The sequence below is a fragment of the Marmota monax genome, unplaced genomic scaffold, assembly GCF_021218885.2.
Source record: "Marmota monax isolate L192 unplaced genomic scaffold, Marmota_monax_Labrador192_F-V1.1 WCK01_AAM20220418_F8-fsc00130, whole genome shotgun sequence".
NCBI classification, from domain to species: domain Eukaryota; kingdom Metazoa; phylum Chordata; class Mammalia; order Rodentia; family Sciuridae; genus Marmota; species Marmota monax.
This window is the reverse complement of record NW_026693244.1, coordinates 5272005-5416183: the sequence shown is the minus strand read 5'-3', so window position 1 is coordinate 5416183 and position 144179 is coordinate 5272005. Positions and strand designations below refer to the sequence as shown.

At 39.0% G+C, this 144179-nt stretch overlaps 2 protein-coding genes, 2 non-coding genes and 1 pseudogene across 11 annotated transcripts; 3 read left to right on the top strand and 2 right to left on the bottom strand.

The window, feature by feature from the left end:
• Positions 1 to 34224: 34224 nt before the first annotated feature.
• Positions 34225 to 73627, bottom strand: Gtf2h2c (GTF2H2 family member C). 3 transcript variants are annotated; one of them, XM_046456130.2, is made up of 17 exons: positions 73538 to 73627; positions 70273 to 70355; positions 69210 to 69287; positions 68857 to 68893; positions 68360 to 68446; positions 67481 to 67531; positions 67096 to 67150; positions 65630 to 65735; positions 64618 to 64708; positions 64377 to 64464; positions 63762 to 63869; positions 61272 to 61335; positions 59083 to 59186; positions 58487 to 58589; positions 56483 to 56522; positions 54267 to 54378; positions 34225 to 35696 (listed from the first exon to the last, which is right to left on the bottom strand). In XM_046456130.2, the coding sequence occupies exons 2-17, from the start codon at positions 70326 to 70328 to the stop codon at positions 35692 to 35694; spliced, it is 1185 nt and encodes a 394-aa protein (XP_046312086.1). In that variant the 5' UTR covers positions 70329 to 70355; positions 73538 to 73627; the 3' UTR covers positions 34225 to 35691. The 3 variants fall into 3 exon arrangements, with proteins under 3 accessions (XP_046312086.1, XP_046312084.1, XP_046312082.2); XM_046456128.2 differs by lacking the exon at positions 34225 to 35696 and having other exon boundaries at positions 54187 to 54378; positions 73538 to 73624; XM_046456126.2 differs by lacking the exon at positions 34225 to 35696 and having other exon boundaries at positions 54187 to 54378; positions 73454 to 73548.
• A 3527-nt stretch (positions 73628 to 77154) lies between these two features.
• Positions 77155 to 128007, bottom strand: Ocln (occludin). 6 transcript variants are annotated; one of them, XM_046456120.2, is made up of 9 exons: positions 127868 to 128007; positions 117857 to 117972; positions 114256 to 114937; positions 109809 to 109970; positions 94256 to 94404; positions 90441 to 90656; positions 86646 to 86817; positions 79690 to 79731; positions 77155 to 78385 (listed from the first exon to the last, which is right to left on the bottom strand). In XM_046456120.2, exons 2-9 carry the CDS (start codon positions 117904 to 117906, stop codon positions 78284 to 78286), a joined length of 1575 nt encoding a protein of 524 aa, XP_046312076.1. In that variant the 5' UTR covers positions 117907 to 117972; positions 127868 to 128007; the 3' UTR covers positions 77155 to 78283. The 6 variants fall into 6 exon arrangements, with proteins under 6 accessions (XP_046312076.1, XP_046312077.1, XP_046312079.1 ...); XM_046456121.2 differs by having other exon boundaries at positions 127815 to 127953; XM_046456123.2 differs by lacking the exon at positions 127868 to 128007 and adding an exon at positions 127697 to 127828.
• LOC124100645 (U6 spliceosomal RNA) lies at positions 82421 to 82527 on the top strand. Its single transcript, XR_006854371.1, has one exon. It is a non-coding gene; the product is annotated as a U6 spliceosomal RNA (small nuclear RNA).
• Positions 96383 to 96492, top strand: LOC124100638 (U6 spliceosomal RNA). The gene has a single exon (XR_006854365.1). It is a non-coding gene; the product is annotated as a U6 spliceosomal RNA (small nuclear RNA).
• LOC124100630 (small ribosomal subunit protein uS15-like) lies at positions 124865 to 125296 on the top strand (annotated as a pseudogene).
• Positions 128008 to 144179: the final 16172 nt, after the last annotated feature.

Here is a 144179-nt window from a genome sequence, read left to right as displayed (position 1 = left end):
TTTTAATATTTATTTTTTAGTTTTCGGCGGACACATCATCTTTGTTTTTTGTATGTGGTGCTGAGGATCGGACCCAGGCTGCATGCATGCCAGGCGAGTGCACTACCGCTTGAGCCACATCTCCAGCCCCAGTTAAGACTTTTCTGTGGAGAGAGGGGGTGCCACTTCAATCCCACTGTCTCAGCCTCCAGAGTAACTAGGATTATAGACAACAGGGCCCAGCGAGATTCTGCTTTAACTTTAGGCATTGATGCTGTTACTAGAAGTCAGCCAGGGAAACTGCCTGGCCAATAACCCTACTGGCAAGAATCAGCTGCCCCAATATATAAGAAATAAGGAAGCAAGGAAATAGGAATTTATGCCTATTGACCAAACTGGGGAGAAGCAGCTAGATTGTTTCTCTCCAGGCCCTAAAGAAACTGGTTACAATTTATAGAAACATAAGACAGGAGATATATATGTACAGATGTTTCTTGGCTATGTAGCCAGAGAATGTGTCACTTTCAACTTCCTTGGTGCCAGCTTGGCCATGGGGTAGTTTCTCAGTTTGCCTTCTGAACATTACGAAATTTGAGATGCAGAAATCAGTTATCAGAACATTGCTCCTCATTTCAAAGGAGGTCTGTTTCAATGCTATCTATACAAAGACTCTTCTTGATCAACTTTAATCATGTCCTTCTGAACACTTTTCTCAACTAAGCCTCAATTTCCATACCCCAGTTTAGACAGAATCTCCCTACCCTTGCTTTTTCATCACTCTCAACATTTACTCAAATTTTTCACACTCCTCACCCTTGATTTCTCATCACCCTGGCCTGCCTTCAGCACAAATCCTACTTAGTAATTCTAGTAAGAATCCTCCCTATCCTTGATTTGCTATAGTAATTTTCCATCCACCAATACCACCAACCTGTACCTTGGTTATACTTGTACTCAATGCCAAAAACAAAAACAAAAACCTTCCATACTACAATAGTCTTAACACATTGACCTATCACAATAGTCCTCAATAAAGTCTTCCTTACTCTGTTAATTAGGGTCAGATAAATTTTTATTTAAAAAAATCCCTGCCTATTCTAGACAGCACTAACATGCGTGTCCAAGAATTAAGAGAGATTTATCAGGATCTTATTACTTGATAACCTGGGGTGGTGGGGGTGCAGGACCAAATCGAAAGATACAACTTTCTCCTAGTATTTTTTCTATTTGAGAGGGGGAGAGAGAGAGAGAGAGAGAGAATATGAATTACATCCTTAAATGCAATATAGTTGTTACATGGAAAAACACAGAAGTATTTAAAATAACAGTATCCCAGTAACCATTCCATTTACACAATAAATGTAAATGTGGATTATTAACTAATTTCATACTAATATCCTCCCATAATACCATAACATGGAGACATACTCTTCAGATAAATGGCTTTGCTTACAGAGCACCCTGGTAGGCATGGTCATGTCACTGATCCACCTCTTATCACAACCTGGGATCCCACAGGGAAACCCTCTGTTCAGGAGTGTGGGTGGGAACCTGCTCATTACAGCTGAGCACAGGCCTCTAATGCTATTATCACCTGAAGAGTACCAGGTGCAGGGCTGGGGTTGTGGCTCAGTGGTGGAGTGCTTTCCTTGTATGTATGAGGCACTGGGTTCCATCCTCAGCACCACATAAAAATAGGTAAAATATATTGTTTCCATCTAGAACTAAAAATAATTTTTTAAAAAGAGTAACAGGTACAAAATATGGACCATGAGAAATTCTGTACAATATTTTGTTTCCTTAGATATCCAATACTATAAATAAGTTACTGTTTCTCGAACTTTTGAAATGATACTTTTTATTTATTTATTTTGTGGTACTTGGGATCAAACTCAGTGCCTCCCACATGCTAACCAAGCACTCTACCACTGAGCTTTTTATTTTGAGACAGGGTCTCACTAAATTGCCCTGCTTAGCCTAGAATTTTTTATTCTCCTGCCTATCTCCCTAGCAGCTAGAATTACAGGTGGGTGCCACTACAATGCACAGACATTGAATTCTTTATTGTTCCTCTGGTTAAATTGTGTTTGGTGCTATTTCTTTCTTTTTTTTTTTTTGAAAACTTTTTAATATTTATTGTTTTAGTTTTCGGTGGACAAACATCTCTGTTTGTATGTGGTGCTGAGGATGGAACCCCGGCTGCACGCATGCCAGGCGAGCGCGCTACCGCTTGAGCCACATCCCCAGCCCCTGGTGCTATTTCTTTATATCATCATTTGATCTCAGTTTTAAAAAAGTTCAAGAAAATTTAAGTCCCTGTCAGAGTGGCAATCATACTTCTCCAACGGCAACAAACATGGATTGAATATTATATAGGCTCTGAGGTCTTTTTCAAGAATGTGTATGCATCTATGTGTTCATTTATAATAGATACAAATGAACACTGCTCTGCTTCTGTTGGGGTATAAGTGGCAGATAATTATAGCTTATGTCTCTATAGTTTTTTGTTATTTTAGAATAGCTTATAAAGTGCTTTATATTTGGTTATTCTATTAACTTGAGAACAAATAGAATTTTTTTGTTGTTGTTGGTACTGGGGATTAAACCCAGGGGTGCTTAATCACAGAGCCACATCCCCAGCCCATTTTAATTTTTTTTTTTTTTTTAATTTTGAGACAGGGTCTCGCTAAGTTGCTCAAGTCCTCGCTAAATTGCTGGCGGTGGTCTTAAACTTGTGATCCTCTTGTCTCAGCCTTTCAAGTCACTGGGATTACAGGCATGCACCACTGGGCCCAGCCCAAGTAGAAATTATTAATGGAACAATTTTTGTAGCAAGCCTATAAGAAGAGAAAGAAGGCGGACCCAGTGGCACATGCCTATAATCTCAGTGACTTGAGAGGCTGAAACAGGAGGATCACAAGATTAAGACCAGAAACTTAGAAAAGCCCTAAGCAACTTACTGTTGCTGTCTCAAAATAAAAAATCAAAAGGGCTAGGGGTGTAGTTCAGTGGTAAAAGACCCCTGGGTTAAATCCTCAGTATCAAAACAAACAAGCAAGAGAAGAGAAGAAATGAGCCCCAAGTTTTCTTATAGTTTTTAAAAAATATTTTTAGTTGTAAATAGACACAATACCTTTATTTTATTTATTTATTTTTTATGTGGTGCTGAGGATTGAACCCATTGCCTCACACAAGCTAGGCAAGTGCTGTACTGCTAAGCTACAATCCAATCCCTTCTTATGGTATTTGACCTAACAATCTTTTTTTTTTTAATATTCATTTTTTTTTAGTTGTAGGTGAACACAATATCTTTACTTCATTTTTTATGTGGTGCTGAGGATCAAACCCAGGGCCTAACATGTGCTAGGCAAGCACTCTACCACTGAGCCACAACCCCAGCCCACAATCTTTTTAACCTTTCTAGAATGATTCCATATGTACTTTTTTTCATGTGCCAGTCCAAATTTTTACTTAAAATATAATTTGGTTTACATAAGTGATGTACACACTTTATGAAAACATTTGTTGTATAAACAAAACTTTAATAATCAATATTTTCACATTAATGCCTCATGTATCACCCTCAGTTTATGGTTCAAGACAATGGTGGTGGTGATAATGATGATGGTGAGGATTATGGTGAAGCCTGATTTAGTTAAGAGCATGGTCTCTGGCCAAGCACCAAGGTAGGTGCTTTTCTGTCATCCCTACTACTTTGGAGCTGAGTTTGAGACAGATTGGGCAATTTAGAGAATCACTGTTTCAAAATTAAAAAGCCTAAGGGTGTAGCTCAGTGGTTCAGTGTCCCTGGGTTCATACCCAGTGCCAGGCAGGGTGTGGGGGAAGCATGGTTGGTGAAAGTGGATTGCTTGAATTTGAATTCCTGGCTCATACTCTTACTAATTATGCTGTCTCAAGCAAGTTACTGAATCTCTGGACTTCAATTCCCTTATCTATGAAAGGTGATGATGATGATGATCATGATGATGATAATACCTATTACACAGGACTGCTATGAGGATCAAATGAAATTAATATCTGCACAGTTTTAAAATAGTGACTAGCATATAAATTCTTAGTAAATTAGAATAGTGCCTAGCAAACAGAATGTACAATGTAAATATTTATTACACAAGCAATGATAATTAATATGCACTGAAAACTTATTGTGTGCTGGTTTCCAAATTTAGCACTTTGAACACATTATTGCTTTTCATTCTCCCAGGATCCCATATGAAGGACACAGATTCAGGTTACAGATGAGGAAACCTGAAACCCAGAGTGCTTAAGTAATTTGTCCAAAGTGGCACAGGAGTGTGTAGCAGAATTGAGGTTGAGTTAGCTTGTCTCTATCTAGAAGTTATATTACCACTCGCTGCATGTTCCTGATGTATTTAAACCATTCTACTAATTGATCAAGTTGATTCTGTACAATTTGAGATCCTCTATAACCCTAATGAGCTGCATAAATATTCAACTTTGTCATTCTCTTCTAACTTTTTTGTAACTATTCATGAATAATTATAATCTTAATTATTCATTTTTATATCAAGATATACACATTTTTTTAAGACAGTGTCTCCCTATGTTGTCCAGGCTGTTCTCAAATTTATAATCCTCCTGCCTTGGCTTTCTGTGTAGCTGGGATTTCAGACATGTGCCACCATGCCTGGAGTGTGCGCTCGCTCTCTCTCTCTCTCTCTCTCTCTCTCTCTCTCTCTCTCTCTTCTCTTTCTATATATATATAGATAGATAGATAGTTGATGTACCTTTATTTTTTATTTATTTGTATGTGGTGCTAGGATAGATAGAACTCAGTGCCTCACACATGTCAGGCAAGTGCTCTGCCACTGAACCACACAACCCCAGCCCCAAGAGATATATTTAATGCCAAACAAAATATCATGGTTCTCTTTAATAAGCATACAAGGATAACAAAGATTATTTTAGATTCACAAAAATTCTGTTTCTACTTATAAGGAGATTACTTGAATAATTTAATCAATTACTTTGGTGACTAAATATTTTATTCTTATGATGTCAGATTGAATCCTCCTGAACTAAATCAAAACCAGAGGTACCAGGAATTGAACCCAGGGATGCTCAACCACTAATCCACATCCATAGCACTTTTTATGTTATTTTGAGACAAGATCTCCCTAAATTGCTGAGGAACTTGCCAAGTTGCTAAGGCTGACCTCAAACTTGCAATCCTTCTTCGATAGCCTCCTGAGTAACCAGGATGTCAGGCCTGTACCATCACACCTGGGAAAGTCCATATATTTCAACAAACAATAGGATCATTATGAGGCTCTTGAAATATCAAAAAGGTAAGCATACAATCATGGCATTCTAATACTTTTAATTTTTTTTTCTTTGCTAGGGATTGAACCCAGGACCTTGTAAATGCTAGGCAAGTGCTCTACCAATGAACTACAACCCTAGCTTAGCTTTGAATAATTTTCATTTCCTTTCTTATATTTGTAAATATTTTTAGTTGTTGTAAGAGATGTTTCAATAAATATTACTCCACTTCAGGGAGAAAAAGGCAGGATGAAAGAAGTCTCCTACAAAGTTAAGGGGCATTCATTTACTAATGCTCCCCCAAGTAAAGTTGTTGGATGCTTCCTCACTTCTGCTCCCCCACTTCTGCTCCCCTGGGACGCAGTCCAGACCCATCAGTCATTTTCTCCTCTTGGGGTTCATGGTGTCTGTGGTGTTGAGTGCATTGGGTATTGGAGTGGAAGATGGTGTTAGCTGCAAGTCCTCCTAGCCCTAGTAGGGATGGATGATGGAGAAATGACATCCTCATGGACCCCAAGGGAAGACAGTTATCCATTGGAGACTGTTTTCTTGAATGAAAGCAGGACCACCTACAGTGATGGCTCAGTTCCCAAGAAGTTCTTGGGCCCAAAACCAATAATCCTCACAGAGGTGCTTTCTCCATCTACCCAGGTCTTCCTGACGATGTTCTCTCCATTCCCTTCATACTGGGGGTACTAGGTATTAGTCCCAGGAATGCTTTACTACTGAGCTATATCCCAGTCCTTTTTATTTATTATTTTGAGATAGGATTTTTGCTAAGTTGCTGAGGGTCTCACTAAATTGCTGAGGCTGCCCACCAACTTGCCCTCCTCCTTCCTCAGCCTCCTGAGTCACTGGGATTTATTATATGTTTGAACCATGGCTCCCAACTACTCTTTTCCTTCTCCTTAACCTTCTTCTTATTCATCTTCTTGGTGGTACTGGTAGTTGAACCCATGGACATTCTACCATGGAGATACATATCCAACCCTTTTATTATTTTTTAAAAATTCTGAGATAGGGTCTTGCTAATTTGCCCATGCTGGTCTTAAATTTGTGATCCTTCTGTCTTAGTCTCCTGAGTAGCTGAAATTACAGACACACATCATGGTGCTCTAATGCCTTATGAAACTCTTCCTGGACCCCAGCCCAGCCACAAATTCTGCTTTCTCTTTCCTTCTTCCTTGTGTATCCTGTTGGTCATAGGGAAAATCCTTATATTTTTTTATTTCCTTGACTTCCCTAAAATTCTTCTTTCTCTTCCTCAAACCTAGTCTTTGTTGCTTCATATTAGACTGAAGTACTTAGTCTAAGAACCCATTCCTTTCCCTGTCTTTAAAATTAGGGAGAAATTGACTGTCAGACCCTTCCAAGATATGGAAAAATCATTCTGTATTAATTATTCTTATCATGCTTAAAATAATATAATATCAAAATATTATACTATTATATACAGCATTATTATTATATTATATATAGAATAATTTTTATATTATTATAGCATCTTGTTATTATATTCTTGTTAGGGTCTGTAAACAAGTCAAGATGGCGCCGGGCTGTGGCATATTCTGATATGGTTAAATTACAAACACTATAATATTTTCTCATAACAATATTGTTATATACTTATATATAATAATTAATATACATTGTTATATTTTAATGTATAATATTCTTATACTATTTTAATGTTATAAATTTTGAAACCTACATTTAATTAAAATGTAAATATAAAATATTACTTTTAGTTATTGTTACATCATTATACTATGAAACTGGCCCAAACATTCTTATGTTTCCACACAACCTACTGTGAACATAACTGTCTGAACAAGGGATAATGGTGGGAAAGATGCTGTGAGATTATTTCCTTAATGAGACAGTATTCCATTATAGTTGCCTCCAAAAGAGAATTTGAACCATGGCTTCTTTTGGGGCGGGGGGAGTACCAGGGACTGAACTCAGGGGCACTCAGTCACTGATCCACATCCCCAGCCTTATTTTGTATTTTATTTAGAGAGAGGGTCTCACTGAGTTGTTTAGCAACTTGCTAAATTGCTGAGGCAGGCTTTGAACTTGCAATCCTCAAGCCCCCACCTCCCAAGCCACTGGGATTACAGGTATGCACAACCATGCTTGGCCTTGAACTATGGCTTTTAAAAAACACTTAACTCTTAGTAGAATCAAAGGATCTGTTGCCATAATTCCCTTACTCTATTTTCTCTAATTATCATCAGCACTCTTGTCCTTTAAATATAATTCCCATTGCATTTTTAGACAGTGCTCCTGTGGAATAATGTTCGTTCAATGAATGATGGGGTTCTAATGCTGATAATCTCATTCGACAGTTGTGCTTTTATTTGGGTGATTTCTAATGAATGTCTAGATGTCTCCTCCACTAGACTGTAAATGATGAGAGACTGAACCTATTTTTAACTCACTGTCATAGTGAAATGAGCCTAGCACCATGTCTGGGACACAGTGTTTCCTTAATATTTGTTTAACGGATAATATTGCTCTATTTTTCCTTTAAAGAATTTCTTGAAGATTTTATCCAAATTTTAGCAATAAAGATGAAAAAATATCAGCAGACCAGAGTTGAAGATGTAATCCTCCTGTGCCCCAGTTCTCTGTGCCCCAGATCTCTCCTCCTATGCCCTTAAATCTCTTACCCAGGAGATTTAAGGTTTCATCATACATGACATTTTCATCAATTGGTCAAATAATCTGTGGTAGCTTGTCTAAGGATTATGAAGTTAAGCATGTACTCTGAAGAAAAGAGTCAAGTGCAGAGTGGCTGTATCCATGCTGAAAGGAAGTGGGACCAAGGCAGAATCTCACACATCTCCAATCTTTCACATTAACCTTTTTTTTTTTTTAATCTTCTTGCAAGAGCTGGCCTCCAACTCCTAGACTCAAGGGATCCTTCTGCCTCAACCTCCTGCTTCAACCTCCCAAGTATCTAGGACTACAGGCGTGTGGACCACCATATCTTGCTTCTCACAATTTGTTTTTGAGCTCACAAGCTCTATTAGTCCAATACTACTCAAGCAATCTATCTATAAATAATTGCTTTTCTTTTGCACTTTATGATTTTTCAATTCAGCAGCATACACTGAACATTTACTGTGTTGGGAACATGCTGGTTGTGCTCAGTATACAGGTGTTTTGTTCACCAGTCACTTCCCCACCTCCTTGGTGCTGGGATTGAACCTAGAGCCTCTCACACAATAGGCAAGCACTGTGCCACTGAGTTATACCCCTGAGTGTGTGCACATGTATGTGTGTGCACATGTGCGTGCACACACACAATCAGTCCCTTCTTTTTTTTCTTTCTTTCTATTGTGGTGCCTCTGCTCTCAGTTTTTCCTGTGGCTGTGTGATCAATTAGTACTAGCATAATAATGAAAAGATAAGTTTCTATGTATAAGTGTATTTCTCAGGGTAAATAAACACCAAAGTGGTAAGCTTTCCCAGAACTTTACTGAACTGTGGAATATATCCTTAACTTCTAGCAGCTAAATAGCTTCTCAAAAGTCATTAGGACCCAGAGATAAAAAATGAAATCCAAAAATGGTGACCAGTAATAAATGGTTTAATGCACAGTTGCCAAACAGAATCAGATTGTCTTTGTCCAGGACCAGTAAGGATTTTTCCATGTCATTATTATGCTTAGGTTAGTGAGGATGGGTGGGAATTACTGATCCTCATTACCAAACTAATCAAATATGTATGTGTGGGGGGAGTATATAAAATATTTCTAAAAAGTTCACTCCCATACCTGTACTTTAGATACAGGAATCTCTGAGACAAAAGAAAAACAGAAATTAAAACACCAGTATCTAATCTCATAGTCAGTTAGGACCCCACTCCTTCCTGCTGTGTCACCACAGGCACTTCACCAGCTAGGTGACAAAGCTGCAAAGCAGTCATGTTGTTAGCTGTGCCCTGGTGTTGTGCACGGGCTCTGACCCAGGAAACAGATTTAGGGTATAGACTCAAGGTCATAAATATGAACTTGTGAGCATGCGCCCCCACCCTCCCATGTAACCTGTTGGTTATATGCCTTCTTCGTTTGGACTGCTTATAAAAAGGGCCTATGGAAATGGGTGTGAGGAGGGATTAAAATGGAACTGGCTAGAGGTTAAAGCTGAAGCTGGGCACTGACTATGGCTGCCTCTGAATAAAGGATGACCAATATTTCCAACATGTCTTGCATTTTCTTCCACCTGCCAAATCTGTTTCCTGGGTTAGAGGCCCCACAGGGCAATCGATATAGCTGGCAGAATGTTCCACAAGTGCGAGATGCCTTAACCCTGGTAGAGAGGAGGGATCTGTGGCCAATGAGCAGCTTGTAGAACTCAGTTGCCAAGGTCCTATTAGCATGAATTCCTGGGTAAAATTGGGATATGGTGAATGAGACTCTTATGAGCATAGAGCACTTCTGATTGCCCCCTAGTGAAAGTGGGCCTGCCAGAGCAGACCGAACTGAACAGAGCAGCCCAGGTGCCAGCCTATGGCCAAGGACAAAGATGCAGTGGTGGTGCTGGTAAGATGTAGAAACAGCCTGAGGAGCCACATGCACAGCAGCTAGGGCTATGGGATAAATGTTTCTTACAGCTCTAGGAGCAAAAACTGATGATGCAGCTTTACCAGAGACTGCCAAGATGGAAGAGTTACAAGATAAGGAAGAGGCCTTGAGAGGCAGAGTATGGTTACTGAATGAGAAGCTCCATACCTTGAAAATACCCCTCAGTCTCCCCATAATGCTGATGGAGTCCCAGGAGGACGAGGCAGATTAGTGCCTGCAAGCCCAGCCAGTGGGAATGGAGAAAATGAAACAGCACAGCTGATAGTTCCAATGGGCAGCTGCCAGCAGGGCCAGCCCAGTGACCAAGTTCACCATGTTCCACCAGAAAGTAAATCAGAGTTGGAGTTGGTGGACTTGGGAAAATAATTTGGACAGAGTCCAAGAGACCCTGGCCAATTTGTTTTTATGCTAGTGAGATTTAAAATTGCCAGTAGCTGACAGGAGAAGATGCCCCATGTTATTGTTCCTGCACAACCTTGTGACTTAGATGTGCTGGAAACCAGCAGGAGCCAGGAAAGCCCAATATACTAGAAGCTGGCAAGAGCCAGAAAGCCCAAATGTGCCAGGAGCCAACAGGGGCCAAGAGAGAGAGCCCAAGTGTATTGGAAGCCAGCAGGGGCTGAAAAAATGCCCAACTGCACTAGAAGCTGGCAGAAGCCGAGAGAGCCCAAACATGGTAGGAGCTGGCAGGGTGGAAAGAGCCAAGTGTGCCAGGAGTGGAGATAGGGTGGGGGTGCCAAGAGAGAGCCCAAGTGTATTAGGAGCTGGCAGGAGCCAAAAAAAGAGAGAGGTGATAGAGCCTATTATCTATGTCATGAACCATAATCAAGCCCATTCCTTGGAGGTAAGGCATCTATACTGTTCAGTGTTTGGTACATTGATGCCTATGTGGATGGCAGTGGCTGTGGAGTCAGAAACAGGCACTGTCTGGTTTGATGCAGGTATACAACAAGAAAGCCAGTGAGCTGAGCTAAATGGTGATAGCAAATGAAGTATTCCCCGCAGTGATATGTACTGACAGTTGTGTATTGGGAACAAGTTCTGTGGCAAGAGAACTTTTAAAACTGGCAATGGCTTTTAGTAAGCTACCAGAAACAGGTGACTATAGGGCATATTATGGGCCATGCCCCCCATGACTAGTCCAGGGAATGATGAAGCAGATGCTTTGGCTAGGGTGCTGTGGTTAGAGCAGGTACCTCCCACTAACTCAGTGGCCTACGATACACAAGTGTGAAGACTATGTGGGATGTAGTCAAACAGTGGGGTCTTCCTTTAATGTGGGATGCCCTGGTAGAGGCTTGCCAGGCATGTGTGGTTTGTGCTCAGAAATATCCACACCCCCATGCCTTGGATCCATGCATGGCCAGGTAATGTGGGGACACATCCCTTTGACATGATAGCAGGTTGACTACATTGCCTTTACTGAGGTCAGAAGGGGCCTTGACAGCAGTGGGTATCTTGTTGTTTGCTTGGCCCAGTTGTCAAGTGAATCAGTGTGCCATAGTTTGTGCCCTGATGGGGTTGACAGTTTTGTATAGACAGCCCATCACATTGGAAATACCAAGGGCCTCATTTTACAGGTCAGGATGTATAGCCATGGGCAACTCAGTTACAGATTCAATGGCAGCTGTACATCCCATATCATTTGCAGGTTGCAGGCCTGATGGAGAGATATAAAGGCCTGCTTACGCAAGGACTTAGGACTGCAGTCAACACACCTTCCATGAAGGGTTGGGCACAGTGCCTGTGGGTAGTTGTGAGAGCTCTGAAGGAGGATCCCCAGCAAAGGGGACCAGCTCCTGTGGAAGCTTTGGTGCATTGCACAGCAGCACCAATGCAGGTCCAGGTGACAACAAAGGATGTTGTACTTAAGCCTGAGTTTGGGAAACAAGGGAATGTTCTCTTCCCTCCTCCCCCAAATTGGATTGAATAGGGTACAAACTACATGGGACATGGACTTGGACAATAAAGGTCTCCCACATTCATTGTGTAGCCCTGTTAGCCCCATGGGGAAGAGAATTGGAGTGTGATCTCCTTGTAATGCCATGGGTAACTAATGAAGCCCCCCACCCTCTACCCGCTATGACTTGGCCCATGTACCACAGATAGGATATAGATTTTAAAGTGCACGTTTGTTTTTTCCTTTGACCAATTATGAGTTCCCTGGTTTTGGTGCACACTGAGCTTGCTGGGGTATAGAACCAAGCTGTATGAGTGTGATATCACCACTCAGGGAAGCCACCACAGGTGGCCACTGTGCTTTCCCAGGACTCAAAGCTGGCATAAATTTTCCTAGGTGAATGTGATTTACCTGTGCTAATGCTTTGTTCTTTCTCTGTAGGTGTGTCCTTGCCAACACCACTGTGAACTGGACACACACCTACAGCAGAGATGCCTGATGGGTATGAACTGAAATGCCTCTGAGTTTTGCTGGACAACGCTGGTGAATCCAGACTGTCCCTTGACAGTTAGATGTGAATGAGAAATACTTTTATTGCCACCTCAATATAGGATAAAACTGGCAATGGCTTTTAGTAATCAGAAGGGATGGGGCCTTTCTTCTGATCATATGTTGTTGTACCTTTTATTGTTATGGGTACAGGGTTCTGCCCTCCTTGCTAAGGGATCATTGCAGAAGACTTCAGTTGTGTAGATTGTACAATGAGGAATCCTAAAGGGGTGGATTGTTGGGGTAGGCCAAAAATGGCTGTAGTTAGGCTGCCTTGCTGAGATTTCTAGTGGGCTATGTTATGTATCCAGGGCTGGGAACTGGCTATGTTATGGTTTGTCAAGACCAGAAAGGCCTTCTCTCCACACAGTGCCTCAGAGGGAAAATGAGCCAGGTCAGCAAAGCCGCACACACCAACAGTGATCCAGGGCTCAGGTGTTAGAATCTTCTAATCTTCAGAAGAGTGGGATTTTTAAACAATTTTCCCCTGCCTCACATTGATGAGAAAGATTTCCTTGAGCTCAGTTCTGCCTTAAATCTCATCTGAAACATTTTTTCATTTTGTATTCAGAGTGTAGAAGACACATCAGGCCTTAATGTTTACCTGTGTGTATTAATTCTATTTCAGAGATGTCAAGGTCTCAGCATTAGCTCAGAGAAAAAAAATACCAGTGTGCTCAACTGGTTTTAATTATACCAAGTGTTGAGCAGGGACTCTGGCCCAGAAAACAGATTCAGGGTTTGGCAGGTGGAAGAAAATGCAAGCCATCCATGGTGGGAGTATTGGTCATCCTTTATTTAGAGGTAGCCATAGCCATTAGCCAGGTCCCAGATTCAGCTTCAACCCCTAGCCAGTTCCATTTTAGCCCCCCCTCACACTCATTTCCATAGGTCCTTTTTATAGCAGGCCAAACAAAGAAGGCACACTACCAACAGGTTACATAAGGACCAGGGGCACTGTGCATGCTCACAAGTTCATGTCTTATGACCTTTAGTGTATATGCTGAATCACAGTGTTTCTGGTCTTGGTGCAGGACCAAGAACCCAGGGAGAGCAAGGGGCCCTGGCAAAGGGCAGGGCTCTGTTTCCCATAATGTGCCCTGGCTCAGATGAAAATGCAGGGCCAGAGACCTGTCAAAGGAGGCCTGGCAAGGGGCCAGGAGGAGAGCAATGTGAGGACACGGCGGGGGGTCTGGGTGTTTGTGCAGAGTGGGGAGAGCCAGGACCCAAGCCAGGCTCCCAAGAAAGGTACCCACCCGACCAATGGTGTTGAGGAACCCAAGGAGCAGGAGACCCACAGCCCCAGGGGAAAGTGCAAGGGGAAGGGGAGGAAGGGGCTGCACGAGGACCAGGAGACACAGGGAAGCTCAAGGTGAAGGGGCACCCTCTTTCTCCACAAAAAAGCCTTCTTCACCATGGCTGATTTTAGGACTGTCAGCAAAAGAGTCTCTGTGAAAGAGTCCAAAGTAGATAAACTTCCTATTTTCATGTCGCCTTGTTTACTTGACCACTGGCCAAGAAGATACCAGCACTCCAGGTGCTGGACACCCCTTACTAGTTTTCACAAACGTATCCAGTATAGTACTTTAAAGAAATGTGCAACAAGGCCTCTGGCCTTGAGCTGGGCTTCACAGAGATGTCTACATTTTTAAGAAAAGTTACAAATGGGCTCCATGGTAACAGCTGGCAGGGGGAGGAAAGAAAGGAGAGAAGAAGCTCTCCCCTTCTCAGGTGTTGTCCTTGAAGAGTTAACTTGCCCAGAACAGTGAAAGGAAAAAGCGGCTTTTATGTGAGCTTTTGCAGACTGTGAACTTCTGAGCCTCTCCCCTTACATGCTGGGTATAAAACTCTGAAACTCCCTGAACTCAGGGTTCAGGGGATTGATTGATTACAGCAAAAGCTGTGCCCTCTGAACCTGGCTGCAGCCAAATAAAACTGTTTCCTGCTGTCTTTGGTGCCTTGCCTCATTTGTCCCTACAACAAGGGGCACCTAGGGGAGCCCGCTGGTGTGCCCAAGTAAGGGGACCCCAGGTCAGACCCAACATGAAGTGACTCCATGCTATGCCAAGGAACATGAGAAATGCTGTCAGGGGCTCAGGCGAGTGCCCAGGCCTGGGGCATGGAGCACAAATTGTCAGGGTTATGGAGGACTGGGTTGGGGTAGGTGCAGCATGCAAGGCTAGAGAGCAGGGGAGAGAAGGGAGGGGATTGCTCAGGGCTGAGTTGGAGCAAATCCCATGTTAACTGCCAGGCCTCAAGTTTCAGGCTGCAAAGTGGACACAGGTGAGTGGCAGGGCTGTGTTTGCCATAGGGAGTATATAGGGCACAGAGGCCAGCCAATTCTGCTCCTCTGCCCAAGGTGAGTAGATACTCAGAGAGGGAGCTGGACCAAAGGAGGGGCAAAAGAGGGTATTGTGAGGTGATACCTAGCAAGCGGAGGTGGGGGGGGCATTGGGGTGCCAGGACCCAGTTGAGGAGCCTAGGCTAGGGAGAAGCAGGGGGAATAGAGGGTCTTGGCAGTGCCAGGATACCACAGCATGAGGGAAACAGAGGGTAGGCACAGGAGGGGGCCGGCAAAAGGGGCCTAAAACCAAGGGACAGGGTCCTCCAGAAGGGCGGCCAGGGGCTCAAGCAAGGAGCCGGTCCCAGTAATGGAGAGCCAAGTGCTAGCACATGGGCCTGGGTGAATGAAAAGAAACATGGATGGGGAGAAGAGGGAGGGGAGAAAGGGGCTTGAGTGGCACACAGGGAGGAAAGATCAAGGCCCAGGTCCACTGCAGGGAGTCAGGGAGTCAGAGTTCAAGAGCAGGGCCCTGGATGAGGGAGGCCAAAAGACCCAGGCAAGGGGCAGGGCTATGTTTTCCCAAAGGGAGCCCACAGGGCCAAGAGGCTGTTACTGCTGTTTACTGGTGAGGAGTCCTTCCTTCCCTGAATGCTTAAGTATAACACCAGAGAAGCACGCTGAGGCCAGTTTAGAGTGGAAAGTTGAAGTTTTTATTTTATTTTATTTTTTTAGTTCTCAGCGGACACATCTTTGTTTGTATGTGGTGCTGAGGATCGAACCTGGGCCGCACGCATGCCAGGAAAGTTGAAGTTTTATTAAAGGACAGCAGAAAAGACTTCTCCCCGGAGGAAGAAGGGGACCCAAAATGTGGAATCCGTGGAAGGGCGAGGTCTTCCCTCTTTTATAGCTTTCCCACCCTCCTGTCCTTTGTTTCCCATTATCTTGCAGTGATAGAATGCAGGTGGGAAGGCCCAAAGATGGGGGATACAGGTGCTGAAGGAGTAATCTGGGCAGGAAAGGCCTGAGGCAGTTTAGCACTTCCTTGTTTGCTGGGAGCTGCTTCATTAACATTTCCTTAGGATGGGTTCTGGGCCTTGGGAACATGAACATTTCAATTTCCCCCAGTGTTGCTCTGGTTTCCTGGAATCCATTCTCAATAATGGCCTCCATTTTATTTATCTTACTCGATATTAGACTCAATTTACCTAACTATACTAACTATCTATCTTTAAATCTGGCTTCATTCCCCCCTCTAAATTTGGGAATTCCTTACTGCTGTAAGGAAAGAGGGCTAGTAAACGTTCTGGCTTCTTCAAGCTGAAAGGGGTGTGGTTTAAGCAACCGATTTGGAGTCCCCTTTTTTAAAAATCAGGTCTATCTAGTGGTCCATGATAGAAGTCTGACTGAGAAGTAACAGGTTGGAGGGTCATTTGAGGGATGGGTGGTCTATAAGAGAAACAAGAAGTTATTAGTACTGGAACAAAATTAATGCAACAATAAATGCCACAGCTTAGGAATATGCCAATGAGAATAAAAACAATGACAGAGACTAACAGTGTTTTCCACCAGGAAGTACCAGAGAACCAGGAGCTAAGAAATTGTTCCCATAACAAGGTTGGCAGGACATGGCTTCTATCTGAGCATGTAAATCTTTAAGGATATTAGTCACATTGCCAGAATTGTCAGGGATGTAAATGCAACATTCAGTTTTAATAATGGCACAAGTACCGCCTTGAGCTGCAGTGAGGACATCTAAAGCCATCTGTTTTTTTTTTTTTTTTAAATATTTATTTTTAAGTGGACACAATATCTTTATTTTATTTGTATGTTGTGCTGGGGAACGAACCCAGTGCCTCACATATGGTAGGCAAGCACTCTACCCTTGAGCCACAGCCCCAACCCAAGCCATCCGGTTTTGTAAGATGGCCTTCCTCGTAAGTGTTACTTCAGTGTTAAGGAGGGAGATACTTTCCTAAACCTCATGGAGGGCAGTTTGAGTATAATTGTTTAAAGTCTCTTATGCCACATTACATCTTCTAAACCAAGTCATGGAATAAACAGTGAAGCTAGATGATCATACCAAAGAAACACAGATCGTCCCCATCTATGTTTGAGAATGGGGAGGTTTGCTGGCTGTTTTATATTTGGGGTCCATCTCCCCTGCATCCAGGGGTACCCAATAGTACATCTCTCTATCCAGCCTGGGGGAAGCCAAGGCCATAAGTTAGTTCCACATATCCATTGAGTCCCATTGGGTGCTGGCCAAATAATTTTAGGTCTAGAGAGCCAATCTGTTCCAAACCAATCATTGGCTTGTAAAATTATAATTTGTGGGCATAGTGACTCTGGGATCCATCCTAATTCTTGAGTAGCATTGAAGTGGCACCCCCTTAATCCACAGAAAAGCCCTCTTCACCATGGCTGATTTTAGGAATGTCAGCAAAAGAGTCTCTGCAAAAGAGTCCATTGTAAATAAACTTCCTATTTTCATGTCACCCTGTTTACTTAGCCACTGGCCCAGAAGATACCAGCACTCTAGGTGCTGGACATCCCCTTACTAGTTTTTCACAAAAGTATCCAGTATAGTACTTTGAAGAAATGTGCAACAAGGCCTCTGGACAAGAACTGGGCTTCACAGAGAAGTCTACATTTTTAAGATAAGTTACAACTGGGCTCCATGGTAACAGCTGGCAGGGGGAGGAAAGAAAGGGGAGAAGAAGCTCTCCCCTTCTCAGGTGTTGTCCTTGAAGAGTTAACTTGCCCAGAACAGTAAAAGAAAAAGCTGCTTTTATGTGAACTTTTGCAGATTGTGAACTTCTGAACCTCTCCCCTTACATGCTGGGTATAAAACTCTGAAACTCCCTGAACTCAGGATTCAGGGGATTGATTGATTACAGCAAAATGCTGTGCCCTCTGAACCTGGCTGCAGCCAAATAAAACTGTTTCCTGCTGTCTTTGGTGCCTTGCCTCATTTGTCCCTACAACATTTTTGGTGACCCAGATGGGACAAAGGAGGTAAGGAAGGCTATTCTGCCTCTCTTGTCTCCAGGGTCCGGCTTCCCTGGGGTGATGGGGGACAGCTGTCCCATTGGAATGCCCAGGCCACTTTTGGCCTGAAGGATGATCCACTCACCCAGTGCCCTGGGGCTGCCACCCTGGAGCACAATGGAACCCACAGGCAGCAGGAACCAGAATTAGGGTTTTGGAGCACCACCCAGCTGAACAGGTAGGACCCGGGTCCATTTGGTTTTGCAGCCCACCTGACTTCCCTTTTGAGGCCTAAGCAGGTGGAAGAGAGACTTGATCACCCTCTGTTGGGTCCTGAGTACCTTCCAAAGTGGTTGGAGCTGAAACGGACCCCGGGAGTCGCCTGAGTAGTCTGTGTTGGGGTCAGCGAGCAAAGGGAAACCGTGCAGCCCTTTTTGTTTGGTTTGGAATTGTTGGAATTTGGGCGGTATAGAAATTCTGTCCTGGCCATGTCTGTGTGAAAGTGTGTGACTGAGACGGACAAAGGGAAGGGTTCTGACCCAACCCGAGAGCCGAAGGGAGTGCAGAGTCCTGATCCGCGGTTCCGTGGCACCTCATACAGACTATGGCGGAATTTCACCAACCAACATCCAGGTGAAAGCTCCAGGTTGGGGGTTGATACCAACCCTACAAGGCTAAGAGTGCCCTAAGTCCCCGCGAGAGGAGCGGCAGAGATGGACGAAGCGAGTCTTGTCCTAAGTGTGTTTTGTTCTAAGTGTGCAACACCGATGCAGGGTGGAACATGGGACGCACACTAAGGAAACTGAGTTCTCTTAAATGTGTGTTAGAAACCTTTAGGAAATTTTTCCTGGTAACTGTGGGGTGAAACTTGCTCCACAAAGGTTGCATACTCTGTGAGTTAGAGTGGCTCACCCAAGATGTGGGCTGGCCACCAGAAGAATCTTTAGATGAGAGAGTCATTGCTGAGGTCCTTTGATTGTTGTTGGAACCCCTGAACAAATTCTCTTATATTGATTGCTGGCAAGAGATAGTACAGAAACAACCCCCTCGGTTGACAGCCTGTCTAGATGGACAGTCCACGCTGATATTAGACAGGAGCATAGTGGTCTCTAAGACCCAGCAGAAAGCAGCTAAACAGAAAACCTGACTAAAAAAGACAGGAAGGGAGACAGTTTTCCCTGTGAGCCAGAAGATGACCCAAGACCTTATGTGCCACTCTACCCAACTTTGCCAAGACCAATGGTACAACAGACTGTCCCCTGGCCCCCTTGTCCTCAGAGACAACAAATGATGGCCCCACAATACTGGCTATTCCTTCCTCTGTGATGTCCTCAGAGCCAAAGGCTTCCTAGGACCAAAGACTCTTTCACCTCCCAAGATTAAGGTGGGAGATTTGTCCCAAGATTAGAGCCACAACTCAGATGAGAACTCCCCAGATGCCCCTGCAAGGGACTAGAGGACCTGCCCATATTGACCAGAGGGAAATACCCGAGGGAGACAAAGAAGTTTTGTGTGCCAGCCTTTCTCCTCCACTGTGCTCATAAGCTGGAAAAATTATACTCCCTCCTACATGGAGAAACTCTGGACCATGACAGATCTGATGTGCCGCAGTCTGGCTGGGCACAAATCATGAGCCACTGAAGCAGGAACAAACTTTATTTTTAAACTGCAGGAAAACACTTCACACAGCTCCCGGGAATCCTCCCAAACGCCACGAGGCTTGTCCAGGAACCCCCAGCCGGAAATATCTCTCCCGGAAATCCCTCCTCCTGCACTTCCCCAACCAATGGGAACTCTCGGGGAATCCCCGGAAATCCCCATGAGAACTCCAAAATAGTGCGAGAACTCAAAAGTTGCGGCAGAGGTGGATAGTAATGCCTTGCCTGTCAATCAATACTGTTGGCAAAATGCCAGGGGCCATACAGACTCGGCCGTGGCTCTCAGCATCTCCCCCTTTTTGTTTAATTAAACAACAAGCAATGTGGCTTAAGGACCGTGCCTGTTAGGCAGTCCAGTTCAACATATGGTCCTTACCGTCATCGGATGAACTGACCTCTAGGCGTCAGCCTCCTGTCTTAGGTTGGTACCACTGCAATTGGATCATACCCGTCACTGACTACCGGTCCAGCATACAGCCATACTTGTGGATAGGCGTTTGCACCAGTGGGGGGGTGAGGTTCTTTGCCTCACCTCTGATGGCCCCCAAATTTTAGACCATCACTAGTAGAAGGGAGGAGGATGCAAAATGCCATGACACTAAGCCAATTGAGGGCTCCTTTGAAAAATTGTACCACCGGTGACACCATCAGCAAAAATACTCCAGCACTACCACAATTCGCTGTACCAACAGATAGTTCACAATGCATACAAGTGATACATAGTCCAGGCAAGGTCTGCAAGCAATTCAAAGCAGAGGAATCTGTCAATATGTCCATTTCCTCCCAAAGTAAATCAACTCCTTAATTGAGCATTACTTGTTGAGTTATTATTCATTGATGCATCAGTTTTTACAGTTTGTTGTGATAACTATCGAAGAAGCTGTGGTTTGGTTTTATCTTTGTCTTCACCGGCACTGGGATGAAGATAGGAATTCTGGCAATGATGCTAAGAAAAAAATTATGTAACATTCCAACAGGCACTAAGAAAACAATTTTTTGAACAATTTACATTATCCTGAACAGAATTATTAAATATAATGAGAAGGAAAGGTGAAAGTAAACAAACAGATCTGTTAACCTCCTTATTTGTTCACACATTAAAACAATTTTCAACAGCTGTTTACCCAATCTAAATTAAACCATTAAAATCACGTGAATAAAAAAATTCGGATCCATTTATTCATGAGCACTCCTCATATATGATATATGGACATACGCACATACAGACATACAACACAAAACAGAAGTGTGCACACATAACATACAACACATAAGACAATAGTAAAGGCCTTGTAGCTTTACCTAGGTGAAATCTCCATTGCAATGCTTAAAAACTCCACAGTCAAAAAATAAAACTGATCAGAAAAACATTAACCTAGGTTTATATGAGCTCAAAAATAAAATAGAACTTTATGATGTGGGAAAAGGCAAATAATAAAAAAAATATTGAAAAAAGCATCCTGGTTAATCACTGTCACAGATGTAAGAATAGCCAAACTGGAGTTCTGGATATCAGCTGTTATGGATTTGAGTCAAATCATCTTCCTTTTGGCCTGTAGAAATTGTTTTAGTTAATCTCTCTGGAATCCAAATCGGCTGCTGTTCTCCCTGTGGAAAAACACAAACAGAACCCTGACTCCAGACAATCACTGGGTCAGGACCTTTCCATTGTCCTGTTAGAATATCCTTCCAAAGTACCTTAGGCTTATGTACATTTTTTGGACACATATGCCTTTCCGCAGCACTAAGCCCTGAGGAATCCAAATTTAAAAAGTTTAGAGTAAAAAGGGTTATTTTAAGTTTATCTTTGGGTGACATATACCCCTTTCCAATTCCCTCTTTTTGCTTTAGTAAGTACATTTTAATAGTTTGATGAGCTATTTCAACTATGCCTTGTCCCTGTGGATTGTATGGAATTCCTGTTATATGAGTAATGCCAAATGATGAGCAAAATTGTTTAAAAGAGGCAGAAGTATAACCAGGACCATTATCTGTTTTTAACTGTTTTGGAACGCCCACAGTGGCAAAATTTTGTAAGCAATGAGCTATAACATCTTTAGTTTTTTTTCTCCGGAATGAAGGGAGCCCATCAAAAATCCAGAAGAAGTATCAACTGTAACATGCAAATATTTTAATTTTCCAAATTGTGGCAAGTGTGTGACGTCCATCTGCCAAATATGGTTAGGTATCAGTCCTCTAGGATTGACTCCAAGATTAACTTGTGGTAAAAAGGTCACACAATTTTGACATTGTTTTATTATTTGTCTAGCTTGTTCCTTAGTTATTTTAAAACACTTTTGTAAACTATTAGCATTGACATGGAACCTTTTATGAAAATGTGTAGCTTCTTCTAGTGTAGAGAAAATATGTATGTCATGTGTAGTTTTATCTGCTAAATCGTTGCCCAAACTAAGGGCTCCAGGCAATCTTGTATGTGCTCTGATATGTCCTATAAAGAATGGATCTTTTCTGTCCCAGATTAGACTTTGTATAGCAGAAAACAAAGAGAAAACAGTAGAGGAAGGGGAAATCCTGCCAGCATCTTCAAGGGATACTATAGCATTAACTACATACTGACTATCAGAGAATAAATTAAATACAGAATCTTTAAACATCACAAAAGCTTGTAAAACTGCATTAAGCTCTACCTTTTGAGCTGATTGTTTGGGTACTAAAAATGTAAAAGTTTGATCAGGGGTAACTACTGCTGCTGTACCATTATTTGACCCATCAGTGAATACATTTGGAGCATTCATGATAGGGGTTTTTCTTGTCATTTTTGGAAAAACTACAGGATGCGAAGACCAAAAAGACAACAAAGGATTAGATGGTAAGTGATTATCAAATGAAACATTAGATTTACACATGATTATTGCCCAAGTATTTAACTCATTAGCTAACTCATCAATTTGATCCATAGTATATGGAGTAATAATTTTATTGGGAGAAATTCCAAACACTCCCTTTGCTGCTTTTATTCCTTTGAGTATTAATTGTCCTACAGCCTCAGGATACCTAGTAAGAATAGTGTTAGGAGAATAAGATAAATGTATCCACAATAATGGACCTTCTTGCCAAAATACTCCTGTAGGAATATTTTTGTTGGTATTACAATAAATAATAAAGGCAAACTTATATCAATTCTATCCAAATGCATATTTTCCATATATGTTTCAATAATTTTTAATGCCTTTCTTGCTTCAGGCGTTAACATGCAGGGTGAATTTGGATCTGATGGACCTTTTAGGATATCAAATAAAGGTCCCAACTCTCCTGTTGGTATGCCTAGATAAGGCCTTATCCAATTTATGTCTCCTAATAACTTTTGAAAGTCGATAAGTGATTTGAGTTGATCTACTCGTATTTGAATTTTTGGTGGACGGACCATGGTTGAGGATAATAGAACTCCTAAATAATTAATTGGAAAATTTAATTGTACTTTATCTATTGCTATCTCTAGATTATAATTTTTTAATAAATTTGTAAGTGTGGCATAACATTCTAGCAATGTGTTTTTATCTTTGTGTGCTAACAATACATCATCCATATAGTGAAATATTTGTAGTTTAGGATTTTGATTTCTAAGTGGCTGGATTGCTTTGTTAACATAAATTTGACACATAGTTGGGCTGTTAGCCATCCCTTGAGGGAGTACTTTCCATTCATATCTCTGATCAGGACCTTCATGATTCAGTGCAGGGATAGTAAATGCAAAACGTGGACTATCCTCAGGATGAATTGGAATTGAAAAAAAAACAATCTTTAATATCTATAGCTAAAACGTACCAGGTTTTTGGCAAAGCAGACAATTGAGGAATCCCCGATTGAGCAGGTCCCATAATAACCATCTCATTATTAATGGTTCTTAAATCTTGCAATAATTTCCATTTACCAGATTTCTTTTTAATGACAAAAATGGGAGTATTGTAAGGAGATATGGAAGGTTGTATATGTCCCTCCGCTAATTGTTGTTTGACCAGGTCATGGGCTGCTTGTATCTTTTCTTTAGTCAGGGGCCACTGAGGAACCCATACTGGTCTATCTGATTTCCAAGTAATTTTTATTGCCTCAGTGACCCCTTCTGAAAACCCAGTCCATGTCTATTTATTCCCTGATCTATTTGAATTGGTGCTGCTATGCCTTGTTCTCCTAATCTTTTTTCTTTCCTGAAACCTTGTCTAGCCCTAATAGTGGGCGCATTTGGATTGATGTTATTTGTTAATGTCAAACCTAATTGATCTAGGACATCTCGTCCCCATAAATTTATAGGAAGATGATCCAATACATATGGCTGTATAGTTCCTTCACATCCTTCAGGATCCTTCCAATCTAATACCATTGCACTTCTATGGGGATTAGTTGCCACTCCTAGGCCTCAAAGCGTTTGAGTGGCTTGTTGTAACGGCCAATGTTTTGGCCATTCTTGACGAGATATGATGCTAAGGTCTGCACCCGTATCCAGTAGCCCATTAAATTCATGTCCTTGAATATTTAGTTTTAGCATGGGGCGAGAATCTAAATTTAAAGACAGCATAGCCCAATCTACACCTGTGGAGCCTAATCCCCTGGAACCTCTTTCTATAGTACTACTGGAAAATTTATCATGTAGGCTGGGTATTATTAATAACTGTGCTATTCTATCTCCTGGTGAAATTACTGATATACCCTTTGGAGAACTAGCTATAATTTTTATTTCACCTTCATAATCGGGATCAATTACCCCGGGACTTATCATAAGTCCTTTTAGCGTAGAAGAACTGCGTCCTAACAATAAGCCTACTGTTCCTTGGGGAAGAGGTCCTTTTACTCCTGTGGGAATGATTTGAACTCCCATCTCTGGAGTTAGTACTGCTCTGGCGGAGGTGCAGATGTCCAACCTTGTGCTCCCTCTGGTTTGTCTGATGAGAGATCTGATGGATAATGTGTCCTGGGTACTACCCTGATGGTGTTGCTGGGTTCCTCCAGTGCCCCGTACATTTGTGGTCGTGGGCCCCGGAGCATTGGGCCCCCCTGTCCGTTTTTTGGCAATGGAGCCCGATGCCTTTCTCCACAATATCGTGGGTAAACACTTGGTCCTTGTCTGTTTTTTGATAATGGAATACCCTCTATGGTGGTTTGAGAACGGCATTCATTAGCCCAATGTTTCCCTCTATGGCATCGTGGGCAAATACCCGGTATTCTATTCGTTTGATATCTAGCTTTGTTAAACCCTCCTCCTATGGGGCAACTCCTTTTAAAATGTCCTGTTTGATCACAATTATAGCATGTTTTTGGCCTGGCATCTAAAGCCTGTTATACTGCTGCTAAGACTTGCCCTTGTTCATTAATGTCTCTACATAATTTAATATATGTGTTTAAATCTTCATGTCTCCATGGTCTAATGACCTCTCTGCAACAACGATATGCTTGGTCATAAGCCAGTTGTTTTATAAATGGCATTGCCTGTTCTGTATCCCCAAAAATTCTGGAAGCTGCTTGAATAAGCCTATCTACAAATTCAGCATAAGGTTCATTAGTTCCTTGTATTACCTTAGATAATTGACCTTGTAAACCTCCATGCCCCTGTAAAGTTTTCCATGCCCTAACTGCATCTACAGCAATTTGTGCGTATACACCAGGATCATATTCAATTTGTTGCCGTTGACCCTCATAAGGTCCTTTTCCTAACAACATATCTAGATTTCTTTGAGGGTAACCGGCTGCTGCATTTTGTCTAGCTGTCTCCCTGCAAAATTCCTCATTGGCAACCTTCAATAACAAATATTGTCCTCCATTTAGCACAGATTTACACATACTAGCCCAATCTGCTGGCGTCATGTCCAAGTTGGTAATGGATTCGACCATGCTTACAGTGAACGGTGCTTGAGGACCATAGGTTGTTACAGCCTCCTTTAACTGCTTCACTGTTTTGAAATCTAAAGCACGGTGAATTCACTGCCCTCCTGCCTGCTCAAGTACAGGGCATGCTATTCTTTGAGGTCCTGTCTCAGGATCCCATCTATCAACTACGGGGTTTGAGGGCCACTCAGCTATCTCCATAGGGGGAGTTGTTGGTTGAATTACGCCCTCTGGTGATAGAACGGTGTTAGTAGCAGCCTCCTGTTGTAGCTTTTTCCCTAATAGCTGTTTCTCCTCTAAGCTTTCTTCCTTTAAATTTTCTTCCTCTGTCTGACTAGCTTGAGAGACCTTCTCTTTTGCTTGATCTAAAATGTCTTTCTCCATGGTCTGAACCTCTAACAATTTACTTAACACTCTTTCAGTTTGTTTTTTACTAATTTCTAATCTGTTATAAAGATAACGCAACCCAATAAGATAACACAAAACAAAACCGAAACAGAATGAAACAAAAACGGAACAAAAAATCATTGTATCAATTTTCCTATTTTCTTGACATGTGCATTTGTGGTCTATTTCTATCTCTTCCTCAGGGGCGAACAACTTCAAACCTTGAGCCAACCATTTTTCCCAATCTGCCTGAGAAAATTCTAGGGATAGGCAGCTTGAAACAAACACAAAACAAATCAAAACAAGAACACGTTGTTTTTTAAAATGGTCACCCATTCTCTCGCCTTCCCTTAGGGGCAAGCAATTTCACTTACACCGAAGCTTCAGACGTTCCCCGCACGGGCCGCCAAATGCCGCAGTCTGGCTGGGCACAAATCATGAGCCACTGAAGCAGGAACAAACTTTATTTTTAAACTGCAGGAAAACACTTCACACAGCTCCCGGGAATCCTCCCGAACGCCACGAGGCTTGTCCAGGAACCCCCAGCCGGAAATATCTCTCCCGGAAATCCCTCCTCCTGCACTTCCCCAACCAATGGGAACTCTCGGGGAATCCCCGGAAATCCCCATGACAACTCCAAAATAGTGTGAGAACTCAAAAGTTGCGGCAGAGGCGGATAGTAATGCCTTGCCTGTCAATCAATACTGTTGGCAAAATGCCAGGGGCCATACAGACTCGGCCGTGGCTCTCAGCACTGATGCAGCCCATTATCCAGACCTAGGATGTGGCCCCAACAAAGAAGAAGATCTAAAAATAAAGAGATGTCAAGAAGCCCTCATAAAAAGTCTAAAAGAATGGGGGAAAAAAGAATAAAACACACTGCCTGTGTCCAAGAGTTAGAAGGAATCGGAGGCAGCCCTGAGCCCCAGCCTAAGCTGAGCACATTTGCAGACAAACAGAGCTGAGATAAGCCTCCCTTTGCTCTAGCATCTCCCTCTCGCACCCTGGATAGCCCTGAACATTTCTCTCTGCCCCACATCTGCCTAAAGCTCCTCTGCCCTATGAAACTGGCAGCAATAATCAAAAGATATGTGCCCAACTGACTCAAAGCTAAATGTCCAGGCCACTGCCACTGCCGCCCCTCTCCCTGCCCAGAGGCGACTGGGGGAGGAGGGGCACCATACAAACATTGCAGCTATGGTGCAAGTTTGTCAGTGAAGAAATGCACAGGCACAAGTAACAGGTGATCAATTCAGCCTTTGTGGGACAGGCTCAGAGAGCCATTTGCCAAAAATTACAATCCTAGACGGCTTTTCTGAGAAGTGTGTCAGTGAGCTGATTAAGGTGGCCACCACAGTTTTCGTCAATCGAGATCCAGAGACTCAAAGACAGGCAGACCAGAAAGATAAAGAGGAGCATGGATCTCCTTACAGTGGCCCTCACCACAAACCCAGAGGTCACTCAAAGCAGGGGTCTCACTAGAACAAAGCCAATGGTCCAAATGTTTATAAGGAAAAAAAGCGTGGCCAGAAAAATAGGAAGCCTTGAGTGGCCCCCAGCAGGCAAGCACCCACTTCCATGCTCAAATGCTAAGCCTTGAACAGAGAAGGAGTGAGTGTTTTCCCCCAGCCCCTCCTTTCAGTTGATTCCCATTTGCTCAGAAGCTGATCATTGACAAATATGGCAGGGGTCCCATAGACACCCAACTGCATCTGATGCATGGGACCCAGCGCCTTAGGAGGGCTTAGCTGCTGCAAGCCCCCAAATGAACCAGGAATATGTTCATGTTAACAGCTGATAGTGGGCCATAGGGTGCTCACTCCAAAAGGACATGCCACCCTGGCTCCAAGCCACATGCTGTGAGCCACCAGCAGGAAGGGCCACAGAGCCCCATGCACCCAGGCATACTGAACAAAAACACAAGCGGGGCAGCTACTATGGACAATTAGAGCAGGCTTCCACCTGGCAGGAGGAGAAAGCCACATAGTCAAGGGGCAACACCTAGGTAGGCACAACGTGGCTGCCACACTGGGACCTGCACAGGACCACACCGCTGCCCTCCAACCTTGGCAGACAGCCCACGGCGAGATTGACATAGGTGCCTTTTACCCAAATGATGTCCCAGATCATCAGTCTCTGCTAAGATTTACATTAGATTTAAGAGTTGGAGAATCCTAGCAGCAGACATCCTGCACTGGAAGATAATAAAAAATTCCTGCATCTTAAAGTGTCAGAGGCTCAATGTATGCCTCCCTTCCCTAAATGACAGTTCCTCCCAGGGGCTTGAGTACACCTTCTTTGCGACAGCACTGGACTCTAACTTAAAAGCCCACATTTATCAAGAAAAAGGTCAAATACCTTGGTTACCATCTGACTGAGCAACAGAACAGAATAACCACTGGGCCTCAAAAGAAACAGGAGATCTGCTAAATTCCAGTCCCTTCAACCTGCCATCAGACTAGAGAATTCTTGAGGGCTACTGGGTTCAGTCATATATGGATCCCCAACTTTCAGTTATGACAAAACCCCTCTATGAAGCCACAAAGGGGGAAGAACAAGATCCTCTAATATGGGGGACAACTAAGCAAAAGGCCTTTGAGCACATTAAACAAGCACTCACCTGTGCACCTGGATTAGGGCTCCCTGACCTCACAAAGCCTTTCTTTCTATATACCCATGATCAGTCTGGAGTGGCTATGGGAGTTTTGACTCAGATGCTGGGGACATGGCACTGTCCAGTGGCCTATTTGTCCAAACAGCTGGACTCTGTAGCCCAAGGCTGACCACCTTGTTTATCAGCCCCTGAAGCCACAGCTCTTCTGGTGTTGAAGCTGATAAACTGGCCATGGGACAAGAACTGGTTGTTAGAGTTTCTCATTCAATTTTGACATTGTTAGAATATAAAGGACACTATTGGTTGACTAATGAAAGAATGGTCAAATATCAGGGCATGTTATGTGAAAACCCACGTATCCACATCAAGGTCCTCAGAACTCTAAACCCAGCAACTTTGCTGCCCATTGGATCTGAAAAACCTGATCACAAATGTGTTGAGGCCATGGATGAAGTGTTCTCCAGCAGACCAGACCTAACAGACCAGCCTCTCAAGGACACTGATGCAGAGTACTTCACAGATGGAAGCAGTTTTATAAATGATGAGGTATGTTTTGCTGGATATACAATGGTCACTCTGGACCCAACTGTCAACCTCTGCCTCAGAAAACTTCAGCACAAAAAGTAAAACTTATTGCATTGATTCAAGCACCTCAGTTGACAGCAGGAGTCTGTGTGGATATTTACATAGACTCAAAATATGTGTTCGCTACCCTTCATGTTCATAGGGCCTTAAGTAGGCTAATTAACTCAGGAGAGGAAAAAAAGGAGGGGGGGACACGATGTATGGGCAAGAAATTCTTAAACTTTTGGATGCACTGTGGGCTCCCAGGAAGGTTGTGATTATATATTGCCAGGGTCATCAAAAGGGAAACACTGTGGTTTCTCAGGGCAACTGGAGAGCTGACAGAGAGGCCAGGTTAGCTATCTGAGAGAAAAGGGAAGAAAATCCAGTCCCAGGTTTAAATGCTGCCCTTCTGTCTGGCCGACTAGCTAACAGATTGGGAGCCAACATATTCCCAACATAAAAGTAAGTGATTTAAGACTCAAAAGAAAATTTTCTCCCAGGTAGATGGTGGAGATTTTCTGATGGCCGGAATAGCCATCCCGGAGATTCTAGCCCCTGCATTTATCAGATAGTTTTGCAGGAAAACATGTTGGACATACAGCATTTGAGACAGTTCTGAGTCAACATTTCTATGTCCCCTGGCTCACAAGCAACACCTGGATGATCTGCAAACAATGTGAACTTTGTGCTCACAACAATCCTTGACAGGGACAGAACTCCCACCAGGAACCCAAACTATAGGTGGAGCACCTTTTGAAGACTTGGAAGTAAACTTCACTGAACTACCACGCTCGTGGGCTATAAGTAACTTTTGGTTTTTGTGTGTTCCCACTCTGATGGGTGGAAGCCTTTCCCACCTTCCCTGAAAGGCTAAGGAGATAACCAGGATGCTTCTCAGGGAAATTATTCCCAGATTTGGTGTCCCAATAATTATTGGCTCAGACAATGGGCCACCTTTTGGGCAGAAGTGATATGATTACTGACCAAGAGTTTAAATATCAGATGAAAGTTACATACTGCCTATAGGCTGCAGAGTTCTGGTAAAGTTCAAAGGATAAAGAGAACTTTAAGGCTCAGTTGGGTAAGCTGTGTCAGAAGACTCACTTACATTGTGATGAATTTCTCCCTATTACATGGTTGAGGATTAGATCCACTCCCACTAGGAGGACTGGATTCTTTTCTTTTGAGATAATATATGGGAGGTCCCCCCCCACTCTTATTAGGGGACTACAGGGAGACTTAAGAGAGGTAGGAAAATTAACCCTGAGTCGACAGCTTCAGGTCTTAGGGAAAACTTTACAGGTTCTCAACCAATGGGTTAGAGAAAGATTGCCAGTAAGTTTGACCCAGGTTCACAATCCTTCAAGCCTGGAGATTGAGTCTGGGTCAAAGAATGAAATACTAAACCTCCAAACTTCTTTGGAAGGGTCCTTTCACTATTGTTTTATCCACCCCAACTGCAATAAAATTTGCAGAGATAGGTCCCTGTATTCACTACACCAGACTCACGCCTGCAGCTGTGGACTGGGAATGCTCTCCCGATGCTGCTAAGCCCTTGAATCTGAACATCCCGAAGAAAAAGGAGCACCAGAGAAGCTTGAGGATCAGAAGGACAACAGCCCTGCTCCAGTCACACCGGAAGCTGACTGGTCTATGCATGGCCGAAGCTTGAGGAGACTGTTTCAGCCACACAGGAAGGACTGGCTGATCAATGCACAGTGAAAGATAAACTTCCCACCAAGACTAATGAACTCTTTTAACCTCTGAGATAGTTCTTATACTGTAATGCATTTCCACTCCTTGCTTCTAGATATATACATAATTCTCTGTTTGGTTTTTGCTACTGGTTTGATAACAGTAACTCCTACTCACTGGTCTCTAGGTAACAAAATTTCACTTATATTTTTTTTTAATCTTGCTTATATAAGTTTTTTAGGATTTGTTTGGTGTTATTAGTTTGGCTTTGTTAATTTATGCTGTTTAACTTATGCTAACCAAAATGTTAGTCTATTATTTAGTTTGGTTTCTTTTGATAACTTTAAGAGGTTCTGCCCTACTCCTATTCCAACCATGGAGATCATGTGAACCATTTGTCAAGACAATCCACTAAAACCAAGAGGTGATAAAACATATATTTAGGACCTATCCTGCCAGAGGAATGCAATGGATGGGTAACTGTTTGGAAAGGAAAAAGAGGTCCATTGGAAAGAAACTTGATTTAGGAGGTCACCAATCTTGGGGTGAAGGTAACTGGCCACCCCAGAGGAATTATTGCCACTTTTGCTCCTGCTACCTGAGCACAAAATGGCTGTTGGAATTATAGAACTCCTATTTACATGTTAAACAGAATTATTCACTTACAAGCTTTACTAGAAATTTTTTATTAATCAGACTGCCACAGCCTTTGACCTCCTAGCCACACAACAGACCAGATGCGAATGGCTAACTATCAAAACCACTTGGCATTAGATTACCTACTGGTTGAGGAAAAAGAAATATGTGAAGAGTTCAACAGCTCAGATTGTTACATCCAAATGGATGACAATAGACAAGCAGTTAAAAATACAGCCAACAACAGAACTAGCACATGTGTTAGTTCATACCTAGAAGGGCATTAAAGTTTGGGTCCCAACATGCTTTGGGGAGATGGTTTTCAACTCTTGGTAGATTTAAAATCTTAACTGGTATAGTGGGTATTCTGCTGTTAACCTGTTTATTGCTCCCATGTTTGGCTCCACTGTGCATTAAAACTATTGGGTCCACTAAAGAAGCTGCTGTTGAAAGGAGGACAACAATTAAGGTTTTGGCATTATATAAAGCTTTAAGCCAAGATAATGGTAATGATGCTCTTAAATTTAAAGGATTAAATTATGGGGAACATCATTAAAGGGGGGAATTGAAGGGACACCCCCTTTCTCCACAGAAAAGCCCTCTTCACCATGGCTGACTTTAGGACTGTCAGCAAAAGAGTCCATTGTAGATAAACTTCCTATTTTCATGTCACCCTGTTTACTTGGCCACTGGCCAAGAAGATACCAGCACTCCAGGTGCTGGACACCCCCTTATTAGTTTTTCACAAACGTATATAGTATTGTACTTTGAAGAAATGTGCAAACAAGGCCTCTGGCCTTGAGCTGGGCTTCACAGAGATGTCTGTGTTTTTAAGATAAGTTACCAACTGGGCTCCATGGTAACAGCTAGCAGGGGGAAGAAAGAAAGGGGAGAAAAAGCTCTCCCCTTCTCAGGTGTTGTCCTTGAAGAGTTAACTTGCCCAGAACAGTGAAAGAAAAAGCTGCTTTTATGTGAACTTCTGCAGACTGTGAACTTCTGAGCCTCTCCCCTTACATGCTGGGTATAAAACTCTGATTGATTACAGTAAAGGCTGTATCCTCTGAACGTGGCTGCAGCCAAATAAAACTGTTTCCTGCTATCTTCAGTGCCTTGCCTCGTTTGCCCCTACAATAGTTGAGTACCCCTGAGTTCAATTCCTGGTACCAAAAAAAGAAAAAAAAATTACTTAAAAAAAATCCAAGCCCAGCATATTCTAGATAACACTAATATGCATCTCCAAGAATCTTATTACTTGGTCACCTCGGGTGGGGGAAGGTGCAGGACCAAATCAAAGGGTACCATTTTTTCCCATTATTTTTTTTCCATTCTTTAGACAAAGATCAAAGAGAAGAAATCATATATTTAAATGCAATTAAATTGTTACATAGAAAAACACCAAAGTGTTTTAAATAACCACAATATCCCATAATTATTCCATTTACACAATGAAATTAAATGTGGATTATTAATTTCATATTAATTTCTTCCCATAATGCCATAACATGGATACTACTCTTCAGATAAATGGCCTTGCTTACAGAGCACCCTGGCAGTCATGGTCATGTCACTGATCACACTATATCCCACCCACCTCTTATCACAGCCTGGGATCTCCCAGGGAAGGCCCTTTGGTTAGGAGTATGGGTGGGAAGCTGCTCATCACAGCTGAGCACAGGCCTCTAATGCCATTATCACCTGAAGTGTATTGAGACAGAAAGAGGCCACCCATAAGTAGCCAGGAAAAGTGTCAAGGTGGAGGGTTGTGTGGGAAGATGGGTAACTCAAACTTCTGAAGCCAGGTGACCCCAGCACAAGGACTGTTCCTTAACAGTCCCTTAACATGACCAACCCCAAAAGGAACTTCTTGCACCAACAGACCCTCGCCCTTACCCTTGTGTTGATTAAGGCTTAAAAATCACTTTTCTCCAGGTTTTCTAAAAAGGCAAAATAGAGTTCTAAACCTTATACCCACTAATCATTTATAGGAACAGATCAAGCTCATTAAAAACTCCTAGACAACAGACACCCATTGGCCTCCCTCTCTTTGGACCTTCCCTCTTTGGGAGCTCTGCTTTCTTCCTGATGCTCGAATAAATCCTGTGAATTTGCTTTCACCCTTGTGACTGAGGATTTCATTCTTCAAATTTGCATGACAATGAATCCACCCATCTAACCTCTATGTTACAGTATCAGGTACAAAATGTGGACCATGAGAAACTTTGGACAATGTTTTGGTTCCTTAGATATCCAATACTGTAAATAAGTTACTAAACCCGTCCCTGGAATTTTGAAAATATAAATTTTATTTACTTATTTGTTGTTTATTATTATCATTATTATTGCTATTATTATTATTATCATTATTTGTGTGATGATATTGGGGATCGAAACCAGGGCCTCCACCATGCTAGCCAAGCACTCTACCACTGAGCTACATCCCAGCCCTTTTTATTTTGAGACAGCGTCTCACTAAATTGCCAAGCCTAGTCTAGGATTTTTTATTCTCCTGCTCAATCTCCCTAGCAGCTAGAATTACAGGTGGGTGCCACTATAATGCACAGACACTGAATTCTTTATTGCCCTTCTGGTCAAATTGTGTTTGGTGCTATTTCCATATTATCATTTGATCTCAACAAAGAAGATTTAAGAAAATTTTGTCCTTGTCACAGTGGCAATCCCATTTCCCCATTTGGCAACCAACATGGACTGAATATTATATAGGCTTTGAGATTCTTTTCCAAGGATATGCATGCATGTTACATGTTCATTTATAATACATACAAATGAACACTACTCTGCCTCTGTTGGGGTATAAATGGATAATCATAGCTTACTTTTCTATAAGTTTTTGTTATTGTAGAATAATTTTTGAAGTGCTTTATATTTGGTCATTCCATTAACTTGAGAGTTATTAGGAATTATTAATGGAATGTTTTTTGTAGCAATCCTATAAGAAGAGGAGGAGAAAGCTAGGCAAATTTAGCTGGGCACATGGTGTATGCTTTTAATCCCAGTGACTTGGAAGGCTGAGACAAGAGGATCAAAAATTCCAGGCCAGCCTCAGCAATTTAGTGAGGCCCAAAGCAACTAAATGAGACCTTGACTCAAAATAAAACATAAAAAGAGATAGGGATAAAATACAGTGGTAAGCACCACTGGATTAAATCCTCAGTTCAGAGAGAGAGAGAGAGAGAGAGAGAGAGAGAGAAAGAAGAGAAGAGGAGAGAGGAGAGAGGAGAAACATACACTGACTCTGAGACCCAGGGTTTTTTGTTTTTCTTTTCTTTTTTGACCTAACAGTCCTGCTAACCATCCAAATGATTCCAAAAGTATATTTTTATCTCCAAGTCCAAATTTTTACTTAAAATATAATTCAGTTTACATGAGTGATGTACACATTTTATGAAACCATTTGTTGTGTAGATAAAACTTTAATAATCAATTAACACATACAAATTAATTCCTCATGCATCACCTTCATTTTCTGGTTCAAGAGGATGGTGGTGGTGATGATGATGATGATGATGATGGCAGCAGCAAGGATGATGATGAAGCCTGATTTAGTCAACAGCATGGTCTCTGGCCAGGCACAGAGTTGCTTGCCTGTCATTCCAACTACTTTGGAGGCTGAGTTTGAGGTCAGACTGTGCATTTTAGAGAGGCTCTGTTTCAAAATAAAAAAGCCTGCTGCTGTAGCTCAGTGACTCAGTGTCCCTGGGTTCAATCCCAATGCCATATAGGGTGTGTGGGAATCACAGTTGGTGGAAGTGGATTGTTTGAATTTGAATTACTGGCTCTTACTGCCTGTGTTGTCCTAAATTACTTAATCTCTGGACTTCAATTTCCTTGTCTATGAGAGATGATGATGATAATAATAATGATGATAATGATAGTACCTGTCTCACAGGACTGTTATGAGGATCAAATGGATTAATATCTGTACAATTTTAAAATAGTGCTTAGCACATAACTTTTTGCTAAGTTAAAACAGTGCCTAGCATGTAGCAAGCACAATGTAAATATTTATTAAAAACAATGATAATTAATATTCACCACAAGCACACCATGTGCCAGATTCCAAATTTAGTACTTTGAACACATTGCTTTTCATTCTCCCAGGATGCTATATGAAGTGCTATTATTTAATCTCCAGCTTATAGATGAGTCAGCCTGAAACCCAGAGTGCTTAAGTAATTTGTCCAAAATGGCACAGCTAGTATGTAGCAGAATTGAGGTTGAGTTAACCTGTCTTTATCTAGAAGTTATTTTACTACCCATCACATTTCCCTGTTGCATCTAAACCATTTTACTAATTGATTAAGTTGATTCTGTACAATTTGGGATCTTCTATAACCCTAATGAGTGGCATAAATATTCAACTTTGTCATTCTCTTCTAATTTTTCCTATTGAGATAAACCTTAGCCCCTAGGCCCAAAGTCCATCCCAAAGGAATGTTAATGGAACCCAGGAAACAGCCCCCAACAGATTTGGAGATAGCCCATCCCAAAGAAGTGATAATGAAGTCCTTCCTGCCCAGATTACTTGTTTGGCTCACCTGTGTCCCAACCCTTCCCCCTTACATTCCATCACCAAAACTATAAAAAGGGGAGACAACGGCACTTCCACGGATTCCACCTCTTGGGTCCCCTTCATCCTCGGGGAGAAGTCTTTTCTGCTGTCCTTTAATAAACTTCTAATTTCTACTCTGAAAAAAAAAAAGAGAGAGAGAGAGATAAACCTTAATTTATTCGTATCTTTTTTATATTCAGATATATTTTTTGAGACAGTGTCCTCCTATGTTGTCCAAACTATCCTTAAACTCTTGATCCTCTTGCCTCAGTTCTCCATGTAGCTGGATTTCAGGCATGCACTGATATGCGTGGCTTAGATATATTTAATGGCTGTATTTAATAAGCATATGATGACAAAGACTTGTTAGGCTTACAAACATTCTGTCTCTGCTTTTAAGGATATTACATCAATAATTTAATCTATCTGGTAACTGAATATTTATTCATATGACCTTAGATTGAATCCTTCTAAATTAAAGCAAGGCCAGGGGTGTGTGTGTGTATAAAATATATTTTTTTCATCTATCCAGGGATTGACTCAGGGTTGCTTAACCACTGATTCATATCCATAACCCTTTTTTATGTTATTTTGAGACAGAGTCTCCCTAAATTGCTGAGAGCCTTGCTAAGTTGCTAACGCTGACTTCAAACTTTGAATCCTCTTGCCTCAGCCTCCTGAGTAGCTGGAATGGCAGGCCTGTGCCATCTCACTTGGAAAAATCCATATATTTCCAGAAACACTCAGGGTCATTATGAGGCTCTTGAAATGTCACAAAGGTAAACATGGCATTCTAATACTTGGGATTTTTTTCCTTTTGCTGGGCATTGAACCCAGGACCTTGTGAATGCTAGGCAAGTGCTCTATACCCCTAGCTCCTTTCTTACTTTGTAAATATTTTTAATTATTATCAGAGAGATTTCAATAAATATTTCTTCATCTCAGGGAGAAAAGGGAAGGAGAAAAGAAGTCTCCTACAGAGTCAAGGTACATTTATTTAGCAACCCTCCCCCAAGTAGAGGTGTTGAATGCTCCCTTACCCCTGCTCCATTGGGACACAGTCTAGACCACATTAGTCATTTTTCCCTCTTGGGGTTCCTGGTGGTGTTGTGTGCACTGGGTACTGAAGTGGACAGACAGTGTTGGTTAGCCAATTGATAGGGGTAGATGACAGATGAATGACATCCTCATGGACCCCAGGGAGAGCAGTTATCATGTCCTGGTATGGACAGTGGAGAATTTTCTTGAATGAAAGCAGAACTGCAGGTGATGGTTCAGTTCCCAAAAAATTCCTGGGCCAAATAATCCTCACAGATGTGCTTTCTCTGATGTGTTTGCTTTCGCTCTCGCTCTCTCTCTCCTCTTTCTCTCTCTCTCTCTCTCTCTCTCTCTCCCCCCTCCGAGGAGGGGGGGGTGGGGGGATTAGACCTGGGTATGCTTTACCACTGAGCCAAATTCCCCATTCTTTTTTATTTTATTTTATTTTTGAGACAGGGTTTTGCTAAATTACTAAGGGTATCACTAACTTGCCATCCTCCTGCCTAGGCCTCCTGAGCTACTGGGATTGTAGGTTTGAACCACAGCTTCCAGCTACTCTTTTCCTTCTCCTTCTTCATCTTCTTGGTGGTTCTGGGAATTGAACCCATGGACATTCTGTTATGGAGCTACACACCCAATCCTTTTATTTATTTATTTTTTAACATTCTGAGGTAGAATCTTCCTAATTTGCCTGGACTGGCCTTAAATCTGTGATCCTCCTACCTTAGTCCCAAGTAGCTGATATTACAGGCATGCATCACTGTGCTCTATCTACTTGAGCAACTTTTCCTTGCTGCCAACCCAGTCACAGATTCCACTTCCTCTTTCCCCCATCCTTGTATATCCTGTTGATCTTAGAAAAATTGCTTGCTTTTTTTTTTCCTTTCTAGACTTCCCTAGAATTCTTCTTTCTCTTCTTCAAACCTAGTCTTTATTCCTTCATGATAGAGTGAAGTACATTAAACTCAGAACCCATTCCTTCCCTTGTCTTTGAGAAAAGGGAGAAATTAACCATCAGACCTTTCTAAGGTAGGGGAAAATCATTCTGTATTAATTGTTCTTCTTATGATGGTTATAATGATATAGCATAAAATTATTTTTATTGCATTTTATGTTACTATATTTGAATATTGTTAAATTACAAATGCTACAATATTGTTATTGTCTCGACAATATTGTTATTGTCTCGACAATATTGTTACATAATGATTTATAATATAAATTGTTACATTTTAATGTTGTCAGTTTTAGAACATAAGTTTAATATAAATATAAATACTACTTTTATATATTGTTATATTATAGCAAATGAATAATTAAATACACAGACAGATAAATGAATGGATGAAAGGTATGTGGATGATGAAATGACTATATAATCTTTAATTAGTTACACAAGATACTGGACTCAATTCATTAAAAAAAAAAAATCCTATGAAGTTGAGCCCTTTTATCACTGTCCCTCTAGCCACCTAAGAACTAGAGCAGTTGTATCACTGTCAGAAATTTCTGGCTCTTAACTGAAAGTAAAGCTGAGTAAAATACAGTTTTCTAGTGCAGGTAGGACAGTAGTCCCTGAGGTTCCTTTTAGCCCTGACTTTCTGCAATCATTCATTTTTAAGATATTTTACATCAAGAGTACGGCCACTACAGGGAACTGTTAATGTCTTCTTCTTGGGATGGGTGACTTAGTCTTCATTGCACAAAGATGGGGTAGGTTTCTGAAAACAAAAATGTTAGATCAGATATCTGGGGGAGAGTTTCCACTGAGTGAGGGAAAGTTCACAAAAAACACTGGTCAAATGTGGCTTTCTACAATCACCCAATAGGGAGTCAATTCTCTTTGAATCCCAGCCCTACTGCTTGCTTGGATTAATGATTTAAGAGCCTTTATTGCTCAGTGTTTAATCCGTAATATTGGGGTAATAAAGGCGCTTTCTTCATAAGGTTTTTGTCAAGATTAAATGCTTAAATACATTGAAAAGCCCAAGAACCATGCACATATTGATAGTTTCTTCTAAGCAAATAAACCATGCACATATTGATAGTTTCTTCTAAGCAAATAAACCACACCAGGTCCTCTATCCTCTTAATGGGCATTTGCTTTGTGTCCTGGAGGGTTTGAACTGACTCAACAATGCTGTTTCATCCCAGGACATTAGTGAGGAAGTTGGGGTTAGTTAGGGTGGTTGTCTGGACTGAGAAGCTGAGAAAGTTATGGTAACACTTGATGGATTTTCATCAGGTCTTACCTGTTCCCTAATCCCTCTCCTTACAGCTGACTCCTGTCAGGAGGCTCTGTATTACTCCAGGACCAATGCTGACCTGGGCAAAAGGAACTTGAACCAGGTCTTATCTGACATGCTGTTTATGAATGAGCCATCTCACAAATAGCCTTTCCTGACGATCCATGCTTGTGCTCTGTTCCCCATGTCTGTGATCTTCCCAGAGCTTGGTTATTCCATCCCAGCTCCTGCCTTACCCTGTTCCTATCCCCCACTCCTACTCCTAGTTTTCCTAAATACTTATTGGGTCACTAGGTCTCTACTACTCATGATTGATTCCCCAAATTCCTCCTGCCTCCATGCCTGAAACTCTTGAGCACTTTGCTTATAGGTTGTATGTCACTATGACCATCCTGTCTTCTGGACACTTTCCTACTCCTATAAGCCTAACTACTCTGCCTCATCTGTGGACTACCTTGTCTGCCTATGACATTGAACTTTCTCCTACTGTTTAAAAGCAGTGTGTCTTCTTCACCCCCAGCTGCTTCCTGGTACTGTTGCTTCTTTTAAGTGGATAGGATAGAGTTGCTATGTGTTCACCAAAACTTATTTCTTCTACCTCTTGAGTGTACTGTTAGACTACATTTTCCAACCTTCCTTAAAGTTAGGTTTGGTCATGTCACTGAAGTTCAACTGAAGGAATGTGGGCAGAAGTGATGTCCTTCCTTCATGTGACTCCATACATTCTCTTTCTTCCCCTATGGATTGTCTAGATACAGTGTTGTAACAGGGGACTCCAAGGCCGTACAGGAAGACAGAGCCAGGATGCAAGGAGCCTGGTTGTCTGAAGACCACAGGCAAGGCTGCCTACTGACTAGGAATTTTTACACTGAGCTTTATGTGAATGAGAAAAAAACTTTTATTTTGCTTAGCCACTTTTAATATTTTTAAAATATTCTATATAATTGAATGTTATCCTACTTTATACTGTGGGCCTGCCTAAATCCAATCCTCAACTATTCTCTAGTTTTCCCATAACTCTCCAGACAGGCCTGACTCTATTCTCTTCAAAAGCACATCTTTGATTTCATGATCCTCAAGTTTTAACTGACATGGCTGTATTCAATTTTTCTATATGCTTTAAACAACCTTACAATCGTAAATCTTAGACCCCTTTGGAAACCTATAGGTGATCTCTCAAAAAAAAAAAAAAAAAAAAAGAAGTCTGTACACAAATACATGTTCAAATCACCTGAGAGTTCAGATACCTTAAGTTTACAGAGCTCATGCTCTAGGTATAAATAATGACAAGAATCAGTTTTATACCAGTTCTCTCCCACTGGGTTGCTTTGTCTTCCATAGTGGATAAAAGCATTCACTAACTTGGTTGTAAATGTGCTCATAATGGCAATTTAATCTCTCTGGTCCTTCATTTTACCATTTATGTTGCCTTTTTGTTCCCCGACTGGGAATGTAGTTTGTGTTCAGTGGTAGAGTGTTTGCCTAACACTTGTTAGGCTCTGGGTTTGATCACTAGCGCATGCACACGCACACACACATTTTTCCAGGGCTGAGGTTATAGCTCAATGGTAGAGTGCTTGCCTAGCATGTGTGAGGCACTGGGGTTGATCCTCAGTACCACATCAAAATAAATAAGTAAAGGTATCATGTCCATCTACAACTAAAAAAACTATTTCAAAGAAAAAAAGTTTTTCCAGATTTCTCCTAACAGAAAATTTTCCTTTCTTGCTATTTGAACAGGAAAATAATGTTGCCTAGGCTTGTCTGCAAGGCAGAATCTTCATGAAAGAAAAATACATATCTGGTGGACAGGATTTACTTGCAGGCAGTTTGTGTGGAGAAAGAAGCTCCTATTATAGGGTAATCATATGAAATTATATCTGAATATACTCTTCTGTGTGCAGTGAAATATTAAAGAAAAGAGACACACTTTTGTATGTTCAAATAAGCAGGTTGAATGGCCTTTGTTTGAATGAGTCATTTGTAATGATTAGCATCCATTTTTCTCTTTACATTTGAAAGTTTTTCCTTTGTGTGTTAAGATAAACTACATTAAGAAAGAAGACTCACATATATGGAGAGGAAATCTGGTAGACAAAAAGAAGGCTTGATAGAGAGTTTGAATACATAATGAAAATCAAAGTCTCTAAACTGGACTCTGGGCCTTGCTCCTGGTAACTGCCATGCATTCAATCCCTCTGCAGTTGAAAAATGGAAAACAGGAAATATCTTGGGTTTGGGGAAAAGCTTTAATGTCAACACTAAGACATAAAGTTGGACTAGACCAAGGGAACCATGACCTTTGTAACTACAAGGTTTATCAGATACTGGGGGTTCCCAGTAAGAAGACAGGCTCCCCCTGCTGACTCCCCTCCCCTGCCCAGGTTCGTAAGCAACTGTGTACTGTATTAATGGCTCTGATGTGATCAAGCTGGCCACAGACACAGGCCAAGTCAGTGGCCACCTGTGTGTCATTTGTGGGAGAGCAAAAGCCCATTTGATTGAAGATACTGCTCTCTACTGAAATGGCCACCCTTATGAACCTTTTTCTTTCATTCTTTAAATAGTACATTGAACTAAACAAGGAATTAATTAGTACCTCATTGTTTAATAGGTTCAAACACTAGGCAATGAACTAACTTACACATAGGTAGTTAATTTGGCCACATACAGTATAGCTAATCATTATATATGACATGATATCAGCTATTTTCTTTTGACATCACTCATTTTTTAAATCTTTTTATATCATTCTGAGCTGGTCCTAGGAAAAAAGAAGGATGTACACAAATTTCTTTTGGCAGTGGGGATTGAACCCAGGGTTGCTTAACACTGAGCTACAGCCCCAGCTCAGCCCTTTTTATTTTTTTAATTTGGCAGGTAAGTTTTAAATACAGGAGAGGATCATGAGTAAAATTAAAAGTATGAGATGCTGAAAAAGAGATCCAGATGAATATTCATTAAAGCTACAGGCAACAAGGTACAAATGAAAACCTAACTCACCAAAAGTTTATAGAAGTAAACAAAACAAAACAAAAAGCTTGTTATGGAGTTGGGATGTTGTCAAAGACAATCTTAGGCTGGGCATGGTAGTGTACTCCTGTAATGTTAGGAATTCAGGAGGCTGAGGTAGGAGTATTGCAAGTATAAGGCCAGCATCTGCATATTAGCGAGGCCCTAAGCAAGAAGAAGACCCAACGCTGCCTCAAATTAAAAAAATAAAAAGGGTTGAGCTGGGGATGTTGCTCAGTGTTAAAGCAATCCTGGGTTCAATCCCCACTGCCAAAAGAAATTTGTGTACATCCTTCCTTTTTCCTAGGACCAGCTCAGAATGACATAAAAAGATTAAAAAAACAAGTGATGTCAAAAGAAAATAGCTAATTGTTTTGTAACATTAAATGGTGATGCATTTTTTTTTCTTGAAATGGCTTCACCTCTACAGAATTTATTCATCAATTCATTAAAATAAGGTGGCCAATTTGCAAGAGTTGATAAAATAGTAGCTCTGCCTTGCAATCTTTTCAGAGAAAACCAATCATCTACCTATCTCAACCAGTCTCATGAATACAGGTTTCCACAATGCTTCCGTCTCCTGGCCTTTCCTGTGAAGAACTACTGTAGCATCAAGGGCCTCTCTAGGGGACATGGAAATGCCAACCCTAGGGTAAAAGTGAGAAGGAGTGAGGCTGGTGTAATCTTCTATAAGACTGAAGATTTAAAAAGCAAAACAAAAACAAACCATAAAACGTATTGCTAAGATCAACAGACATAAAAAAATGTGTGTCTTTATTGTTAATTTAGATTAAAATTAATGTTTATTGAAATTTAGTGGGGGCTGGGGATGTGGCTCAAGCGGTAGCACACTCGCCTGGCATGCGTGCGGCCTGGGTTCGATCCTCAACACCACATACAAACAAAGATGTTGTGTTTGCCGAAAACTAAAAAAAATAAATATTAAAAAAAAAGTTCTCTCTCTCTCTCTTTAAAAAAAAAAAAAAGAAAAGAAAAGAAAAAGAAATTTGGTATGATCCTTACAATGTTTTACAAATGTTCCATGAGTTAAAACATTTAAACCTACCTCCACTTTACAGCTGGGGAAACTGAAGCACAAAGAAGGAAATTGCAGAGTTGGAGAGGAGTGGAGCCAGGATCCAGACCTCAGTGGTCCCACAGTGGAGCTCATGCTATTCATCACTGCAGTACCATGCTGTAGAATGTCCCTAAAACAAAGTAGGAAGCCCTGCCTTCTCGGAGGGTTCCCACCAGCAGGGCAGTGACAGTGAAAGCATTCTGATCTTTACTCTTTTGTCAAAACACACATTCAGAGTGAGTTTAGGGCACTTGTCTAACAATATTCAACAAATGAATCCCAAATCCAACTTCTCAGAATGGCCAAATGTGAGGTTTCATTTTATGTGTGAACTTGGCTAGGCCATGGTGCCCAAATTCATTGGGATATTGCAAGGACAGTTCTTTTTAGAGGAGTTTAATATTTGAATCAACTGACTTTGAATAATGCAGGTTACGCTCCATGATGGGACTTATCTAATCAGTTAATAGCTTAAGGAGTAGGGGTAGCTAGAGATCTCTTGAGGAAAAGGTTTCCTCTTGGTTCTGTTACTCTGGAGAAACATGACTAACATCAAATACTATTAATTTTCTTTTTCTTTTTGTGGTCTGAAAGCTTTTTCCTTGTACTTAGCCATAATCTGTGGTAAGCAAAGCTGTTGCTAAATCTCTGTTGATCAATGAAGGTTCTGAATTGATTTTGTCCTTTTTTTATTTCTTTTCAGTCTTGTGTAGTCACACAATTCAACTGATCACAATTCAACTCACAGGAGGACTGAAGGGCAAATTACTGGATGCCATTAGATTCCCCAGCCCTTCCCCATATCCCTTTAGTCCCCTCACCTGAGAACCAGCTCTTGAGGATGGCAAGAGTCATAATATCTCTGAAGCAAAAGTCCAGTACAAAAATGGTTGAGAAATTATGTGCCATTTTTAGAAAGAACATAGAAGGAACAGCCACCAATTAATGGAGAAACTGTCCCTATAACATATGCTCTGAATATATCCCTTGCTGCTCTGCCACTGCAACTGATTTTTAAAATGGACATGTTTCTTTCCCTTCCTCTCTCCCTGCTCTTCCCTAATCTCTCCTGCTCCCTAATCTAGAAACAATATTACCTTTCTTCCCCATTACTCAAGAGTTTTCTGTCCCTGAGTACACATCCACCTTAGGAACAAAGTAATCCAGGCTTTGGGGATGGTATCAGAAGATCTCAAATAGCTATCTCCCAAACTAACAAGTGAATTACAACTCCAACAGAGAACACTTGGAATGTAGCCTTTGAATCACCTCTTTAAAAGCCCCCTGTTCCTGCTGATGGGTAGAATCACAGCCTTTGGGACAGCAATAAACCTTCTTTTTCCTTTTTCTCAAAACCATGTCCTCGTTATTGGGTTGGCATCAGGGAGAAAGACTTTCAGTAATATAAATTCTGAGTGATATTCTATTTATAGCCTATGATAATTAAATGTTTTTCACTTAAGTTTCCTGGTTAACAAAGGTTTTCTGTCTGTCATCAAATCTCAAGTGAAAGGCTTTTAGCTTGCTCATTTCTTTTCAATTAAACCAATTTGGAAGTCTCAGAGCAATGGCTTTAATTGGAAAGTGCTCCCTCATGCATCAATGAACAATGTGTCACCCAGGTCATTGATGAGAACCCTCAGAATGAGCAGGAAATTCATGGTGGTGCTCTATTCAGGATTGCAGAAACATCTGGAATATTGATCCATAACAAGAGTAGAACATTGTGGGGGGAAGAAAGTCAGAAGATGAATTTTGTTTTAAATATAAGAAATGAAGAAAAGAGTCATTAAAATGCAAAGCACAATGGATGGGTTCAGTGACAGGTCAATGAGAAAGTCAGCTGTGAAAGAAAAGTGAGGACAGGATGGAGGAGACATTCAGGCACTGACATTCAGTGATGATATTAGGTCTTTTATTTCCCTCATTATGTAACAGGGGTTCACTTGATGCTTTGACTACATCCCTTGTGGCTTTGAAACTTACATTTTTTTTTCTCAATCTTCTTTTCCCTAAAATTCTCCCTGATCTTTTGTCCCCTAAACTTCTCCTCCCTGATCTTCTCCTTTATGATCTCTCCTCCCTAATCTCATTTCTCTGAATCACTTCTATAAAAGCCCCCTGTTCCTGGGGATGGTTAGAATCACAGCTTTTGCGACAGGAGTCCTCTGTGTTTCTCTTTTGCTAGCCAAGCAATAAATCTTTTTTTTTTCTCAAAACTGTCCTCATTAATGGACTGGCATGGGGACAAAGGACCTAGCTTTTGGCAACAATTACTGAAGATGTATATTCTAGATGTATATTCTCAGAAATTTTGCTGACTTTAAAATGTTTCTCTTAAAAAATCACAATCTTAAAAAATGAAAACCATGATGAAATTATGAAGAACTGATCATTTATTAATTGAACCAATGTAGGCAAACAAATTTCATAAGTAATTCAGGGTAACCCCTCCTAGGCCTGATCATCTTACATCTTTTTTATTTTTTAGTTGTTGATAGACCTTTATTTACCTATATGTGGTGCTGAGAATCAAACCCAGTGCCTCACACATGCCAAGCAAGTGCGCTACGGCTGCGCCTCAGCCCCAGCTCTTACATCTTATTTTTTTATTTAATTCCATTTATTTATTTTTAAGCCATACTAGGGATTGGAATCTACCACTGAGTTACATTCCAACCTTTTTTATTTTTTATTTTGAGACAGGGTCTCATTCAAGTTGCCCAGGCTTGCCTTGAATTTGTGATCCTTCTGCCTCAGCCTCCTGAGTCACTGGGATTATAGGTGTAGGCTAGTGTGCCTTCCCTGCTTTTATTTTACTTTTTATCTTAACATTTTTTTGGTACTGAGCATTGAACCCAGAGGTGCTTTACCTCTGAGCCACATCCCCAGCCCTTTTTATTTTTCTTTTGATACAGGGTCTTACTAAATTGCTGAGTCTGCTTTGCACTTGAGATCCTTGGTCTCACCTCCTAGCCACTGGAATGCAAGCATGTTCCCGGCTTATGCCCAGCTCTTGTTTTTTATTCTTAAATAATCTCACACAGTAACTCAGTTTCTCTTTCTCACTTTACTTTTACTTTCTCCTTATTTTCCCCTAGTAGTAGAGATAAACCCAGGGCTTTATGTATGCTTATTTTACTTTTTTAAGTACATAGACTTTAAATTGATAATCATGTCTTTGCACTAACACATTTTCTAGTCCCAGAAATGACTGCATCTCTTTATAAGATCTAATATTTATTCAACATTTATTATATATCATATATATATTATATGTGTGTGTGTGTATATATATACACACACACACATATAATTATATATTGAGCATTGTAAGATGTTTTCTGTATATTTTCTTATTTTATTTCATAACAATCTAACAAGGTAGGAAGCATTATTTTCCTTATTTGATAAATGAAGAAAGAGGGGAAGAAAGAGCTTAAGACATGTCTTCAAGGTGATACAGGTATTCATACATAAGAGAAAATAATTCACATTTTAGCTCAAGGTTGACTGAAAGAATGACCTATCTCACTCCTATTTATAATCCACTCCTTTGTATTACATCCTTCCCCTCCTCTTTATTACCACCCATCCTTTTCCATCCTCCCTTCACACAAATCAAATATATCCATGGCCTGAGGGAAAAATATCTAGATAATTCAGTGGGCTTCTTTTTGTTATTTTCTTTTCAATAGAAGTATCTGGGAATTTCCTTCTTTCGAATTTCATTATGATTGTAAAGACCTGGCTTGTGGCCTTTCTTATGTCTTCTAGGAATGAAGAACACTCTTTCAAACTTGATGTTCTAGAATGATGGATGTACACACCTGTGCAGAGGAAAGAGATTGCTTTTCAGTGTAGCCAGTTGCTGGCCAGATTATGTTTGGGCTGACCTCAAAAGCCCTATTCATAGAAAATTCTGCCTCACTTTCTCCCACCTTGTCACTTGTGCTGGAAGCAATACAGTGGAAGGAGCAAGCTGTAACTTGTGAACAAGACACATTAACAAAACAAAGCTCCAGAGGGAGAACCCAAGGCCAGCCTGTTGCCATGACACCAGATTAATGACACTGGGCTGGATGAGAGATGCTCCCAGGAATAGTTATCAAGTGACATCATCTTAATTACTCATTGAAAAGAGTGTGCTTCCAGCTACTGGTTATTTCCGATCAATACTCCTGTTTATGCTTTCTGGCCATTTATAACCAAACTTTTGATGTACTTGTCCTGAGAATCACCTTCTCAGCCATCCATACTTATCAGTAGCCCCATCCCACAGGACCCACAGAAGTTTCTATGTTGAGCTGTTCTGAGTGGTTGGAAACCCCTCATTATTTGCTATGCATCTGGGACTCTGTGCTATGGGTTACAAAGGCAGGCATCTTCCCTTATAGAACCTTGTGTTATGCCCCTGAGGCAGGCCTCTAATGGGGGTTCTTGTATGCCCTCTTTGAGGCATCTTGACCTGGGCTTCCTGTTGTTGCCTAAAGGCCTTGTGGCTGGCCTTCTGATGATGTGCTGAGATAGTCTGGGAGGGGAGAACAGCCCTCCCTTCCTCTCAAGGTCACCCTCTCCCTTCTCTCCATGATACTACCTCATTGATTAGAAAGGTTATTGATGAGTACAGGAGATTGAATAGTGTCCTCCAAGAATGTCAGAATATGTCCTTATTTGGAAGTGTGATTAAGATGAGGTTACACTGGCCAGCGCGTTGATGCACATCTGAATTCCCAGTGACTCAAGAAGCTGAGGCACAGGGCTGGGATTGTGGCTCAGCGGTAGAGCGCTCCCCTAGCACAGGCAGGACCCGGGTTCAATCCTCAACACCACATAAAAATAAAGGCATTGTGTTGTGTCAATCTACACCTAAAAAAAAAAAAAAAGCTGAGGAGGATGGTCCAGACTCAGCAACTTAGCAAGGCCCTAAGCAACTCAAGGGACCTGCCCCTGTCTCTAAATAAAATACAAAAAAAGGGACTGGGGATGTGGTTCAGTAGTTTAGTGCTTCTGAGTTCCATCCCATCCCTCCTACCAGGAAAAAAAAATGGTCAATGGGTAGAGGCACCTCATATCCAATGATCATTGCTGTTTTGATAAGAGGAAAGGACACATGGAGATAGAGGAGACACACAGGGAGAAGCCAATGGAGGCAGAGATTAGAGTACTGCAGCCATAAACACTGCCCTCCAAGACCATCTCTGAAAACTTTTTTCTTTATTAGTGTAAATATTGCAGGTTAATTAGATAGATGTGTTTTCAGGGTTGCCCAGAAAAAAAGAACCCATGGGATATAGGAGATACATTATACCAGTAGAAGCCGGGGTGAGAACAACAAGCTTTAGCGATGAAGCAGAGAAAAAAGCTAAAGCCCTCATCTTCCTGTTCTTTTCAGGTCCTAAGGGATTGAATCTTGTCCCTATTATAACAGATCAGTCCTTATGCCCTATGCCAATTCATGCCAATTTAATAATGAGGACATGGTTTTTAGAAAAAGAAGGTTTATTGCTTTGTTAGCAAAGGAGAAACAGAGGGGGCTCCTGTAAGGTCCTTGCTTAGCATCTGGATGGCCATCTTAAGTGACAGCCGCCATTTTAAACAAAATTTTGCTTTCCTACCCAAGGGCGTTTCTGAGAAGGGCTCACTACTCCCTCATACCAACACCACCTTTAACTTGTCACATTAGGACCTGCCTGGCTCTAATCCCTGAGCCTACCCCATAAAAGTCTGGAACTCCAAGCCTATTTTGCCTGTCTCTTCTATGGAGAGATGTGCCTTTATCTGTCAGCTCTGACAAATAAACTCTCATGTGTATCTCTGCCTGTATCAGTGTTCATTTCTCGTGTGCCCGTCTGCGGGTTCTTTGCTTTCCTTTCAGCTCTAGTCCCAGAGGCTGGGGTTCTGCCCATCAGGGAAAATAGAGAGGTTTTTTGTTTTTTTTTTTAATATTTAATTTTTAGTTTTAGGTGGGCATGATATCTTTATTTTATTTTTATGTGGTGCTGAGGATTGAACCCAGTGCCTCATGTGTGCTAGGCAAGTGCTCCACACCCAGCCCATATAGAAGCTCTTCAAAGCCTACATTCCTGGTATGCCCTCTCAGGGGGTCCCAGGTTCATCCTGAAATTTCCTTGTTAATTTGAAAGATAGTCACTTCCTAGTTCTTCTGGCAACTTTTTCCTGTGGAGCACACATAACTTAAGGTAATCTTGTTCCTCAAACCAAGGTTGGAGAAAGGGAGAAAGAGGAGAAAAAAAATGTCCCTTTAAAAATCAGCAGCAAGGGCTGTAAGGATCTAGCGAAACGTCGGAGAAAGAGACCACCAAGTGACCACTCATGCAATTGGCAGAAGGGGGGGATTTATTGAACCAGCATGCTGGGGCTCTGTGCCCACTCAAGAAGGGAAAGCAGCCCAGAGCCCCGAGCAGGGGCTGAGCACTGCTTAAGTACACTTTTTGGGGAGGGCGGAGGGCTTTGTATACATCAGAACAAATCATCATTAGGCGCGGGAAAATTGAACAACAACTCCTAAACATGATTGGCTCATTCATTGGCGGGAACAGGTCAGGCTGGAGTGATAGGTCATTCCTAAGGAGGGGGTTACATTCAAACTGATTGGTTCAGGCCCTGCAAGGCCTGCGTGCAACCATACAGACCCCTTCAGTTATTAAACAACCAGACAATCAGGGGAAATGTTTACTGGGCGGTTCTAAGCATTGTCTTAACAGCTACAGAAATTTAACTCAGACCTTGCAGCTTAGAAACTTTTACAACACCCAGTCTTTTACCCTTTAATTTTTACGCTTTAACTTCAATTTCTTTTACCCTTACAGGGCTATATTCAAAAGGTAAAGTAGACCACTGTTACACCCCAACTTTGGCAAGAGTAATTCATTTTTTACTGACTCCACTGATTTAAATGATAATCTCATTTGTAGATACCTCACAGATACACTCAGGCATGTTTCATCTGGGCATCCTATGGACTAATCAAGTTAACACATGAAATTTACCATGATATTGATAAGAAAAATACCAAAATAAAATAAAGGCTTATAAGAAAAATCAAAGCAGAAATAACTACAAATATTTTAACTGGTATTACTAATGTTCTTTCAGGTTTTTTCCATATTTACAAATACCATTAATGTAAGAATTGGACTTTTTTTTTTTTTTGTAGTTGTAGATGGATATCATGCCTTTACTTTATTTATTTTCATATGCGGTGCTAAGGATCAAACCCAGAGATTCACATGTGCTATGCAAGCACTCTGCCACTGAGCCACAACCCCAGTCCCAAGAATTGGATTTTTTGTTACCAAAAGCTTGGTCCTTATCCCCAATGCCAATTTAATAAAGGAGGACATGGTTTTGAGAAAAAAGAAAAAGAAAGTTTTCTGCTTTGCTAGCAAAGGAGATTCACAGAGGACTCTAGTCCCAGAGGTTGTGGTTCTGCCCATTAGGAAAATCCAGGGCTTTTAAAAAAATTCTTCAAAGACTACATTCCAGGTGACCAAGCTGGGGGATTATGATTTACTTGTTAATTTGGGAGATAACAATTCCTTAGATCTGGTGCCATCCCTTAAGGGTGAATTACTTGGTTCCTGTGGTGGGCAAGTGCTCAAATACAGATAACTAGGTCTAGAATGAATAAAAGGTAATCCTGTTCTCTGCCCCCAGGCTATAGAATGGGGAAGAGAGAAAAGAGGAAAAGAAAGACAGGTCCCTTTTAAAATAGGCCTCATAGCAGTGAGGGCTATATTCAAAAGGTTTCAAAAGGTGAAGAAGACCACTGTTACAATATTGTAAGTATTATAATTTGCTCTTTTTTTTATAATGGAAATTGAACCCATGGCCGTGGCATACACCAAGCACATGCTATACCATCAAGCTACAGGCATGGCCATACAATCTGCTTTTCTTCCTAAACTGTACTTTATGAGTATCTTTTCCTTATCAACAAATGTTCCATATTTATGTAGTCAGTCCTGTGGTGCATTTGTACTGTATCAACTTAAATGGAACTATATTTCCCACAATTCCCTTCCCTGTACAGTTAAGAGTTAACTCTGGGAGAAATCTATGTGAGTTAGAAATTTATGGAATGTAGAAATGAAGCTGTAGCCACTTTGCTGCATTGTAAAGGGTGATGTGGGGCCAGGTGCTGTCATAACTCACCCAAATTGCCACTAATCTGCTAGTTCACTTCATTGGTATGTGAAGAGCACCAGCTTGTTCTGCAGTTTATCTGCATCATTAAGATTGGAGGTCTTGAGCAACAGATGCAGTGTTCAGTTTGCATCTTAAGTTCCAGTTTGTCTTCACAGATTCCAGTTTGTTCTTACTTCACATTCATCCTTCTTTTCCAAAATGCTGGGTTTGCTAATTTCAAGTCCAGCATCAGTAGCAGAACTGTAGCCTTATAGAGACTGCTTACCTACCCCACAACAATTGCATAGTGTCATATCCTCTGTATTACTCATGCTGGTTTTGCTTCTCCTAATGAACAGTAAACAATTTAGAATTTGGTACCAGAGGCAGGGTGTTCTGGTTATCTATTGTTATGTGACAAAATATTCCAACACTTACTGACTTAAAACAACAGTAAATTTATTAACTCTCGTTATTCCTATGGGGTTAGGTATTTTAAAAATAACTCAATGGGGTTGTTCTGCTAATGGTTTGTTCAAAGCTTTAAAAGACAAAGAAAGATTATCAGGCTGAATAAAACAGAATATGAAGCAAAAATGTACACATTTGAAAGTATTTAAAATAATATATTGTGGACTTCCAAGGAAAAAATTAAAGGCTAAAACTCTTCATCACCATTTCTATTTATGCAATCTTTTTGTGTGGATGGTTCTGAAAACTGAATCCAGGGCCTTGTGCATGCTAGGCAAGTGCTCTAAACTGAGCACCGCCCCTAGTCCTCATTTCTGCAATCTTAAACAAGCCAAGAATTTTCTTTATTACTGTTTGAAAAAAAAAAAAGTTCCTCCTTAAGTATAACTAAAATATTCATCTTAACCCCATAATGTATGTAAATGAAATCCATAATGGGGGTGTAATGGCACCCTCCTCCTTCACAGAAAATCTTAACTGGCTTCTCCAGAAATCTTCACCATAATTGATTTTAGGACCATCAGCAAAAGAGTCTCTACAAAAGAATTCAACTTCCTATTTTCCTGTCGCTCTATTTTACTTGGCCACTGGCCTGGAAGAAATCAGCACTCCAGGTGCTGAATGCCCCCTTACTAGTTTTTCACAAACATTTATCCAGTATAAGTAGTTGTAAAAGTGTGTTTGCAAATGCAAAATGTGATAATAAAAAGATCCTTTAACAAGGCCTCTGACCTTGAGCTGGAGCTGCACAGAGATATCTACATATCTAAAATAAAAGAAGTTACCAATTGGGCTCCAAGGTAACAGCTGACAGGGGGAGGAAAGAAAGGGGAGAAGCTCTCCCCTTCTCAGGTGTTGTGGTTGTCCTTGAAGGGTTTTCTTGCCCAAAATAGTGAAAGGAAAAAAAGCTGCTTTTTTGTGATCGTCTGCAGTCTGTGAACTTGTGAGCCCCTCCCCTTACATGCTGGCTATAAAGTTCTGAAACTATCTGAACTTGGGGTTCAGAGGATTAATTGATTACAGTGAAAGTTGTACCCTCTGAACCTGGCTGCAGCCAAATAAAACTGTTTCCTCCTATCTTTGGTGCCCTGACTTGTCTGTTCCCTACAGCAGGGGAACATGTTAAAGATGTCAAAATAAACTTTGGAGGTCCCTTTTCTATCAGGGAGGTTGAGTCTCTATATGGTTCTAGTTTACTTTTCTTCCCTCTAAGCCAGGAGGCAGTTTAAAGGTATCTCCTATAAGTCACTGATAGCTCTGTTGACACCGCAGAAAGAAGATAGAATTACCAGGTTATCTATAGCTGAAATTGGTTTCCACATAAAGATCTACTGAGTCTAGGCTCAGGAATATGAATCCTGAGAGAAACACCTATTACTTTGGTTGCCTTAGGTCTTTGTGTGTTTGTGTGTTCAAGTGTGTACTTGCTGAAAATGCTTATTTCTAGGCTTCACAAAAGATTTATTGAATAGACTCTCCAGGGTGAGATTACATTGTCTTTACCAATAATACTTTTCACTAAGAATTCTTATTTATAAAATCACAAATTGCATAATGAAACACTATCTAAAGTGACTAATATTTACAGATATAAAATACACATACCTTTGCTATGGAAGACTTGTTCACTCTCAACAGGAAATATCTAGAAAAAAGTTCTGTCTATAATGATATATCTGCACTGAACCTAAAACAGACTCTATCATACATTCTCACCTAAGTTTCTTTGATGATCCGAATGCAAAAGTTGAAAAGGGTAGTCCCAGGGTTTGAAAATCAGTGAGGCTAACAGGGACACCACAGACACCACAACTTTGGTTTCATTAGCTTGAAGTATATATGGTAAATCAGTCTCAGATACCAAACAACCAAAACATTAGAATTAGACATACTCTATTAAGTAAAATATTTTAAAACAATAGATTTAGCATATGAGAGTAAAAGAGTTAAATAAGACCTTTTTCCTTGCTGTATTTAAATCTCACCTGTAGTTAAGCTTTCAAGCTCTTACCATGTAATTAATAAAGCTAAGAATGTCAATTGTATTGCTAAATGATTCCTGATTGCCAAATTGTGCCTGGACTGCTAACAAGAATTTGATGATGCCCTACACCCTGGCTTCTATTCTAGTTTAATATTCCTTTGAGTGGCAGCAACCACGGCAGTCTTGTGAGCTTGAGTGTTCAGCCTAAAGACTCCTATTGGTAATAGTCACAAATAATTGAAGACATATTAACTTTATAATTATCTTCCAAATATTTAGTTAAGCCTAGAAAGAACACTTTGGTGGATGTAGTAGTATATCATTTCATAATATGTATTAATTTCATAACTATTAATTTTCATCTTATACTAAATTTTAATTTATTTCAATTTTACACAAAATTATGAAATTATAACACAAAAATTCTATATTCACTTCAATTATAAAACAAGATTATCACATCAATTTAATCATTATAATAATTTACCCATAATGCATAATAACTTGAAAACAAATTATTATTATTATTCACAAATTGAATGAAATACTATTGAATTCTGGGCATTTCTGTGATAGTACACAAATAAAAATTTTATAAAATATTTTTTTCAGCAAAAAATTCCTTAAATCAGATTTTCTTCTCAAGTTGTTTTTCTAAAGAATCATTTTATTTACAGTTACAAATTTCTTTACACACAGTATGTACTACATGCTAGAATCAAATACCTGAAGGAGTTGGAATCTTATGAATACAGCCAGGACAACAATGGAGAGAGTCATGAACAAAAACATCACAGTCCACACAGAAAACATTTTGGCACACAGTACAAACATAGACCTGCAGCAAAAAGAAGAAACACTTAGTGAATAAAACTATAGTTTCCTAAAGTACAGCATAGCTAGAAGAAATTCAAGTTGCTTTGCTCTTTTATATCCCTATATTTTCCCTTACCCATCTATCTATTTTATGACTTCCAATGTACCATGCAATCTCAAATCTGGGGCAATTTATTTTTTCCCCCAAACCATCCCTTAGAAATGAGGAAAAGGGCATGGTGGTGAGCACCTGTAATCCCAGCAGCTAGAGAAGCTGAGGCAGGAGGATCATGAGTTCAAAGCCAGCCTCAGCAACTTAGTGAGGCCCTAAATAACTCAGCAAAACCCTGTCTCTAAATAAAATATTAAAAAGGGGCTGGGAATGTGACTAAGTGGTTAAGCGTCCCTGGGTTCAATCCCCGGTACCAAAAAAAAAAAAAAAAAGAGAGAAAGAAATGAGAGAAAGAGCCAGGCATGGTGGCACATGCCTGAAATCCCAGTTAATAAGGAGGCTGAGGCAGGAGCATCACAAATTCTATGATAGTCTGAGACACTTAAGAAGACTTTATCTCAAAATAAAAAATAAAAAGGGTTAAGGATGTAGCTCAGTGGCAAAGTACCACTGGGTCCAATCGCCAGTACCAAAAAAATTTTAAAAAGGAACTTTGTTATACAAAATAGGGCTGGGGACGTGACTCAGTGGTCAAGTGCCCCTGAGTTCAATCCCCAGCACCAAAAGAAAGAAAGAAAGAAAGGAACAAAGTGTTCTACATTAAAAAAAAATTAATACATTTAGTTTTAAGAATGATCTTCTAATTACAAGTTATATCTCCCTTTCAATTAAAACTTTAAAGAATATGTCAATGACACATAAGACAGAAAAAAACTCATCTTTCTATAAAATTGAACAAAATCGTTTTATGAAACATGAAAGTAGAATAAATGAGACACCTTTTTTTGTTGTTTTCTTTTTTCGTTTTTGTTTCTTCTTTTTTATAATTTATTGATTTTTTTTTTAATATTTATTTTTTAGTTTTCGGCGGACACAACATCTTTGTTTGTATGTGGTGCTGAGGATCGAACCTGGGCCGCGCACATGCCAGGCGAGCACGCTACCGCTTGAGCCACATCCCCAGCCCTATTGATTTTTTTTAAGTAATACTTTTTTAAAAATTTTTCTGTGGTGGAGATCAAACCCAGCATCTTATTAGCATGCAAAGTACAAGATCAACCACTGAGTTATGCCCTTGGCCCAAAACAAGCAACACTTCTAATTAATTTAATATAATTTATAAAGTACAGTTTTAAATGTCAACATGTAGCTTAAGTAGTAAAAAAAACTAAAGCTAGAAACAATTTATATTATATATTTGCATATATAAAAGTTTACATATTCAATTTGGCTATCCTCAAAAATATTTAAATTTTTAGTTGTAGATAGAACACAATACCTTTATTTTATTTATTTATCTTTATGTGGTACTAAGGATCAAACCCAGTGCCTCATACGTGCTATGCAAGCATTTTACCACTGAGCTACAACTCCAGCCAAGAATTTTTTTTAAAGTTTCTTTTTGTTGTTTTGAGATGTAGTCTAGCTACACTGCCCAGGGTAGCCTCAAACTCCTGGGCTCAAGTGATCCTCTTGCTTCAGTCTCCTGAGTAGTTGGGACTATAGGAGCACTCTACCATACCTAGCTCTGTCCTTAAACTTTTTTAAAAATATTTTCTCATTGGCACAATTTATATATATATATATATTTTTTTTTTTATTTAAGTTTTTTTTATGTGGTTCATTGGCACAATTTTTTATCTTTGGCAACTTCAAAATGAGTTATAACAGAACCTAAAGTATAATATGAAAAAACATCTAAAATGCTTCCAAGCTTAATGCAATATAGCTTGAAAGCAGAAGACAAGGTACTAAAGTATCTTTAGAGCAAAGCTTAAATGCAGAATGATAAAACTACTATTTATTTTCCCATTCTAAATTTACCTACTGTAATTATATTTAGAGAGTAACCTGATAAAAGCCTGATCTTCAACAACTATTGGAAACTTATTATTGTACCATCTTCTCAGTATTTCTTATATATTACTTAACATTTAGAAAGCCATGAACTTACATGTTGGTCTTTCAACTCCCCCTGACATCCATAACAAAATCTGAAAAAGAGAGTTTAAGAATCAATTTCTTTCTTCCTTCCTTCCTTTTTTTTTTTTTAAGAATTCACTCATTAAAGTAATTCAGCAAAGTCTCAATAATTAGAATCTTTTAATAAGCAATGAAAAATCAACAGTATTTAAAATCTCACAGTATGTTCCAAGGTCATTAGATAGCCTAAAATTTTGTTTTTTATTAAAGTTAAATATATGCACATACTTTTTAAAAAATATTTGTTTTATAGTTTTAGGTGGACACAATATCTTTATTTTACATTTATGTGGTGCTGAGGATCAAACCCAGTGCCCCAAGCATGTAGGGCGAGCACTCTACCACTGACAACCCCAGCCCCCTGCACATGCTTTTTGAACTAGGATTCTGTGAAAGAATTAAGCTCCTCAAAATAAAATAAAATAAGAAAGAAAGAAAAAACTTGAATGAAATTATGTCATTTGTAGAAAAATGGATGGAACCTGAGAGCATTAAGTGAAATAAGCCAAACTCAGAAAATCAAGGGCCTTATGTTTTCTCTCATATGTAAGAAGCAAAAATTTAAAAAAATTAAAAAAAGAAAAGAGAAAGAAAGAAAGAAAAAAAGAAAAGGAAAAGAAAAGGTATTCAGGAGGATCACATGTAAACAGAAGGGAGACCAGAGAAGGGAGAAGGTAAAAGAAAGAGGAGCTACTAGGGAATTATATCAACCTAATTATACTGTCATATTTGTGCATGATATGTAACAACAAATCCCACTATTATGTATAATCATAATGCACCAATAAGAAATACAGAAAAAATAAAAAGGGCTGGGGATGTAGCTTAGTGATAGTTCAAGTATGTACAAGGCCATGAGATCAATCCCCAATACTACATACACATACAAAGATCTAAATATGCTTATATAAATTGAAATGACTTCCAAATGTTTTTTTACATGTAAAAGCAAGGAGATGGATGGATACATAATTGTCTGCTAGTCAGTGGTTTTTAAATCTTGGAATTTTTACTTTTATGTGTGTGTGTGTATGTGTTACTGGAGATTGAACCCAGAGGCCTTCTTCTATTACTGAGCTACACCCCAGCCTTTCTTCTGAAACAGGGTCTCATTAAATTACTGAGGCTGGCCTCAAATTTGCAATCCTCCTGCCTCAACTGACCAAGTCGAGATTACAGACATGTGCCTTCACACTTGTCCTGGATGGTCTTAAAAGTAAACCTTTACTTCTCTCTCTGTCTCTCTCTTTTTTTTTTTTTTTTTTTTTTTTGGTACCAGGGATTGAATTCAGAGGTGCTTAACCACTATCCCACATCCCCAGTCCTTTTTATTTTGAGACAGCATCTCACTAAGTCGCTTTGGGCCTTACTAAGTTGCTGAGGCTAGTTACGAACTTGCAATCCTCCTGCCTCAGCCTCCTGAGTCGATAAGATTATAGGCATCCACCATCATGCCCAGTTTACTTTTGTAAAACTGTTCTATAACAGACCACCTTTACTTCAGGCTTTACTAGTAAGATTTCATAGAAATATCACTAATGAAAATACTTACAGGTTCCAGATTAATTATGTTCTGCCAACCTCTTATTTTCATTAGTGTGCTAGAGTTCAAGATAGTCAACTATTAAGTAATCAGAAATTTTGAAAGTTAAACTGTTAAACTGTTTTAGTTAAAAACTGGACATGATGAGAACATTTTACTAAAAAAACATGCTTTCTCTTTTTAAAGAACTGATTTACTAATATATCATTCTTATTACAATTAAGTGAGGTTAGAGAAATTAATAGATTTCTGAAGATTCAGATCTATTCAATAATGAGTCAGTCAGTCAAGTCATAAGGCTACACCTCATTTTCTGTTTTAGAAGTAATCTTACTCAGATTAATATGACTATCTTTTTAAAAGTAGTAATATTATATAGACTAATTTACTCAGTACTTGTAACAGATAATAAGTTAATTAAAACTCATATACCTTTCTCCTTTAAATTCTTCCAGGGGAATTTCTTGAAAAGCATCCAAAGGAAATAAATGATGGTAAGACCGTGCCAAATGGGGAGCAGAAACCAAAGTAAGACCTAACACATAAAACAAAGACATGTTTAATAACCCAAACCTCATGAAGATAATGGCTGAAAAGCCAATGTCACCAAGTATGTGACCTCTGTTGGCCTATCTGCTTACTCATAAATAAAATAAAATTCTATAATTCTGTTACTTTAATTCCTTATTCTACATACAAATATAAATTATATGTACATTATATGATATATATGATATATATCATAAAGGTAGGTACTAGAAAAATGTCTTCTACATCTACTGCAATAGCTTGAAAAAATACACTTTTTTTTTTTTTTTCCAGAAAGAGAATCAGGAAACTCTTCATAATGCTATGTTTATTCGTGGAAGTAGAGTACTGGGTACTCAATGAAAAACATAATCAATTTCTCTTAGCACATATTAAATCCAGAAACACAGGAGTCAACATTTACATTTATTTTAGCAGCAATATAGATGAGGAAGTTATTTAAAATTAATTTACCAAATAATAAATAATTGGTGTCTTACCACATATTTTACATTCAACAGGAAGTTCACAGTACTTTGCACGACACTGTGGGCAAAAATAGCCTCCTAATGTAAGTCCTGGCTCAGTGTTGTTATCCAAATGCCTATGGGGGAAAAAATTACTTTGGAAAAGTGATATAAACATAAAGATGAAAAAGTTGGAGCTAAAAAACGCATATTACCTTTCTTTATCTTCAACTCTGGATTCTAATTTATAATCTATTAAAATTTATTTGAAAATATGTGAGTATATCTTATAGATCACTTAATGCTATATTCATTTTTTGTTTTTTTTCTCTCCTTTTTTATTTTGACATTTGACTATCTTTAAATTCACTAATCCTCTGCTGTGACTAATCTGTTATTAATCCTTATCCATTGTATTTTTTCAACTATCCTATCCAATGTATTCTTCATTTCTAAAATTTTGACTTGGATTTTTTTTTATACTTTCATATCTCTTATCATTCTCAAGTTCTCCTCTACTTTCCTGAACTTATGGAGTATATTTACAATTGCTATTTTAATATCTTTGCTTACTAATTCTATCAACTGTGTTTTTTTCTACCTATGTTTCCAGTCTATAATTTTTCTCATTGTTATAGGTCATATTTTGTCTTCTATGCCTAGTCATTTTTTTGTTTTTGCAGTACCGGGGATTGAACCCAGAGCCATTCTATCATTGAGCCTCCTTGACCCATTCCTTTTTATTTTTGATTTAGAGACAGCATCTTGGTAAGTTGCTGAGGCTGGCCTGGAAATCACTATATTCCTCCTCAGCCTTTCCAGTTGCTGGGATTATAGGTGTGTGCTACTAGGCCCAGAACCTAGTTTTTCTTTCTTTCATTTTTGATTGGCTGCTAGACAATAAGAATTTTACTTTGATTTGGGAACTAGATTTTTTTAATGACTTTAAATATTTTGGGCTTTGCAATATACTTAAGTAACTTGAAAATAATTTTATCTGTTCAAAACCTGCTTTTAAGCATTGTTTGGCTGGTCCGGAGCAGCCATTAATCTAGGATTAATGTGGTTCTGTTATTGTGGACTCTATTAAATGTCTGCCACAAAAAGAGGTCTTTCCACAAACTGGTGAGAACATGAACTGTTCTTTGCCCTATAGGAGCTCTGGGAATTGTTCTATTTGCTGGTTTCCAGTGGCTTCCCTGGTTTCCAATATTTTCCTCATACAAATATACTGATCAACACTCAGCTAAAGACTGATGAGCAAGTCTCTGCTCATGGGATCTCCAGAGAGTTCTTCTGTGCAACTTTTTCCTCTCTGACAACATTATAGCTATCTCAGCCTCCCCAAATGCAGAACTTTGTCACTTAATGCCCAAACTCTGCACTGCAACCTGGAAATTCTAGGTAGTAAGCTGAAGCAGGCATAGGACCTACCTCACTCATTTCCTTTCTTTTAGGAACCATTATCTATACTGCCTATTGTCTTATGTCTGAAAACCATTTTTTTATGTATTTTGTCTGGTTTTGTGGGGAGGACAATAAATATGGGTAAATCTAGTCTGTTACTCCTTTATGAGGAGGTCTTGACTATGACTCTGAATATTCACTTTCCTAAATTTAAAACAAGGTATACTCAGAAAAGTCTATGTTCTATGACCTTGCCTTTTCCCACACACATCCACAAGGTAAACTTTTTTTTTTTTTTTTGAGAGAGAGAGAGAGAGAGAGAGAGAATTTTTTAATATTTATGTTTTTTTTAGTTTTCGGTGGACACAACATCTTTATTTTATTTTTATGTGGTGCTGAGGATCGAACCCTTGCGCATGCCAGGCAAGCGCGCTACTGCTTGAGCCACATCCCCAGCCCAAGGTAAACATTTTTTAGTTTTCACTTTCTATTTCCATTATTATTGCTTTTATTATTAACATGAACAAGTGTGTATATCTATTCACATCTCCACCTTCTTTTTAGATGACTGATAGCATATTACACACCTCTATCTTGCTTTTTTACTTGGTGATATATTTGAAAAGGTCACACCATAGAAGCATATAGTCGTTCCTTTTTATGGCAACATAGAAAGTAATCTTCTATAGAAGTCAACATATAAAGTAATCTTCTATAAAGCCAATCTTCTATATCTCAGATGCATTTAAAAATTTATAACTTAGCAGAAGGAATTTAAAATATTAAAATATCACTGACAATAGATCTTTACTTACGCCATGCTGAAAGAGGGTTTTGCATCTTGATCAGACAAAGAAGCAATGGTGTGCTGAGGAAACCCTTCATAGAAAAAAAAATGTATTGATTTCTTTCTCCAAGCAAAGAACAGAATTCTAGGACTAGGAACTAAAAATGTTTCTACCAGAAAACAACAAAGTTGTACAAAAAGTCTCTTTTCTGCCTCTTAAAAACATACACTTATTTTAGTATGATACACTGATCATATTTCCAAGCTACAAATAATAGGTGAAAAACCTATCTGTGTATGAAATCGAGTCTAAAGCTCATATCTGGATTTTTAACTTAATACTAATTATATTGCTTTTTAAAAAGAAAAGTAGTTCATAAGTTTTATATACTTTAACAACACAATGCAAGCTTATATTACCTAGTTCTTTTTCACTTTATCTAAGCAAATATTTTTATGTTTAAAATTTTGGAATGTGGGGCTGGGATTGTGGCTCAGTGGTAGAGCACGTGCCTTGCACGTGAGGCACTGGGTTCGATCCTCAGCACCACATAAAAATAAAGAAAGATATTGTGTCCATCAACAAGTAAAAAATATGTATGTGTTTTAAAAAAATTTCATGAAGTTTGCTTTATTTATATAATACTAAATTCTGAAAACAAGAAATGCAGAAACTATTAAATTATTATGTTATTATAAATTATATATTATTGTAAATTATTAAAAAAAAAGTTCTCATTACATAAAACTTTTAAATATATCTACAAACAAATAAATCAGCTGGGCAGAGTGGTGCATGCCTGTAATCCCAGTAATTCAAGAGGCTGAGGCAGGAGGATCATCAATCAGTTCAAGCCCAGCTTCAGCAACTTAGCAAGGCCCTAATCAACTCAGCAAGACCTAGTCTCTAATAAAATTAGAAAAAAAAAAAAAGGGCTGGGGATGTGGCTTGGTGGTTAAGCATCCTAGGTTGAATCCCTGGTACCCCCCCCCCCAAAAATACAAAAATACAAAAACAAATAAAATCAACAAGACAGTAGCTGAGTGGTAGAGTGCATGCTTAATATGCAAAAGTCCCTGAGTTTAATCCCCAGCATCACAAAAAACAAACAAAATACATAAAAGTAAAGGTGGCACAGTGGAGCATGCCAATTTTCTTAGTTACTTGGAAAACTGAGGCAGGAGAATTCCTTGACCCCAGAAATTCAAGTTCAGCCTGAGCAATATAACAAGATCCTGTCACAAAAAAAGAAAAAAAAAAAAAAAAAAAAGTAAAGATGAATGACTAACTAGAAAAACCTGTGCATCAGGTGATTAAAGGACTCTAAAGTCCTAAAGGACTCTAACAAATCAGTTTGAAGAACAAATTATAATTTCAAACAATAACTTTAAAATGGAATAAGAAGCTATATCAGTAAATCAAACAAACTTAGCCATTATAATATCTAAAATGTACTGAATGTTACATCAAGCAATATTCTAAACGTTTTATTTGTATTAATTCAGTCTCTGCAACACACAGTTAGGTAGATACTAATATTATATTATAACTGAAAAAAATAGAAAAGACAGGTTGACCAGTTATGGTCAAAAATAAAGTAGAAAAGCATTTCATCTCATTGACATTTAAAAAGCATATTAAACAAGAAAAGTTATATTTAAAAAGTTATATATTTTTTCAATGAAAGGGTAACAAACTTTATTATAAAATATTTAGAAGACACAGGAAAACAAGCTTTTACACACACACACACGGGATTGAACCGAAGGACACTGAACCACCAAACCATATCCCCAGCCCTTTTTTGTATTTAATTTAGAGACAGGGCCTCACTAAAATTGCTGAGGCTGGCTTTGAACTCTCAATCCTCCTGCCTCAGCCTCCTAAACCACTGGGATTACAAGAATATGGCACCACATCCAGCTACAAAGCAATTTTTTTTAATGACCCAAAACCAAACATTTTATCTCTCCTGAAAAAAATGACTGAGCAATCTGGTGTATTTGCCTGTAATCCTCTGTCTTTGCACAATTTATATTACACAGTTTTTTATGTTTGTTTGTTTTTGGTACAAGGGACTTAACCATTGAGCCACATCCACAACCCTTTTTAATTTTTGAGACAGTGTCTCACTAAGTTGCTGAAGCTGGCTTTGATCCTCCTACCTCAGCTTTCCAAATTGCTGGGATTACAGATGTGAGCCATTCTTGTATTAAATAGATTTAATAACATAATCCAGAGATTTTGTAGCTTTTTTAAAAAATGTCTTAATGCAAGTATTTTTCTTTAAAACACAATACATTCATACCTTTCCAGCTAAATGATAAAGAAAGCCAGGAGTATTGTGTAGGTGACAAGAACTATGGGTAGTTTTAATTTTCTTTACTTCTCTGTATTTTCCAAAATTGTTATATTAATAAGTTTATTTTCTTAAATGTTAACTTACACAAATGAAAACAGAAAGCCTAGTTTGAAGCAAAATATGCATTTTTAAAATTACACAAAATAAACACATACCCATACGAATGAGTGAGCATTCAGAACTTGAGCTGGCAGGAGGAGGACTAACATGATGTGTTAGCAATTCTTTGTAATGGCTTTCATCTAAAATAACATGGTATGTGCCTAACATGAAAAGCAAAAGAAAAAATACCAGCTTTGTAGACATAAGAACGAATTATAATTTCTATATAATTCTATAAAAATTTTATCATTGGAAAATGTAATTTTCAAAATAATGATTTTTAGCTAAATTATCATTTTTTAAAAAACTTATTTAAGTAAAATCTCTAAATCAACTTCTCTAGGAATAATAGTAATTATAAGTTAGAACAGTAATTATAATTTAGTAAAAGCAAAGTTATGAAATCTTTATAAAGATTTACAGTGAAATTTTAACTTTTCAAGAGTTATAATACTTTCTCTAAACACTGACATAATGACTAAAAATTCACTGCATTTTGAAATGATTTCTTATAGAATCAATAATATATTTCAGATGACTGTTCATATATTGGGCATGGGATAGGAAATTATATAAGTTTAGTGGTGTAAAGCAGATTAAAGCACTCTAATTAATGTTATTTCTTTGACAGTAATTATGAATAAATATTGAAGACAATAGATACATACCACCAGTTTCACGAGCAAGTACAGTGCAAACTCGAACCTCTGCAGATAACCCAATAACAGACACTCTAATTTTAGCTGCCTTTAGGGTCTTCATAAAATTCGAGAAAATAAAAGATTAAAGGAAGAAGAAAAATAATTAAGAATTAATGTATTTGGAAAATAATGCTCTGAAAGCTAATAATAAATTCACTACAGAATTTTCTTTAGAGCTGTAACTTCAGTTTTGATATATTGGTTCTACCTTGATTAGATCATAAATATTAGATGGATCACAAGTTGTAAGGCTGCTAAAAATGATTAGGACTTCTCTACTTGTATGTCCAGGCATGTGTCTAAAGAAAGATAAAATATACTCCAATTAGGTCAACAAATAAAACTAGCAAAAGATTTATCTAGAGAGAACATTACACATAGCTTACACATTTAGACCACAGAATACCTAATTTGTTTCAACACTGCATAGTAATGAATTTTTAGTATATTTTGAACTTTTTTTTTTTTGGTACCAGAGATTGAACTCAGGGGCACTTGACCCCTAAGCCACATCCCCAGCCTTTTTTATGAGACAGGGTCTTGCTAAGTTGTTGAGGCTGGCTTTGCACTCCTGATAGTCCTGGCTCAGCCTCCCAAACCACTGGGATTACAGGCATGTAACACCATGCCCAGCATTTTAAACACTTTAATATAAATTTTTCTTTCTCTTTTTTCCCCCAGTGCTAGGGATGGAACCCAGGGCCTCATACATGACAGGCAAGCCCTATACCAATAAGCTATATCCCAAGCTCTAATATAAACTCTTCAAAAATTAGGTATACCCAGTTGTGGTTGTCACAGACCTGTAATCCCAGTGACTCAAGAGGCTGAGACAAGAGGATGGCCAAGTTTGAAACCAGCCTCAGCAACTTAGTGAGGCCCTGATTGTCCTGCCTCAGGAAATTAGCAAATTAGCAAGACTCTGTCTCAAAATAAAAAATAAAAAGTACTAGGGATGTGGTTCAGTGGTTAAGCACCTCTGGGTTCAATCCTCAGTACTAAAGGAAAAAACAAAGATATAATTCACCTACTAAAATGTAAAATAAAAATTACTAACTAACACCAAAATAAATATCATACATAATATTACATATTTTTCCTACTTAACTATTTTGTCATAACTGGCTTTACAGAGACCCATGTTAATATATTATCATTTCAATTTAACTGATTCAAAAAACTTTTAAGCCAATTATAAATAAGAAATATAAAATACTAACTTTAGAGTTTGCATAGCCATGCTTAGGGAATTATAAAGAGATGGTTCTCCATGACAGGTCATATCAACCGCTTTCTTCAAAGATGTTATATGTTTCCTTGGGTTTCCTAAAATAAAAATAGAATAATCTAGTTTTAATAAAATGCTATGTATATATAACATGGAAATATATACTTTTTCTAAAATTTACATATTTATGATATTAAATAAGACTGCCTTCAAAATATATTTATCAAGTTGCACTTTTATCAGAAATATTTGGTAGATAATCTCACTTCCTATTGAAAACCAGAACACAAATAATTGTCTCTTTATAGCCAACAGCACACATATTTTTAAATAATATTAACCAAGAGCATATGCATACTTTTTTTACTCTTCATATTTCCATAGTTCATCTTTTTTTTTTCTCCCTAGAATTGGAAACCAAACCCAGAACTTTGTACATGCTAGGCAAGTGCTCTATCACTAAGCTACATCCCCAGCCTTTTTTATTTTTATTTGAGACAAAAACTTGTAAAACTGCTCTGGCTGGCCTCAAAACTGTGATCCTTCTGCCTCAGGCTTCCAGATAGGTGAGATTACAGATGTGTACCAACACAAGGCCATAGATCATCATTTTAAATACCAATATATTTCCACATTTAAAATCTCTGAAATCAGCATGTCTTATTATCACTGGTAGGTGAGCAGCTTTCATGACATAATTGTTGCTGCCTACTCAAGTGTAAACCTATGAATAGCTCTTCATATGATTTTGCTTCAATTACACTACATACAATACATTGTGCTACTCAGGTCAAGTACAACTGCCATAAAAATGTTTTTCGAAAATTTATTAAGCAGAGTGTGGTGGCCCACACCTGTAATCCCAATGACTCAGGAGGCTGAGGCAAGCCTCAGCAACTTAGTAAGGTACTGTCTCAAAATAAAAAATAAAAAAAAGAATGAGGATGTAGTTCAAGAGTAAAGCACCCCTGTTTCAAGCCTCAGTATTAAAAAACAAAAAATTAAGTGAAAGATTAAGTGGATTTTATGAATGGTTATAATGAAGTTATTTTAATATTTTCAGGATAAGAATATACATGTCTTAAACACATTTACATTTAACATAATATTATTATTCACTACTGTGGAGACTTCAACGTAAAACAGTTCATCCTGGCTGGGGGTGTAGTTCAGGGGTCCAGCACTTGCCTAGCATGTACAAAGACCTGGGTTCAATCCCCAGCAAAGCAAAAAAAAAAAAAAAAAAAAAAAAATTAAATTAAATCAAATACAACAACAGTTAATCTTAGATCCCAAGAGATTAACAGGGGTGGAAGGTGACATTATTAAGTTGTTTCACCTACAAAGCACAGAGGACAACTTCATATTACTTATTAGGCAACCCCTATGAACAGGATTAAAAAAATTAGATAATTAAAGCAAAGTCCTTGAGTCCTGTAAAGGTTGTTTTATGCATACCTGAGAGTTCAGTCAGTTTTTCAGCTCTTTTACTCTTAGTTACAATTATTCCAATCTCAAAATAAAAACAAAAATGATTATTAATTTCATATAAAATTATTTCCTCTTGATAAGAATTTATTTAACTAAAATAAATTAGTACCTATAGAAGAAATAAGCAAAACAGGAGAAATTTTTTCTCAGTGTTCTGACAAATAAATTTAGCTATAAGTTCACTGTATATTGTTTAACTTATAGAGTTATTTTGTTTTTCATTGATAAGTGTATCAGAAATGGATACACACTCTAAATTTCTTAATTATAGAATAGTCCTATTTTTAAAAAATATATATATATGTTGCAGAAAATTGGATTTTTATTTGAATTCTTGCACTTATCTACATACCTGACTGATAGGATTTTGATCAAAATACTCTTCTATGAAGTATTCCAACAACTGTTTGAAGAAAACAAAAAGGAAATATTACATAAGGGAAAAATAACAACCACAAAGAACATGTCCCATTAATGTTCTGTGAAACCTATTTATCAAGCATCACTTCTCATGTTTTATTTTATTTTTAATTTTTTGAACTGCTAGGAATGGAACCCAGGACTCTGCAGACTGTAGACAAGCTCTCTGCCTCTGAGCTATATCCTCAGCCTACTTCTCATGATTTTTAAACTTATAGATGCTATCAAAATAGTAAATAGTAAAAACATGTATTTGAAATGGTGGATGATAAGATAGAAATGAGCTAGGTTTTAAAAGATGGATTCAGGCCAGGCACAGTGAAAAGCACCTGTAATACCAGTCACTGGTGAAGCTAAGGTAGGACAATCTCCTGAGGCTATGAGCTCAAGACCAAGCAAGATCCCATCTCAAAAGAAAAGACCCATTTGGACATGTTAAAAACAATGCAAACAAGGAAAAGATCCAATGAAGCCAGAGAAGAAAAGCACAATTGATAGTAGGCTTTTATAAATTAGGAAAGATATGAATGTGGTTGTAAACTGACAAGACAAATTCAATTAAGTCAAAGGAGAATGAAGACTCAGTAAAGAAAATGGATAACTCACAAAGCAAGATGCTGATTTGGGGAGGGAGGGTAGAAATTAAACACACAAAGAATTAGCTATTTTGTTTTATTATTTCCCAAAATGACCAGATAGCACTTCTGCTTAGTTATCATTTATATTAACTGAAAAAAAAAACTTATTACATTCTTAAATTTTTTTTCTTTAGAATTTCTTACATTTAGTATATTAAATGATTTTACAATACCTTTAAAGTGCATGTCAGTCTATTAGGCTTTAAATCTTGGTCTTCCATTGTCCTTGATGCATCCACTACCACATAAAGGTGGCGCATCTACCAAAAAAAAAAGGGGGATAAAGTGTAGGAAAAATTTCCAAGTACATTTTTGAGTAAGAAATAAATGTGGCATTTAGGAAGGGCAGCAGAATAGACATTATGATTGCTGTATGTATATAGGTGACTGTATGACCAATGTGATTCTGCAATCTGTACAATCAGAAAAATGAGAAATTATACCCCAATTGATTCAAATGTATGAATTGCCAAGATCATTGTAATGTCATGTATAGCTAATAAAAAAAAAAAGAAATAAAAGTGGCATTTAATATTTACATATTCTGTACATAGATTTTTAATATATTCTTTTATAAGGTTTGTCTTTTACTATTGTTTAGTCTATCAAGCCAGAATGTTCCTCTAATCCAAACTATTCCATATTAGTAAAGGAAAAACTAATAACATACCATTCCAAGTCGCACTTGTCCATGGTGCTCAAATACTCTGTTAAAATTATACAAACATTTTAATGGAACACCATATACTATCAAAAAACTCAATACAACTTTCCAACAAATATGTACCTTTTAGTGAAGTAAATTATTAATTTTTTTAATATAATTATAAGCATTATAGATAGTTCCTGAAGACCATTTCCCAACTGATACAGACTAGGTTGCTAGTTCTTTCTCCCTATTCAGACAAGAAGTTAGTTTCTCTGAAACACAGCTGAAAGGAAGTATTAAGTATGATTATAGATGGTGAAAGGCTTTATGGAACGCATTTTCCTTTTGTAACACACTTAGAAGGATTTATATACCTTTTTCTCTTTGCCTTGAAGAGAATGTCTTCTATTGTAGCTTTAAGTGAACCAGATTCATCTTCTTTAAGAATTTCCCTATAAGAAATAATTGTTTGAAAAGATAAGCTAAAAATATTAACTGGAGAAATGAAACATATATAAAAGATGTGTACATTTTTGCATGTTTTATAGCAGCACTATTCATAATAGCCAAAAACTATTATCAACCTATATGTCCATCAACTAGTGAATGGATAAACAAAAATGTGGTATAACAGCAGGTGCTGGGGTTGTGGCTCACAGGTAGAGCACTTGCCTAGCATGCATAAGGCACTGGGTTCAATCCTCATCACCACATAAAAATAAAAAATAAAGTCCATCAACAGCTAAAAAATATTAAAATAAATGTTTTAAAAAATATTTTTAAAAATGCAGTATAACAATATAATGGAATACTATTCAGCAGCAAAAAAAGAATGAAGTACTAATACAAACTACAACATAGATGACCCTTGAAATAGTATGTTAAATGAATGCTAGACCCACTACACCACATATTGTATGATTACTTATGTGAAATATCCAGAAATAGAAAGTAGATTAGTGATTGTTTACAGGTGGTAGAAATGAAACTAATTATAAATAGGAATGAAGGATCTTATTGGAATGGTTAAAATGTTCCAAAACTGGGTAGGGGGCGGTGGCATTCACCTGTAATGCCGGCAGCTCAGGAAGCTAGGCAGGAGGAATACAAAGTTCGAGGCCATCCTTAACAACTTATCGAGGCCCTAAGCAACTTAGCAAGACCCTGTTTTAAAAAATAAAAAGAACTGGGGATGTAGATCAGTGGTTAAGCACCTCTGGGTTTGAGCCTCAGTATCAAAAAAAAAAAATCCAAAACTGGTTTCTAGAAATGGCTCCACAACTTAGTAAATTTTCTAAAACAAATCACTGAATTATATATTGGAAATGGGAGAATTATAGCATATGTAAAATACAGTTCACTAAATTAAAAGAGAGGGAGAGAGAGACAAAGAGACAATGTCCAAAAGAAAAAAGAGGGCAATAATGCCCTACTTACCATGTCCTCTCATAGCCTCCTTCCCACCGCTTAGTTCTTTCAGGTTCTTCATCCATATTTTTAAAAATGTATTATTCAGCATTCTGTAAAAAAAAAATTATATCATGAGTTTTCTAAAGATATTTGTTACAAAAATACATCCACTTATTTAAAAGTTCAAGAGAAACTTTAAAAAGTAAAAAACTGAGAATTCAGGGCATCTTATTTTAGTTTCTAGTCTATTCAATTGCTATAGGATGAAAGTACAAAACCTTCATGGAACTCTTTTTTATTTTTCTATTTCCAATAAAGAATATGAGTATTTATAAATAAACTTGGCACCAATAGAAAAAGTATCTTTTTTGTTTATTTATTTTTATGTGGTGGTGAGGATTCAACCCAGTGCTTCACATGTGAGGCAAGCATTGTACCGCTGAGCCACAACCCCAGCCCCTTGAATCTTTTTAATTGTAAAAAAAAAAAAAATGCTTTATAGATTTATTACTGGACAAGATCACAGAATTATGGGAAGTAGGTACAAGGGTAGCTAAAACAAGATTAACCACAACTGAAAATTATTATGGCTTAGTGATAGACAATGACAATTCATGTACTCTCTCTCCACTTTTGAGCAGGCTTGAATGTTCTTATAATCAAAAGTACTTATTCATTTAGGTACTGAGAATTGAACTCAGATAAGCTTTAAAGTCTCAGTGCCCCACCCGCCTTTTTTTTGAGCCAGGGTCTTTTAAGTTGCCCAGGATGATTGAACTAACAATCCTTCTACCTCAGCTTCCAGAGTAGCTGGGATTACAAGCATGTTCCATACACCTGGCATAATCAAAAGTTTTGAAAAATGAAAGTTCATTACTTAAGGCTCATAATTCATAAGGTCACAAATTAAACATACAATATGACCTCAAATATTTAAGAAAAAAACAAAGGAAATACTGATATTCAATAAATGGGACAAGTGGTATCAACTGCATGATAGGATGAAGAGTAATTGGATTTTTTTGCTTATTTATTCTTTTCTGTATGTTCTTATTACATAAATTTCTTTCATAATTTAGGATAAAATCAATGAACAATAACCCATGAACAATAACCAAGTAATAAACATCCCTAATACCTTTATCTCCACCTTTCCCAATGCCATCTCCCTTCCTACTGCATGTTCAATTTCCTTCCTCCGTAAATAAAGGATCAAAGGATTTTGGGGGTGGGGGTTGGTACTGGGGGTTGAACCCAGGGGCACTTTACCACTGAGCTACATTCCCAGCTACTCGGGAGGTAGATGTATGAGACAGGGTCTTCCCAAGTTGCTGAGGTTGGCCTAGAACTTGTGATCCTCATACATCTACCTCCCGAGTAGCTGGGACTATAGACATTTGCTACCATGCCAGGCCAAGGAATCTTTAAGTGCCAAGACACTGAGGACAATAGCATATCCTCTGTCATTGGCAGAGACAAAGATTATTTTTTGTAATAAGGACCATAACCAATACTTTATCCTCTGTGTATTCACTGCTTCTATAAAAAGCTATTTTAAAAAATATATATATAACTGCCAGGTATGGTGGCACACACCACTAATCCCAGTGAGTCAGGAGTCTAAAGAGAAGGATTACAAGTTCCAGGTTCAACTTCAGCAACTTAGTAAGATTCTCAACAACTCACTGAGACCCTATTTAAAATAAAAAGGACTGAGAATGTAACTCAGTGGTAAAGTGCCCATGGGTTCAATCCTCAGTACCAAAAAAATAACTAATAAAATCTGAAGATCTGACCTATAAGTAGACATTTGGAATTAAAATCTACTGACAAGTTGGATGGAGCCTGCTTCTAAGGCTTCACTTCTTTTTGTGGCACCTACTGCAACAGATATTATTAACTAAAATTCTGTATATTTCCCACTACATAAATAAACCACTCACTGTCACTGAAAGAAATCCTGAAAGTTCATCACTTAAGGCTCATAATTCATAAGGACACAAATTAAACATACAATATGACCTTGTATTGAAAGGAAACTTGGTGACCGACTTTAATATCATGAAGAACTAGACAATAGTTTTAACATCTGTGCTATTTCAGTACCCTATGTTGGTGCCTTGTGGGTTTGATGATGCGTGTAGGAGCATAATATAGAGACTAAAGTGAACATTTTGATCCTGTGTTATCTGGATTTATTGTGAACATCAAGACCAGAAGGGTTGGTGTTGTGGCTCAGTGGTAGAGCACTTGCCTAGCACGTGTGAGGCTCTGGGTTCAATTATCAGCACTATACAAAAATAAGTAAATAAAATAAAGGTATTGTGTCCATCTAGAACTAAAAAACAATATTTTTTAAAAAGTCCAGAAAAGATCACATAATGTTCTCAATATTTTTAAACTCCAATTTTTGAAAACATGGCTCCTGCCATTCATCACATCAATATTTAAATTGCATTTTATTTTTAATTGTTTATAATTATTCATTCTCTGAAATTCATAAACAAAGTGAGAACCAGTGAGTAGAAACTGGAAGCTGGAAAGGTCTCGGCTCATTGTGTACAAGGACATCTTCATTAGAAATATCTGCAATGGTAAATCAGAGAAAGAAAAGGAGCACCATCAAACTATAGATGTACAAAAGTAAGTTGGATGTTTAGAATTAATTCTATTAATAGAGAAGAGTTTTATGCATCTTGGAGAAAGAGGTACTCTGGAAGATCTCCAATGGCTTATGAATTCCCAATAGTTCATCATCTTAAATATGTCGCTGATCCATTTCCTGGAATCCAACCCCAGAAAATCCATATCCCCCAAAGTGAGCCTAGACTTGTGATTGCTGTTAATATGAATTCGGAATGCTGCAAACAAATGGGAGCTTCCCCAAACATCACAATTTGTAAAGCTTTCCCTCACACCTTACTCTGCCAAACAAGTGATGAGACAGGCAAGGGAGATTACTGTCCCCGTTTTTCAGATATGGAACTTGAGGCACAGAAGCTGGTAACTTTTTAGAGGACACAGATGGAGGTAGGTCACCAACTCGAACCAAGCGTAACTGCTAAAACTCTGCCCTAGGTTGAGAGAAACATTCCCGCAAACCGCAGCTCCGATGCTTCCCCACGGCTCCCGGCACGGAAGCCATCCTCCTCCGCCTTCACACGCTCCCTGCTACCCTAAGGAGCCAGCCAGGGCAATTCAACACGACCTGGGCCCGAAGTCCCCTACTAGCCGCCTCACTTGACAGCTTGCCCGGGCAAGGCGCCGCAAGAACCTCCACCAGCCAACTCACCAATCTTGCGGGGACGATTCTCTGCCGGAAGCGCCGCCCATTCCTAAAGGAGCGCCGTCAACGTTCTTCCGCAGTGCGCTGCAGTCACGCAGAAACGTTCCGGCTGGGAACTCGGCTGCCAAACATTCTTCCCTGAGCCAACTAGGTGCTTCCTAGCTGGTCTTCGCAAAGAGGCGGGAAGAGCGGTCACTATTCACTCCTGCGAGTTCAGAGGTACAGCAACCGTCCGTTGCGAGCTCTGAGGAGTTTGATTTTGTTGATTTCTAAAGGTTGGGATGAAATACTCTAATCACGGCAGCAGGGCCAGGACCATGCTGTGCAACGGTATTTTATTAAGCGCCGAGAAAATGGTAATGAAAACTTAAAAAATCTTTATCCCGGTAGAGGTTTTTTTTTTTTTTTCCCCTACTAGGGGGAAAACTATTAAGAAAAACGGGCGCGGTGGCATACTCCTGTAATCTCAGCCACTCGAAGTCTGAGGGAGGAACATCGCAAATTCTAGCCCAGCCTGGGAATATTAGCAAGACCCTGCCTCAAAATAAAAAATTAAAAGGGCTGGGGATGTAGCTTAGTGGTAAAGCATTCTGGTTCAATCACTGGGGAAAGGAAGAAGGGTGAAAAATGTATCAAATGGTGGTGGTACTATTCAGAAAAAATAAGCTTATAGAGGGAAAGGGTTGCAGTTTGAAACACGGTGGTCAGAGGAATTTTCAGTGAGAGCCATAACCCAAAGGAAGGAAGGAGTTAACGTCACCTGGGGGAAAAGCTCTCCAGACAAAGTAAACAGCAAGCACAAAGGCTCTGAGTAGAAACACCCTGGTGTGGTTTAGGGACTGTTGCAGTGGGCGTAGTGATGTCATTGGAATTTTTAGGGCAAGAGGCCCAAACAAACTGGGCTCAGTCACCTTCCCAATATGCCAATCAAGGAGACCAGCTGTGGTGAAGAAAAAGAGCTTTTATCAGCCTGGCTACAGTGGGAAGAACAAATAAAGAGGTTCAGTGACCTAAGGTGTTGACAGGAACGTTGAGATTTTACAGCAAAGGTAAGGATTGGAGGGAGCCTTGGTCAGGCCATGGTCCCATTGATCATTTTGGGATTAGTTCTAGGAAGCTCCTGGAAAGCCATTATCGCTTGAGGGGAGCAGTTCAATTCCCATCATGATTGCTCCTGCTTTGGGGGCACAGCCTTGGTTCCATCATGGGGCAGTTGCTCCTGCTTAGTAAGGGCAATCTCATCAAGGGGTGATCTGCTCAGTGGTGGCATTGCTTGGAGGTACTTTTGGTTCCTTATCCATCAAACCTGTTCTTAGAATCCAAAGTAAATACCAAAGAGTGGCTCAGAAAGACAAAAAAGTTGGAGGCAAATGGAGGCAGAGATGGACAAAATGGAGTATGTCAGTGACTGAGTCCTTCTTCAGTGGCAGCTAAAATCATGAAGGGGTGGAGGACTAACAGCATTGTAAGAATTCAGGAGAGGCCAGGATGGCTTTGACCAATTCAGTATGGCAGTGCAGCTCATGATAAGTGGAAAGACTGGATGTTATATAAAAAAAAAAAAAAATCCTGATCATGATCAATAAAAGTCATTGATCATAACTCCAAAGTTTTTAGCTGAAAGGGTGTAGTTGCAATTGCTGAGAGGCCATGAGTAAGATCAGTTCAGTTTTGGACAAATTGTTTGAGATATATACTGATACATATGGAGTTACTAGAATTTCTCACACTTGAGAAATGGAGAGGCAAGGCAACCTCCAAAGGATCAGAAAAGAGCCAGGGACTAAGGGAGAAATAGCAGAAAGGAACCTCATGAGCAATGATCTCTTTCCTTCTCTTATCAGCATATTCAATCCTTTGTCTTTATTGTTTTGTTGGTACCCAAATCTTCCTGGTCTGCATTCTACCTCCCTCAAAATCATAAGACAGGTTTCCTACATTGTAGTAGAAAGACCACAGCTGGATTTTAAATTACCTATATGCAAAATGATGATAGCTACAGGGTTTGGTGGCAACTCCAATGTCATTTCCTCTGGAATGACAAGGTCTTATTGTTCAGTTTTTATGTTGTCTCACATTAACAAAGTTTTAAAGGGGGAGAAAGGGAAACTAGCATTGCTGAGTGCTACTCTCCATTTCCATATTTACTTTTAGACAAGGATATATTACCTTTAAAATTAGGTCATTACAAATATCTTTTACAGATTCAAAAACCTGAAGAACAGGATGGTTAAGTAATTCATCCAAGGACATACTTGAGTAACTGCTGAAGGGCAAAGCCAAGAATAGAACAGATGCTTTGCAGGCAACAAATGAGAAACTTTATGGAATACCCTTCTGCATTTTGTTGCTGTCATATAAAAACATCCTGGCCATGTAGCTATATCACTTTTCTAACTACAAAGGGACATAATAATTTACTGATACAATATTTTCTAAAAGCTTCCCTAATTATTCAAGCATTTTACTCATTTCTTTTCAATAGAAAAAATGTTAACAATATAAAATAAGGGATTACGTACTTCTACATCTATTTTTCCTTTCACCCAAGAGGTGGTATAGAGCGCCAGGCACACTGGCACATGCCTGTAGTAATCCCAACAACTCAGGAGGCTGAGGCAAGAGGACTGAAAGTTCAAGGACAAAAAAAGAAAAAGCAAGTGTGAGGACAGCTTTGGCAACTTAATGAGACCCAGTCTCAGAATTAAAAATTTTAAAGGTAGGGATGGAAGGGGGGAGTGAGAGTGGTGTAGTGTAGTAGAATCACGAACACCCAGGAGATCAAGTGTGTTTTCTGATTGTTCCAGCTGAGCCTTTGAAAAAATCCAGAGTGGAGACACTTCCATCCTGATGCCTAAGCAGGGAGAATGCCTGGGTGAGAAACCCTAGTCCCAACTGATGCCAGAGCCCCTGGATCCATGATCCACAGTCTTCTGATCCTGGCTTCCTGAAGTGACCTTTATTGCTACGTACTGCATTTCAACAATTATTTTCTTATTTTATTTCAAAGTCCAATTTTATGGCACAATTTTACAATCCTTCCTATTTCATTTTCTGTGTTCAGTGGAAAAGTTGTTCTATGAGAACACTGGCAAACTTGCCTTCACAAACAAGGTAAAATGATTTCCAAGAACATAATTAAATGTTTAACAAAAATCAGTGAAGGTGGGTTAGTGATTTAGCTCAGTGATAGAGTGCTTGCCTTGCATGCTTGAGGCTAGGGGTTCAATCCCCAGTCCGAATAAAAAGAAAAAAAAAAATCAGTGAATGTGCTCATGCTCATTTCCATTTGATGTGAATCTAAAAACTTTGGAAATGCCTTTTGTATAATATAGAAACATATTACGTAGCATATAGAAAGATAAGAATTTCTTCAATTTGAAGAAGTGAAACAGTGTTCCATGAAAACATTATTTAAAAGTTTATCTTTAGAAACTAATGCAAAATTGTACACAGAAAATTATAAACTTCAATGCCTGAATTGCATACTAAAGATTATTCAATTGTCAGAAAAACAATCAAAACTGGGATAAACACAATCAACTTGGTTAGCATAGTATTAGGAACTAATTTTACTTCTAATAAGAATTTGAAGTTTTTAAAGAAGTGATGAGATTTAAAGGAACGGTTTGAAATAATTTGGTGTTTTATGGAATAGCAGTCTATTTCCAGACACATTAGCCTTCTTACAGCCAAAGGATTGGGAAATTGCCAACAAGCACAGCACACAAAATAGTTTAAAACAAGGGACAACTCCTGAGTGTAGTTTTCCACAGCCTAATATTAACCATACTAATGACATCAAACTGTATATTACAAAAAGAGAACACCAGGTTTAATACCTTATGAAATATGTACAGAAGTTGAACATTCCTGTATGATATAATTCAAGTCATAATTCAATTATGAATGTAATGGGACATTCTGATATAGTGAAAAAGGTCTAGTTGATTACCAAAAAATGCATGTAAACCATAAAAGATAAAAACTACTTAAAAACACAAAATTCTAAACACTAGGTTTAAGCTTTCATTTTTAAAAAGTGTATATATATATACACACACACATACACACACACATATATTTACAATCTTTAAATTTCATACATTTGTTAATTTTACATGATCTTAATTAACAGGTGACAAAAAGCAACAAAAAAAACCCTTTTAATCATTTTTATAACAGAAAAAAATCAATAGGGAGGTTGGCAGAATGTAGTATACACAGTAGCTAAAATTCCAAAGGCAGGGACTTTATTATTAATGGAGTCATAAAATAGACATAACCAAAAGCATATGCTAGTACACAAGCAGTCTCACTTCAGAGACTTCATTGCAGGGACCCAGTTTTCTTATTTAAAAAGAAATGATTATAAATAATAATTATCTAAAGCATTGTTGGGAAGATTAGATGCTTTCTTGGGTGTGAAAATTCACAGCACAGTTCATACCAGGACCTTCCTTTAAGGTTTAAAAACCTCAAACAGCATTATTTTGTTCTTAATACGAGAACCAGTGTTTAAACTATAAAATCCTTAATAGGAGTGTTCAGCCCAGTTGATTAACAAAAGTTATTTATAAATGCTTCAATACTGATGATATGAAACTGATGATATTAAAGCTACCAAAACTTTGTAATGAACACCGAGTTTGGCTTCCTAGATAAGAGTCCAAAATCATTTGCCTTCTGAGAACATTTCAGAGATATCAGATAGATATTCCTTAATTTCTCCAGCACTGTGGCATCTGCCTTCTAAGTTTTCCGTCTATCATAGTCTCCAACCATCTTCTTGATGTGTGACAATTTACTCTTCAACTGTTTGCAGTAATTTCTCTTTCTTTTGTAATCTGCAGACTAAAAGGGAGGAAAAATGAATCACATGAATTCAACACAATTAAAACAGGTCTGCTGAGAAGGCAGAGGTGAACAAAGGGAATATTAGTCATAAAGAATTGCTGAGTGTTAAATGAATATATTTAAAGTGTCTGGTGGTACTGCCAACCACATAGGCAGCTGATTCACTTTACTCAATTTTATGTTCTAACCTGGATTTCACAAAGCATACGCTCACTTCTAAAAATTCATTAAATCACCAAGACGACTTATTGGCCTTTTTTTCTATCAGATCATCTACAAAAATTAGTGAAATAAGAAACTGGCATTATCGAACAGGGGATAAGAGAAGTTTACTACATACTGTTTTAAAACTCTTATTTAAAATCATGATGCTTCATAATTCACAAAAATTTTAAAGTAAAATCTTAAAAATGTCAATGATTGATAATACCAAGTGTTAGCAAGGACACAGAACAACGGGGGCTGCATTGCTCAGAGGGAATATAAATGGCACAACTATCCTGGAAAGCTATTTGACAGTGTTTATTAAGGCTAGATACACACATGCCTTCTACTGCATGCCCAATGACTCTGATTTCACTTCTGAGTTTGTACCTATTAAATGTTTGCACATTTACAAAAATATTTCATACTGCCTTATTTGTAAAAGTCAAAAATCGGGAACTCAAATGTTGATTTGCAATAGAGTAGATGAATAAATTGTGTGTATGGTTTTTTTGCCATGCTGGGGATAGAACCTTGGGCTTCATGCATATTGAGTTTCATCCTAAGTCCAAGTTGTGTTTTAATCATTAAACACACAGCATAGCAATAAAAATAAATGAACCAGAACTACATGCCAAAATATGAAAGGAACTTGTAAACATCATAAAAGAAATCCCCCACACAAAATACATACTGTATGATTCTATTTATATAAAGTTCAAGATATCAGGGAAAAAAGATGGGGTGGGGGTTGCCAGGTCACAAGGAAATGTATTTCTTGATTTGGATGCCAGTGCATTGGAGTGCAGTCACTTTATGAAAATTTACCAAGTTGTATACTTTGATTTCAACACTTTGTCTGTATACTTAAAAAAAAAAAGTTTTCAGAAAATCAGTATGGACTGTAGCAGCAAACAACTGAAATTAAAGTTCCAACTGCTGAGTTATAGTATTCCTATCAAAATTACAAGGCTTTTTCTCAATAACCAGTGCATGCGTAAGAAGGTATTCTTAGTCATCCTAAAGGTTAAATAAATAAATAAATAAAAACATAGAAAAGATTTTCCTGAAAGAATCTTACAATTCAGGATACTTACTCCCTTAACTTGCTTCAGTCTATTGTATTCATCAGCAGCAGCCTATTAATGAGAAACACAAGGCAATGTGTTTAGTGGGGCATTTCTCTTTGAAGAATAACATTCCTGATGTCGCACTTTGGAGCTAAAAAGACCAGTTTATGATAAGAATATAAGGAATTAATGAAGCTTTACAGCTTTTAAAAATTTACCAAGTTATAGTCAGCAGGAAGGTATCTAGTGACAACATATGGTAGGTGGCAGTACTGGGGATTGAACCTAGGGATGCTCTACCACTGAGCAACACCCCTTGCCCTATTTTTAAAATTTAAGACAGGGCATCAGTAAGGCTGGCCTCCAACTTATGATCCTCCTGCCTCAGCTCCCAAATAGCTGAGATTACAGGTGTGCACCACCGTGCCCAGCTGAAGAAACGTTTCTGATATTATTTTCACGTGCATTCCATTCATATGGGCAGGGAATAATTTGTTCTGAAGCTTCTCATCTTTCCCCCCATGCCAGGCCACATGCAACACTGACATCAGAAAAGTCTTCTGAATTGTAATGCAGATCTGATCTGGTTATATCCCACTATGAAACTGGTCTGAGATTCCCATAAACTTTACTCATCTAATTTCCCAGTTTGGTGTCCACCATTAGCAACTCCTTTAAAAAAAAAAAAAAATTAGGCAGGCTAATGCATCAATATTTCTACCATGTTTTCCTTATGGACATCTAATCCTGCATTGCACTCACTGTACACCACTCCCTTCTATCCGTTTTTTGTTTTCCAGTACATAGAACACTTTACCACTAAGCTACATCTCAAGCCCTTTTTAAATTTTATTTTGAGACAAGTTCTTGCTAACTTGCACTCCTCCTCCCTCAGCCTCCCAAGTTGCTGGAAGCACAGACATACATCTCTGTGCCCAGCTCTATCTAGAAATTTCTTTTTTGGAGGGGCAGGGTATTAGGGATTGAACCCGGGGCACCTTACCACCAAGCTACATCCCAAGTCCTTTTCCCTTTTCTTTCTTTTCTTCCTTCAAGATTGGCCTTGCTAAGTTGCTGAGGTTGACCTTGAACTTGTATTCCTCCTGCCTCAGCCTCCCAAGTCACTGAGATTACATATATGTGCCATAGGTATGTGCCTCGCTAGAAAATTTGTGACAGACACAGCTCAGTGATGCTTCCTCTATAACTCACTAGGCCTTTAGTTGACTTTATTCTCTGAGCACTTAAATGTGCTTTCTGTACATAACGTAAATACAGCAGTTACAATAATTTATTTACATGTCAGTTTTTCTCTTAGTATATAAATTCTTTGGTGAGGAGGGAAGACATGCATTTTGACTTTATAATCTCAGCACTTCCACATCAACAAAGATTCAAAAAGTGACCAATAAATGTTAACTGAGAAAGGTTTATCACAATACCATATAGAAACCACAAAACAGACAAATCAAGCTATAAAAGCAAATACTTCAAAACGGAAAAGCAGATGGCCTTAATTGAAAAACTGCAAAGAATATTTAATAAAATAAATATGAGGGCTGGGGATGTGGCTCAAGTGGTAGCGCGCTCGCCTGGCATGCGTGCGGCCCGGGTTCGATCCTCAGCACCACATACAAGCAAAGATGTTGTGTCTGCCGAGAACTAAAAAATAAATATTAAAAAAAAAAAAATTCTCTCTCTCTCTCCCACTCTCTCTTTAAAAAAAAATAAAAATAAAAAAATAAATAAATATGAAATTCCAATAAAAATATAAAGTGATGAGAAAGTATTTAATTAGTAATACCTAAGACACAAGGTAGTTAATTTTTCAGGCACTAGAGAGATGTGGGTCAACTGAGCCCCCTAGTGCATTACTAGGGGAATGCAGTTGGTATAATTCTAGAGGACAGTTTTATAGTGAAAGTTAAAATGCAGATACCCTATTGTTCACCCATTCCATATTCTGGCATTTGTTTTAACTAGACAGCAGACAAGAATGCAAAACTGGAGAAGATCACCTGTGCCTTCCAGGGTAGAAGAGACATACTGAATGTCTATCTGCAGAGGATTACTTTTTCTTTTTTGTATGAAGGATTGAACCCAGCGGCAGTCAACCTCTAAGCCACATCCCACCCCTTTTTATTTAGTTAGTTATTTTGAGAAAAGGCTGGCTTTGAACTTGCAATCCTCGTGCCTTAGCTTCCCAAGCTGCAGGGATTACAGGCGTGCACCACTGTGGTGGCTGCTGTGGATTACTCTTAAGTAAATTATGGCACAACCTTAAAATTGAAAATTGTGTAGCTATTTTTACAGGTAAAAAATTTAAAAGTAGTTTTTTTTTTTTTTTCCTGTAGATGGACACAATACCTTTATATTATTTATTTATGTAGTGCTGAGGATCAAACCCAGTACCTCATGCATGCAAGGCAAGTTCTCTCTATCACTGAATCACAACCCAAGCCCTAAAAAGTAGATCTTTATGAGCCCATAAAACCATTCACAATAATCTCAAAAAATAAACTAAGAAATACACACACATTTGAGAACAAATCTAACCAAGGAGGTCAAAGACCTCTACAATGAAAACTACAGAACCCTGAAGAAAGAAATTGAAGAAAGCCTTAGAAGATACCTCCCATGTTCATTGAAAGACAGAATTAATATTGTCAAAATGGCCATACTACCAAAAGTTTTATATAGATTCAATGCAATCCCCATCAAAATACCAATGACAGTCTTCACAGAATTAGAAAAAACAGTGCTCGCTTCAGCAGCACATATACTAAAACTAGAGTGAGACAGAGAAGATTAGGATGGCCCCTGCATAAGGATGACACACAAATTTGTAAAGCATTCCATATTTTAAGAAAAAAGAAAGACACTAGGAAAAACAGTTCTAAAATTCATTTGGAAGACCCAGAACAGCCAAAGCAAATCTAAGCAAGAAGAGCAATGCTAGAGGCAACAGCACAGTATTGCCACCAAAACAGACAAGATCACTGGGATAGAACAGAAAACACAGAGATAAATCCACATAGATACAGTTTTCTGATCATTAACAAAGGTACCAAAAATATAGACTAGAGAAAAGATAGCCTTTTAAATAAATATGCTGGAAAAATAGGATATCTGTATGCAGAAGAAGGAAACTTGATCTCCATCTCTCATCCTGCACAAAAGCCATCTCAAAGTGGACCTAGGAATTAGAATAGAAGCTCTGCAACTGTTAGAAGAAAATGTAGGCTCAACTCCTCCATGTTGGCATAGGCATCAACTTCCTTAACAAGACTCCTAAGGCATAAGAAATAAAACCAAGAATAAGTAGGATGGCATCAAATTAAAAAGCTTCTGCACAGCAAAGGAAACTAGAGTATGAAGAGAAAGCCTACAGAATGGGAGAAGATCTTTGTCATCTGTTCCTCAGGGAATTAATATCCAGAATATATAAGGAACTCAGAAAACTTAACACACATGCAAAAGGATAACCCAATCAATAAAAGGGCAAAAGAACTACACAGACACTTCTCAAAAGAAGATATACAAATGACCAACAAATATATGAAAAAATGGTCAACTTCTCTAGCAATTTGGGAAATACAAATCAAAACTACATTGAGCCAGGTGCAGTGGCCCATGTGGTTCTGGAGGCTGAGGCAGAAGGACCGGAAGTTCAAAGCCAGCCTCAACAACTTAGCAAGGTCCTAAGCAACTTAGTGAGATCCTGTTTCAAAATAAAATGGGCTGAGGATGTGGCTCAATGGTTAAATGCCTCTGGGTTCAATCCCTGGTACCAAAAAAAAAAAAAAAAAAAAACCCGACATTGAGACTTTATCTTCAGTCAGAATGGCAATTATCTAGAATACAAATAATAATAAATGATGGCCAGGATGTGGAGGAAAAGGTGCACTCATGCATTGTTGGTAGGACTGCCAATTATGCCACTCTGGAAATCAGAATAAGAGTCTTCAAAAAACTGGAAATGAATCACCATAAGATCCAGCTATCCCACTCTTTGGTAGTTATCCGAAAGATCTAAAAATCAGCATACTACAATGATAAAGCCACTTCAATGTTTATAGTAGCACAATTCACAAAGGCCAAGTTATGAAACCAACCTAGGTGTCCATCAACAGATGAACAGGTAAAGAAAATGCAGTATATATACACAATGGAGTTTCTCAGCTATAAAGAATGAAATTATGGAATTTGCTGGTAAATGGATGGAACTGGAGAAATCATGGCAAGTGAAATAAACCATACGCAGAAACTCCAGGGTCAAATCTTTTGTCTTATGTGGAAGCTAGAGCAAAATAAGGGCTGAAAGGGTCCCTGATGACCCTTTCTGATCCCCCAAAGATGGAGAACTAAGTCTCCCCACCACACTTCCATGGGGGGCCAGATTATAAGGTGAAAAGCACACTATTTTTTTTTTCCCCTGAATCTCAGGTATTAGACAGGAAGAAAAAGACAAAGCCCTCAACTATCACTAGCTGCTTATCAGGAGAGCTGGGTTTGGGTCTAACTCTGCCACTTGCTTGCTGTGTGACTTGAGACAAGTCACTTAACCTCTTTGGGTCTTGGCAAGAAAGCAGACAAAATAAACTTCACAGTGTGCCTTTTGAAAAAAAAAAGAAAAAGAAAAGAAAAAAAAATGTGGGGGTGGAATCCCATGAATATAGAAGAGATCAGTGGAGTAGAGGTAGGGGATTGAGAGAGAGAGAGGAGGGATGGGAAAAGGGAGGAACTATGGAATGAAATGAACAAACCTATTCTATGTCCATAAACAAATATACCACAATGAATTTCACCTTTATGTATATCTATAAAGCACTAATTAAAACCCAAAAAGTAGAAGACAACCAGTAAAGTAAAAGAAGGAGAAAAGGGAGAGGGAGGAGGGTAGGGAAAGGGGAAGTACTGGGGACTGAATCAGAGAAAATTATATTCCATGCTTACATAATTATGTCAAAATGAACCCAAATTATGTATAACTATAATGCACTAATAAAAAATATGAAAGGAAAAAGTAGATTTAAACAATAACCACAAACTTTTTTTTTTCTTTTTCTGGTATGGGGACTGAATGCAGAGGCATTGTACCACTGAGCCACACCCCTAGCCCCTCCCCATTTTTTTTTTTTAATTTTGAGATAGGGTCTTGCTAAGTTGACAAGACTGGCCTTGAACTTGTGATCCTTCTGTTCAGTTTCCAGAGTCACTACAAACTATTGCTCAGCAAAAGCAAGAAATAAGCAATGCTAGAATATATTTTTTAAGAAGGACAAGATGGGGCTGCGGGTGTAACATACTTGATTAGTATGCATGAGACCCTGGGTTCTACCCTTAGTATAAGAGGAGGAGAGGGGAGGGGCCACAAGGATAAAGAATATCCAAGAGTCATAGGAAGCAATTGAAAGAGTTCTCAGTGGTTAAAACTGAAAAAAATTAACCACAAAATAAATTCTATTAGATCATAACTCAAAGTATGAAAAAAATACTCATGAATCCACACTTACATCAATGATAAAATTAACAAATAGATGGGAGACAGACTAATCTCTTTAAAGAGTGACATATCTATATAAATTTCAGTATCCATACAAAATGCCATATAGACAGCTTAAAAAGAAAAAAATAAGCTCAGTGTGGTGGCACACACCTGTAATTCTAGCTAATAGGGAAGCTGAGGCAGAAGGATTAAAAGTTCAAGGCCATGGGCTGGGGATGTGGCTCAAGCGGTAGCGCGCTCGCCTGGCATGCGTGCGGCCCAGGTTCGATCCTCAGCACCACATACATACAAAGATGTTGTGTCCGCCGAAAACTAAAAAATAAATATTAAAAAAAAATTCTTTCTCTCTCTCTCTCTCTCTCTCACCTCTCTCTTTAAAAAAAAAAAAAAAAAAAAAAGTTCAAGGCCAGCCTGGGCCACATAAAGAGATCCTGTCTCAAAATAAAAATGGCTGGGGGTATAGCTCAGTGGTAGACTGCCCCTAAGTTCAATCCTCTGGGATGGAGAAAGAAAGAAGGAAGGCAAGCAAGAAGACAGGCAGGCAGGCAAGAAGAAGGGAAGGGTGGGAAGGAAGGAAAAAAGAGACAAAAAGAAATTAACTTTATATGGACCAACACTACCTTAACTGGGTGATCAAGGGAAAAATAGTTCATTATTTCACTCTTGAGTAAGAAAGGAGGAAAGATAAAAGATGATTCTGTACTAGAGACTATATATGCCTACATTAGTCCCTCATAAGGAGGATATGCTAACAACTAGTATTGTGGTGACAAGAATTTTTTGGAGATAGGATTTAAAGTGATATATTTTTCTATATACATTTCTGTATTAAATTTGGGGGTCTTTGTTTGCTTGTGGTACTGAGGATTAATCTCTAGACCTCACACAAGTATTCTATCACTGAACTATATCCCAGTCATTTACTTTTTATTTCAAGATGGGGTCTCACTAAGAAACCAAGGAGCCTTGAATTTGTGATCTTTCTGCCTCAGCCTCCTAAGTAGGTGTGATCACAGGCATGCACCACCATGCCTAGCTCTATATTTTTTTTTAATATTTATTTTTTAGTTGTAGTTGGACACAATACCTTTATTTTATTTATTTTTATGTGGTGTTGAGAATTGAACCCAGGGCCTCACACGTGCTAGGCAAGCACTCTACCTCTGAGACACAACTCCAGCCCTCTGTATTGAGTTTTTTACAGAAAGCATACATTATGTTTACAAGTAGAAAAAAATAATCTAGCTATTTTCTTTTAAATAGAAAGGAGTAGAGGTACATATAATATGATTTTATAATTCTTAGTACAATCAACAATTTGGAAAAACTGTCATCCAAAACTCATTTCAACTATGAAATTGTGTTTTAGCAAAAAAAGAAATAAATTTTATCAACTTTAGCATAAAGGATGCTATTTCTCCATAGATTAGAAATCAAATTCTATGCAATATATAAATATCAGGTTTGAATTTACCATGTACTCTTCACTTTCTTCTCTATAGTCATCCAATTCTTTATCTAGACGAGAGAGTTCTCTATTGACCTCGTCAAGTTCTGCTTGTAAGCTCTTGTATTCCTGCAGGCCAGTGTCAAAATTTCGCTTGTAGAGTTGTCTTTGTTGATCTGAAGTGATAGGTGGATATTCCCTAAGAATTAAGAGAGAAAATGACTACATATTTATCCTTAGCAGATGTAAGATCAGTATCCTTCAAAGACAATAAAGCCAGTAGACTATAGAGAATGACCTTCCCTTGTTTACTTTTTTTTTTTTTAATGCGGGGGAGGGAGATGGGATACAATATCTTCCATTAAGAATGATGTTACGTTTTTGGGCTGGAGCTCTGGCTCAGCAGTATTGCACTTGCCTGGCATGTGTGAGGCACTGAGTTCGATTCTCAGCACCACATATAAATACATAAATAAAGGTCTGTCAACAACTAAAAAACAAAAAAAAAAAATTAAAAAGAATGATGTTACTTTTTATATTACTGCTTGTGGTTTTTCTCTCATAAGTTTTAGAAATAAAGTAGAAAATCAGTTATGAAATTTAAGGTCCAAGTCATAAACACACATTTGCTTTTAACCCAAAAATCACATGATAATAGAATGTTTGGGTTTATTGTCTTAAAACAAATTCTGGAACCCAAAGCCTGTTTTGGTCACTGCAGCAGCACAGTGGTTTACTGGGAGTGGCTGTTTCCTGCTACCACCTACAGTCTTCAGGCTGGCTCATTTAATTATTTTTGGTCTTGTTTTTCCTAAGTGGAAATAGCATATCTTGTATTAAATATAAATGTCCCCAGGGACTAGATAGGAACCAGGGCCCTGATCCCAAGGCAGCTGTGCTGAGCAAACTTCCAGCACTTGCCTTGTTCCCCATCCCTCTTTGAACCATCTACAGTGCAGATCTGGGGGGAAGGGATGTAACCATAAGAAAAATCCTAAAATGACAAGGGTCTATTTAGTAGCTTTGGAAAGGTGCCCTTACTAAGTGTTCTAAAAGAGATGGGTGGGTCTTCAGGGACCCCCTGTACTTTTCAGACTCCTAAAATCAGCCATTGGTTGTTTTCTTACCTTCCCACTGGCCTCAAGAGAGCCAAGAAACTCATACTTCCCTGTCTTCCCCCCAGTTCCACAGGTGAAGGTTGGTAGTCTAGCTTCCTTTCTAAGATACTATTTTAATTTTTGTGAGGCTTTGTAATAAAATGGTACATTTCTATAAAAAAGAAAAGAAATAGCATATTTTGTTCTTTTATTATAAAAGTAGATATTACCCCCCCAAAAGAAACAACATGCTCATGTAAAAACATATGCTCAAGAACACAGCCCTTGGGGCTGGGGTTGTGGCTCAGCAGTAGAGCACTCGCCTGGCACGTGCAAGACCCTGGGTTCAATCCTCAGCACCACATAAAATAAAAAATAAAAAACAAGTGAAATAAAGGTGTTGTGTCCAACTACAACTAAAAAATAAATATTAAAAAAAAAAATCATAGCCCCTGGGACAGGAATCCCTTGTTTCTCCTTTGCTAGCAAAGCAATAAAACTTATTTCTTTTTGTCAAAATCCTGTACTCATTATTGGATTGGCATGGGGGACAAGGGGTAAGTTTTCAGTAACAAATTGAGGACACAGATGGGACTTGAGAGCAGCTCCTACTCCAGTTTTCTTTCTAGATCTGGCACTCCAAGCAACCCCACTTCCATGAGGAGGAAGCAAGGGGGCTGGTGAATTTCTTGAGAGCAAACTTCTGGAGAGTTAGAAGATGGTTTGCTCCATCTTGGTCCACTTTGAGAAAAAGGAATCTGAACCCAGTGAAGTTGTAACACCCTTGGCCATCTGCATGATCCCTGCCCTATGTATGCCTTGTCTAGTCACCTGCCAACTGCCACCATGGACCTCTAGACTACCCTGATGCCAAATACCCTTAACTGTCCATGTCCTATCTGACAGAGAACAAGGCCTTCAGGTCACTTCCCCTAACTTTGCCCTCTCAGCAGAAAGAAGCTTGGAGATGTTGACGCACATTTTTCCTTAGAAATTGACAGTGGGGAAATGTAATAGTGGTTCACTTTATGGTTTGAATATAGCATTGCTATTCTGCTACTGCAACTTATTTTTTAAATGGACATGTTTCTTTCTCTGCCTCTCTTCCTCCCTCTCCCTAGTCTTTTGCTCCTTAATCTCAGGGAAAAAAGGATTACCTTTCTTCCCCATCCTAGGCAGAGGTATTTGTCCTTGAGCACACCCCCACCACAAGAATGAAGTAATTCAGACGTGGGGGTGGCACCAGAAGATCTAAAAAATTACTATCTCCCAAATAATAATGAATTATAACTCTGGGCAGAGAACATTTGGAATGTAGCCTGTGAATCACTGCTTTAAAAATTCCCTGTTCCCTCTGATAAGCAGAATCACAGTATCTGGGACTGGAGTCCCTGTGTTTCTCCTTCGCTAGCAAAGCAATAAAACTTCTTTCTACTTTTTCTCAAAAAATAAGTGAATAGGGTCTGGGGCTGTAGCTCAGTGGCAGAGTGCTTGCCTAGCACATGTGAGGCACTGAATTTGATCCTTAGCACCACATAAAAATGAACAAATAAAATGAAGTCATTCTGTCCATCTATAACTACAATTTTTAAAAAAATGAATAAAAAGTAAAAAAAATGCTCATTGGACAAATAATCTGGCAATTCATTACTGTATCAGGAAAACAAATTCTGTCATCACTTATCTCTCTGAATATACCACAACCCCTTGCAAATGAAGATGATGCTATCAACTCATGACACATTGAGGAAAATACTCTGAATTGTTTATCCTAATATGAAATTTCAAGTTCTAAATCTAATAGTTTAATATTTTCATTTTTCATGGGGGGAAATTAATGATTTGATCAAAAGGGAAACAAAAATTTAGGATTTCTGAGTTTTTAGTTAAATCGTCTATAATACAAGTTAGGCAAATATTTTACAGCTAGATGGCTGAAGCATGTCAAAAAACTCTTGGGGGAAGGAGAAGATGAGGTGCCAGAATCACCGGTGAGCAAGGGATTTCGAGCTATCCCTGTCCCACCTGCTCCTACTAAAACCTGGAGAAGCAGTGTTTTCATTAACCACCAAGCACACCACAACTGTTTCGGCCTGGTGTCCCAATCCTCAGAACACTGGGGCAAGAAAAGGTTTTGCACTCTGTCCATGTGTACCTAGTGACAGACTAAAACCAACAATGACACAAGTTAACCACAACATTGGCCAGAACTCTAAACTGTTACTGCAATTGTTTACAAAACTGTTTGCCCTGAGTTCTTTGGATTAACCTTTAAAAGAAACTCTGGTTTTTATCATGAAAGCTTAATTTAAGGGGAATTGCTAAAGGAAAGCCACAACACACTCACTGATCTGGGCGGGAATTTTATAATCAGTAAAACAGAATTCCTTTATACTTTTTTTTTTTTTAACTTGAAAAAACCTCTCTTGGGTAATTATTGTTAGAGGACACTGGAGGAATTCACCAGCCATTTTGTGGGGAAGTTGAAAGTGTGTTTAAGACATGGTTACAGTCAAGCAATTGCCTCCATTTCCATCTTGATCACAAAAAGACACTAAGGAAAAACACAACATAACACAACACAAAAAACTGTCTCCAGTCCTCATTGGCAAAGAATAAAATCATACCACGGAACCCAGTACCAGAAGCAACAACTCCAAACCCGGCTGGCCACGTTGATATTCAGGACATGCAAGTGGCTGTAGGAAGAGGAGAGGGACTCTACCTGATCCAGTCCTCCTCCAGCTCATCACAGGATTCTCCACCCGTTGTGTAGTCTGTCTCATAGTGATCTTGCTCTGTTCTCTTGGGCTTTCCTGCTCTTCCCTTAGTGGGAGCCCTTTTTGAAGGTGTCTCTAAGTTACCACTGCTGCTGTAGCGAGGCTGTCTGAAGTCATCCATGGGTGAAGTGAGGGGAAGCTCCTGAGCCACTTCAGGCACCCTAAAACAGAGGTCAGTGTTCAGTGGCCACTGAGTACACTACAGCTCGGCCAGTAATATCATAACCACAAAGGGCAGCAATAACAAGCACTCAGCAATACTTGCATGCAGACACAGGCATTCAAGGGTTTACATGCTCAGCACTGAGCAGATGCCTAGCTTGCCGCATTCGTTATGGCACTCTCTCAGGATCCTCTGATACACAACAGCAGTTCTAAAGGTCTGACATGGGTCGGAGGGGGGAGATTTTATTTATTTATTTTTTTAATTTTTTTATTGTTGGTTGTTCAAAACATTACAAATTTCTTGATATATCATATTTCACACTTTGATTCAAGTGGGTTATGAACTCCCATTTTTACCCCATATACAGATTGCAGAATCACATCAGTTACACATCCATTGATTTACATATTGCCATACTAGTGTCTGTTGTGTTCTGCTGCCTTTCCTATCCTCTACTATCCCCCCTCCCCTCCCCTCCCCTCCCCTCTTCTCTCTCTACCCCCTCTACTGTCATTCATTTCTCCCCCTTGTATTATTTTTCCCTTTCCCCTCACTTCCTCTTGTATGTACTTTTGTATAACCCTGAGGGTCTCCTTCCATTTCCATGCAATTTCCCTTCTCTCTCCCTTTCCCTCCCACCTCTCATCCCTATTTAATGTTAATCTTCTTCTCCTGCTCTTCATCCCTACTCTGTTCTTAGTTACTCTCCTTATATCAAAGAAGACATTTGGCATTTGTTTTTTAGGGATTGGCTAGCTTCACTTAGCATAATCTGCTCTAATGCCATCCATTTGGAGGGGGGGATTTTAAACTTCTAAGTAAAATGGATCTCAGATTTCATTTCAAGCTGATCTTAAGAGGTGTTTATCTGTCCCGTGCCAGGGACTTGCTCTATAAAAAGCTGTCAGGAAAATGATGATGATGGTGATTTTGTACAGGTTCTTCCAGTTCCATGAAATGTTACGTGGGGAAGAGGATGTAGCTTATCTGACTCTGAGATAAGCTCTTTGTAATATTAATTTTATACTACCATATAATAATTCTCTTTTTTAAGATAAAATTTTGAAAAACTAGAAATGATTTAAAATGATTTAAAACCACAAAGCTTTATATTGAAATGAATGAAAGAGTTCATTAAATATTCTTTTAAAAATTGCTATGTTAATCTTGAAGCCAGGTAGAATGAATGGAAGGATTACCATTATACTTATTATTTTTCTAATGCAATTATTTCTTCTTGCATGAGAAATCGAATTGCATATACTGTTCCTGCCACCAGCATGAAAACAAGCCTAACACAAGAATAAAATACCAAAAGCTGAGGCAAACATAAACTACTTCTAAGCAACAGAAGTATAAAGTCATCTTCCTCTTTGGTAGAAGGGCAAGAAAAAAAAAATGAAAAGATCAAAGAAAGGGGCAGAGACTTTCTCAGTATAAGTCTGGCTATCCAAACCAACTATTAAAAATGTCAAAAGAAAATTGTTTTTCTTCCTTCCTACTGCTTCCAACTTACAGAAGTCATAATTTTGAGCTTTATCTTCCAGGCTTACCATTTTCCAGGTGATTTCTCATTGTTAGCAGAGTCTGAGATTTCTAATCTCACTTAATTTCTTGCAGAACCCTAAAGCTTTGGAGAATGTGTGTGTAGTTGGGGGTGGAGGTGGTATTTATTTTTTCTTTGTAAATGTATTCAGGTATCAAGGTTTTGTATGCTATGTTAATGCTAGTCCTAGGAGAGAGAAAATGTGACTTTCTCCCTGAGTTAATGATTAACAAGTTCCCAGATACTCTGCCAAGAGTTAGCTTCTGTGCTTCTTGCTTTGGGGTAGAAGATAAAACTTTTTGAATGCAGTGGGTCTACTTGAGGGGTAGGGAACAGAGAGGGAAGAAGATAAAGGGCAAATGAAATGAAAAAAGGGAAAAAACATATAAAGCAAGTGTCTTGGCCATAATTTTATGATATTAGTTACTAATATTATAAATCTTTGACCTTGAAAGTTTTCCACCTCTCCTTTTCTTATACCCTTTAAAACACTATGCAGTAACATACCTGTTTTTAGCATGAAGGCTAAAAACAAAATACTTAGCAAGAGAAGTATATATAAATTCAGAATTATGGATGGGGTTGGGGGTATAGCTCAGTTGGTAGAGTGCTTGTCTAGCATGCACAAGGCCCTGGGTTCAATCCCTAGCACCACCACCACAAAAAAAAAAAAAAAAGAATCATAGAATAAGTATAGACTAAATAACCTTTAAACCTACTTTTAGATACAAGTCATATTAAGTCAAAATACATACAATGCAGATGAGATAACCAGCCCTGTACTTCCCAGCTACCTTCTTCACTCAGATATTCTCAACCTTACTGGATCACCAGGTCTGGAGGTTGGTTGACCCTTTTGTAGATTTGAATTAATCCTTATTCCCATACATACTCCTTCACATGCCTTTGCTGTTCTTATTTTGGCCTCTCAGTGTAGTTAGGCACTTTCTTCCACCTTTGTTTTGCAATGTCTGTGAGAACACGGACTTCATATACCCAGGAGCACTTGGCTCAGTATTGTACAGCTATTCAAGATGATTACTGAAAACAGATGCACAAGAATCCTCCTTTTCAGAAGACACACAGTATCAGTGAAGGAAAAGAAACAAACAATACATGATCAACATCAATACTACAACTCTTAGAATGATGTTCATGATATATGTGATATTTCAGAGTTGCCACCATAATTATGAAGCATATCTAAACCTTGCCCCAGCAACATGAAGGACTCAGCATGGTAAATGAGAAATCAGATGCTGTGGTTTGGATATATGGTTTGAGTGTGTCTTCCAAAGACCCATGTATTGGAGGCTTGGTCCTTATTGTGGCAATGCTATGTAATGTGGAAACTTTATGAGGGGTTAAGCCTACTGGAAAGTCTTTAGAACACCAAGAGTGATCTCACTAGAGCTAAGCTGATGCCAGTGTCATCCCCTTGACCTTTCAAAACTGTGGGCTAAATAAACCTCTTTTCTTTATAAAGGTAGCGTGCTTGAGGTATTTTGTTACAACAATGAAAAATGATTAATACACCAGAAATCTGAATTCAAATGAAACTTTCTAGTTTAATAAACATGTATGTGGGTAGGGTTAATCGACATTCAATTTTTCCCTTCTATTCAAGAGATTTAATAATTATTGTCAAAAAGAGAAACTGAGAATTATATTTAGCATTATACTTAGTAACTTCTTTCCACCCTCCCCTAAACTTCACAATTAGAAATAGTAGCAAGAGCATACAGAACCACATTTCTAGAGTGAAGACCACAATGTAGGTGCTGAATTAAATCAGCAAATAAAAAAACACATTTTCAACTTAGAAGAGGAAAAGGATCTCATCCTCCCCATCCAAATCTTCCAAGTCATATTTAGGTCTCTACCAATAAAGCAAAGATCATTGTAATACAAAAGAAAGATCAGTGTCTGGTTTTTATGTGTACTGTTGGATATTTTTGAAGGAAGGTGGCACAAAAAAATTAATTTTCAATATATGCTAATACTCATTTGTAGACCCATTCTATCAAAGTAAGGGAGATTCAACTTACGGTGGTGTTGACTTATAGGAAGACTCTGGATATGACCGCTTGCCATTCACTTTGTCATTGGAAGAGTACACCATGGAACTATCGACTCTCTCCACATAGTCAGATGGGGGTGGAGGTATGTCTTGTGTGCCTGCAGACACGTTTTTAACCTAAAAAACAGCCACAAGAAATATAGTTATTACTATACCCTGTAATTTAAAGGGGAAACAAAATTATCATATACGTAAAATTTCTAATATTTATTTGGGTCATTAAAAACTTGTAAGGATTGCTGTTTTGTTATCAGCATTAACAATCAATTCAGTATTTTTCATAAACACATAAAGTGCAATTGTTAGTTTAAATAAGACCTGAATGCATTATGAAGTAAGAAAAATCCTGCCTGATTTTTATCTGGATATAATTAGGTAGAATAATTATCCATGGTCATTGTTCCACCTCACCCCACCTCCACATTAGGAAAACCAAGCTTGTCTATCAAGGCTAGTTCTGAGTCAGGGCAAGGAAAATCTGCATTTCTGACAAGTTCTCTGGGTAATCCTGTTGCTGCAGTCTGAACACTGCACTTGGAAAATCACTGATCTAGGACAAAGGACACCAGCTCTTAATCCATTCATCCCTAAACATGGAATGTTAAAACACAGAAGAAATTAAGCAACTCAAAATTATTTCCGAGACAGTTCTTTGAAGAAGAGATTTGTGTGGGCATGGTGGCACACACCTGTGATGCCAGTGATTCTGGAGGAAGTTGATGATTAAATGACATGACAGGGTGCCTCAGGGGTATCTCATTTACCACAATGCCTTCTGAACACAGCGCAGACTCCTAATGCTAGATTCTAGAATTAAGGCCATTGAGCCCAATCAAAGAATTTGCTTAACAACTTTCAGGAAACAGCAGGTGTATAATTTAATTATTTTGCTATTATAAACCTTTGCAATTAGGTTCAGCTTCAATGCAGTGTATTTCTCTGCAAAACACACACACACACGCACACACACACACACACACACTCACACACTTCTTGGGCTTTCCACTCTTCAAAGCATTAAAACAAGGGTAAGTACCTCTCATATCATTGCAACATCACACACCCAAAGATGTTATCCACTCCTCAAAGTACACAGAGGTTTTCTAGACTATTTAATACTCAGAGTCAGAAAGGAATGGGATCATTTCCCTCTGAAAGTGGAATTTGGCAGTAAATGCCAAACCAGTGGGTGGGTTTCCAAGGAGTGTACTCAGATCCCACCACAGGGGGGACCAGATGGGAACCATTCCTGGCTCCCACTGAATTCCTTTTAACAGAACACAACACCAAGCTCCACAGGCAAATGTTCCAAGCCAAAGGCCCATTCTTAATTCAAGTCTTCACAACTTAAAGAGACTTCCTTTTCTTAAAAATCCATTTTCCACTTCAGGTCCTGGCTTCCCCTCTAGCGGCAACTTTTAAGAGAATGGGCAGGCAGGGGTCCTTTTAGAGACTTCTTAGCATCAGGGCTGCCCTTCCCCCTTTCTTTGCCAGCTCTGCATTCACTGGGCTTTAAGACTTGGCTCAAGTGCCAACACCTCCTATAAGCCTTCAAATCAAGTTCCTGCTGGGTGAGGCACTAACCTGTCCAATCTCCCCACACCTGTGCCTACAAACCTCCCACCAGAGCAAGTGCCAAACAATCGCTTGCTCATAGCAATAGCTTGTTCACTTATCTGTAACTTTAGTAAACAATGGAGTGTTCTTAGCCACCACTGTGACTGCTTACAATACTAAACTGACAGGTCATTTACTAGGCACAACTTTACAGGTATTACTCCTTTTTCAGAAATGAGGAAGTTCTGGCTCAGGGAGATGGACAACTTTCCCAAGAACCTAGACCTAGTAAAATTGGTCATATGGCCAGTCTCCTACTTCCCTCTTCGAGTCTCCAAAGCTCTGCACAATGCCTGGGCTGTGCAGAGATCTGTGTCTACCTTGTGTATACCTAAGCATCTTATCTACAGCCACTCTGAACTGACCTTTATTTATGCCACTGTCAGCAGAACTAGACTAATGTGACCACCAGCTCCACCCTCCAACATAGATCTCTTAGTCACACCTTTTTAATACATGTGCATAAAGTTTAAAGGCAGTGCTTGCTTCAGTAGCACATATACTAAAATTGGAAAAATACAGAGAAGGTTATTAGCATGGCTCCTGTACAAGGATGACTCCCAAACTCATGAAATTCCAAACTTTAAAAAATCCTCACCCAGCTATGATCCTAGATTCAAAGAAATAATCAGCAGCCTTTCTTCTCAAAAGGAGCTTAAGAATGATACAGAGGCAAAATGTATTTATAAGAACAGGAGGAAGATAAATGTTTTTCCTTTTTAATGCTTTACTCCCCAAACTAAAATATTACTTTTCCTCTCTCCCACTTCATGGTCTGAATGCAAAGTGAATATAAACCTAATACTATTGCTTTTGGAGGACAGTAGAAGCAAATGGGGAGGCCAATGCAGAGTGATTAGGTATTAGTAATTTATGGAAGGAGTCCCAGCCTGTATTTCCTATAAGAGATAAGGCATTCCTGAGTTTCATTGTTATTATTGACAGGATCCCCAGCTGACAAAATGGTGGTTCTTTAAAGGAAAAAAAAAAAAAGAAGAAGAAGAAAAAAGAATTACCATTTTAATTGTCCCAGTAACACTCCCATTCCCCATCTAGGATAGAACACAGGATTTCGAACATTCTAGGCAAACATTACAACTGAGTCACATCTCCAGTCCTTGCAGTAAATCCTTAAAGATTTAGAACCTGAGAAAAATAACTAGGCTTCATTCTGCACAGTAAATGATGAACATTTTCCATTAAGTAACTTATATAGCCTTAAGAAATTAAGGCAGAAGGATGAAAATTAAATTTGAAAAGGTTGTCTTAAACTGAGCATGAAGGGTGAATTAAAGTTTGAGTCAGTTCTCCCCAAAGCCAAATGATGAACTTTCTGCTCTGAAGCAGGGGGAGCCACAGGCTGACCTCAGCCTCCTATAGAAGAGCCTTCAAGCCTGGAAGAGACTCCAGTGCTGAAGGCTTCCACAGGCGTGTGGAAATCCACTCGGCAGAACCCAGCTAGCCCCTCTGCTGGGATCTGCTTCAGGAGTTCCTGGCACCACTCTCCCCACTCCACATTTAAACTTTACAAAGGCAGCAGAAAGACAGATATGCTGGGACTGTGGGAGTGGAAGAGTGGGGGAGAATACATCAAGCCAACCAAAGAATGCCTCAGACTCACTCGAGAGTAAATTCAAAAAAGGACAAGCACTCAAGCTGGCCATGTTTGAGGAGTATTAACCACTAATTTAAGGGGAAGATTTACTAAGACTCATATTCCAACCAAAAAAGAACTAAGCACCTCTGAAATGTCAAAATTAGAAGAATATGTTTTCAGAATATCTACATATGAGGTAATTATAATAAGGGCAATTGTCACTCAAAATTTAATTACACTTATTAAGAGGGTTCTGATTTTGTCATGTGTGGGGAAAAAAGTCTTTGTAACAACATCTAATACTACTCTAACCTCCTTGGAGAGTTACTGAAAACATGTAAATCCCAGTAGGCTGCCAAAGGAAAACAAAGAGGACAGCTCTGCTTTAGAGAGCTCGATGCTCTCCAGACACCTACCAGTCTTCTGCCTTCCTCACAGGACCCAAGAGGAAGCTATAGAATCACAGGTGACCCCCTTCCCCCACCTGACTCTTTGAATTCAGAAGAGGATGTAAAAAGGTCAAGAAAGTTTTAGGTCACTTTGAAAAAAAGACTTTCTCTAGCAAAACAAAGTTTGGAAGAAACACTCACCCCTATTGAAATTAACTTCCTGTCACTTGGAATTAGTAAAAGCAAAAAGCTGCCATTAGCCCAGGCTGGTGGTGCATGCCTGTGATCCTGGTAATTTGGGAGGCTGAGACAGGAGGATCTCAAGTTCAAAGCCAGCCTCAGCAATTAAGTGAGGCCCTAAGCAACTTAGCCAGACTTTGTCTCAAAATAAAAAATAAAAAGAGCTGGGGATTAGCTCAATGGTTAAGCACCCCTAGGTTCAATCACTAGTAGCAAAATAAATAAAGAGTCTGGCTAGAGGTACACTCAGCTGGTCTGGTAATGTGACGAACCATCCACTTCTAAGAAGTAAAGGAAAGTTTCTCTGTTGAGTAGCTACCATGTGCCAGGCAAAGGCTAATTTGTTTATTCATCACAATTGCCCAGTGAGATAGGATTATCAGTATTTTCTGATGGGAAATAGAGCCACTAAGGTTAAATTAACTTGAAGGTCACAGAGAAGGTGATATGGTAGAGAGGAATTTTAACCCTGGTCTCTCCAACTCCAAAGCCCAGCTCTTTCTGGCAAAATGAACTTCCACTTCAGAATTAACTCATGGCACAAGGAAGCCCCTGTAGCTAGGTTTTTTACTTTCTGTAACAAAGAGTATTATTATTATTATTTGCCTTAAATTCCTTGCTGTACCCTGAGAAACCCCTATTTATCTAATTATGTGAAAGCAGCTGTCCACACACAGTTGCTATGAATAGGGTAGATGCTTTGTCATCAGGTGCCTTTGTTGGGTTCAGGGTACAGGAAGACTACCCTCAGGAGGTTAACAGAAAGGCTTTCCTGCCTGCTAAGTGGAGAAATACCTTGGGCAGATGGAAGAAAAGGTTAATCTCAAAGTATCATCTCCAGTTTTACAACCAGCCCATCCCACTTCCATCAGCCACAGGCCCTTGTACTACAAGGGCTCAATGCAAGTCATCCAACTTGTTTTTCCTGTTTTCTGGTGCTTTACACCTGCAGATGCGCACCCCCAACAAAAGCCTCAAAATTGTATGGGGAAAATTCTCTTAGTCTCTTTTTCCACCTTTGGCCACTAGAAAGCAAATGCTCCCACATGTACTAGTGTCACAAATGAAAAGATCATGGACCATGTTTGAGCAAGTCTGATTAAGTTAGTTTGCTCAGATGACAGTGAGGACTTCGAAGCATGCTGCCCCCAACTGCATGCTGGCCAAAGAAAAAGTAATATATGTAAAGCCACGATGAATTCTGAAGAGTCGATAGGGTTTTAGAGCTTGGGAAATAAGTGAGGTGGAGAAACCTTATACTCACAGAACAAACCTCAATTATCTTATTCGAGGCCCCTTGCTACAGACATGGAAATCCTGGAGAAGAATGTACTCTAGTTTAATACACTTGTGCCTCATGCCACACCTCAACAGGTATGCAGAAAGCCATGAAGTCCTTAGAGCCCAAGCAGATATCACTTGCAGTTCCAAACCCCCTTTAGTTTACTCCAGTCTGGTATACAAAGTATACCATCATGTAAAAAGGCTTCGTGCATACAACAACTCATGCAATGCAAGAGTGCAGCTGGACTCCAGGAACAGTGGTTTTAAAGAATGTGCTCCCTAGACCAGCAACAGCAACATCACCTGCTCAGTCAGACCCACTCCAGCCCAACAAAACAAAGACTCCCCATCAAGCTCTGTAACAAGCTCTTCAGGGGGATTCTAATGTTGGCAAAGTTTTCAGAGCCACAGATACAGACACAATTCTTCTCCATCTGGCAAACAAGTGGTCTGTGTTTAGATCATTGTACCTATACACACAGTTAAGCTTAGAAATGCTACCTCTTGGTACTGGAAATTCCTGCTTTCAGAAAGCTCCAGCCCAAGCTCATTCTCCTTCAATAAACTCTAAACTGGCTCCCAGGAAACCCTGAACTGCTCTTGCATCTCTCTCCATTCATAGTGGTGCTGGAACAGTCAGGGCCTACTATAATCCACCTGGGTGGTTTTGAAAGTGAACAGGAGGCTTCCACTCTGGTCCATTTTGTTTATTGGAGGCCACAGATAACAATGTAATCTTGCCTATATATTAAAGAATGCCTGTACAAGTTGAAAAACATCTATTGGTGGAATGTGATGGACATTATTATCCAATGTACATGTATGAAGACACAAATTGGTGTGAATATACTTTGGATGCAACCAGATATGAAAAATTGTGCTCTATATGTGTAATAAGAATTGTAATGCATTCCATTGTCATATATAAATAAAACAAAATTAATTTTTAAAAAAAGAAAGAAAAATATCTATACAAGTTTCATTAGAAGTCTGATGCGAATTACCCAAACCACCCTGTAGCTGGACCATTAACATCTCTCTCCCTGTGTGCATCTATATGCAGGGGGAGATAACATGCACAACCTGCCTATACCTTTGAGGAAAACACTTATTCTTAATGTAAGCTTGTAGCCAAATGGGTAAGAGTAAGTTAAACTCCAACCAATGTTATATGTATGTAGTTACATTTTGGAAACTTTTACCCAAGCTCACTTATTCAAGTTCATCACTGCAAATACCAACAATTACTATTATAGCTAAAATTTATTGACTGTGAATATATTATGTGCTGGCCCTGTTTTTTACTTGCATATTCATGGATGGAACATTTATTTTTCCCATTTTCAGGAAAGTAATCTATTAAATGAACAGCCAAAACTGCCCTGGAGTAAAGTAAAACCTTCATCAGAAGTCAAAGAAACCAAAAGCTATCCTATGTAGGCTGACCACAAATGACAAGATCCAAGTTGCTTAGCAGAGATCCTGTCCCATCTGTACACTTGTGATTTTTGTTTTACTTTTAGCTTTTCTGCCAAAAATATTAAGTTGTGAAGCTCAAACCCAAGTTAACCTGATGTCCTACACTGGAAAAGGCAGTGAGTAAACAGAGTCTAAACTCATCTGTCACCACTGGCTAGCTGTTATCTTACTATTGTAGTGAGTCTACTCAGATCTCCAGCTTCCTTTGTGTGAGTTCAGAGAGGCAAATCAGATGACCTCACCCCAATCTCACTCTTAGATCCTCTTTTTTTTGGTGTGTGTGTTGCTGAGGATGGAACCCAGTGCCTCACACATGCTAGGCAAGCACTGTACCACTGAGCTACAGCCCCAGCCCTCAGATCCTTTCTTTCACTTTACTGCAACTAAATTAGGCACACCTAAAACTGAAGCTCTTAACTTTCAATTATGACTTCACCAGAATACTGTAGGTATCAATAAAACTAATCTCAAGCACATAAGTTTTATAATCAGTCCTTAATATTGACTGTAGAGATATGTTTTTCCAAAGCCAGGCGCCAGTTTCTGTATATTTAAGCTCTAAAAATGCAGATGTGGTAAAGGAATTTGAACAGAAAGATTAATATGAATTATTCAGGGCTGAGGTTGTGGTCAGTGGTAGAATGCTTGCCTAGCACATGTGAGGCACTGGATTTGATCCTCAATACCACATAAAAATAAATAAAATAAAGGTATACATACATGGAATATGATATATATATACACACACACACATATACATATACACATATATACATATACATACACACACACACACACATATATGTATGAATTACTCATCTCCATGGACTCAGAGGTGTTAGTCCCTCCCAACTCAGTTCTGGCACCCATAGTTGAACAGTCCCACATCTGGTATTCTCAACTGCTTAGACCATAGTCCCTTGACCTTATAAGAAACCCAGCTCAAGCAGACAGAAAGGGATTTTTTATTTATTTATTTATTTGTCTGTTTATTTATTTATTTATTCCCCTGAGACAGGGCCTCACTAAGTTGCTTAGGGTCTCACTACATTATTGATTGTGGCTTTGAACTTGTGATCCTCCTGCCTTAGCCTCCAGAGACACTGGGATTACAGGAGTGTGCCATTGTGCCTGGCTCAGAAACTCATTTTATTATTTTTTAATACCTTTATTTGTTTATTTTTATATGGTGGCAGGGATTGAACCCAGTGCCTCACACATGCTAGGCAAGTGCTCTACCACTGAGCCACAACCCTGGCCCCTCAGAAACTCATTTTTAACTGTTCAATTTGCACTTTGAATGTAAACTTGGTCAGATGACCAGATTATCAAAAACAAGGGACAACTGCAGTCAATTCATGCAACATATTTATAGTACATGAGGTTTACACAGCACCTTTTTCTAGAAGTCATTTCCTCATTCCATACAGTTAACTTTGGGAAGACCATAGGCCAGGCTATGTGAGGGGAACCCTGGCCACAGTGGATCAGTGTAAGGATGGTCACCAGATCCACATGACTCTGACCCACATGATTCAGGGTCCCTTCCCAGGCCAGTGTCAGATGAAGCACCAATATGAAAACTCTAGAGTGCTAATTGGCTACTTCCTGCTTGTGTTCCCTGAGAGAAAATAAAGACTACCCAGGCAGAAAGAAAGTCAAGGTGAGAAAGCAAATCCCAAGGTCCTTTAAGTCCTTGATTCTAGTTATTCCTGAAACAGTCACCATCCCTGTCTTCTAAGGCTAAGTTGTTTCAACTCTTTCTAGGATTTCAAAATCTTGCACATAAATTCCTCTTTTTCACCTAAGTAAATTCAAGTTATATTTCTGCCACCTGTAATTAGAAGAATGTCTATTTATTTATTTATGGTACCAGGGATTGAACCCATAGGTACTTAACCATAGAACCACATCCCCAGTCCTTTTTAATATTTTATTTAGAGATGGGGTCTCACTGAGTTGCTTAGGGCCTAGATAAGTTGCTAAGGCTGGCTGTGAACTCACAATCCTCCTGCCTCAGCCTCCTTAGCCACTGTACCTGGCAAGAATGTCCATTAAAGCGACATCAAAATTCTTTTTGTAAGGTCAGCTATTTTCCTTTCAGTATCCCCGTCAGACAGACAGGATAATTTCACTGTTTGTATCCATTTTCTCAGACGCAGCTCACATTAGTCTTGAGAGGCAGACAGAATAACACTGGCTAATATAATGGATAAGGAAACTGAGATCCATAGAGTTTAATCAGCTTGCAACAAGTACCGGCATCAGTGCTATTGCCCCTATATTAGGCACTCTCTCCAAACAAACTTCCTTGACATATTTTTTGGTTAAAAATATCACAAATGAGTTGGTAGTGTAGCTCAGTACTAGAGCCTTGCCTAACACATGTGAGGCCCTAAATTTAATCCCCAACACTCCAAAAAAAAAAAAAAAAAGTACATCCATTAGAAGTAAAAAAGACAGCGTTATCCACCAAGAATGGAAAAAAGGGGGAGTATTAACAATCCCATTAGGCTATTTAAGAACTAATAGCTACAAATGAAGGCTATTCTTTGCCTACATGATGCACAAATCAGGCAAAGCTTAGTTTCTGGCCTGGTAACAAAACAACCTAGGCAATTATGAGCACGTTCACTCAGTGTAAAGGGTTTGTACTTTTTTTTTTTTTTTTTAAATGGGATCTTGCCCAGGCTGGCCTCTGCATCCTGCATTCAAGAGATCCTCCTTCCCTAGCTTCTAGAGTAGCATGAACTACAAGGGGCACACTGTGCCTGCCCCCAGGGTTCTGCTGTTATAAACACCTCCATGATACAATTAAGACAATGGTAACTCAGGAGGCTGAGGCAGGAGAATCACAAGTTCAAAGCCAGCCTCCGCATTTTAGCAAGGCCCTAAGCAACTTAGCAAAACACTGTCTCAAAAAATTAAAAAAGGACTGAGGATGTGGCTCAGTAGTTAAATCCCCTAGGTTCAATTCCCAGTACCAAAAAGAAAAAAATTTATTTATTTAATTAGCAATGCTGAGGATTAAACAGAGAACCCTCCTCATAATAGGCAAGCAACGTGCCTGGCAATGCAGTTTTTAGTAATCACAAAGTTCATCAACAGGAGAATGGATAAACTGTCATGGAATGTTACAAAATAGAGATCAGACAATGGTGACGCCAGGTAGACCCCAGCTACCTCCAACAACACATTCTAGAGATGAAGAAGCTGAGGCAGAGACATGAAAAACCTTGTCAAGTCTCCCAAAAGTAACTGGCAAGGTAGATAATAACCCAGGCAATTTGGCTCTAGTCTAGAGCCCCTCTGCTCTACTGTACTGAATTTGTATATGTGATTAGACACCTAGAGTCAGAGGTAGGGGGAAGCAACCATCCAACATCAATTAGAACCTTCTTTCAGAATGACTGAATTGGTAGAACAAGGTCTCAGAACGTATTAAGTCAACAATTTTACAAGAAAAGAAACAATCTAGAAGGATACAAATCTATCTATTAAGAAAGGCCCCAGCAGAAAACTGAAAAAGAGGGAGAACACTTTTCATTTTTTCCCTCATTTTTTCTTATATTATTTGCATTATGTCATAATAAATTAGTATTGCTTTTATACTAACAACTTCTTACAAACCACCACAACAAAAGCCATTAGTCAATATAGCTGAAACTGAAAAAACCTACTAAGCAACAACATGGGTTGGCCAAATACATGTCTACAATAGAATGCTACTAGCAAACACGCAGGAACATAAATTTCACATCCTCAGGCCAAGTATACAGAATTTTGATCATATAATGGAGTATAAGAAAAAATTCTATTCCCTCTAGTTACCATTCTGGTATATTTTCTTTCTCTTTTCTTTTTTTTTTGGGAGGCGGGGGTACGGGGGTGGGGTGCAGTGGGAGGCCATCCTGGGGATTGAATCACACATGCTGGGCAAGCACTCTACCAATGAGTTACATCCCTAGTCCCTTATTTATAATTTTATTCTGTGTATTTTAGGGGCTAGGATGTGGCTTAGTGGTAAAGTACTTGCCTCGTATGTATGAAGCCCTGGGTTCAATCCCCAGCAACAAAAACAAAACAAAAAAACCCTCCATACTTACAATCATATTTATTGGAATTGGGGATCGAACCCAGGTCTTCACACATGCTTAGCCAGAGCTCTACAACTGAACTACACCTCCAGCCCCTAAAGCACATTTTTTTAAATCTGGGGAAAATAAATAGATCTGGGGTTTAAGGACATAACAAAAAATAAAGATTCATAATTTTAAAAGAACCTTAGAAGATTTAAAAGACAACTGAATTGGTAGGCATTTATGAGTGCCTATAAAAGACCAGGTTAACAAACAGTGTGCAAACATGGCCTGTTTATACAAAAACAAAGTACCCAAAAAGGGGAGTGGGGGAAAACAACTAATAATCCCTGCAGAGAAACCATTGTGTTATGCACACTGGGGCAGGAAATAAGGAAATTCCAAGTTTTCTCAGATATTACAAAAGGGCTAAATCCTGTTTAAAACTCTGAAATCTCAGCTTTTGACATGTCTTTGCTGGGGAAGGAGAGGTGATCTTAAAGCCATTAAAAGTCCAGGAAGAAAGGCAATATTTAATATGGTAGTACATTTCTGGACCTATCCCAACTTGTAAGGAGAGAGTAAACGAACACTGAGAAGCTCCTTGTTACTTTAGCTTTTCTTTTTGTTTTGGTATTGGGGACTAAACTTTACCACTGAGTTAAATTTTTGGGGGTGGTGCTGGGGATTGAACCCAGGGCCTTGTGCATGCAAAGCTAGCACTCCACCAGCTGAGCTATATCCCCAGCCCAAGTTAAATCCTTTTTATTTTGAGAGAGGGCCTTGCTAAATTGCTAAAGCTGGCTTCAAACTTGCAATCCTCTGCCTCAGCCTCCCTAGTCACTGGGATTACAGGTGTGCACTGCTGTGCCCAGCTCTCCATTAATTCTTTCTTCTCCCTCAACAATCAACCATGATTAACTATGTGCAGAGTCTCTTGCCTTAGCATTCTACTATTTGTGTGTGTGTGTGCATGGTGTAAGGTGGGTGGGGTATTCTGGGAACTGTACTCGGGACCTCACACATGCCTAGAACCAAAGTTTTACTCTGTACACAGCATAAGAGGTTAATTCTAGATTTTTTTGTTTTTGGTTGGGGGTAGGGGGATACCAGGGATTGAACCCAGGGGCACTTAACCAGTAAGCCACATCACCAGCCCTTTTTATTTTTTGAGACAGGATCTTGCTAAGTTCTTGGGGCCTCTCTAAGTTGCTAAGGTTGGCCTTGAACTTGTGATCTTCCTGCCTCAGCTTCCTGAGTTGCTGGGATGACAGGCATGCACCATCACACCCGGAAATTCTAGATTATTTTGATGATACTAATTTCTAAATAGAAGAAAATCACTGATGCACTCCACATAGATTTCAGATATAGGGTTACTTTTGCAGTGGGACAGCCCATGACCACAGTAAAACCAAGTTCAGCAGAAAGGTGTAGAAAAACAGAGAAATTAAGAATAATGGCGGTGGGGGGGGTAGTGTAAAAAAAAAAGAAAAAATAATGGGCCTCCTGTGATGCTGAAATTAAAGAAGGGGAACTTGATATTGAGTTCAGCAACAAGAACTCGGCAGCCAAGGGGAGAAGAGATGGCTACAACCATCTCCAAGTCGCTTATTTCAAATAGAGTTTCTAAAGGCAAACTGAAAGAAGAGGGAAAAAAATAAAGAATCTGCCTAATATTAGGTTATCACAAAAAACATAAATTTGGGAAGTCATATATCTGTTCTTCAACAGGTTATTAAGTTTCAAGAAATGAAAAACATGTTACAGGACTGAGGTTGTAGCTCAGCAGTAAAGCACTCACCTAGCATGTGTGAGGCCCTAGGTTTGATCCTCAGCTCCACATAAAAATAAATAAGTAAAATAAAGGTATTATGTCCAACTACAACTAAAAAATAAATGTTTAAAAAAAAATGTTACAGACAGAACAATGAAACTTTCAAGAAACAACTCATAAGCTATCAAATTTCCAGGAATTCAGAGGAAGTTGTATAAAAATGATGCCTTAGCCAGGCATGGTGGTGCACACCTGAAATCCCAGCAACTAGGGAGGCTGAAGCAGGAGGACCACAAGTTCAAGGCCAGTCTCAGCAACTTAGCAAAGCCCTAAGCAACTCAGTGAGAGATCCTGTCTAAAAATAAAAAAATCTTAAAAGGGCTAGGGATGTTACTTAGTGGTTCAGTGCCTTGATTTCAATCCCTGGTACCAAAAAAGGAAAAAAAAAAAATGATGCTGTTTTCAAAAGTTAAATTTTAAGTAATACATAAAAAAATCATCCATATTTATTGAGTACTATATGTGATATTTCACTACAAGGACACTGTTTAAATCAAGGTCAACATTATCTCAGGCTGGGGTTGTGGATCAGTGGTAGAACACTTGCCTAGCATGTGTGAAGTACTAGGTTCCATCCTCAGTGCCACACACACACACACAAATAACTAGATTAAATTAAAAATAAAAACACTATCTCCTCAAAAATAATTTCCTTCCTTCCTTCTTCCCTTCCTTCCTCCCTCCCTCCCTCCTGCCACCTCTCTCTTGCTATCTTTCTTTCTTTCTTGTGTGGCACCAGGAATTAACCCAGAGGTGCTCTACCACTGAGCTACATACCTGAGTCCTTCCACACCCCCTACTCCCAAGACCAGGTCTCTCTAAAATGCTGCATGCTCACCTCAAACTGCAATCCTCCTGTCTCAGCCTCCAGAGTCATGGGATTACAGGTATGCTAACCATTCCCAGCTTGAAAATAATGCCTTTTTTAAAAAAAAATTTTTTTAGTTGTAGTTGGACATACTACCTTTATTTTATTTATTTACTTATTTATTTTTATGTGGTGTTGAGGATCGAACTCAGTTTCTCACACATGCTAGGCAACTGCTCTACTGCTGAGCCACAACCCCAGCCCAAAAATAATGCCTTTTTAAGAGTCATTTTCTTCAGTTTGTCATCATCGCCATGAGTTACTAAGGCTATCTTTTGCCACATTATCAAAAGCAGATAGAACTAATTAATGTTTCATGACAGTAAGCTCAGGTGAGAGGACAAAGTTCACTGGGACTCTAACATTACTGGCACTGGTCTCCCTTGAGTTGGGATTTTTTTCTTTTTTTTTTTTTTTTTTTTTGGTCTCTCTCGAAACCTTAAGTAAACAAATACAACAGCCAGTGAAAATAGACACACCCAGAAACTCTGAGTGAAACACTTACTTCATAGTTCACATCAGACTGTCCTATTCCATCTATAGATGGCCTTGTCTGAAACAAAAGATGGCAAAAAAACTCATCCTCACACTTCACCCTTAAAGGGGGAATGAAGGAGGGCTTTCCTGGACACAGTGACCTTCATCCAGGTGGCAAACACATGCCACACTCATCTGGCTTTCCTGTTTTTTGCTTTATTTTTTGCTTTTTGTTTTATTTTGTTTAGGCACCTTCATTAAATAGTTCAGTTACCCATTTGGCAGATATTTTTGGACCAAGGGACTTTCTGGATTTTCAGTAAAGCTGATAAGATTACTAGTATATACTAAAACTAGAACACCAGTAGGACATGCCTGAAATACCACCTACACCAGAGAACGTCAAGTTCCAGGTCAGACTGGACAACTTAGCAAGCCCCTGTCTGAAAATAAAATTTTAAAATAGGGCTGGCAGCATGTTATATAAACCCTTTCTAATTTGCAAAGATTTTGTCAGGAATGTTTGCATCTGTATCTATTAGGACTGAACTGGTATATAATTTCTTATACTGCCTTAATCTGGCTATGGGTAACAGTGACTTCACAGAATGAAGTATAAAGTGTTACCTTCTTTCCACTTTGGAAGAGTTTACGAATAACTGTTAATTTTTAATTAAATAAATGGTATAATTCACCAGTAAAACTAAAAGAAAGAAAAAAAAAAAAAACAGGGCCAGCAGTACAGCTCAGTGGTAGTTCACTTGCCTAGATGTTCAAGGCCTGGGTTCAATCTCCAAACAAAATAAAACAAAAAACAAGTCTTTAATCTCTCTTTGTGGACTGAAGTATTTCATAGATAACTATCAGTATAGAATTAGTCACTGTGGTTTGTCATGCTTCTATTCATGTAGAAAGTTTAAAATCCTCCCAACTGGACTGGAGATGCAGCTCAGTAGTGGGGCACTTGCCTGGCATGTGCGAGGCCCTGGGGTTCCACCCCAGGTGTGGTAGTAGCCAACTGCTAATATTCCAAAACACCCTTGCCAATCTTGACCCAAGACAGCACCCAGGGTGATATTATTTCCTTCAAAATGATAAGCAGAGAAACAAAAAGGGGGTAGGAGGAAGACATTGTTTTTCTTTTGCAAAGATCAAGCTCTTTCTACATGATTTCTTTAGAAGTCACTTCTTTTCAGATACTAGACCTGTTCCTTGAAAATGAAAACTTTTGGGGGGAGACGGGGGAAGTGGGGTACCAGGGATTGAACTCAGGGGTACTCAACCACTGAGCCCATTCCCAGACCAATTTTGTATTTTATTAAAGACAGGGTCTCACTGAGTTGCTTAGTGTCTCAATGTTGCTGAGGCTGGCTTTGAGAGATCCTATCTTAGCCTGCAGAGCTGCTGGGATTACAAACATGGGCCACTGCACCCAGCTGGAAACCTGATTTTTACCTTCTAGCAAAACAGTTTCCATTTATCCCATCCTTTCACAGTTCTGAGTAAAATGGAAAGCAACAACTTTTGCAATATACACAGACAACAATTCTAAGCACACAGTTTAACCAAATACCCAAAATTTAGAGTCAGAAACCTGGGGGTTAATAAAAGATTCAAAGTTTTGTTTTGTTTTGTTTTTTTCCTTTACACTTACCCATTCTTCCACATTGGGTGGCTGTTCCTCATAAATGTGTTCTTTGTCCCACAAAATATTGGACTTGTCATACCGGTCCATCTTTCTTCGAGTTTTCACAGCAAAGAAAATTATTAAAGCAAAAGCCACAATGATCATGAATCCTAGCACAATGGCAATGGCCTAAAAAGGGATTTGAAGACATTGCAAATTAATTTTTATTGCTTAATTAATTACAATCTGCCCTCTACAAGTTAAAATCCTTATCTACCCTAGGACCTACTAAATAGTTATGGCTTAATGGACACAATGCTGAAGCAAAACTAACCCACACCCACTAGGCTAAGGCTGGTAAAGCATGCACATGCACTACTTGACAAAATCCTCAGAATGTACTTTAACCCATTCAGTCCCAAGCTTTCAATTCAGTGACAGTTTTAACAAAATTGACACAGGTGCATTGAAATAAGTTGGAAATCATAATCTAAAGCTGATACATATTATTACATTAATTAATTAGATTAAAATTAATTACAATTTATACATTAACATTATTATATTATAGTTCTTATGCTTCATATTAATTAATATGATTAATTATATTTATATTTAAATTTTTATAGGTGTTCACCTCTGGGACAATGGACAAAATGGCTTAAAGCTAGGTATTCTCATCACCCTAGTTTAGAGCTATAGAAAACTAGTTCTAAAGATTGCCCATGTAGGGAATGGTTTTTTTTGTTGTTGTTTTTAATTTCTTTTTAGTTGTAGTCGGACACAATACCTTTATTTATTTATTTTTATGTGGTGCTGAGGATGGAACCCAGCACCTCGCACATGCTAGGCAAGCGCTCCACCACTGAGCCCCAGCCCCAGGAATGTGTTTTTATAGACAGTTTTGAGGATGGCCAGTAAAAGGAATTACAAATATACTTCTAAAGGGCTGGAAAATGCTAATCTCAAAAGTGCTTACAATCCTGTTCATAACACATGTTTGGCAAATATTTTTACACAGAATGTAAAAAATTTTAGTGCATAGAGGATCTGTATAACCATAAATGATCAAGACATGGATCCTGCCAAGCGCAGTGGCACACGCCTATAATCCCAGCTACTCAAGAAGTTGAGACAGGAAGATTGAGAGTTCAAAGCTAGCCTCAGCAATTTAGGAAGGCCCTAAGCAACTCAGCGAGACCCTGTCTCAAAATAAAAAAATATAAAGGGCTGGGGATGTGGTTCAGTATTTAAACGCCCCTGGGTTCAGTTCCCAGTACCAAAAAAGACTTGAATCTAATCAAACCATAAATTTGAGCCTTGAATTAAAGGTTCCTTAGGTCTGACAGATTCCTGTTTTCAGAGTCTCATATACGTAATAGAAAGGGCCTTGTGACAGAAAACTTCCTATTCTGGATGGTTCTTTCTGTATCTGATAACTATATTAAGTGGTGTGCTGGACTGGGAAGTACTTGAGGTTGAGGCAGGTACCAAGTCTCTGTCCTGGATATCTACTAAAGGGTAATAGAGGCTCACCTTTCAGTTACCCATCTGACAGGGACATCCTTTTTCAAAGAATATAGGTTTCAAATAGAGGGATGGGAATGTGGTAAGACAGGAGTACCAATTCCAGAGCTAGGTCTGAATGGCAGCAACAAACATTCAGAAATACTTTATTTGCAGAGAAAACATTCAGTCTTCAAAATAAAGATAGACAGTTACTGGAGAAAGTCTAATCCTAAAAGAATGACTCATTCAGGTAAAAGAATGGGAATTCCTAAGATGGTGTAAGGAGGAAAAAAAAGAAAACAGAAAACAGATGAGTAACATTTCAGATGCTAATGTAATTAGGATGATTCATTGTTACTGAACAGCAGGGTTCTCAACCTCACCTGTAAATTTGATCTAGAGAGACTCTGAAAACTACAAAACACTTTAAAAAAAAAAAAAAACACTGAAGGAAATTTATGTAAACGGGGAGACATTCTATGTTCGTGGACTGGAAGACTTATCATTATAAAGATGACAAAATTCCCAATGATCAATCTACAAATTCAACACAACTCTTCCAAATCCTAGCAGAATTTTTTGCAGAAACTGATAGACTGGTCCTAAAAACTCATATGGTAATGTGAGAGGAACCCAGAATCTAGCCAAAACAATCTTAAAAAATAAAGTCTGGTACTCCCACTTCATGATTTCAAAACTTACTATAAAATTAATGATAAAGTAATCAAGGCAGTGTGGTAGTGGCATAAGGATAGACATATAGATGAACCAAATCAACTAAGACTCCAGAAATAAATGTTCACATCTACAAGGTTTGTTTGTTTGTTTTTCAGTGCTAGGGATGGAAGTAAGGGCCTTGTGCCTTCTTGGCAAACTATACCACTGATCTATATCCCCAGATCATAGGATAAATTCTTTTTTTTGACAATTCATGAATAACATTTAATGAAGAAACAGTACTTTCAATAAATACTATGAAAACTGGATAGTTATATGCAAAGAATTTTGAATCCTTTCTTTACATCATTAATTCAAAATGGATCACAGCCCTAATTGTAAGAGTTAATTATACAACTCTGAAAACACAGAAGTTTTTGTGACCTTGAGTTAGGCAAACATTCTCAGATATAACATCAAAAGCACAAGCAACAGAAAAAAAAAACTGAATAAATTAAACCTCATTAAAACTGAAAATTTGGGCTTGAGGATGTAGCCTTATGGCAGAGCACTTGCCTAGCATGCACAAGGCCCCAGGTTTAATCCCCAGTACCACAAAACAAAAACAAAAGCTATTATGCAAAAGACACAAAAAAGAAAATGGAAAAAGAATAACAAAATGAGATAATATTTACATGTGGATATAAGAGACACATCCAAATATATAAGAATTTTTAGAAGTCCAATTTGGGCTGGGGATGTAGTTCAGTGGCAAAGTTCTTGTGTAGCATGAGTGAGGTCCAGGGTTCAACTTCAAAAAAAGTCAAATTTAAAAATGAGTAAAGAGGGGCTGGAGATGTGGCTCAAGCGGTAGAGCGCTCGCCTGGCATGCATGCGGCCCAGGTTCGATCCTCAGCACCACATACAAAGATGTTGTGTCCGCCAAGAACTAAAAAATAAATAAATATTAAAAAAAAAATAAAAATAAAAAATAAAAATGAGTAAAGATTCTGAATAGCCATTTCTCCAAGGATCATAAAGAAATGGCCAATAAGTACATGAAAAGATACTCAACAACTTAGCTATCAATGAAATACAAATGAAAACCACAAGGACACCTATTAGTACGGGCTAGAATCAGACAGACTGACAATAACAAGGGTTGGTAAGAAAATGGAGAAATCTGAACCCTTACACCTTTCTGGTGTGAAATATAAAATATTGTGAATATAAAATGATGCAACCTCATTGGAAAAATCTGGTAGTTCCTCAATAGGTTAAACAGAATCACCATGTGACTTACTAATTCTACCCTTAGATTTACATCCAACCCAAGAGATATTCAAACACGGGTCACACCAAAACTTGAACACCAACATTCAAAACATTATTTGTAACAGCCAGTAAGAAAAAAGCCTGAATGATTATCAACAAAGGATAAACAGAATGTGACATGTACATATACTGGATTACAATAAAAATGTAAGACTCATACGTGCTAAAAACAAGGCAAACTTTTAAGACACCATGCTAAGTGAAAGAAGCCAATCACAAAAGACCACATATTGTGAGAATATATTAAATACACAGAAAATAGACAAATTAGAATTAGTGGTTGACCAGAAGGGTTAGAAAAATGAAGACTAACTGCTATTGGGTACTAGGGACTTTTTTTATTTATTTATTTTTTAGTTATAAGTGGACACAATATTTTATTTTTATGTGGTGCTGAGGATCAATCCCAGTGCCTCAAGCATGCTATGCAAGTGCTCTACAACACAACCCCAGGAACTCTTTTTGAGATAGTGAAATTATTCTAAAATTGACTGTGGCAATAGTTGTACAATCCTCTGAATAGACTACAAATCAGTGAACTGTTCTTCAAATGGGTAGAGTTATACAGTATCTTAATTATATATTAATAATGACACCCAGTGTTTCCACCACATTCTGATATAATTAGAAGAAGAGCCTTGGCATCAATTGTTTTGGTGGCAGGGAAGGGCAGGTTACTGGGGATTGAACTCAGGGTCGCTTTACCACTGAGCTACATCCCCAATCCTTTTCGTTTTTCATTTTGAGACAAGGTCTTGCTAAGCTGCTGAGGGTCTCACTAAGTTGCTATGGCTGGCCTCCAATTTGTGATCCTCCTGCCTCAGTCTCCAAAGTTGCTGGGATTACAGGCATGCACTACCACATCTGACCAAAGCCAATATTTTTAAAACATTTCCAGAGTGACTCTATTACATATTTCAAGTTGAAACCCTTTGACCCAAGTGGATAGGGACAAACAAAACATTATTCATACCTCCTGGGGATCCACCACACAGTAGTGATACAAATACTGATCCACATAGACTCCAGAAACTGCAGGTGTATAGAACTGGTTGCAGAGGGCATATATTTGTGAACTATATAAAGATCCAGAAGCCTGGGCAGTTGGGTTGACTCCCATTATATAGACAATTGTGGCAATAAACACCAGGATACCTAGGATAGCACTCACTATTATCACAGTCAAGTAATATCCTCTTGTTCTGGATATTTCAGATCTTATAACACTGGTAACAAATATTGCCAATGAGGCAATGAAACAAAAGGCAGCCATGGCCAACAGGAAGCCCTTTGCCGCTCTTGGATCCGTATAGCCTCCTCCATAGCCATAACCGTAGCCATAACCATAGCCATAGCTGCCTCCATAGCCACCAAAGCTACTTCCTCCATAAGGGTAGCCAAAACCACCTCCTAGTAAGCCAGTTCCATAGCCTCTGTCCCAGGCAAGTGTGGAGGCAACACAGGCAAATATAGCAATACACATCACAATAATGAGCATAGACAGAATACGAATCACTCCTGGAGGAGATGTCCATTTGTAGAAGTGAAGAATTTCATCTTCTGGGTAAAAAGAATATGCAGGCTGAGAGAGCATTGGCCGAACATGCATTTCTCCACCATATATGTCATTGCTTGGTGCATAATGATTCGGTTTGCTGAAATACATATGAAAAGAACTTTATGTTAGCACTTTTTAGTGTAAGCACAAAGAATATACAAAGCACTTGGAATAATTTAAACAAACCATTGGTAAATGAAACTATTATTATGGCCCACTGAATCAGCTGAAAAGGATTGTTAAAAGATTTTTTTTTCCAGTTGTAGTTGAACACAATATCTTTATTTATTTATTTTGATGTGGTGCTGAGGATCGAACCTAGTGCTTCATACATGCTATGCAAGCACTCTGAGCTACAACCGCAGGCCCAATTAAAAGATTCTTGGTTCTAGCTTGAGTTACTAATTCTGCAGTTCTGAGATAAAACAAGTTTCCAGCTGATACAGATGTTACCAGCCTTAGAAACATACCTGGAGAATGACTACTCTGTATATACTACAGAGCAGAGGATCTCAAAATTTGCTCCATCTTAGGATCACCTAGAAAATGTAAAACTCTCAGATGATGGGCAGGGGATGTAACATAATCATTTTTGTTCTCATTCTCATATACTAGAGCACTTGCCTAGCAAGTTCAAGGCACTGAGTTCAATACCCAGCACTGCAGGGGGGAAAAAAATCTCAGATGGTACATACCATAAATTGTAATTCCTAGGGTTGAGACCCAGACACTTTTAGAACAATGATATCAACCTTTTTGCCTGTGTGGCACAGGACAGGTGCGATTGAACATAACAACTCACTGGCCTATTCTGGGTAGTTCCTGACAGCCTCATTCTCCTAGTTAAGAAAACAGATTCAGGGGCTGGGGATGTGGCTCAAGCGGTAGCACGCTCGCCTGGCATGTGTGCGGCCTGGGTTCGATCCTCAGCACCACATACAAACAAAGATGTTGTGTCTGCCAAAAAATAAAATAAATATTAAAAAATTCTCTCTCTCTCTCTCCCCTCTCTCTCTCTCTCTCTCTAAAAAAAAAAAGAAAGAAAGAAAAAAGAAAACACATTCATTCTTTCATTCAGTTAACAACTGTTTACTGGAGCTGTCAGGCTGACTTGTGCTGGGCACTGTTCTGGGCAATGGAGTCAAAAAACTGAACAGGATACTCTCATTCCACAGTTCATTGTGTCAAGAGAGTAAGACATTGAGCATACATAATTCACCTTATGTATCTGTTTATCTGGTGTTCACTAGTAAGAGTAAGGGTTTCCCCGAGTTCTGTGAGTCACTCAAGTAAATTAATCAAACCCAAGGAGGAGGTTGTGGGAACCCCAATTGATAGCAGGTCAGTCAGACCATAGGCCATTAAGTGTGCCTAAGACACATCAGAAGTGGGAGGCAGTATACTAGGACTGTATCCTCAATCTGTAATCTATGCTATCTCCAGGTAGATAGGTTCAGAGCTGAATTGGAGAACACCCAGCTGGTGCCTACAGCTGATGCTAGTGAGGAAAAATCCCCACACATTTTGATGACCAGATGTCATACAGGCATTCTCTAATGATTGTGTTGTAAGAGTACAAGAGAAATGTGTTTTTTCCTGTTATCAGAATTAAAGCTACAACTACTTTTAAAAAGAAATTCCTATCCACGTTTGATGTCAAATTTAAAATATAATCCACTGATAAATCCCCAAATGACCAAGGACCCAAGAACCCTCAAATTGACTTGTTTTATATAAAGGCAAGAATCATTTTTAAAGTTCACAATATGGAAAACATTATGCTAAGTGAGGAAGCCAGTTATAAGAGGTCACTTATCATATGATTCCATTTATATGAAATATCCAGAGTAGACAAATACAGAGACAAAAAGTAGGTGGTGGTTGCATAGGACTGGTGTACGGGAAGTGTGAGCTAACAGGAAGGTTTGGAAGATGATAAAATGTTCTAAAATTAATTGTGGTGATTGTTGTTTAAGTTTATGAATATACTAAAAACCAGTGAGCTGTCTATTCTAAATTGGCAAATTCTATGGTGCATGAGTTATATCTCAATAAATCTGTTATTTTTAAAAATTGCAATATGTTCCCAATAGCCATTTAAATAGTTGTTAATATTGAAGTTTCATATCATGTGTAAAAAACAAAAAGGAATAAATATGCACACAAATATCAACCTAGACAATCCTGAGGCAAACATTAGAAATGGGTGTTAGGAGCCAGGTGTGGTGATACACATCTGTAATTGCAGCTACTGAGAAGGCTAAAGCAGGAGGATCACAAGTTTGAGGCCATCAAGGGCAACTTAGCAAAACTCTTTTCTCAAAATTTAAAAATTCAGTGATAGAGCACCCCTGGGTTCAATCCCCAGCACCCAAAAAAAAAAAAAAAAAAGAAAGAAAGAAAGAAAAAGAATTGAGGAGGAAGAAAAAATGGGTGACAGTAGTTGCTTCTGGAGAGAAAAGCTGTCATGCTAGAACTTAAGATTAAAAGAGAAATATACTTTTCACTCGGTGTTCCTGGTACAGTTTATTTATTTATTTATTTATTTTTAGTTATAGGTAGACACAATATCTTTATTTTTTTTTAATGTGGTGCTGAGGATTGAACCCAGTGCCTCAAGTATGTGTGGCAAACGCTCTCCCTCTGAGCCACAATCCCAGCCCTATAGTTTAATACAAGTGCACATATTGTTTAATTTTTAAGAACATTTAATATCCACGTGTCATGCATTCCCAGTAATCCCAGTGACTCAGAAGGCTGAGGGAGGAGCATCATAAATTCAAAGCTAGCCTCAGCAACTTAGCAAGGCCCTAAGCAACTTACTGAGACCTTGTCTCAAAATGAAAAATAAAAAGGGCTGGGGATGTGGCTCAGCGGTTAAGTACCCCTGGATTCAATCCCCTGTATCAAAAAAAAAAAAAGAACATTTAATAGATCAAAGTTTCAACATACACATTTTTTTTTCACATGTGTCAGACCTTACTAAAACGAAAAATCTAAAAAATGATTTACTTACAATTCATCAGGTCTATAAGGAGGCGGACTTTCAAAAGGCCTGGATGACATGACTGATGTCACTGGTCACCTGCTTTTAGGATGAGCAATTCCCTGTAGCTCCCAAGATGAACCAATCTAAACAATGACAATAGGGCAATGTCATTACTATTGAGGTTAGTTTTCCTGCATCATGAAGAAAACCTGACTCCAACCCCAAGCAACCATTCATGCTACACTGCCACTTTTACACTATGTAATCACTGAGTATAAGAACTATTTGCCCTGTATTCCTCATAGCATTATGCTCTGCACATCCAAAGGACACAAGCATCCTTAAATCCCAAGTTCTATTACAGTAATGAAAATTTCATAAATTAGCCTTTTATAGCATAAGTGAAAATATTTTTAAAGTAGTCACCTCAAAGAACAAGGAACTGTAAAGAAAATTTCTCAAAAGTAAATTATTTCATATTACTTTTGAAAGCTTATTAAAACAAATGCATATGAAAGGACACATAGTCTAGCACATACTAGCCCCTCAGTGTAAACTAAAGCATAATCTAATTGATTAAAAAGTTTGCCTTTAGCTGGGTGTGGCAGTGCAGGCCTGTAATCTCAGCCATTCAAAAGCATGAGGCCAGCCTGATCAATTTATCAAGACCCCATCTTGTTGGGTGTAGTGGTGCATGCCTATAATCCCAGCAACTCAGGTTAAGGCAAGAGAATCTCAAGTTCAAGATCAGCCTTAGCAATTTAGCAAGGCCCTAAGCAACTTAGCCAGACCCTGTCTCAAAATATAAAAAATAAAATTAAATAAAATGGGCTGCGCATGTGGCTCAGTGATAGAGCACCCCTGGATTCAGCCCCCAGTACCATTAAAAAAAAAAGGTCTTTTTCTAAGAAAAAAGCAGAAAGATTGTTCTAAAACTCCTCAGAGCACAAATCCCTAAACATCTGCAAGGAATTTCATTCAATCAACACATATTTATTAAGTGCCTAAATATACAGAGAAGACTGTGAAAGTTAAGTTTGGGACACCGTTCTCCTTAAGTCACACACACAAAATAGTCATCACTTCAGGAATTATTCAAGGCTGAAATACATGATAAGATACAGTACAGGTATAAATATAAAATACTTAAAGATCCAGAAGATGGGATCCTGGAAAGAAGGAAGGACACCAAGTCTGGGTAGATACTGACATGACTGTGGATGGTTTTGTAGAAGAGAAGAAACCAGGTGGGGACATGTTAGCATGATTAACCTCTTAAAATAAGGCTATGGTAAAAAAAGGAGTCAAAGTCTGATAGGAGTTTGTCACCTCATTCAAGTAGGAAATAGGGAGCCCATTCAAGATTCTCTGCAGAGGAGATATGAATAAGTTAGAACAAAGAGGCCAGAGTTAAAAAGAGCACCTGGACCAGCTATAGCAAACCCAGGAAAGGTAACGAAGGACTTAGGAGCTAAGAGAGGAAGAAAACAAACATATCACATAAGTAGCAATGTGCCAGGCACTCTACATAAATTTCTCATTTCACCCTTAAAACAACCCTGACTAGCCACTTCACATATAGATGCAGAAAAGGTCAGAAAGAGATGTGAAGTAATTATGCTAAAGTCCAGAGGAAGGCAGTGAGTCATTTAGATGTGAGTTGAACCCACAAGATCTCATGAGCTTTCCACTACCACAGCATTTAAAAATGAGTTCCATTTGTGATATGCTAACTTTTGGGTGGTGTAGACAATTGGTAGTATGTCCATGAGGCAGTAAGACTAGATATCTTCTGCCTAGGTCCCAGGTGAATCCATGGGCACTAAGAGCTGTCCTGGAAAGACTAGCTACTCTTACCTCAATGTGATGAGGTAAACACACAATCCCCAAACCCAAAAAGCTTGAGGTTTCTTTTAGAAAATCCAGTGCTGGAAACCCCAGAAGGTATTCAGCACATTAGCTATAGCACTTCATGCCTCTCAGGTATAAGCAGTAAGTTATATTCCTTAATATAGCAGCAATAAATTATTTCCAGGAGGCAGGACACGGTGACTCAGACCTGTAATCCCAGTGATTTTGGGAGGCTGAGGCAGGAGGATTGCAAGTTCAAAGCCAGCCTCAGCAACTTAATGAGGCCCTAAGAAACTTAGTGAGACCCTGTCTCTAAATAAAACATTTTAAAAAGGACAGGGAGGACTGAGGATATAGCTCTGTGCTTAAACATCCCTGGGTTCAATCCCAGGTTCAAAAAAAAAGTTATTTCCAGGGGACACCAGTAATTATGGAATAGGGAATTCTGAGATCCACCAGAAGGTAAATTCCATGAGCAGGAATTTTTGCCTATTTCACTGATTAAAACATGACTAACACATTCATACAAATATTTGTTGAATGTTTAATGAGTCAGATTGGACCATGGACATTTTTACCTGCAAAGCTTCTTGTGCTTTCAAGATTGAAAATAATAAGTATCAGATCAAATGAACAGAATTTCTAAGGCATTATCCTCAAATGACACTTGAGCAAGATCTATACTCTGAGTATATTAAAGTGTAATATTTTTTCCTTTTCAAATAAAGTATGTGCAATTGTACATGACTTTACTGGGAAGAACAAATCAATTCAAACTCTTTAAGCACTGTTCTTTAGAATCCATAACAATAGCAGGGTATGGTGCTGCACACCTATAATCTCAGCAATTTGGGAAGATGAGGCAGGAGGATCACAATTTAAAACCCAGGGGTGTTTAACCACAGAGCCATATCCTGGATTTAATTCCCAATATCAAAAACAAAAAACAACTCCACTTTCCTGAAGTACAACATATAGAAAAATATACAAACCATATGTAACACCCAAATAAATTTCTTCATATTCTAATGGTGAACATACACATATAATTGAGTATTAGGCCAAAATATTATGGTGCTATGAAAGGTAAAAGTCCAGATTTTCTTCCCAATTAATGTTCAGAAAAAGGACCTTATTAAAAAAACTGAATTTAGGGCTGGGGATGTGGCTCAAGCGGTAGCGCGCTCGCCTGTCATGCGTGCGGCCCGGGTTCGATCCTCAGCACCACATACAAACAAAGATGTTGTGTCCACCGAGAACTAAAAAAATAAATAAATATTTAAAAAAAAAAAAAAAAAAAAAAAAAAAAAACTGAATTTAAACATTAAATATGGTAGCCTATTTTAGAAGCTGAATGTAAAATAGTAAATATTGACCTTAGATGAATCTTATCCCTTCTATACCTACAATTCAGTCATTCAAGACTATCCCCCAAATTCCAGGCTCAGTGGTAGGTAGATTTTGAAAATTCTAAATTAATTCAGATTAAGCTGAAGTTGTCAGAAATTCAAACAAAATTTCTTTTCAAACTGCTATTTCCTGGATTCAGAGTTTAGTTGTCATGTCTCCTCTAATAACAGAGATTTTAGGTTGTGAAACAAATAATTTTAGAAAGCTCATTAAAAACAAGTCATGCCACACCTTTGTTTCTTTTTTGGAAGTTACCAGACTAGTAGATGAAGGAAACTCAGAGAGAGAAAGAATCCTGGGAAACTTGAATACATGCTTGTGTATTGGGCAGATTCCCAAGGGGCTAAATAATAGCATCTACTTAGTACAAAAGAATGGGCCATTTATGCTTACCTGGAGGGAGGTCTATAGTGGTGACCACAGACAAGGTCAGCCAGACAAGCTTATTCAGATTTGCAGTTGATCAAACACTGAACAGGAATAACTAACCCACTGATTAGGACCGATCAACATTGAGCAACATCTCCATAAAGTCAGAGTTGTAGCAAACTTAGTAGTTTTAACAGCCCCTATTTACTGGTTCACAACCTGAAACAAGTTCCTTATCTTCTTTGAGCTTCAGGGACCTACCTCCTCTGTCAAAGTGGGTCATAATCCTGACCATTGGGCTACGATAAGTAAGATAAGGTATTAAAGAAAAGGAGCAAATGCATTCATAGTAAGGCAGTTATTCTTCAGGTGAGAAACTTAAGAGTTTAGGCAGTAGGTATTTGGAGGCATGAATACTAATACAAAAAGGGAAATTCAGGGCTGGGGTTATAGTTCAATGGCAGAGTGCTTGCTAACATGTGCAGGGTTTGATTCCCAATGCCACCAAAAACAGTGTTGGGAGTGTAGCTCAGTGATACAGTGCTTGTCTAGGACATGTAAGGTCCTGAGTTCCATCCCCAGCATCAAAAACAAAGCAAACTCAATTCAAAAAAATCAAGACTACAATGCAGGATAAAGGGGACCTGGCTTAACAGATGTTCATTTGAAAAGTGCATTTCCTTAGTGAACACTACAACAAAAGTTACAAAATTATCCTGAACTCTAGGAGCACTCACAGAAATAATGCTCAGATCTAGGAATGCTACAGTTATTAAATAGAACAAACAAAATTTGAAATCCGTTCAAGTTGTAAACTAGGTAACTCTCCAGGAGGGTAACTAAGATTGTTAAGAATCTTTTAAAAATATATAATTTTAAAAAATAAAACATGTCTGATTGGAAATGATTAGAAAAACAGGAAATGTTTGGCCTGGAGAACTTGACATTAGAAGAATCACTCTGGCAGCCCTGAAATATCTTAAGAGCTGTCTTTGTAGTTCTAGAAATGGTTAAAAACAAAAACAAGCCAAAACCACAGGGGCAGATTTCTTTTCAATGTTAGGAAGTCTCTCCTTCACCCTGACTCTATCCCTCTTCCAAGAATAACAAATAATGATTTACATTCATGCCACGTATGCAAAACATGTTATTTTGTGTTATTTTTTGGAGACTAAACTGGGTTGAGGCGGGGTGTCTCTTACAAGGCAAAGTCTGCAACTGTGGTTTACAGAAACAGCTAAAGGAGAAGAAGCCCAGCCTAGCAACACTAGGTATGTATTGAGTGAAGGAAAAAATAAAACAAGTGAAAAGGCCACTGGACTTGCCCACTGATCACCTCTACTAATGTGTCTAGATTGTGAAAGAGACAAAATGAGAAAGCTATTTTAGAGGCAGGGGCAAAAAAGCAAGCCAAGAGGGCTGAGGCTGTGGCTCAGTGGTAGAGCACTTGCCTTACATGTATGAGGCACTGGATTCCATTCTCAGCACCACATATAAATAAATGAATAAAATAAAGGTCCATCGATGTCTAAAAAAAAAGTTCAAAAATTAATTAAAGGTATTATGTCCATCTAAAACTAAAAAACAAAAAAAAAAAAAAAAGCAAGAGAAGAGCTGGGTGCAGTGGTGCACCTGTAATCCCAAACTACTCAGGAGGATGAATCACAAGTTTAAGGCCAAATTGGGCAATTTTTTGAGACCCTGTCTCAAAACAAAAATTTAAAAAATGGCTGGGGATGTAGTTTAGTGATAAAGTGAGCCACTTGCGGGGGAGGAAGGTAGTCTCAAAATGCTATGCCCTCAAATTATTCTTTTAAAGAAAACTATCTAAAGATCAGGGTAATGGGTTCAATTCTCAGCATCGCATATAAATAAATAAAAAAGTTTAAATTGGGCAGGGCACACACCGGTAATCCCAGTGACTTAGGAGGCTAAGCCAGTCTCAACAATTTAGCAAAAGCCTCAGCAACTCAGGGAGACCCTGTGTCTGGGGTTAGGAGGGAGGAACTGGGAAAGAACTGTAGCTCAGTGGTAAAATACCTCTGAGTTCAATTCTCAGTACAAAAAAAAAAAGTTTAAATTGTACCTGATGTTAAATGATTCTATCTGGATTATAGGACATCATTAACACATTGTCTTTTAAAAAATGTGAAATCTGGGCTGGGGATGTGGCTCAAGTAGTGCGCTCGCCTAGCATGTGTGAGGCACTGGGTTCGATCTTTGGCATCACGTAAAAATAAAATATTGTGTCCACCTAAAACTAAAAATAAATATTTTTTAAAAAATGTGAAATCTGGCTGATTTTGAAATTTTGAAATGGCCTAGCTTTGTGTCAGAATTGCGTTTTTAATAAGGTTTCCAAGGTGATTCTTTAAAAAAACCCACATATTTTAAGACTCTGCCTAGAATGAAGGAGTCAATCCGAGGAGGGCATTGATCTTGCAAGTTCCTGTCTAGACAGCTCTCATATTCAAGTCTCAGTTCAAATGTAACCTCAGAAATGCTGTCCAGGTCACTCACTCCATCACACCAAACTTGCTTTATATTCAGCCCAAATTTCCCCCCACACCTAAAACCATTATTCATTCTCTCCCTCCCTGTCTCTGTCTGCCTCTTTCTCTCTACTGCCACCATCTCCACCTCCCTGGAAGACAAGGTGAGACAGATATGCGTCTCACAAATGCTTGTGAGACGCATATCTGTCTTGACCATCACTTATCCCTGATCTCTAGGACTAATTTCTAGCACAAAGAAGTGCTCAGTCAAAATTTGATTAATAAAATCTATAGTCCAGAAATTTCAACCCACCAATGAATGCCTTGAAATTCTTCCTTCATAAATCTAATAACCTAATAAATACATTTTATCAAATTCAGGTCATTTAAAGTAGTTAAGTGCTTACTTTCTGAGCAAAGAAAGGGGGTAAAAGGACACAGAACAGGATGGGTACCACCTGGGAGCAAAGCAGAATCCCAGTACCCATTCCAACCTATTAATCAGAATATGTACTTCAGTAAAATCCCTAAGTGATTGGCACCACCGTCAATGGTAGAAGTACTAATCCAAGTAGCTTGGCAGGCTGAGGCAGTAGGATCAAGAGTTCAAAGCCAGGGCTGGGGATGTGGCTCAAGCGGTAGCGTGCTCGCCTGGCACGCGTGCGGCCCAGGTTCGATCCTCAGCACCACATACAAACAAGGATGTTGTGTCCCCCGAAAACTAAAAAAATAAATATTAAAAAATTCTCTCTCTCTCTCTTAAAAAGTTCAAAGCCAGCCACAGTAATTTAGGAAGGCCCTAAACAACTTAGTGAAACCCTGTCTCAAAATAAAAAATTAGTTTTTTTGCTGCCTGACTGCTGCCATCATGGGTAGTATGTAGGCTCCAGGATGCTCCCAGCATGCATGCATGCTGTTCCAGTCAGCTCTGCCCTTTCACCCCAGCATCCCCACCTGATTGAAATTGCCATCTAATGATGTGAAGGAGCAGATTTACAAACTGTCCAAGAAGGGTCTGACTCCCCCATAAATCGACGAGATATGGAGGGACTCACAAACATGGTGTTACACGAGTACGTTTTGTGACTGGCAATAAAATCTTTGAGAATCATTAAATCCAAAGGACTTGCTCCTGATGTTCCTGAGGATCTCTACCATGTAATTAAGAAAGCAGTTGCTGTTCAAAAGCATCTTGAGAGGAATAGAAAGAATAAGGATGCTAAATTCCACCTGATTCTGATAGAGCCAAATTCACGAATTGGCTCGATATTATAAGACCAAGCAGGTTCTTCCCCTAAATTAGAAATATGAGTCATCCACAGCATCTGCCCTGATAGCATAAATGTGTATATGTAATCAAGCAATAAAAGTATTAAAACAATAAATAAATAGAGCTGGGATGTGGTTCAGTGGTTAAGTACCAAAAAAAAAGTAGTAGTATTAGTAACAGCTGGAAGCCCAGAGTCTGAAACAAAGTTACAACAAAAACCTGCATAGTTTTTTTTTACTCTAATACTTCCATTAACAGTAATTTCCCCAGAGGTTGGGGAGGCTGAGACATAAAGATTGAGAGTTCAAAGCCAGCCTCAGCAAAAGTGAGGCACTGTCTCTAAATAAAATACAAAATAGGGCTGGTGGTGTGGCTCAGTGGTTGAGTTCAATCCCCTTACCCAAAAAACAAACAAACAAAAAACAGTTATTTGGAAGGAAATAATGTTCTAAATATTCTAATCAAGTAAGCCTTAAAGTGCAACTGGAAAAAGATATCCCTCTGGGAGGTCCCTGGAAAGGTCAAAGATATCCTTTATATGGTTAAAAACAACTCTTCCCTCCCTGGACCTCTTGCTGGGAATCTAACCCAAGGCTCATGTATGCTGGGGAAAACACTCTACCACTGAGCTATACACCCAGCCCTAAAAGTAATATTTTATCCTACTAAAATGCAGTAATTCCAACATTATCTTTATAAGTATAAGAAATTTACTTTTACATGAAACAGGATGCAGAAAACTTAAACCAGGCCATAGGGATGGACTAGTCAACAGTAGTCAATTCTAAAAATACCTTCCCTGATTAGCTGAAGCAGTTTTCAAAGCAGCCCATTTGTAACATGTTTCCTCTACAAAAGTTTACCTCCTTTAAAATGCAGTTCTAATGGGATCTGCCTTTAGTACAGACTCACAAAGAGGCACTACCTCTTCCCTAATTAGCCCGAAACCTACCTTAAGGTAAAGAACCCACGTCACCTACCATGCTATCCTCTCCTTCGCCTAACAAAAGAAACACCTAATTAAGTAAATGCGAAACACCCGCCCCCCCCACAAAAAAGCGCCACTTTCTTGAAGAAAAACCTATTCGTGTGGCTCCACTATTTAAATGCCTATTTTAAAACATCAGAGGGAGAAAATAAAGATTCCTAAGTACCACACGAAGGAACTACTGTTTTACACTTGGAGAAATGTAGTTTGAGAAACCTACTTCTGTCTAGAAAAAAAAACTAGCTTTCAACTTCAGCAGGATTACAAGCAGTCCTTACTGGAAGTATTTCTCTTTTCCAGGGATCCCAATAATACACCTGTTGTGCGTGAGGGCCACACATTAACCTGCCTGGAAGGTTGCCTTCTCCCCGCCCTAGATAATTCCCCAGGTGGGCAGTGCGCCCAGTGGGTCCTGGGCTGGCCTGCGGATCCCGCGGCTTCTCCTCGGGCTCAGGGACTCAGGGTTTTGCGCCCAGAGTCAAGATGTAGAGGCCATTTTGGCCCCCCTACCCACTTGCTCTCAGCATACTTCCTCCAACGAAGACAACATGTCACTGGCCGAGCGCGGTGCTGGCCCCGCCTAAGGAGGTCTCGAAAGTCCGCGGCCGGCTTCGGGTCGCCGCGACCGTGCGCCTTGCGGAACTCAGGAGCTGCCGGCCCAGCGAGTGCTTGTCCAGCAGGTACTGCCCCGGGGCAGATCTGCCCACCTGGCAGCAGCCTTTTGGTCACTGGTGAGAATCTGAAGCTCGAGTAGCTTCCCTCGAAGTCCAGCCTCACTCGAAATTAACTCCCCGCCCCACCCCCCGGCTTAAATCGACACGGGTTCACCCAACTCCCACTAAGTGCATTCAAACAGCCGGAGTGACCCACACCTTGACTCCAGGAATATTTCAGAGTAAACCCAGCCACCCGCTCTCCCCGGGATACCCCAAGGGATGGAGTGGGGCGGAAATATTGTAAGGTCCCAGGGATCTAAGCCCTCAGGGTCATCAAGTGGCCCACTCACTCCCGCTCCCGGGCTTAGGACCTCGAGGAGCAGGGCGCCGAGCGCCTCTGAGGACCTCACAGAACTGCAGCACCCAGAGCAGAGCGCAGCATTCTCGTAGTTCGCGAATCTCCCGTCTCCATAAAAGCGGAAAGTTGCTTGGGCACTGGTAGCTTCAAGCCTTTCAGGCGAATAAGACTGACCTGCCGCTCCAAGTCGCCCCTTGTCCAGGGAAACAGTCTCCCAAGTTCCGTGGCGCCGCTTTCTTTGCCGACCCGAGCCTCTCAGATTCCCGCGAGCCCCAGCCCAAGGCGAAACCACCACCGAAACCAGCGCCAAGCGTCCTCCCCAGATCCTCCTCTACCAGCCCAAGGCACCGAGACTCCCTCGCGGGGACCCTCGGCAGTACCGCGAGCCCCTGGCGCCACACCCAACTCTCACCCACTCACCGCAGCCAGGCCCGACCCACATCGGGCCGCAGGAGCCGAGAAGCGCTCACCTGGCGGGAACACCTGACTCTAAGTGGGCAGCCAGCAGGCAGCCAGAGACCGAGCGGGGGACTCAGCCTTCCTCCTCCTTCCCCTCACCCAAGTCGTCCGGCCCCGGGGCATGCGCACCTACGCCAGGCGGGTGTGCCGGAGGCCCGCACCCCTGAGCCCGCGAGTCCCACCTGCTGCGTCCTTGGCCAGCTAGCTCCACAGCGCTCAAGTCGGCTTTCCCCGGACTCCAGCTCCTCCGCCGGAGGAAGGAGGGAGTGGGAGGTGGACGCTATCGAGAAGGTGTGGTGTGGCCGGCCTCCTCCCTCCTTGACCCATTCACCTGAAACTCGGATGGGAGGGGGAAGGGAGCGGTGGAGGAGGAGGCGGGAGGGCCAGGCCGGTCTCCGCACACCCTTGCAGCACGCGGAGTTAAAGGAACAGCGTCGAGTTTTAGTCCGAAGGAGTGGGGGCGGAGAAGGGGTTCCAGGCAAGGAGTAGTCCTGGCACACTTGGGGGCGTTCTCTGAGCTCCGCCTGCTGCTGATAGACGGTGGAGTGTTTGTCGGGGAGACGGGGTGTAAGGTCTGGAGGCGACTGTTTTCCTACTGAAAGAGGGTCCTAGGGTGCCTTTGACCAGAAAGGCAAGTCCTCGAACTTAACTGCTCCCAAAATCTAATTAAACGTTAGTTGGAAAACAGTAGACAAATGCGTCGCTCCAGCGAAAGAACGAATTTTTCTCGAAAACTTTGCATTAATTTAGGACCGATTCTTGAACCTGTGAATTTAAAAAAGGAACATTACTCAGAGTGGTTGAAATGATATATTGGTGTCAGTCAATCCTCAATTAAACAGGAACAAAGGGCATATGACATTTTACATATCACCAGGTCAAGAGCCTCTTCCCCACCCCCGCCCCGAATATAATTGTGGTGTGACTGAAGGTCTAAAGGGGATTTAAACTATTGCAATATTTTTTGGCTGAAATAATAATAAAATCTTAGTTCTGTTTGATAAGTTCTTTTTCTTAGTCATAATCTATACTTAACGATGTAGACTTTAACATATATATGTATGCTGTATTTTTCTTAAAATTGTGCTCCCGTCTATAGTAATTTTAGTTCTTGCAATTTATCTGCATTGATTACTAGAATTTCAATTTCTTAAATCCTCCTTCTTTTTGTCTTCCAATCTGGAATGTCAGCATTGCTAATAAATTTCTTTCCAGTCCCACCCACTTCTCTGTCTTTAAGTGGTTAAAACTGTGACTCTCCCATACATTAGCTCTTAAGGCTTAAGGCACAATTCAATACTTCAGGAAGTAAGAGCATTATATAAATACAAAATATTTTAACAGCCTACATAGATAACTAATCTAATTGGTTTCTTTTTTTCACAAAGTCATTGCTACAATTACTTCAATATTACTGGGTAGTGTTTTGAATGATGCAGCTTAAATTGATATTAACCCTGGGGAAGTCAGGTTAATCCTCTTAATATTTGTTGTCAGATTATTGAAATCTCCAAACATTCCAACTTGGTTTATAATTAAACTAGGGAACATTTCCTAATATTCTCAGATTGGTAAGCACATGTCTATTGTTTTATAATGTTTTTGTTGTTATAGTACTGGGGATTGAACTTGCGAGTTCTTGGCAAGTACTCTACTACTAGCTGTGTCCCCAACCTTTTATTTTTTTTTTTTTTTGTAATTTGAGACAGGGTCTCCCTGAATTGTTAGGGCTTTGCTAAATTGCCAAGGCTAGCCTCAAACTTGCCATCCTCCTGCCTGAAACTTCCCAGTTACTGGAATTACAGGGGTGTACCACCATGCCTGGCAGTTTTTTCACTTTCAAAGAAATATAGGGGCTGGGGCTATAGCTCAGTGGCAGAGCACTTGCTTTACACATGTGAGGCACTGGTTGGATCCTCAGCGCCACATAAAAATAAGCAAAATAAAGGCATGCTGTCAATCTACAACTACAAAAAAAGTAAAAAAAAAAAAAGAAAGAAAGAAAAATACAGGTGCTAGAGTGTAGCAGAGTGGTAGTGTTGTTTAGTATGGGTTCAACCCCTAGCCGTGTGTGTGTGTGTGTGTGTGTGTATATATATATATATATATATATATATATATATATTTTTTTTTTTTTTTTTTTTTTACATACCAAAAAGTTCACCCTTTTAAAGTTTACAGCATCTGGATGTGGTGGCGCACTCCTATAATCTCAGTAACTAGGAAAACTGAGGGAGGAAGATTGAAAATTCAAGGCCAGCTTCAGTAATTTAGTAAGACCCTTTCTCAAAATAACTAATGAAAAGGGCTGGGGATATGGCTCAGTGGTAAAGTGTCTCTGGGTTCAACTCCCAGGAATGAGAAAGAGATAAAGAGCTACATACAGGGCTGGGGATGTGGCTCAAGCGGTAGCGCGCTCGCCTGGCATGCTTTCGGCCCAGGTTCTATCCTCAGCACCACATACAAACAAAGATGTTGTATCCGAGGAAAACTAAAAAAAAATAAAATAAATATTAAAAAAGAATTCTCTCTCTCTCTCTCTCTCTCTAAAAAAAAAAAGAGCTACATACAATTCAGTGGCTTTTATATATTCACAAGATTTTATATCCCATCACTACCATGCTCTAGTTACAGAACATTCTCATCACTAAAAAAAAAGAAACCAATACCCAAGAGTAGCCACTCCCCATTTCCTCATCTTCCCCATCAGCTCCTGTCAACCACTAGTACACTTTCAGTCTCTATTGATTTGCCTATTCTGGATATGTTATATGCATGGGTAATATAATATAAGACCTTTGTGTCTGGCCACTTTCACTTAGCATATGGTTCTCCAGTTTCATCCATGATGTAGCACACATCAATGCTTCACTCCTTTTATAACTGAATGACATTCCATTCATGGATATAGCACTTTTTTAATTCATTCATCAGTTGATAGCAATGGGAGTTGTTTCTCTTTGGGGCTGTTATGAACATTCATATACAAGTTTTATGTGGACCTGTTTTTAGTTTTTAAACTCAACTTTTTATCATTTTAATAGAGTAACATGCATGCCAGATTAATTTTCTTATTACCACACTAAACCTAAGTTCAAAGACACATGGTACTGGGGGGAAGGTTAGTTCTTACATTTACTTGACTTTCTAAATCATTCATTCAATAACTTTCTTTCTTCCTTTTTTTCTTCTTCATTTTGTGGTACTAGAATTTTAACCCAGTGGATTAATCACCTGGTGTTCCATCAGTGAGTTACATCCCCAGCTCTTTTTTATTTTGAGACAGGGTCTTACCACGTTGCCACAACTGACCTCAAATTTGTGATCCTCCTGGGCTGGGGCTGTAGCTCAGTGTCAGAGGGCTTGCCTGACACATGTGAGGCACTGGGTTCAATCCTTACCGCCACATAAAAATAAATAAAGGCATGTTTTTTTTAAAAAAAAGTGATCCTTTTACTCAGTTTCCCTAGTCACTGGGATTACAGGTGTGTGCCACTGTGCCTAACTGTCTTCCTTTCTTTTTCAGTACTGGGAACCCGGTACTAAAACCCAGGGCCCTGCACATGGTAAGGACATGTTTTACCACTAGCTGTACCACCAGCTAAATATTTTCTAAGTGCTTACTTTCTGCATAGTAGTGAACAAAAAACAAAAACCCTTAGTAGTGAACAAAAAACAAAAACCCTTATTTTAATGAAACTTACTTTCTAATTACTGCTGAATTCATGCATATGGAATAATAGGATTTAAGTTGAACTATATAAAATTTGCAAAGGTTGATCTTTTTATTTTAAAAAGACAACTTTATGTGGCAACTAAATTTTTTAAGGGTAATTCTGTTTGGTTTTTCCATTTATACTAACTGAAATAATATTTTATAATTTTATAAAAAGGGCATGAGTTGAAGGCTGGAGCTGTAGCTCAGTGGTAAAGCACTTGCCTTGCATATGTGAGGCACTGGGTTCGATCCTCAGCACCACATAAAAATAAAATAAATAAAGATATTATGTGTTCATCTACAACTAAAAAATATATATTTTTTAAAAAGGGCATGAGTTGTATAAGACTTCTAATGTCTATTTTTCCATTTTATGAATGTTACTGAACAAATTGGTACTATGCCTTCAGCATAGCCCCGCTAACACTATAACACATGATTCAGAACTTCACATAATCTAAATGGTCCCATTCATAAATTACTCATCTGGAAATATTTTACATAAGCAAAAATGAACCTGTTTAAGTGATCTGTAAGAGGCAGGGAAATTAAATTTCTGTTGAAATATTGTATATCATTTTTTATTCAATTCAGATTAACAATGGCTATGACATTGAACCATCTAAAAGCTCTGTTCTTTTCATGATTGCCTAATATGAAGCATATTAGGTAGAAGCTGAAAGTATCTAGAAAGAAAATTCAGCCAAAAAACTTACACATAAGTTTCCTCAATAGCCAAAAAAAAAATACATTAAGTCCTAAATGGATGTCAAGCTCAATTTAATCATATTACAAAATCATAAATTATAACAAAATTTTTTGTAACCAAACTCTGCTTCTTGGTAACTCACAGTAGTATTATCCAGTCTTGAAGAACTATATGATCAAAATCCATATTACTCAGAAATGAAGTAAATATAATTTTCAAAAGACCTGTGATTTAAAAATTGTCGAATGAATAAGATTTTATTTTTTCCCTCTTTAAAGAAGAAAGTTAGAGCACACTTCCTAGGGCTGGGGTTGTGGCTCAGCGGTAGAGCACTTGCCTAGCACGTGCGAGGCCCTGGGTTCTATCCTCAGCACCACATAAAAATAAATAAATAAAATAAAGGTTGTGACCAACTACAACTAAAAAATAAAAAATAAATATTAAAAAAAAAGAGCACATTTCCTGGTGTCAGAAATCTGTGTTCAAATCTCAATGTTGCCACTTAGTAACTAAGAAAGTAAATTATGTAAACCAAAGTTTTCTCCACTAAATTTCTTTATAAATCTTCTTTATAAAATTGTTGGGATACATGTGGAACATTTCCCAAGACAGACTGCATGTTGGGCCATGAAATAGTCTCAATAAATTTAACTAGTCATTGCTGTATCGATTTGTGACAGTTCCTATCACCAAGGCATTCCGTAACTATTTGCTGAATGAGTGAGTATCACCCTGATTCCCAAAACCAATGTTCCTGTAAAGTCTGCTCCATCACTCAGCTAGCCTCCCGCCATTGTGAAACCAGCACATTCCTTAATAGCATTTCAAGGCTTAGATTGCTATTTCCAGGGTTTAGAGGAGAAAAGAAAGGAGATTAAAATATTTCCACCCTATGGCACCAGCTTAGTGAATGAATTCAATGACTGGTATTTGTTTAAGGGCAACTCAGTTTGGAGTTGCTGAGGACCTGCCCTGAGAGGCCTCTATTATCCTCAGCAATCATGAGGGAGGCTCCTGGTCCTCTTAGGACAGTTTCTTTAGACATGTTTATAGAAGAATTTATGGGGAAATTATCAGGAAGGAAATTTCTAAGACGGTGATTATATGAGGTGAGTAAATCTCAAACTCCTCAATTCCTATGTATTAAGTAAGATCCTCCTGGGAGGAATCACAGTTAAACAAAGAGCATCAGTACCTGAACAGGAACTTCAACAAATGAAATAATAGATAGTCATTGTCTGTTCAGGGATAAACATGTGCCACACACTGTGCTATGTTTTGTTGTTGTTTTTTTTTTTTTTCCCCTGCGCCACATCCCCAGCCCTTTTTATTTTTTATTTTATTTAGAGATAGGGCCTCACTAAGTTGCTGAGACTGGCCTCAAATTTGTGATCCTCCTGCCTCAGCCTCCTGAGTTGCTGGGATCACAGGTGTGCACCTCTGTGCCTAGCTACTTTTTAATTATTTTTTACTTTACAATAATCTCATAATGATGTACTAATTATCTCCCCCATTTCACAGAGTAGAAAACTAAAACTCAGACAGTTTCGATCATTTACTCAAGTTATCTACTGAGTTATAAAGTCAGGATTGAAACTCAGGTCATCTGATTCCTAAACTAATACTCTTAACAGTTTTGCTCCGTTTTAGGGCTATTTACTGTTTATAGGCAATATTCCATGGTTAAGCAATATTCTGTTTCTTCACCTGGTTAGACCTGTAATAATTTATGGTTGTTAGACCTGTAATAATTTATTAAACTGTACATAGATGTTTTATACATTCTTGTGTAGAAATTCTATGTTTGTTTGTTTGGCGTACCTGGGATTGAACCCAGAGAAGCTTAACCACTGAGGCACATCCCTGGCCCTTTTTATTTTTATTTTTAAATTTTGAGATAGGGGTATGGGGTGGGGATACTGGGGTTAGGCTCAGTGGTAAAGCACTCGCCTAGCACGTGTGAGGCCCTGGGTTTGATCCTCAGCACTACATAAAAATAAATAAATAAAATAAAGGTAGTTTGTCCAACTACAACTAAAAAAATAAATATTTAAAAAATTTTTGAGACAGGTCCTCATTAAAAAACTTAGGGCCTCACTAAGTGGCTGAGACTGGCCTTGAACTTGCAGTCCTCCTGCTTCAGCCTCCCGTGTTGCTGGGATGACAAGTGTGTACCATCATACCTAAATTTTTTGTTTTATAGTAAGAAACTTTTAAAGATTAGGGTTTAGAGATGTTTTTAGAAGATGGTTGTTCAGGGGATGGGGATGTAGCTCAGTGGCAGAGTACTTGCCCAGCATGCTTAGCAAGCCCTGGGTTCAATTTTTAGTATCAAAAAAGGAAAAAAAAAAATACAGTGGTTGGTGATCTGTGTGCAGGCGTGTTTTTTGTTGAAGAACATTCCTCAAATACCCTCAGAAAATAGCTGCATAGGACCAGAGTAAGTATGTAGTGGCACCCCCTTTCTCCACAGTAAAGTCTTAACTGGGCTTCTCCAGAAATCTTCACCATGGCTGATTTTAGGACTGTCAGCAAAAGAGTCTCTGCAAAAGAGTTCAAATGTAGATAAATGTCCTATTTTCGTGTTGCCCTGTTTTACTTGACCAGTAGCCAGGAAGAAATCAGCACTCCAGGTGCTGGACACCCCCTCACTACTTTTTCACAAACGTATCCAGTATAGTAGTTTGTAGAAATGTGTAAACAAGGCCTCTGGCCTTGAGCTGGGCTTTACAGAGATGTCTACATTCCTAAGATAAGAGAAGTTGCCAGTTGGGTTCCACAGTTGGCAGAGGGAGGAAAGAAAGGGGAGAAGCTGTTCTCCCCTTCTCAGGCGTTGTCCTTGAAGGGTTAACATGCCCAAAAACAATGAAAGAAAAAGCTGCTTTTATGTGAATTTTCTACAGACTGTGAACTTCTGAGCCCCTCCCCTTCCATGCTGGGTATAAAATTCTGAAAGTACCTGGACTCGGGGTTCAGGGGATTAATTGATTACAGCAAAAGCTGTGGGCCCTGAACCTGGCTGTAGCCAAATAAAACTGTTTCCTGCTATCTTCGGTGCCTTGTCTCGTTTGTCCCTACAACAAGTAGAAATCATCCTCTGAGAATGGACTAAGGAGTTTGGTGTGGGACTGAATATTGTCACAATTACATGCATGATGTAGAGAAAGAGATCTGCAGATGATTTTATTCTTAATTGTATCAGTCATCCATTGCAGTGGAAAATTCGCCTTCAAAGGTTTTTCAGGACCTGGCCTTCCTGAATCTTTTAAACTCAAAAAAGGAAAGAGGAAAAAGTAAATGTTAACCAAATACTGTGTTCTCATATCTAATTTTAACACAATAGAGCCCTTTTTTTGTTTTGTTTTTAGTTTTCTGGGTTTTGGTGTTTTGTTTTGTAGCCAGAGGTACTAGATCCCCAATCCTTTTTATTTTTTTATTTTCAGACAGGGTCTCCCTAAGTTGCTTAGGGCCTTGCTAAATTTCTGAGGCTGGCTTTGAACTTATGATCCTCCTGCCTCAGCCTCCCAGGTCACTAGGATTACAGGTGTGTACCACTACATCCAGCTCAAGTTGGTTCCCAAACTTAAAAAAGTAATAATAATCCTCTTGTAATTTAGCATTAGCAATTCCAAACCCTAGAAACACTTAAATTGGGTAAGTATGAAACCAATACATTTTAAGCAGATGGCAAATTTTTTTTTTCATTCTGTTGGTTATGAGAGACAATTCTTTTATTCATTACAGAGGCTTCCAAATGGCAGCTTTTCAAGTTTTAGTTGGAGATATTCTCCTCCCGTCCCCACTCTCTGTATTCCAGGCAAAAGTTCTGACAATGAGCTTACCCCATTTGATCCCTGTTTGGAAATTCTTCAGGAGAAACTTTAGGAACCTGCAAAGACAAATTCACTTCGCTTCTGAAATGATGGTGATCAACTAGGGTCTGGTCTAAGTGGCACATATAGAAATTGTAGATTAAAGTGAATATTTATTCAGACACAAAATATTTACTCAGTGGGCCGGAGGTGTATCTCTGTAGTAGAACAGGTGTTTGGCATGCATGAGGCCCTGGATTCAATCTCCAGCACAACAGCTATATATTCAATGCCTACTACTTATTCTAACCCCTAGAGATACCTTGGGTCCCTTATGGAAGTTTGTACTCTAGTTGGAGGAAGACATCCAACAAAGATAATTAGACTGAAAATGAACAAGACAGTGATGAGTGACTTGAGAAAACAAAATAGGCTAAAGGGACAGAGAGGGCTTAGAGAGGCAGGTTGGAGAGCAGTTGCCTTGGGCAGGGTGGTCATACGCAGCTGCTCTAAAGAGATAACATTTGAGCTGAGGCTTTAATGATGAGAAGGAGAAGTCAGCCATGCAAAGAACCGGACAAAGAACATACTAAGGCTGGACCTAGGACTGCACTGAAGATTCAAAGTACTTGTGGGAGGCCAGTAGGAAGGGAAGAGGAGAGTGTGGGAGAACTTTCTGAGGACGGCAGAGGTGGGTCCTGAATGTTGTGCTGCTAAGTTTCACTGAGGATGGCCTTGAAGGTTTTGTTTTGTTTTGTTTTGTTTTTATATATTTATTTTTTAGTTATCAGCAGACACAACATCTTTGTTTGTATGTGGTGCTGAGGATTGAACCCGGGCCACACGCATGCCAGGCGAGCGCGCTACCGCTTGAGCCACATCCCCAGCCCTTGAAGGGTTTTAATCATGTCATAATGATGAGGGTTGTTTTTGTTTTTGTTTTTTTCAATGCTGGGGATCAAACCCAGGGCCTTGTACCTGCTAGGCATGTGCTCTACTACTAAGCTACACCTATAGACCCTGAATTTGGGGAAATTTAGAGTGTCCATCTAGTATTTTCCATTTCTTTTTTTGGTACTGGGGACCAAACCCAGGGCCTGATGCATGCCAGGCAAGTGCCCTACCACTGAGCCACATCCCCAGCCCCTATTTTCCTGGAATTTTTAACATAATTTTTTAGTAACACTTGAGCATCTTGCCTTTAAAGTGTGTGGCTTCTTCTTGAATAGAAAGGATTAAATTTGAGAAAGAGAGCCAAGGTGAACTGAAACCCAGCTGATAACATCTAGAGAATGGTGAAAGACTTCTCTTCCTCTTCCTATAGGAATCTTAATTGAAAAGGCTGGCCTTTGCACCTGAGAGGCTCAAGGACAAGATCCAAAAGGACTAGAAAGGGAGATGGTAGGGGAAGTTCCACCATTATCATAGGCATGTATTCTTTCTGACAACTAGAAAAAAAAATGTTGTTCTAATTTTTTTTCCAAACTTATCATGTTGAGAATTTCAAATCTTTAGAAAAGTAGTACAGTGATTTATATCTTCACTTAAATACAATTGTTAATGTTGCCCATATTTACTTTCTCACTCCTACACACATTGTATAGGAAATGTATACATAGAATACTGCTTTTTGCTAACTTCTACGCTAACATTTATAGTTTGGGTTTTTTTTTTTTTTGGGGGGGGTCAAACTTTTTAAACATGTGTGTGTGTGTGTGTGTGTGTGTGTGTGTTTTGCTGGGAATGAAACCTAGAGACTTACACATGCTTGACAAGTGTTCTACTACTGAGCAATACCCCAGCCTCAAAAAAGTAATTTTTAGATATGATGATACTTTATATTAAATACTTCACATATATGTATAGACATCCCCTAAGAACCAAGATATTCTTCTGCATAAGCACAGTACCATTAACATACCCTCAAAAGTGAACATTAAGCCAGGCATGGTGGTGCTCACCTGTAATCTCAATGGCTCAGGAGGCTGAAACAGGAGGATCACAAGTTCAAAGCCAGCCTTAGCAAAAACAAGGCACTAAACAACTCAGTGAGACCCTATCTCTAATAAAATACAAAATAGGGCTAGGGATGTGGCTCAGTGGTTGGTACTGCCCCCCCCAAAAAAAAAAGAGTGAACATTAAGACCAGGTATGGATGGACTGGGGGTGTAATACACTTGAACATGCTCAAGGCCCTGAGTTCAATCTCCAATACCACAATAGAAAAAAAGTAAATAAAAGACGAGATGTAGGGGTGTACACCTATAACCCCAATGACTCAGGAGAATAAAGCAGGAGGATCCCAAATTTGAGGACAGTTTGGGCAACACACTGTCTCAAAAACAAAAATAAATATAAAAAATGAACAATACAAAATCTTATCTAATTTGCAAGATATATTCACATTGTTCTAATTATCCCAAAATCCAGAAACCATTCAAGGGTCATTTATTGTAATACATGTGTTACTTATTTACTAGGGTGAATAGGTGTTGTAGGAAAACAATCATAGCACAATTTTCCCTCATGTAGTCTAGGAGATGAGCTATACACTCAAATAGAAAAATAATAACAGGTCAGATAAGTGCTGGAGATAAGGGCATTTCCCCCTCTGACTAAGAGAAACCTCTCCGGAGGCCACCTCTGTGTTCCTCCCACTGTTGTCTCTGGGACTTGCCCTTTGTTCACAATAATTCCTCTGCCTGGAATGTTCCCTTTCCACCTTGGTGTCTGGATGACACTATCCTAAAATATTGCCAATGCATCAAGACTGAGCTGAGAAATTCCCTCCCTCCCTCCCTCTCTCCTCTCTCTCTCTTCCTGTTTTGTTTGTTTGTTTTTCCAATACAGGGAATGAACCCAGGCCCCCACCTTTGCTTGGCAAATGTTCTACCCTTGAGCTACTCCTCAACTCCTTTTTTTTTTTTTTGAATATTTTTTAGTTGTCAATGGACCTTTATTTTATTTATTTATATGCAGTGCTGAGAATTGAATCCAGTGCCTCACACATACTAGGTAAGTGCTCTACATTTGAGCCACAATCCCAACCCCCCAACTCCTTTTTTATTATGTTTTTAAATAATGCTGAGGATTGAACACAGCAATTCTCTGTCACTAAGCTACATCCCCAGTCCTTTTTATTATTTTATTTTGAAACAGGATCTCATTAAATTGCTGAGACTGCCTTAAACTTGAGATCCTCCTGCCCTCAGTCTCCCAAATTGGTGGGATTAAAGGCATACACTACCATGCCTAGCTTAATCTAGCTTTCTCTTCTTTGAGAAATTTCTCCCAATTCTGCACATACTCCAAAAACAATTTAAATCTCTTGACTGCCTGCCATGAAATAATTTTTTAATTCAAATTATATAGCCTGTGTGGGTCTGTGGAGAATTAACTGTGCCCTGCTCTGAGTGCTCCATAATGAATAGAGAACAGCAGTTTTCAGGATGTGCCTAGTTTTGAGTTTCTCTATTTTGTAAAGTAGTAGTTTGCCATGCGTTACTCCATTTCCAGTACAAATGCTAGGGTAGAATGACTCCACACCACATTTGTACAAGTAAATAATCACCATCTGCGAAGCTTAACTGTAAGGCACAAACTGGTAAAAATAAATTATGCTAATAAAAAATAACCACCTGTGAGCTTATCAAATTAAATCAGGAGCACCTGGATGCATAAGTGTATCAAATGCATATCAGAAAAACTAGTCCCATGAGCTCATCAGCTGTACCAGTTGTAACCTCCTCAACTGAAACACATTAAAGGAGAAGCACATACTCACCTTTCATAAGGTCATGAGGTCGAAAGATTTTTGTTGTTGTTGTTGTTTGTTTTTTGGTACCCAGGGGTGTTTAACCACTGATACACATTCCCAGCCCTTTTTCAATTTTTAATTTTGAGACAGGGTCTCACTAAGTTGCTTACAGCCTTAGTAAGTTGCTGAGGCTGGCATTGAACCTGCAATCCTCCTAACTCGACTCCCAAGTCACTGAGATTACAGGTGTGCACCACCATGCCTGCCTGGCTTTGATCTCCCTTCTTGATATGGTCCACTTCTAAACTGCCTTCCTTCCAGACCCAAGTTCTGACAACTCTGAACCCTGAAGGGCTGTTCATAATCTTATCTGACCACCAGCAGTGACTCTGTTCTCTGTTTTTGCTGTACGTGCAGCCTCTTAAAACTCTGTGACCACCTTAACCCTTTCTTAGCCTTTGTTTAATCTATATATGTCATTGTGTAAAGTGTGATACGTGACTGCTATAGAGACTAGTAATTAAGATAGGAAGGAAAGAACTTGTGATTGCCTAGTTTATGCCTACCAAGTGACCCACGAGTACTTGGTAAATTGCAACTGAGGAAAAGTGATATAACTTCTGAGTTTAATTATTACTCTTCAATAAATTCTGACATTGGGGAAAGACACAAATGTGTCTACCTATGTTAATGGCATAGCTGACTCAGGACAGGTCCCTTCTTGCGGACTGAATGCTCTGTGAAGGTGTCATCTTCATTGGATTCATCCTCCTTCTGGATTAACAGATGCTCTTCTGTTAATTCAGTTGAGTAAGTTAAGAGCATTCAATGCTTTAGTGCTATTCCTAAGTATATTGGAGTCAAATTCTGCTCATAATATTAATGAGAAACTCTGTTCTTGCCCTCTGTTTATTTTTTCATGTTCCTTGCAGCTGGAGGTTAACAAGGAAGTTTCCTTTACTCCCTTCCCCTAGACAGAGAAAAAAAAAATAACAGGAAACCAACTCACATAAAACAATGAAGATGAATATCAACTATTTGTTCCTTTCCATACAAGAGAAGTTAAGCGAAATATTAGGTCATCATAGTAGCACTTGAAAGAATCCAAGTTGCTTTAGGCTTTAAGACTTGCAAGTAGAGACATTTGGCTGTTTTGGTGGAAATGGAGTAAACTTAAAATGCAGCCTTTTAACTAAAATAAGTAGATATTCTTTTACCAACTATTGTCATCTAGAAACTTCTTATGACGTTTGTGATCCAGGAATCTGGTCTGATGCTGCAAGCAGATGAATTGCTTCCTTACTGGACTCTGGTAGACTTTGCACAGTGAGAGAAAATAAATAGAAGATACTATTTATTGAGTACTGTATGCCACAGATGTTTTATGAAGTTGTTATTCTGTGGACAAGGAAACCGAGTCTAGAAATGTTCAAAACTTGCCCCAAATGATACACCTCGAAAGTGAATAAAACTGAGATTCAAAAGCTTGTCTTTATGTCCCACAAACCCATGTAATCACAGCCCTGTGCTGATTTAGATAACCTGCCTCCTGCACCAAGCTGTGAGATCCTTTTGTCCACATCAAATACCCCATGCAGGGTGCATGAATATTGAATATAATTGAATCCCTCTCAGTTTCCTTCACCCTTTTCTTCCTGCTCCACCAAATCCTAATTTTATGCCACAACTCCTTAGCGCTTTTTATTTTTATTTTGAAACAGGGTCTCCCCTTGCAACTAGATGCTTCCAGAGAGGCTGACCCTATTCTTAGCTCCGGGTAGGGTTTATTGGCTACCTGGACCCCTGGTCAGTGATGGGTTCAGGAATTCACACATCAGTTCATGGCTGGACATGCTGCTCCAATGCTGTGGGCAGCTGTCTTCCAGCCACAGGATCAAATCCACACCCAAGAGGGGAAGACCAAGAGAACTGAAGAAAACCAGGGTCTAGAGCCCACTCTGTACTTCCAGTTATGTGAGAAATACATTGTCTTATTACTTAAGTTACTTTAAACTTAGGGTTTTGTTTTGTTTTGTTTTTTACTTTGCTTAGTGTTTTTGTGGTGCTGGGGATTGAACCCAGAGCCTCTGGGCAAGTGCTCTCCCATTGAGCTACACCCCATGCCCTAAACTTGTTTTGTTGTTGTTGTTGCATTGAGCTAGAGTCATCCTGATATATAGAAAGTGTAGGCACTTAGTAAATAAATGTCCACTAAATAGGATTCCTTTTGTGCCAGGAAGAATGTCAATCATTTTATATACAACACTTCATGGTAGAAATTACCATCACCTCCATTTTTTAGATAAGGAAATTAAGCCTCAGAAAGTTAAGCAATTTGTTTAAGTTCATCGAGTTGGTGAAAAATAAACTCAGTAGTCAAAGTAAGAATTTTGGACTCAAATGGCTCCCTTCCCTACTGCACTAATAATGGAAGTAGTCCTCACTCTCTGACACTCTTTTGCTTAAGGAAGAACTCATAAGAAGCCATAAAACTGGGGCAGGGGTTGTAGCTCAGTGGTAGAGTGCTTGCCTACCATGTGTGAGGCACTGGGTTCAAGTTTCAACACCATATAAAAATAAATAAATAAATAAAGGTATTGTGTCCATCTAAAACTAAAAATATTTTTAAAAATTAGAAGAAAGAGAAGGAGAAGAGGAGAAGGAAGAGGAAGAGGAGGAAGGGGAAGGGGAGGAAAGACCTGAGTTTTCACATTTGCTGTCTTGCATGTGATGCCTCTTGCCATGTCATGATACATCAGGAGGGCTCTCCCCAGATGCTGGAAACTTAATATTGGATTTTTCAGCCTTCAGAGTGTAAGAAATAAACCTCTGTACTTTATAGATTACCCAGTCTCAAGAATTCTGTTTTAGCAGCAGAAAATGGAATGATACTTAGTAAGATTAATTTCTTGTGCTTCTTTTACCAAATAGACATTTCTATAAACCTTCATTGACATAGACTAAAATATCCATGTCCAAAAAACTAAGCCAATCATGGAGATTTAGTTATGATGGGCTAGGTTATGCTGAAGTAACAAAACCCTACACAAATCTTAGTGTATTAAGACAACAAAGTTTATTTATTTATTTATTTTTTATTTTTTTGCTAACATCTATGTCCAAGGAGAATTAGCTAAGGCCTTATTTCATTTTTTTTCTTTTTTCTGATGTTGGATATTGAACCATGGACTTTGTGCTTGGTAGACAAGTGCTTTATCACACTGAGTTACATTCCCATCCAACCTGATCATCTTTTTCTAACAAACTCTCCTTTATATGAGAAGTTGGGGTTTTTTGTTTGTTTGTTTGTTTGTTTTTGTTTTTTAAATTGAACCCACTGAGCCACAACCCCTTAGCGCTTTTTATTTTGAAACAGGGACTCACCAAGTTGCCATCTTCCTGCCACAGCCTCCTGAGTCACTGGGATTAGAAGTATGGGCTATCATGCTCTGCTAATTTAGAAAAAATTTAAAAGGATACATTTTTATTTTAAAGACACTATTCAAATTCAGTAAATCATTTTATGTATGAACTAGTGATTGCATTTATCAAATAAAATATTACTTCTCACAGCTTGTATAATTTCAATGTTTTTATTTATTTATTTATTTTAAATATTTATTTTTTAGGTGCAGTTGGACACAATGCCTTTATTTATTTACTTATTTTTATGTGGTGCTGAGGATCGAACTCACATGTGCTAGGCTAGCGCTCTATCGCTGAGCTACAACCCCAGCCCTCAATGTTTGTTTGTTTGTTTTAATTTTTAGTTATTGATGGACACAATATGTTTATTTATTTATTTTTATGTGGTGCTGAGAACCAAATCAGTGCTTCACACATGCTAGGCAAGCGCTCTGCCACTGAGCCACATCCCCAGCTCCTAATTTCTTTTTTTTTTTAATCTTTTTTTTATTATTATTATTAGTTGTTCAAAACGTTACAAAGCTTTTGACATATCATATTTCATACATTTGATTCAAGCGGATTATGAACTCCCATTTTTACCCCATATACAGATTGCAGAATCACATCGGTTACACATCCGCTTTTTTACATACTGCCATACTAGTGTATGTTGTATTCTGCTGCCCTTCCTATCCTCTACTATCCCCCCTCCCCTCCCCTCCCCTCTCATCTTCTCTCTCTACCCCATCTACTGTAATTCATTTCTTTCTCTTGTTTTTTTTTTCCCCTTTCCCCTCACTTCCTCTTATATGTAATTTTGTATAACAATGAGGGTCTCCTTCCATTTCCATGCAATTTCCCTTCTCTCTCCCTTTCCCTCCCACCTCTTGTCCCTGTTTAATGGTGATCTTCTTCTCATGCTCTTCCTCCCTGCTCTGTTCTTAGTTGCCTTCCTTTTTTTTTTTTAAATTTGTTTTTAAAAAACAAATTTGGCATTTGTTTTTTAGGGATTGGCTGGCTTCACTTAGCATAATCTACTCTAATACCATCCATTTCCCTGCAAATGCCATGATTTTGTCATTTTTTAGTC

Excerpts from the sequence above, each read along its gene's own strand:
- Gtf2h2c (XM_046456128.2), bottom strand. The coding sequence starts at position 70,328 with ATGGATGAAGAACCTGAAAGAACTAAGCGGTGGGAAGGAGGCTATGAG. Across the intron at positions 65,736-67,095 it reads AAAACTGACTGAACTCTCAG|GAAACCCAAGGAAACATATA; the intron begins GTATGCATAAAA and ends TTTTTATTTTAG. Across the intron at positions 59,187-61,271 it reads AAACCCTCTTTCAGCATGGC|GCATTTGGATAACAACACTG; the intron begins GTAAGTAAAGAT and ends TTTCCCCCATAG.
- Ocln (XM_046456120.2), bottom strand. The coding sequence starts at position 117,906 with ATGTCATCCAGGCCTTTTGAAAGTCCGCCTCCTTATAGACCTGATGAA. Across the intron at positions 109,971-114,255 it reads GTGTGGTGGATCCCCAGGAG|GCCATTGCCATTGTGCTAGG; the intron begins GTATGAATAATG and ends ATCCCTTTTTAG. Across the intron at positions 79,732-86,645 it reads AAGAAAGTGAAGAGTACATG|GCTGCTGCTGATGAATACAA; the intron begins GTAAATTCAAAC and ends TCTCATTAATAG.